The sequence below is a fragment of the Capra hircus genome, chromosome 28 (genome assembly GCF_001704415.2).
Source record: "Capra hircus breed San Clemente chromosome 28, ASM170441v1, whole genome shotgun sequence".
In the NCBI taxonomy this organism is placed as follows: domain Eukaryota; kingdom Metazoa; phylum Chordata; class Mammalia; order Artiodactyla; family Bovidae; genus Capra; species Capra hircus.
Window position 1 is genome coordinate 4,452,287 of NC_030835.1, and position 133,188 is coordinate 4,585,474.

Consider the following 133,188-nt stretch of genomic DNA (forward strand, 5'->3'; position numbering starts at 1 on the left):
CCAAGATCAGAAGTAAGAACGTTCTTTCTCCCCACTTATATTTAATATTGTATGGGAGATTGTGGGTTTCCCTGGTGGTTCAGTGATAAAGAACCCACCTGCTGATGCAGGAGAGCTGGGTTTGATTCCTGGGTGGAGAGATCCCATAGAGAAGAAAATGGCAACCCACTCTAGTACTCTTGCCTGGGAAATCCTATGGACAGAGGAGCCTGGCAGGTTACAGTCCATGGGTCTGAAAGAGTTGGACATGACTTAATGACTAAACAACAGCAACAACATCAAAGGCTGAAGGTTCCAGCCAGCGTAGTTAGGTAACATAAAGAAATTCAGATTGCAAAAGAAGTAATTAAGCTATCTTTATATGTAGTTGACATGATCTTTTAAATAGAAAGTCTTAGATATTGCACTAAAAAGCTGGTAACTAATAAAGTTCAGCAAAGTTGCATGTTATAAGCTCAATATGCAAAAATCAGTTTTATTTCTATACACTACTAATGAATAATCTGAAAGTGAAATTAAAATAATCCCATTTACAATATCAGCAATAAGAATAAAATAGAATAAATTTCACAGAAGAAATGTAGGGTTTGTACATGGAGAATTGCAAAATCATTGTTTAAGGTAATTATGAAGATCTGAGTAAATGGAAAGACATTCCACTCTCATGGATTGGAAGACAGTATTAAGATGTCAGTACTGTCCAAATTGTTCTAAAGATTCAATACAATCTCTACCAAAGTCTCACTTTTTTTTGTAGTAATTTAGAAGATGATTCTAAAATTCATATGGGAGTGAATGAGACTCAGAATAGCCAAAAATAATCTTGAAAAAAAAAAGAACAAATTTGGCAGACTTATACTTCTCAATTTTAAAATTCACCATAAAGCTATAGTGTAGTGCTGGCATAAGTATAGCTAGATCATAAGGCAGAATTGAGTGTCCAAGAATAATAAGCCTTTACATTTATGGTCAATTGATTTAGACAAGATGCCAAGACAGTTCAAAGGGAAAAACTAGTGTTTTCAACAAATGGTGCTGGGACAACTGGATATCAACATGCAAGTGAACTAGCTCACACCATATGGAAAGAAACTAACACAAGACGGATCACATACCTAACTGTTGGTGCCAAAACTATAAACATTTAGAAGAAAACACCGAACAAAAAAATCTTCATGACCTTAAGCTGATATAAGCCCCAAAACACAAGAAAACAAAGTAGGGATAGACAAATTAGACATCATTAAAATTAAACACTGGAGTTTCAAAGAACACTATCAAGAATGTGAAGACAGCCATAGAATGGGAGTAGATGATTGTAAATTATCTGTCTGATAAAGGACTGATTATATCCAGAATATATAAAGAACTCTTTAGTTCAGTTCAGTTCAGTCCCTCAGTTGTGTCCGACTGTTTGCGACCCCATGAATCGCAGCACGCCAGGCCTCCCTGTCCATCACCAACTCCCGGAGTTCACTTAGACTCACGTCCATCGAGTCCGTGATGCCATCCAGCCATCTCATCCTCTGTCGTCTCCTCCTCCTCCTGCCCCTAATCCCTCCCAGCATCAGAGTCTTTTCCAATGAGTCAACTCTTCGCATGAGGTGGCCAAAGTACTGGAGTTTCTTACAACCTAACAATTTTAAAAATCCAATTTAAAATTGGGCATAATACTGGAATACACATTTCTCCAAAAAACAAATATACAAATGACCAATAAGCAAAGATGCTCAACATCCTTAGCCAGTAGGGAAATGCAAATCACAGCCACAGTAAATTACCGCTTCATATCTATCATAAGGGCTTTAATCTTTTTTTCTTAATGAGAGGGTTTCCCTGGTGGTCCAGGGAGGACTCCATGCTTCCGGAGCAGGGAGTGCAGTATCAGTCCCTGGTCAGGGAGCTAAGATGCCACGTGCCACACGGCAGAGCCAGTGAAGTGTTAGAAAAATTAAAAATGGAAAATGACAAATGTTAGCAAGAGTGTGGAGAACCCTCATACATTACTGATAGGAATGTAAATGGCGCAGCCACTATGAAAACAGTTTGGCAATTCATATAAAAGGTAAACACAGAGTTATCAATTGACCTAGCATTTCTACTCCTAAGTGTATACCCAAAAGAACTGAAAGCATGTTCATACAAAAACTTAAACACGACTGTTCAAACAGCTCAGATGTCCATCAGTTGATCAATGGATAAGCAACATGTTGTACATACCCACAGCGGACTTTTACTTTTGGCTGTTGTTGAGCAGCTTGCGGGATCTCAGCTCTGTAGCTGGGAATGAACCCGGGCCTAGCAGTGAAAGCTGGAATCCTAACAACTAGGCCATGAGGGAACTCCTCCTACAACGGATTATTCAGGAATAAAAAGGAGTGATAGACTGATACTTGTTGCAACATGAATAGACATAAAAACATTACACTAGGTTTTAAAAGCCAGTTGCAAAAAGCCATAAATTGCATGATTCCATTTATATGACTTTTCTGGAATAGGCAAGTCCAAAGTAGGTTAGTGATGGCAGGACCTGAGGAGGGAGGAGTTGGGAGTAACTGGTAGTTACTGCTAGTAATTACATATGGAGTTTTTTGTTTTTGTTTTTTTTTTTTAAGAAAGATAACCCAATTTTTTATGCCAAAGATTTAAGCAATTACTTCATAAAAAGGAGATACCAAACGGGCAAAAAAACAAACAAAAGTTTTCTACATCATTGCTCGTCAAGAAAATGCTAATTAAACCTACAATGAGATATTACTGTACCCCTACAGTTGCTAATATAAAAAAGACTAGCAACACCCAGTACTGGGGCTTCCCTGGGTGGCTCAGCGGTAAAGAATCCACCTGCAGTGCAGAAGATGTGGGTTCGATCCCTGGGTCAGGAGCATCTCCTGGAAGAAGGCATAGCATCTCACTCCAGTATTCTTGCCTAGAGACCCCATGGACAGAGGAGCCTGGCAGGCTGCAGTCCACAGGGCTGCGAAGAGTCAGACACGACTGAAGCAAAGGAGCACGCGTGTGCCAAGCATTGGTGGGGATGTAGAGCAATCGGAACTCTCACTGCTGGTAGGAAAGCGAATTAATACGACTGCTTTGGGCTTCCCTGGTCAACAAGTTGGTACAGAATCTGTCTGCAGTGCAGGAGACCTAGGTTCAATCCCTGGGTTGGGAAGGGAATGGCTACCCACTCCGGTAATCTTGCCTGGAGAATCCCATGGACAGTGGAACCTGGCAGGCTACAGTCCATGGGATCACAAAGAGTCGAATACGACTGAGCAACTTACCAACACACACACTTTCGAGGAATGTGCTCAGTGTCTACTAAAGATAACATATATCTTCCCTCTGACCCCATATGAAGTTTATTTTGAGGGATGATAAGAATGCTCAAAAATTTTATAGTATACTCTTTGAATATAGTAAAATCATTGAAGTGTACATTTTAAAATGGTGACATTTATGATATGTGACTTATATCTTGATAAAGCTACAATTAAAAAATGGATCATAGGCTAAACGAAAAAGCTAAAATTATAAAACATTTGGAGGTAAACATAAGAGAAAACCTTTGCAACCTTGGGGTAGACAAATACAGTTTAGATAGGACACAAAAAGCACAAATCATAAAAGAAAAAATGATAAACTAAATTTAAAAAAAAATGTAAAACTGCTGTTTGAAGGACATCATTAAGAAAATGAAAAAACAAGTCAGAGACCTGGGAAAATATCTGTAATACACAAACCTGACCAAAGACTTGTTTTCAACATATATAAATAACTCTTTCATTAAGGAAAAAGAGAAAAGCCTGGTGAAATATGGACAAAAACCTCACCAAAGAAGACATATGAACGGTCAGGAAACATAGGAAAAGATGCTCATCATCTGTAATCATCAGAGAAAGACAAAGTAAAACAAGGATCAGATACACTGGGTATATCACTACATACCCAGTAGGTCAACTAGAACCACAAAGACTGCCAAGTGTTTATGGTTATAAAGATAAACCAGAACTCTCATCTGTTTCTGGTAGGAGTATGAAATGCTAAAACCAATAGGAAAACATTTTGGCAGTTTTTAAACTAAAATAGAACATATTCTTACCATAAGATACAGCATTTGTACTCCGAAGAGAAAAAATACGTATATTTACACAAAGGCTTATACATGAATATTCATGTTATGAAAGTAAAAGTGTTGGTCGCTCAGTCGTGTCCAACTCTTGGTGACCCCTTGGACTGTAGCCTGCCAGGCTCCCCTGTCCATGGGATTCTCCAGGCAAGAATACTGGATTGGGTTGCCATTTCCTCCTCCAGGGGATCTTCCAGACCCAGGGATCGAACCTGGGTCTCCTGCGTTGCAGGCAGATTCTTTACCCTCTAAGCCACCAGGGAAGCCATTCACGTCATTCTTTTTCATAATAGTCAGAATATGGAAACGATATAAATATCCATCAACAGGTAAATGGATAAATATGACTGTGTATCCATACAGTGGTATATTATGCAGGGAAAGGGGGAAAAAAGAAAAAAAATGAACTATTGATTCGCAATATGGTTAAGTATCAGAAACAATCTGCTAAGCAAAATCAGCCAGACGAAAAGGCACATACTGTACATTCTATTTATATAAAATTTAAGAAAAACAAATCTATAGCGAGAGGAAGAAGAGATGGGGTTTCTTGGATCTGGGAGTAGTGGCTGGAGATCTCCTGGGGATGGACAAGGCAAATGTTTCGGTATGATAAAATTGTTCTGTATCTTGATTGCAGTACTGGTTACATGTCGTGTGTTTGTTTTTCTGAACTCACCAGATTGTACTTAAAATAGTAACATTTCATTATATGTAAATGATGTGTCAATTGAGCTTATTTGAAATATTTGCAAATCAGGGAATGTCCTGGCAGTCCAGTGGTTAGGTAGGACTTGGCACTTTCACTGCTGGGGGCCCAGGTTTGCTCCCTGATTGGAGAACTAAGAGCTAATATCCCACAAGCCTCGAGGGACAGCAAATTCAGATCACAAGGCCAATCTCCCATTCGTTAATGATAAGGAACTTCTGAAAATTAAGAAGTCAAGGACCAACAATTTATGCAGAAAATTTCTGCAGAAAAATGTTGAAAGGCATGCATACAACTTTCAGAAAAAGCAATGCAAATTGCCCTTAAACATATGAAAAAATGTTCAACTTCACTTATAAAAAGAGAATGCAAACCTAAACCACACTGAGGTTGCATTTCTCACCAATCAGATTGGCAAAGATTCAAAAGACTGATAACATACTTGCTGAGGCCGTGGGAAAGCAGTCGTGTAGGAGAGTCACATATATACGCAGCTCAAGCATAGCTGGTTGAGATGCAAAATGGCACCTTTCCCAAAGAAGGGAATTTGGCAATATCTGCCAAATTATAAATGCCCACACATTTTGACCCAGCAGTCTCACTTTTGAGAATGTATCTGACATATTTCTACATATAGACAAAATGCTCTGTTCAGTTCAGTTGCTCAGTTGTGTCCGACTCTGCAACCCATGGACTGCAGCACACCAGGCTTCCCTGTCCATCACCAACTCCCGGACCTTGCTCAAACTCATGTCCATTGAGTCGGTGATGCCATCCAACCATCTCATCCTCTGTCTTCCCCTTCTCCTGCCTTCAGTCTTATCCAGCATCAGCGTCTTTTCCAATGAGTCAGTTCTTTGCATTAGGTAGCCAGAGTATTGGAGCTTCAGCTTCCAATGAACATCAGGACTGATTTCCTTTAGGACTGACTGGTTTGATCTCCTTGTAGTCCAAGGGACTCTCAAGAGTCTTCTCCAACACCACAGTTCGAAAGCATCCATACATGACTACTAGAAAAACCAAAGCTTTGACTAGATGGACCTTTGTCGGCAAAGCAATGTTTCTGCTTTTTAGTATGCTGTCATGGCTTTTCTTCCGAGGAGCAAGTGTCTTTTAATTTCATTAAGATTCATTAAAATTTCATTAAAATTAAAATTGAAATTACAAATTAAAATGCTGTGTTTACAATTTTATTTACTCTAAGATGGTTTTTAACAGTCAATATTGAAAACTCCTATGTCCATTTGTGGGTTTTTAATTAAATAAACCATAGTTCATCCATATAGTGGAAGGAATTTTCAAACAAGATTAAGAAACCATTTTATATATTGATATGGAAATTTCTCTAGAAAATATTGTTAAATGAAAATGTAAGGCACAAAACACTGCCCTTAACATACTACCTGTTTTTGTAAGAAGGAGGTAAAAAATATATAAAATAAACCGCTTTATTGAGGTGTGATTGACATACAAAAAGCTGTACATATTCAATAAAACAACTTCATGAGTAGTAGACACATCTATATTTTCTTTTATTGGCAATAAATAAACACTGGAAAAATCCACAATAAATGAATAAATATGGTTCTCTCCAGAGAGCAGATAGGCAGGTAATGGGCAGATGGGGATGTGAGTGCAAGCAACACTTCTAAGCATGGATGTTTTTATACTCTTTATATTTGAACCAGGAAAATGTATTACCTATATTTTTAAAAATTTGAGACAAGCCCAACAAGAAGATATCATCAACTCTAATAAGAATGTAATAAAATGATTTCACATGTCATACATCTGCACACACACGAGCCCCATCTGCATCCTAACAAATGTCATTCATTGCCAGCATCAGAGATCAATTTTCACTTGATTTATTTTTTTTCTGATCATGTCATGTGGCTTGTAGGGTCTTAGTTCCCCGACCAAGGATCCAACCAGGCCCTTGGCAGTAAAAGTGCAAAATCTTAACCACTGAACTGCTAGGGAATTCTCTATTTTTCTTTGAATCTTCAGTATCGCCAGTATGAACTATGGAGTAATGTGGAACATATGAACTCATGGTTGTTATTAAAAATTATACACGCTCCAACTGCAACTAAGTGACAGTTCACTTTCACAGATTCTCTACCCTAATCCCACTCTCAAGCTTTTGCTTCTAATGATAACTGGCTGAAACTGTCAGCTGTGTGAACTGCCAACGCTTCCCTCCCAACTTAGGGCAGGATCCTAAGTTCTGGGCAGTAATTAGCGCAGTGGCAAAGGAAGCCAGAAGAATCTAGCTGAAGATGGGTAGAATGTAGCTTTGACTTTTTTTAAAAGCTGCCAAGCATGACCATATCTATGTCTGTCGGTCAGAGGCAGAGACCATCAATTTCCACAGTGAAAGTCACAGAGGCTGGACACCCGCTTTTCCAGTTTCCTTTGCAAGCAGGGCACCTGCACACGCATATAAACACAGGCTTACTCAGTCAGCTGCATCCTCCCTAGAGCCTGCAGTGAGAGCCAGTGGCGTGGAGAACCCTCCCTTCGGACCATCAGCTGCAACAAGGATACCACCCAGGTCCTTGGGCAGTGCAGGTATCCCAGAAACAGTGGAAGCAGAGAGTCCAGGGCTGACGGTGGGTCCAGTGGGGATGTCCCAGATTCCACGTGGACAGACCAAGTGGATGCTGCGGTGGCCTCCTTTTATATCACTGGTTTTTATTTTTCAGCATGATATTTGCTGTGGCCCTGGCTGCATAGCTTCCCCTGGACCTATTGCCGAGGCCTCCGTCTCCAAGTCTCACCATATTCACTCTGGACCCTCCATTTTCCTTAAATCTTTCAGAATTGGCTTTAGTTGCTTGCAGCTAACAATCCTGATTTAGGCATCTGGATTTGACCAGGGAATAAACATTTTATCAGGAACTTTATCCGTCTAGAGAATCTAGATAGAAATCAGAGCAAATAAGGGAACCCACAACCTAGCAGGGCTCTTCAAGCCTCCACTGCTGGCGGAAAAGAAAAAGAGGCTACGGAAGTCCCATAAATCGCGAAACTGTGTGTGTGTGTGTGTCTGTGTGTCTCACAGGACAGGAGCAGGAGTCAGAGTCAGACGTGAGAACGTAGGAGGCCTTCCTAAGAAGAGGCTGCTGGACCAGGATCCTGGCCCATGTTGGGAGGGGAGCGCGGGCAGGTGCACACAGGGGACAGTTTCAGCCAGTTATCATTAGAAGTAAAAGCTTGAGAGTGGGATTAGGACAGAGAATCTATGAAACTGAACTGCATTGTTGCAGTAGGAGTGCGTATAATTATTAATAACAACCATGAGTTCATATGTTCCTTTTGAAACTTAAAAGACAGATAGGAAAAAGAGATTCAACCATGAAGGTTTGTGTGACTGCTCCTCTGTATATATCCAATAACACTTCCCTTAGATCTGATTCATTTATTCATGTAATACTATTCACTAAGCAGATAAAAATGTGCATTAAACATGTGCATCTAATTTCATTACTCTGGAAACTTTGATAAAACTACAATAATGGAATTTATAATTACTCATCATTTGGATTTATATATCTTTTTTATTGTGGTAAAATATACATCTATTTCTGCTTTATTGCCTATGCCAAAGCCTTTGACTGTGTGGATCACAATAAACTGTGGAAAATTCTGAAAGAGATGGGAATACTAGACCACCTGACCTGCCTCTTGAGAAATCTGTATGCAGGTCAGGAAGCAACAGTGAGAACTGGACATGGAACAACCGACTGATTCCAAATAGGAAAAGGAGTATGTCAAGACTGTATATTGTCACCCTGCTTATTTAACTTATGTGCAGAGTACATCATGAGAAACGCTGGACTGGAAGAAACACAAGCTGGAATCAAGATTGCCAGGAGAAATATCAATAACCTCAGATATGCAGATGACACCACCCTTATGGCAGAAAGTGAAGAGGAACTAAAGAGCCTCTTGATGAAAGTGAAAGTGGAGAGTGAAAAAGTTGGCTTAAAGGTCAACATTCAGAAAACTAAGATCATGGCATCCGGTCCCATGACTTCATGGGAAATAGATGGGGAAACAGTGAAAACAGTGGAAACAGTGTCAGACTTTATTTTTGGGGGCTCCAAAATCACTGCAGATGGTGACTGCAGCCATGAAATTAAAAGACGCTTACTCCTTGGAAGAAAAGTTATGAGCAGCCTAGATAGCATATTCAAAAGCAGAGACGTTACTTTGCCGACTAAGGTCCGTCTAGTCAAGGCTATGGTTTTTCCTGTGGTCATGTATGGATGTGAGACTTGGACTATAAAGAAAGCTGAGCACTGAAGAATTGATGCTTTTGAACTGTGGTGTTGGAGAAGACTCTTGAGAGTCCCTTGGACTGCAAGGAGATCCAACCAATCTGTTCTGAAGGAGATCAGCCCTGGGATTTCTTTGGAAGGAATGATGCTAAAGCTGAAGCTACAGTACTTTGGCCACCTCATGTGAAGAGTTGACTCATTGGAAAAGACTCTGATGCTGGGAGGGATTGGGGGCAGGAGGAGAAGGGGACGACCGAGGATGAGATGGCTGGATGGCATCACCGACTCGATGGACGTGAGTCTGAGTGAACTCCGGGAGATAGTGATGGACAGGGAGGCCTGGCGTGCTGTGATTCACAGGGTTGCAAAGAGTCGGTTATGACTGAGTGACTGAACTGAACTGAACTGAAAATATACATAATATAAATTTCATAATTTTAACCATTTCTAAGCATACAATTCAGGGGCATCAAGCACATTTCCTGTGTTTTTCAGCTGTCATCAGTATCCAGTTCATCATTCCAAACGAAAACTCCACATCCATTACACAGTAACTCCATGTTCTTTCCTCCATCTAGCCCTGGTGTTTCTATTCTATTAGCCATCTCTATGAATTTGCCTGTTCTTTGCACCTCAGAAAATGGCATCATACAGTATTTGTCCTTTTATGTCTGGCTCGTTTCACTTAGCATAATGTTTTCAGGGTTCAACCATGCTGCACCATGTGTCAGTCGCCTTCCTTTTTAAGGCCAAGTAATATTCCATTGTAAAAACATACCGCCTTTTGTTTACTCATTCATCATTCACTGGTGGACACCTAGATGTCTCCGTCTTTTGGCTGTTGTGAATAACGTTGTGGAGAACATTAGTGCACAGATATGTGTTCAAGTTCCTGCCTTCAGTTCTCTCAGTTCTTTTTGCATATGCCCTGAAGTGGGACATCTGGAGCATATGCTAACTCTATATTTCCCTTTTTGAGGAACTGCCAAGCTATTTTTCATAGCGACAGCATTGTTTTATATTCCTACCAGCAATGTATGAGGGTTCCAAGTTCTTCACATCCTTGCCAACACTTATTTTTCATTAAAAAAAATAGCCATTCCCAAGTGATATCTCAGCATGGTGTATTGTTTTTCAATGCCTAACCTCACAAAGGCGGGGACGTATACCCAGTCCTGTCTGACAGATATTTCCAGTCCACATCATGGCCCTTCTGAGGCCCAAGCACATTTGTTTTAACAAAGCAGAAGCTTTCCCAACGTTGTAGGACTTAGCTTAAACATGCAACGTTTGGCATTTTGTATCCCATCTTTAAGCCTACACCTTGGAATCTTGTTTCAAGAGTTGTGGGAAAAATAAGCCTCAAGAAGGACTAACTGTGATGTATAAAAGTGTCTGTGATAGCATTCTCTTATTTAAAAAAAGAAAAAACTAGAATAACATAAATGCACAACAGGTGTATGTCATATAAACTACAGCATTTCTTTTCAATTAGATATCAAGCAGTGATTAAAGAATGGTAACTATGCCGTCTTTGTTGAACCACTGTACCACTGGAAAACACTTAAGTGGAGAAAACGGTCTATAGGTGTAGTAAAATACTATGACTTTACATGAACAAAGACCAGAAAACACACTTCAAAAGAAAATTGCTATGATAGGGTGTGGGATTGTAGGTGATTTTCTTTTTTTAAAAAAAAATCACTTGTGTCTTTTTATTGTATTTCTAGTAAGAAAAGGGAGGACAAAGTGAACTGGACACTTCACTGTGTTGGCTGACGAGTGGCAACTAACTATCAGTTCTCCCTTTTTAAAACTGAGATACAGTTGACATAAGACATTGTGTGAGTTTAAGGTGTACAATGTCTTGATCTGATACATTTACATTGCAATACAATTGCCAGCGTAGCACTAACACCCTGTCACATCACACAAGTACAATTTCTTCAAAGTGATGGGAACAATTAAAGATTTAGTATCAGCAGGTTTGACTTTATAATCACCGACTACGTTTGTCTGTAATCACTTTACTGTGCACGTGAATGTTATATGATAATGTTGCCTATAATCCCTATAAAAGTGAGCCTTCAGGAGTTACTTATCTACCAGTTGTATGTACCCTTATGTAACGTCTCTCCTGAGTCCTCCACCCCTGAGCCGCTGGTAACCACATTCAACTCTGTTTCTTCAAATTTGGTTTTTTAGATTCTACCCATGAGAGACATCATAAAGTATTTGTCTTTCTCTGTCTGGCCTAGTATAATATCCTCAAGGTCCATCCATGTTGAGGCAAATAGGAGGATTTCCTTTTATCCTATGGCTGAACAGTATCCTAATATGTGTTTATGTGTGCTGCTGCTGCTGCTGCTAAGTCGCTTCAGTCGTGTCTGACTCTGTGCGACCCCATAGACGGCAGCCCACCAGGCTCCCCCGTCCCTGGGATTCTCCAGGCAAGAACACCAGGGTGGGTTGCCATTTCCTTCTCCAATGCATGAAAGTGAAAAGTGAAAGTGAAGTCACTCATGTGTGTATCTATATAAATAATATTAATACATATATACATATATGTATATATTTATGTATATTAGAATTGTCGTTTAGTTGCTAAGTTGTATCTGACTCTTCTGCAACCCCAGGGACTGTAGCCCTCCAGCCTCCTCCATCCATGGGATTTTCCAGGTAAGAATATGGGAGTGGGTTGCCATTTCCTTCTCCAGGGCATCTTCCTGGATCCAGGGATTGAACCCACATGGAATAAAATAGAATCACATTCTATATATGATAGAATTATGCATATTATATATTATTATATATGTTATCTTCTTTACCCATTCACCTGTTGACATTTTGTTTCCATATCTTAGCTATTGTGAAGAGTGTTGCAATGAACATGGGTGTGCCTATATCTCTTTAGTATCAGTTTTCATTTTTGTTAGGCAGCCCATCTCATTATGATTTTGAAATTTGTTCCGAATCCTCTGCTGGCACCTTTTGCCTAATTGTGTCTTTAGATGGGTTCCAAAACAGATGTGATTAAAAACATGGGTTCCAGACTCTAGGAGGCCTAGACAAATTGGTCACCTTTGGATGGAAACCATTACTAAGGTGTATGACAGTTGGTTTGAGGGGTATATGTTGATCCTCACATGTCCCCATGTATTAAGCAACCACTAGATGCTGCTATCAGCTTTGATATACTTCCCAGAGAGGCATTGTTTTCTCCTTCCTGTGGGGAAAGGACAAAAGTGCATTTAAATGTTCTGTGTTAGGATACATCTGTATGCATTTTTATGCCAAGTATAGCCCAGTGAATTGGAAGCTTCACCTTTTCTACATCTTTTGAGCAGTGAGTTGGAACTAAGGTCTACTGATTGTCTTCTCTAGGCCAGGTACTCTTCATTCATTTTCCATTTAATCTCTGCACCACCCCCATCCAGATCCGCTCTCCACCCCTCTCCACCCACTCTGTGTCCCCAGAGGCTGAGCTGTTGAGGCAGCATCAGCCAGCTCCTTCCTCCTCCAGCTTCCCCTTGGGTTTGGCTAATGGGGAGCACCAACAGGAGGTGACCCACAGAGGAGAGAGGTGTTTGTTCCCCATTTTTTACTGAAGGGCCCCACCCCCCATAGGGCAGACCTCCTCACAGCCTCTCTGTCTCCAGGTTTTGTCCATCAGGCCCACGGGAGATGACAACCCTCTTGTTCCTAGTCTGAGGTCTACTCCCGGAGGACCACACTATCCCTAGTGGTTATTCTAAACCTTATTCACACCTTTGTAAGTAGTCCCTTTATGAAACTCTCCTCAAATTACCCCGTCGAGTGTGTCATCTGTTTTCTGCCAGGGCCCTGACCGATAAAAGCCCTAAAGAGATAAGGAGTAACTCACCCAAGTTTAAGAGTTCGTAGGTGGCAGAACCATGCTGGGAAACAGGTCTCTCTGCATCCTTTGCCAGGTCAGACTGCACTGCCCAGGAAGGAGCCAACTTGAGCAGTGGGCAAGCTGGGCACCCAGGGTGGGGTCCCACACTGGGCACGGGGAATGGACGCTTCTCCTGCTCCACACCCTAGGCTGCTGCATACCCTGGGCCCATTCCCCCTCTGTATTTCCTAAAGCTGATGTGTGCCCCTTTCATGGGTAAAACACTGCTTGTGCCCAGGAAGCCGTTGCTTGCGGAGCCCAGAGCAGTCTCCCTAATGGTTCCTCTGGTGCTTTTGAATACATGGCCACAAATTCTTAGAGCTTCTCTCCAACAGGAGTGGAGTCTATTTCCCTTCCCTTACATACGGGTTGTCCCTAGTAATTTACTTCTAGTAAATAGAATACAAAAGATGTGATACGGAACTTTCAAGCCTAGGTCATAAAAGCAGATCGAGCTTCTGTCTGCCTCTGTCCTCCTGGGACACTTCTTCATGGAATCCAGCTATGAGGAGACCTAGGCCACATAGAGAGGCAATAGGCAGGTTGAAACCCCAGCTGAGGTTCTGACCATGAGAAAGCCTTCAGGTCCCCACCATGATTTGACTACAACTACGTGAGAGGCCATCAAGAACTGCTGAGCTGAGTTAGGCAGTGACCAAGAAAAATAAAATAATGATTGCTATTGTTTTAAGTCACTAAGTTTTGCGATGATGGGGAAATGCAATAAAAAATTTACAAACTGCTTCCTGCGTTGGCGTTGCGGAGTCACCAATATTGACTGAAGTGCCCAGGGTATTCTGGGAGGCTCCCCTTCTCTAATTCTCTTTAAAAATCTCCAAATCTCCAATTTTTAGTTTCACCATGATTGTCCTGGATTTTGCTTCTGGGTAACTTATTGGGGTTAGTCTGTTCTCTTTTTTAAACCTTTTTATTTATTTCCGGCTGCTCTGGGTCTTCGTTGCTGTGCGTGGAGCGGGGGCTACTCTCGGTTGCGGTGCCCGGGCCTCTCACTGCGGTGGCTTCTCAGATGCAGAACACAGGCTCTGGGGCGCAGGGACTCCAGCAGCTGCAGCACATGGGCTCGGCAGTTGGGGTTCCTGGGCACCAGAGCGCAGGCTCAGTAGTTGTGCACAGGGGCCCAGCTGCTCTGTGGCAGGAGGGATTTTCTCCGATTAGGGACGGAACCCGTGACTCCTGCACCAGCAGGCAGGTTCTTTACCACTAAGCCACCACTTCTTGGGATTTAATGTAGCCAGATTTCATTTAGAACAAGTTCATGTTCTAGGACTTGCTTTTTTCAAGTAATGTATTGTAGATTACTTCCCAAGTGAGTAATTATAGATATCCTGCTTTTTAGAAACTAACTTCATGTTGTTTTTGAAGAGTTTTCTCCAAGCTGAATACGTCACTAGATAACATCTGCCTACTACTGAAGAATTTTTAATTCATTCATTTATAACTTCATTTTCTCATTCATTCAAAAAAACATAAACTACACGCCTAATGGTAGTTTTGAGAATATCAAGAACGTTTTTAGAAGCCTAAGCCTAATTTTATAGAGGCCATTTTTACTTAAGTTAACCAGAGTTAGGTTTTTATTTTGCCACAGAGAACCCAGAATAGAATAGCAGTTCATATGAGGTATGACTCTCAGGGATATGGAGAGAATCTGAGACTGGTCATCTTCCCTCAGTTGGGGTTAAGCTAATGGTGTTAGGCCTTTAAGACGGCTGCCAAAGACCCCTGCCTCCTGCTATCCATGCTATTTTGTAATCTGGACTTAATGACTTGCTTCTAACAAATAGAATATGGCAAAAGTGATGGGTTATCGCTTCCATGATCAAGTTACAAAGACTATGATTTCCATCTTGTTCCATTGCCTTCTATGTTTGCACTTAAAAAAAAAAGTATAGTTGATTTACAGTGTTTCAGGTGTACAATAAAATGAGTCATACATATAGATACATATATATATTCATCTTTAGATTATTTCCCATTATACATTAAGATATTGAATATAGTTCCCTGTGATATATGGTAAATCCTTTTTAATATTATATATAGTAGAGGGTATATGTTAAGCGCAAACTCTTAATTTCTCTCTCCACTCCCACCCCGCTATCCTCTTTGGGTTATAGCTGTAAGTTTGTTTTCTATATCTGTGAGGTTTTTTGCTGTTTTTCAAATAAGTGCATTTGCATCATTTTTAAGGATTCTGCATATTAACATGTGATATCATATTTGTCTTTGTCTGACTTACTTCCCTTAGTACGATCATCTCTAGGTCCAACCATGTTGCTGAAAATGGCAACAAGGTGGCCTTGCAGACAGCTTATGACAGAGTTCTCTTCCATGGTCTACGTGTCACATCTGCTTTATCCATCACCTGTCAGTGGACATTTAGGTTGCTCCCATGTCTTGGCTATTGTGAACAGTGATGCTATGAACATTGGGATGCCTGTATCTTTTCGAATTAAGTTTTCATCTCTTCCAGATATATACCCAGGAGCAAGATTGCTGGACCATATGATAACTCTATTTTTAGTTTTTTGAGGACCCTCCATACTTCTGTAGTGATCGCACCAATTTTCATTTCCACCATATATTTGCACTTTATAATGAAGCAAATGGACATGTTAGAGAGATCCAAATGGCAAGGAAATGAGAGGTATTTCTGACCAGTAGTTCATGAGGAACTGAATCTTGTCAACAACCATGTGAGAGAGTTTGCATATGGATCCTTCTCCATCAAGACAGGATCACAGTCTCAGCTGATACCTTGATTGCCACCTTGTGAGAGACCTTGACATAGAAGATGCGTATAGACTGTGCCCAGATTCCTGACCCACAGATGCTGTAAAATAATAAGTCTATGTAGTTTTAAGCCCCTAAATTGCAGAGTAATTTGTTATGTACCAATGGATAGCTAATAGTAATTATTTAGGGATGGGAACTTGTAATCTATGTCATGCAGTTATGAAATAAGTTATTTAACTGTTGCTTAGGGTTGCCTGTAATGAAGTAGCCATTGAGGCAAGGCTCTGGTAGACCCAGCGGCTGACACCAAAATCCAGCATATAGGAAACAAGGAATTTAAGGACTATGGGTGATGCCATTGCTTTGAACTCTGCTGGGTAATTTAAGGAAAGAGATTGATAAGCACAATATCATAAATTCTTATTCCTCTTCCACTTCTTCTTTCTTTTTCTTCTTTTCCCTTACCTTCCTTAAAAATTCAATCCTAAAGGCATTAGGTAGGACAGAGCAGGGAAGGCATCTGTGCCTGGGTTTTAAGGAACTTCAGGGACTCAAAGTGGGTATTGATATCTGAATTGGGTAAGGAGAGCACGTGTATAGGAGGGCTGCCCGGCATAGAGAGTTAGAACTTGAGTTGGCCGAGGAGGGCGTTACCACAGGAAAGCGGCTTTGCATAGGTGTTAGAGCCCAAGAAGGGTGGAAAGGACAGCCCTGCAGAGGCCACGCAGTGAGAGCATCCTAGCCTAGGCATGAACTGACAAGTCGTCTTTTGCTCCATAAGAAATGATCCCCAAATTCGGTGCATTAGAACAACGATCTTTTATAGCTCACAATTTCCACGGGTCAAGAATTGAGACAGGGCACAGTAGGAATGGCTTGTCTCTGTTCCTTGACATTTGGAGTCCTGGCTGGCAGACTCAACGGGCAGAAGCTGAAATCATCTGAAGTCTCAGCTAAGGCTGGGGGATCTGCTTCTAAGGTGGTTCATTTCAGACTTGGAAAGCCAATGCTAACAATTTTTTTTTCTTCCCATGTGGGCCCACCCAGTTGTGACCCCTCCACAGGTCTTGAAGGGTCCTCACAATATGGCAACTAGCTTCCCGAGAGTCAGTGATCCTAGAGAGTCAGTCAGGAAGAAGTGATCCTTTTATGATCTAGCTGAGAAAGTCATGTGGCATTCCTTTCCTTCACGTTTCATTCAACAGAAGCGAGTCGCTAAATCCAGGCCACAGTGAAAGAATTTGTTTCTGCCTTTTGAAAGGAAGCATATCAGAGAATTCACAGACGTATTTTGTACCCAGACCAGTGGGTTCTCACAGTCTGAGCAGGGTGAGAAGGGCGCACACGAAGGGGAAGCTGGCATGAGTTTCCAGAGCCCAAGCAGGATGAAGAAGACATGCGGAGAGACAGACTGGTGTGGGGAGTTAGAGGAGAAGTGATTTGAGGATGGCATCTGTGCTTTGCGGGGTGGGTGGAGTGGTGGAATAGAGTTTACATATAGGGGATTGATCATATGAGTATATTAAGGATAATTGGAGTTTCTCACTGTTAAAAGAGTGAGTTACAAATATGGAAAGGGAAAAAAATAACATAAATGTTATGTTATAGAATATAGGAGTGTTAACTCATAGTTTTCTAGATAGATAGCTAGGTAGGTGTGTGTGTATGTGTGTGTGTGTGTGTGTGTGGGTGTGTGTGTGTGCTTCCTATTTGCTGCCTAGGAGGCTTCGAAGAGGAGAATCCTAATAGCAATGAGCATTCCTAGCACCCAGAAATACCATTTCCCCTAAAAAAGAACCAGTGTTCCTTACAGAAATGGCAGATTCCAGGCTTAGAGCAGGAAATATACAAGAAGAGCTCAAAACATCTTTTTGCACCAGAAGGCAAGGATTTGCTCAAAGAATGTTGGAGACATGTCAAAAGGACCTGTGAGCCAGCATGAATGGGTTCCTGCTGGCCAAATCTGGGACAGTTTGAGCCAGTCAAAAGAAATGACATTAAGAAAGTACAACTAATTAAAATAGGAAAGCATGAGTTTGTATGTATTAATAAATAAATTAATTAGGAATGCGATATTCACAGTTTCAAAGTATCCACAAAATATTTGTTAATTTCAAGGAGAAAAAGGTGACTTTACAGTGATGAGGCCTGGCAGACACTATCTTACTTAAGTGGGTAAAGCGGACATCATCAGCAACATGACATCAAAACAATGCACCATCTGATTGGACACACATGGAAGGAAACAGTATCACTTTGGTGATAACCCAAAACCTAATCATGAAGAAATAGCAGACCCAAACTGGGAGCTACAAAAAAATAACTGAGTTATAATCTCCCAAGATGTCAAGGGTATAAAAGTGAGGGAAAGACTGAAGAACTGTTTCAGAGTGAAGGAGATTAAAACGACATGAAAACTAAAAGCAATGTGCCAATTTTCACTGGATCCTTTCTTCTAAACGATTTTACTAAGACATCTGGCAAAACTTAAATGGGGTCTGAGGATTAGACGGTAGTGATGTTAATTTCCCGACTTTGATAAAGGTTGCCTTATCATAGGAACTAGATCCTAACTTAGTGTTCTTTCAAAGGAGTAAGCTCTAACATCCTAAGCACCCATAATATAGTATGAATTAACTCTCTCCTAAACATAATGATGCCAAAGGCAATGCCAAAGAGTGCTCAAACTACCGCACAATTACACTCATCTCACACGCTAGTAAAGTAATGTTCAGAATTCTCCAAGCCAGGCTTCAGCAATACATGAACCGTGAACTTCCAGACGTTCAAGCTGGATTTAGAAAAGGCAGAGGAACCAGAGATCAAATTGCCAACATCCGCTGGATCATGGAAAAAGCAACTGAGTTCCAGAAAAACATCTACTTCTGCTTTATTGACCATGCCAAAGCCTTTGACTGTGCGGATCACAATAAACTGTGGAAAATTCTGAAAGAGACGGGAATACCAGACCACCTGACCTGCCTCTTGAGAAAACTGTATGAAGTCAGGAAGCAACAGTTAGAACTGGACATGGAACAACAGACTGGTTTCAATGTCAAGGCTGTATATTGTCACCCTGCTTATTTAACTTATATGCAGACTACCTCATGAGAAACATTGGGCTGGAAGAAGCATAAGCTGGAATCAAGATTGCCAGGAGACATATCAATAACCTCAGATATGCAGATGACAACACCCTTATGGCAGAAAGTGAAGAACTAAAGAGCCTCTTGATGAAAGTGAAAGTGGAGAGTGAAAACGTTGGCTTAAAGCTCAACATTCAGAAAACTAAGATCATGGCATCTGGTCCCATCACTTCATGGCAAATAGATGAGAAAACAGTGGAAACAGTGGCTGACTTTATTTTTCGGGCTCCAAAATCACAGCAGGTGGTGATTGCAGGCATGAAATTGAAGTAAGCCTTCCTTACTCCTTGGAAGGAAAGTTATGACCAACCTAGACAGCATATTAAAAAGCAGAGACATTACTTTGTCAACAAAGGTCCATCTAGTCAAGGCTATGGTTTTTCCGGTAGTCAAGTATGGATGTGAGAGTTGAACTATAAAGAAAGCTGAGTGCCGAAGAATTGATGCTTTTGAACTGTGGTGTTGGAGAAGACTCTTGAGAGTCCCTTGGACTGCAAGGAGATCCAGCCAGTCCATCCTAAAGAAGATCAGTCTTGGGTGTTCATTGGAAGGATGGATGTTGAAGCTGAAACTCCAATACTTTGGCCACCTGATGCGAAGAACTGACTCATTTGAAAAGACCTTGGTGCTGAGAAAGATTGAGGGAGAGAGGAGAAGGGAACAACAGAGGATGAGATGGTTGGATGGCATCACCAACTCAAAGGACATGAGTTTGAGTAGATTCCAGGAGTTGGTGATGGACAGGGAGGCCTGGTGTCCATAGGGTCGCAAAAAGTAGGACATGACTGAGCGACTGAACTAAACTGAAACATAATAATACCAATTATGTGCCATCCTTGGGAGAGCTGGAATAAATAGTCTCTCGAATCATTTTCTCCTCGTCTGTCATTCAGTTGAGGAATGTTGGTTGAAAAACGCTGCACTTTAGTATTATAGGATGATCATGGCAGCAACTTACTCTTAAATGATTCTGGGGAAAATAAAGTAATTCTGAGATTGTTAAAGGAAATCTCAGAGGTTTCCTTTCCAAGTTTAAAGGAAATAAATTGTCATAATTTTTTTTTATGTTAGGATAAAAAACTTTATTTACAAATATTCTATTCCTTTAAATATATATATATACAGAGAAAAGAATTTGGAAAAATATGAAAAAAATTGAGAAGAAATTGGTGACACCCAGAAAATCAAAACCAGTTAAAACTATTACAAGAGGGTCAGGGCAAATAGATGAAGGGAGAACAACCACATTAAATTTCCCTTGAACCTTCTGCCCACTGCTTTCCTTCCACAAGGAATTAATAGCTAGCTCATAATTTCAAGGTACGTATAGTCTTCTACGCTCCTCACCTAGTGGTGAAGTCGTTTATTTAATAAAAACAAAACCAAGGACTTCCCTGGTGGTCCAGTGGCCATGGCTTTGCATTCCCACGTGCTGTAACTAATCTTTCGTGTGCCACAGGAAGATCCAAGATCCCACGTGCCACAAGGAAGATCCAAGATCCCACGTGCCACAAGGAAGATCCAAGATCCCACGTGCCACAAGGAAGATCCAAGATCCCACGTGCCACAAGGAAGATCCAAGATCCCACGTGCCACAAGAAAGATCCAAGATCCCACGTGCCACAAGGAAGATCCAAGATCCCACGTGCCACAAGGAAGATCCAAGATCCCACGTGCCACAATGAAGATCCGGTGTAGCCAAATAAATAAATGAATGTTAAAAAATACCAAAAATGACATCAGGGAAAAGGATTGCTTCCATTCAGAGAATACAGGAGGAAAACCACTTGCTCAAAGTGACTGAGAATTCTTCCTGAAATGAAATCATATAACCTGGAATTGCGCTTAAAAAAATCTCTCACCTTTTGTAGCCACATGGCTGAGGTAGCCAAAAGTCAGACCCAAAGTTTGAGTGGTAGTTTGATAAATTACATGATCAGTTAAAATCATAAAATCACTGTTCCTATGCTGAAAGTCAAGGCAGTGATGAGGATTCTCAAAAGTGAAATGTGGCTCACTCTACTTCTAACCACGCTCACCCTTGTTTGTCTGAGGAGTCACTTTGCGTGAAGACCCCTTAGAGACTCTGAAGTGACTTACCTGCAAGAGGAGGTGAGCCCCATCTGGTGCTGTATCTAGACTTACTGTGAGAACTATGATTCTCAATCTTGGCTACACAGTGGAATCACCGGTGCTGTGCTTAGTCGCTCAATCTTGTCCGACTCTTTGCAACCCCATGGACTGTAGCCTGCCAGGCTCCTCTGTCTGTGGGGATTCTCCAGGCACAAATCCAGGAGTGGGTTGCCATGCTCTCCTTCAGGAGGCAACCTGGAGGTAGCCTGGCAATTTTCTCAACTCAGGGATCGAACCCAGGTCTCCTGCATTGAAGGTGGATTCTTTACTGTCTGAGTCACCAGGGAAGGCTGTAATCACCTGGAGAGTCTTAGAAAACACTGTTTCTGGCTTTCATGTCCAGAAATTTTGATTTAATTTTTTGGGGTTCAATTTACTTCAGGTTTTAACAATTCCCAGAGCATCTAACTTGCAGTCAAGACTGAGAACTACTGAACTATAGCGATCAGACCCAGTATGTCCCCAGGTCAGATTACAACGTAAAACCCGGGAACAGCCTTTTATGCAAAAAAAAAAAAAAATAATAATTCAAGATTTAGCTAATTCACATCAGCACCATGTGTTATTTGGAGTTCTGCATAGGAGATTTTTCTTTCCCACTTATTTAGTCAATCACATATATCGGAATGGAGTCATGGATATTTATTTTATATTTAATAAAACATATAAATAAAATTATATGGGTTATCATTCAGTACTACTTTTACTGTTCAAATTGCTCCAGCTTTAGTCAATGGGAGCTCTATCAATTGGCTTCTATGTCCCCTTGACACTCCAGAATTGTGGAGCTTTGTTTTCCAGCACTTTCTTACTTTCTGGTGCTACAAGATGCTCCAGACTTTTCTTGTATTAATACATTTGTTGCCACAGTCCTAGAATTAGTTATTTCTCCAAGGGACCTGGTTCCTTTTATTGGAGAATAATATTTGAAACCGAGAGCTGAGAACCAGGTGTAATTTTTATAACCTGCTCCAATAAAACAATCAAAACCCCAAATTAAATTTTTAAAAAACTCTGAGTTCTAGGGTCAACCTTGGAATCCCTTTCCAGGCATCCTTTGAGAGTTGGGTTGGATGCCATGCTGATCATCATCTGTTTGGTGACCTCCTTTCAGGTGAGCAGCAGCCTGGCTCAGGTTGGCATTGATAAAACCAACACTTGACAGTAGTAAGTGACCAAAGAGAGGAAAGTAAAGGTGCACAAAAGGAGAAATTAATATAGTGGGGTGAAGCTGGCAGAAATTTCAAGCCTTGAGAGCAGCTCACGGTGTGCCACTTGAGTGCAGACCTGATGGCCGTCATCATTTAGACCCCATGCTTTTGGGCTTCCCTGCTAGCACAGCTAGTAAAGAATCTGCCCACAATGCAAGAGACCTGGGTTCGATCCCTGGGTTGGGAAGATCCCCTGGAGAAGGGAATGGCTTCCCACTCCAGTATTCTGGCCTGAAGAACTCCATGGACTGTGTAGTCCATGGGGTCATAAAGAGTCGGACACAACTGAGTGACTTTCACTTTCACCCCAAACCAGCTTGCTGCCTGACACACACCAGTCCTCCATCAGCATCCTGCAGATGGTCCCACTCCACTGAGCCTGAGAAACCCACAGAATATTAGCAGAGCCCTCAGTTTGGGAAGTCCCAAAGTACTTCAACCCTCTGCTTGTCCTAGGCAGAAGAGTCTTGCCAAGTATCTGACATTATTTTCTGTGTTTTTTGGAGACTTCTGAACCATCCTTGGTGACATCTCCACCAAAAGCAGCATTTGGGAGATTACCTCTGAAGGTGAAGCTATCAAAGCAATCCTCCATTCAGCTCTGGTCTAAGGTGAGAGGAGAGGGGACAAAAAAAGAGCAAAGTAAAGGCCTGGTTCCAGGCCTGTGTGCTGGTCATGGGGAGACAAACCCAATGAAGAGAAGGGCTAGGAGGCAGCTGGCTCTAGGTCAGAAGGTTCAAGCAGTTGTGTAGCAGTTATGAGGTGATGACCCCTGGCTGTGATGGAGGGTGGGAGGGGTGGGAAAGTTGCAAGGGGTGGCTTTCCTGTGGGCAGCTCACTGCTAACAAAAGATGCTGAAGCTAGACAGCCCAGGTGCATGCTAGGGGATAACAAGTGTGCCATCTTGACAGCAGAAAGGGAATAAATAAGGAAGCGGTGTCTGGGAAGGTTTTGGAATGAGATTCTTACACGTGGGCCCCAACACGTTCCGTGGTCTGAACCCTGAAACTGGGTGCAAAGCTGAGAGATCACGTGCATTTTCCAGAACACAGCTAACAGAGCATATATCCTTTTCTCAAACGTTGAGGCTCACTGCTGCTGCTGGGCAGAGCAAGCTAAAACTCAAGCTGCCTGGGATGGGAACTTACAGTTTATCAACCTGGCCTCAAGTCGAGTGGCCCCTAACCCACTGGGGCCTCCTAAAACCCTTCCTGGAGGGGGAAAGGGGACTGGTATTATCCTTTCCATTTGACTGAAACTGACAATTGATTACTCTTCTACAACCTGGGGGTCCTCTTGGAGGTATCTCCCTGATTTCAGAGAATGAGGGGCACAGCTTAAGGTGAGTACAGTAGATCCGGATTCATTATCCAGGCGATGCCTGGTCTCAAGGGAAGTCAAGGCCTGGGGAAGCCCACAGGGCACACAGCTAATTATAACTGCCAGTACAAGTTTGTGGAATGCAGTCGGGGTCACCGAAGGGTTTTGGGGACTGAGAAGGGATCACGGGCCAAAGGCCTCAGATTTTTCTGTGTCAGTCTCGGGAGGACTGAGAAAGCAATGCAGCTGTGAGTCTGGGAGAAAGGGGACAGCAGCCAAAAGTGTAGAGACCCCGGTAGCGTGGCGCATTCCTAGACGGGCGCAGCGCGTTGCCTTTTGACTCCTAGGACCAGCGGCAGACCGCGAGTTCGCTCCCACACTTCCATCTTGAGCCTCACAGGCTGCACCTTGATAGGACGCTGCGGGCGGTAGGCACGGAGGCGGGTGTCCACTTCATCCGAGCTGGCACGATGCCCGTCGTTGCTAAGCCCTTTTGGACTCAAAAGCCTCAGATAAGGAGATCAAAGCCCAGGTGGGGGTGCAGGGGCCAATCCTGCCGCTGCTAGCCGGTCCCCAGCGGTTCCCGAGCAGCGCCTGGGTCAGCAGAGCCGGTGTGCTAGAGCGAAAGGCCCACTGGAGCCCAAGGACCCACCTTGGTTAATCACCCCTCATTTGCTCCCCTGGCCACTGCCGAGTGGCCCCGCGTACTCACTGGGCCGTCGATCAGTCCAGGAAGTGCCCGCAAGGTCATCTGCACAACAAAGGCGGCCCAAGCGGTGCCTTCTGTCTTGTAAATACCAGGCCTTGTCCCGGGCGAAGCGGAGCCCCGGGAGAGAAGCTGCCCGAGGAATCCCGTCCCCACTCCGCATCCCTCCCCCACAACTCCGGAGCGCACTCATTTGAAATGTTAATGTTTTGAAGCTTCCCTCTAGGACTGGATCTGTTTCCTTAAAAGAAGGCTGAAGCCTCTGGGCTTAATAAACGAACCGGCATTTGACTTGGGTGGGAACCGGATAAACATTTGTTGGTTCCAGAGAGAGGCAGGTGTACGAGGACAAACGCCGGTAGATTATCACACAGCCTCTCCAGTCGCTTTAGAAAGACTCCTTTGTGCACCGATTCCAGGAGAGAGACGTTTTCCCAATCTACAGACCCTTATTTGCACCCTTCAGGCTGAGGGCACCAGCGGCGCTGGGAGGGAATCCAGGCCACAGGTAGAGGGCGGGGCGGGGCCGTGCTGGGGCGGAGCCAAGCCTAGGCCCCGCCCACGCGTTGCCAGGCAGGAACCGCTCCCGAGGCTCTGCCGCCGAGCGGCCGCTGGAATTCCAGCTGTCGTCGGGTAACACCCGATCACCGCGAGGGTGTGTGCCTTTGGCCCATAGGCCTGAGCCTAAAAAGTCTGGCCTCTGCACCGGGAGGACACAGAGGGTTGTCACAACCGGTGCTTTTTAAAAGTCTTGGCCTGTGTCTCCCTCTTCACATTCGATAGTTATCGGGTTATTGCCAAAGTAAGATCAAATTGGATTCTTTGCTCAGCCCAGCTGCTAGCGATGATAACGGTACCCGCGAACACTCGGGGAGCACCAACACTCTGCCAGTCACTGTTCATAGCTCTTCTCATGGATTAATTTGTGATGAGGTGACTCAAGTCATCGACGCACTTCTTTCCAGAACGGGTACATCACTTACTCCCACTCGTCCTCTCCAGGTGAGAGCAAATTGGGGCAGGCGCATAGGAAATGGGGCCTCCAATTGGGCAGGTATGAGTCCAAGGGCCGGGGGCTCGTGTGTGCTGGAGAGGGGTTGTAGAGGTCACCGGGGCGCTACTGTGGGCCTAGAACGCTGCCAGGCCCCCACAATTCCCTAACTTCAACATTCTTTAATCGATTAAGTCCTCCAAAGCAAGCGCTACCTGGTCTTTCAAAGGCTTTGCTTTTCCCTCAAGCTGGGAAAACCCACCAGAGGAATGATCCGTTTTTCAACTATGGGAGCCAGCAACACTCATACATAATGAAGCAAGTCACACAAAAGAAAGAATTACCTCCCACTCTCCTGGGAGAGGCCGCTCAGCCCAGCCTCTCAGAGCTGCCCAAACTATGGGCCAGCCAGGTTAGGGTAAATAGGGAGTAGGAGGGCTCCCACACAAGAGCTGGAGTTTGTCACCAGAAGAAATCCCGGTCCAGGTTATTCATAAGCATTTCTTAGAAACCCCAATTCCTGCATTTCTTCTGCCTCAAGCTGTGGATTCCCTGGCCAGCTGAGGGACACAGGGAAGGGAAGAAGAACGGTGTAGAACAGAGGAGCCCACTCTCTGTCCCAGCAATAGCATTTGGATGCTGTCAGAGGACCCAGTGGACAAGGTGGGAAGAGACTGTATATCACCTGGTTAACATTAGGCACCGTGGCCCCAAACTAGTGAATAAGCCTAATCTTATAGACACCTGTCTGCCCCTTGACCCTCAGGGTTCACAGATACATATCTCCTAGGGTCTCCTGCTGCTGCTGCTAAGTCACTTCAGTCGTGTCCGACTCTGTGTGATCCCGTAGATGGCAGCCCACCAGGCTCCCCCGTCCCTGTGATTCTATCTTCTTTCAAGGGCTAGTCCTTTCCTGACTTCAACCTGGCCTCTTACTCTAAACACCTCCAAAATCTCAACCAGATTCTTACTTCTCCAGGTAGGCCTGGACCTCTGGCTTAAAATGACAGCAAAGGAATGGTATTCATCTTCGTGGCCTGATATTAAGGGCTCAGGATAGTACATGCTTCATGCCTGTGACCTTTGGAGAAAGACATCTAAGTAGCTGGGTGACCTTGGGCAAATCATTAAGTTTCCCATCAGCATAATGGTTGGATAACAGAACCAAAATCCCGGAAAAGGAGAGGTAGGGAAATCTGCATTGTAAACTCTGCACCTGAAAACCTGCTCACTTGTTTTCTCACACACTCTGCTAAGCTGCTGCTAAGTCGCTTCAGTCGTGTCCGACTCTGTGAGACCCCATAGATGGCAGCCCACCAGGCTCTCCCGTCCCTGGGATTCTCCAGGCAAGAACACTGGAGTGGGTTGCCATCTCCTTCTCCAATGCGTGAAAATGAAAAGTGAAAGCGAAGTCACTTAGTCGTGTCTGACTCTTTGAGACCCCATGGACTGTATAGCCTACCAGGCTCCTCCGCCCATGGGATTTTCCAAGCAAGAGTACTGGAGTGGGTCGCCATTTCCTTCTCCAACACACTCTCCTGAGGTTCTACTGTATGATAGTAGAGATGGTAATGTCACTACTATGCTATCATCTGCCCTGCGAGTGAAATACATGAAACCCAATCACCCTGGCATCCTAGCTTGGGTGAGCAGCAGTCAGAGGCAGATTTGACTTTCAGAGCAGGTGACAACCCAAAGGCCTGTCTCCTGTCACTGTAGCCAGACAGTCAGCGAACACCACCTCACTGTATTGGGATGGATCCTGCTCCCAACAGGGTATCCCACTACCTCCTGCCTAGGAGGTGAGCCCAAGCAGATCTTCACTGACATACAATACCCTTGTTCTGCTTCCACTGTTTCCATCTTAAAGATATTAATCTTGAGTCCACCTGTGGCTATCAGAATTCTTTTTCAGCACTTCCAAGATTAATACATACCCCCATCATGCCCATTTTCCAAACTTGCTAGAAAGAGGTACAAAACTTCGAAACTGCACAAACTCCACATGCCTGGTTTCTGAATCTACTTTTAATTGAGAAGTATGGAAACATGAAATAGAGAATGATTGACTTATATGAGACAGCGTATGATTCATGATAGGGTCTCACAAATGGAGAGGAAGAAAGACTTTTCAGGCAGAGGAGACTGAATGAGTTTTGCAGTGAAGGCTTGAGAGCCTTGAGTAGTGATACAGGTAGAAGAGGAAGCAGAATGGGAGGTACAGTCAATGTCATTGCAAATACCAATGGCTGTGAACTCACTTCGGGTAGACAGTGGGGAGCCACCAAAAGTTTGTAAAAAGAGGTAAGTGGTTTATTCCATTTATGTTTTACAAATTATCACTCTGGTGGCTGTGTGTGAATTCATTTTTTTAATAGTTTTTTTTTTTTTAGAACAGTTTTAGGTTCACAGAAAAATTGAGCATATAATACAGAGAATTCCCATATACCTCTCTTCCCACTCCCAGTTCATTATTGTCTTCTATTAGCATGGTGTGTTTGTTACAGTTAATGAACCAATATCGATACATTGTTAACTAAAGTCTCAAGCGTACATTAGTGTTCCCCTGTCTTATGGTTCTATGGGTTTTGACACGTGCATAATATCATGTACACACCATTACAGTATCATATAGGATCATTTTCGCTAAGAAAAAAATCTCTTGCTTCACTCATTTATTACTCCTCCTCCCTCCCTGTAAATCTCTTGGCAATCACTCTATCTCAACTCATCTTGCTTTTCCAGAATGTCACCTAGTTGGAGTTAAGTGGTATACGGACTTTTCAAACTAGCTTCCGTCTCTTTGTAATATGTATTTAAGGTTCTTCCATGTCTTTCCGTTGCTTGATAGCTCATTTCTTTTCATAAATATATATTTTTTGCATTTTTCTTCAATAAATACTGAACTTTTATAGCTACTTCTATAGATTCTATCTGTCCAAAAGAAATACAGTGCAAGGCACAAATTGACTTTTCCTAATAGCTACATTTAAAAAGGTAAAAAGGAAATTAAATTAACTTTAATAACAAATTCTACAGCATATTTAAAATATTTTCATTTCAGCATTTTATCGATATAAAAATTGAGATACTTTCTATACTTTTTGTACTAAGCCTCCAAAACCCAGTGTTTTATATTTCCAGCACATCTCGGGTTGGACTGGCCATCTTTCCAGTGTCCAGTGGACACACAGCTGGACAGTGAAAAACTGTGCTAGGGTGCTGAGGACGGGGCAGAGAAATAGAGTGGGCAAGGTCTCTGACGTCACACCATTGACAGTCTGGTGTGGGAAACAGATAGTAAAGAAGTCAACAAATCATTCTGGAGAGCAGCAAGTGTCATTGAGAAAATAACACACCTCTATTATACTGGGGCTTCCCAGGTGGCACTAGTAGTAAAGAATCTGCCCACCAATGCAGGAGCATTAAAAGACTGGTTCCATCCCTGGATTGGGAAGACCCTGGAGGAGGAAATGGCACCCCACTGCTGTATTCTTGCCTGGAAATATAATGGACAGAGGAGCCTTGCAAGCTATAGTCTGTAGGGTCGCAAAGAGTTGAACACGACCGAGAGACTGAGTGCATACCGTCCAGAGACTGGGAAGCAGAGTTGGATTGCCAGGGTAGTCGGGAAAGCTCTTCCGGGGCTGAGACCGAAATGAGGAGGCATTAACCATCAGTTATCTATTGACACAATAATAATGTATAACAAACCACTTCAAAATTCACAGGCTTAATATAATAACTAGTTATTATTGCTCATGAGTCTGTAAGCCAGCTGGGCAGTTTGTCTGGTCCTAGGTGGGCTCACATATGCAACTGTGAGTAGCTGCAGGTCAGGTGGGTGGCTATGCTGATTCGGACTGGGCTTTCCTGTTTGGGATCTGCTAGCTGTCTGTAGCTGGTGTAGGATGACCTCAGCTCTTTTCCATATGTCTTCTCATCCGGTAGCAGGCTAGCCCAGGCCTGTTCTCATGGTGGAGGCAGGGATCCAAGAGAAAATATGGAAGCATTCAAGGTTTCTGAAGGCTCGGGCTCAGAACTATTTATCACTTCTACCACATTCTTTTGGCAGAGGCAAGTTACAAGGCCAGCCCAGATTCTGGGAGGAGCTGCAAAGTCACATCGCGCGAGAGGTATGTGTATAGGGAGGGATGGAAAATTCAGGTGATTTTGGCTATTCATCTCCCATATTACTTAAAGCTTTCAGCACCACCAGGAAGTTATAACAATGCTGAACTTGTCTGTGCCCAATAAAATATCCTCAAAATATAAAAACAAAAGTAGAATTGTAGAAAAACCTTGACAAAATTCCTCTTACCATGAGAGGTTTCAAAGTAACTTTTGCAATTATTGATAGGTCAAGTACATAAAATAACAAGTGAAGACATAGAAGAATACTAACACATATATATGGAATTTAGGAAGATGGCAATGACGACCCTGTATGCAAGACAGGAAAAAAGACACAGATGTGTATAGCGGACTTTTGGACTCAGAGGGAGAGGGAGAGGGTGGGATGATTTGGGAGAATGGGAATTCTAACATGTATACATACTGTCATGTAGGAATTGAATCGCCAGTCCATGTCTGACGTAGGGTGCAGCTTGCTTGGGGCTGGTGCATGGGGATGACCCAGAGAGATGTTGTGGGGAGGGAGGTGGGAGGGGGGTTCATGTTTGGGAATGCATGTAAGAATTAAAGATTTTAAAATTTAAAAAAAAAAAAAAAAAAAAAAAGACATAGAAGACTTCAACATAATTTATGAGGTATTTAGTCCACAAATATTTTCGGCATGCTTTCTCTGTGTGAGGTATTATTGTTCAACTACAATAATTGTTGAACAAAAGTCAACAATCCCTATCCTCATAGAGTTTATATTCTAGTGGAAGGAAATGAATAAATAAGTTAATATGTAAAACAAACATGAACTCTATGGAGAAAGACACGAGGCAAAGGCTATGGAGTGGGGGGTGGCTGGGGGAGGGGTTTAAACCAAGCAGTACAAAGTTGAACCATAGGACAGGGTAGGCCCTTCTGAGGAGACCCCGGAGCCAAGACCTGAGAGAGGCAGAGGCGAGGGAGGGAGTCCTGTGCTTATCTCCAGGACCAGTGGAGGGAAGAGCTGCACGAAGACCCTGAGGCAGGAGCTGGTTTGGCAGGTTCTAGTTGTAGACAGAGGCAGGCTTGGCAAAGTGGGAAGGGATAAGAGTACTCAGGGGCCAGATCATGCAAGGCCTTACAGGCCACGGTAAGGATTTGTGATTTTAGTTTTGATGATGGAAAGTACCAGGAGGCTTTTTTTTGAGGGGAGGGGTATCATAGAGCATTCGGGGAGAGGATCCTGCGGAGAAGAGGGCTGTTTCTAGACAAGGGTCAAATAGCCAGTCCTTGAGAGATGGCTGGATACCAATCCTCATCAGGCAGCCTGTCCCCAAAGAATTTCCCTTGCTTTGTCTTTCAATTACCTAGACAGCAGTTTATTCCCCAAAGGATGTCACCACCTCCCAAGAACATATTCCAATTATCCCAGAAAACAAGGTAATTGGGATTATAGTAGTATTCACCATCTCAATTCTCAAAATGAAAACCTATCCAAAGCAAGAACAAAAGGTTGCTCCAGAAAGCAGCCCCCTTCCCCTTGGGAAAACTCAGTCAACAGCTAAGAGAGTCACAGTTTATATGAAACTAGTTAGCTTCAAGTCACTTTCCTTTCAGGATATAATCTTACACAAAAGAAAGAAAGAAAAATGGGGCTATTTACTCAGCAAAGATCCATGCTGTCATAGAGAAAATAAATATACAAAACATGTGATATGTTGGATGAGGAGATAAATGCCCCAAAGAAAAATAAGGGAGAAATGGGGAACATTTGAGAATAGGTGTGTCACAATTTTAAAATAGGCTGGTCAGGGGGAGATTAGTTGAAAAGGCCTATCAGCCCAGCATTCACAGAACAGAGAGAAGTGTTGGGGAGGATCAGTGATAAAGGCAGGGTTAGCCCCACAGCTTGTGGCATAGGTGTGTCACAACCACTATGTTAAGTGTATGATTTGTTAAGATAATTTTATTCCACATTCTGTGAAAAGGAAAAATTTCCTCCAGCCAATGTGTGTAGTTCTCTGAATTGAATTATATAAATTGTAATAAATTTTACTACACATTATCAGAAAAAGACTGCACAGCTCTATTTAGCAACTCCAGTTTGGACAGTTCCTATGCCAGGGCTGAAACAAAGGCACAACAGTGGCAGAATGGATTCTTCTATTACTTTTTCTTTGTGGGATATTTCTCTTTTCAGCTAGAGTCCATCTGAGTGGAACTCAAGGTAGCAGGGAGACTGTCCTCCACTAGAGGCGGCACAAAGGCCAGCCTGCAGCATCAAAGGGTACACACTTAGCTCAAGTCCATTTGTTTCTGGGGTATGTATGAGATTTAATGGAAAACAAAAAGCAGACATCTAAGAACTTTGCATAGAAGCATAATAGCAAAGAGAAAAACACCTACTGGGTGTGTATGTGAGCAGATTCAGATGAAGTGAAGAGAACCGACCCAGGGGATGGGGATGGGCAGGAGGCTAAGCTGAGGGAACTAAGAAACCAAACACAATAAAATTAAAAAATAAAACAAAAAGCTGCTTGTCCTTGTGTTATCCACACTGCAGTCCAGTTCACTCTCTTTGGCATGGAACTCCAGGCCATGGCCAAGTTTGTTTGCCTCAGTGGAACCAGGGAGGGAACGGGTAAAGTGGTGGTCCAGCCTGCACATCCAGAGTCTGACCTGCCCCCAGGAGGGGCCTTGGAGTGAGCAAGCTCTCCACCTGTCTTTAGTGTGGGTCATATGAGGGTGGAGAGCCCTAGCACGGCTCTTTTTAGTATTCATGTAGCAAACTTCTACAGACTCAATGCACACACATACAATTTTTTCAGATCACGTACCAGATCTGTTATTCATTTGCTAAATCTTGTCCAGAAGAGTTTCTCTGGTGGCTCATATGGTAAAGAATCTGCCTGCAATGCAGGAGACCTGCATTTGATCCCTGGGTTGGAAAGATCCCCCAGAGAAGGGCATGGCAACACACTCTAGTATTGTTGCCAGGAGAATCCCATGGATAGAGGAGCTTGGTGGTCTACAGTCCATGGGGTGAAGGCGGGAGGAGAAGGGGATGACAGAGGATGAGATGGTTGGATGGCATCACTGACGCAATGGACACAAGTTTGAGTAGGCTCTGGGAGTTGGTGATGGACAGGAAAGCCTGGTGTGCTGTGGTCCATGGGGGCAAAGAGTTGGACACGACTGAGCAACTGAACTGAACTGAAGTCATGTCCAGCTCTTTGCAACCCCATGAACTGCAGCATGCCAGGCTTTTCTGTCCTTCACTATCTCTCGGAGTTTGCTCAAACTCAAGGTCCATTGAGTCAGCAATGTCATCCTACCATCTCATCCTCTGTCGCCTCCTTCTCCTCCTGCCCTCAACCTTTCCCAGAATAAGTCTTTTCCAATGAGTTGACTCTTCACATCAAGTGGCTAAAGTATTGAAGGTTTAGTATCAGTCCTTCCAACAAATATTCAGGGTTGATTTTTTTTAGGATTGACTGGTTTGATCTCTTTGCTGTCCAAGGGACTCTCAAGAGTTCTCCAGCACAACAGTTCAAAAGCATCAGTTCTTCAGCTGGGCTTCAGCAGTATCGGATTTAAGAAGGTCTGTAAGTAATAATGTGAATTGAATGCCTAAGAAAAAGTTTGATTCCCTCATTAGTTACAATACCTGGAGCAAATGCCCACATCTCCATTACCTCGCTTGTAGAATAGGGATGACAGGTATAGATGTAAAAGACTTCAAGAGACTGGTATTGTATCTAATGCATAGTATGTTCTTAATGTTCTCCCCCACTCCTAACAAAAAGAAATTAAGAGTGTCGTCAAATGCTATGGATATACTTTAAAACAATACTTATTAACCTTTGGGGCTTCCCTGGTGGTTCTGATGGTAAAGAATCTGCCTACAATGAAGGAGAGCCAGGTTTGATCCCTGGGTCAGGAAGACCTCCTGGAGAAGGGAATGGCTACCCACTCTAGTATTCTTGGCTGGAAAATACCATGGACAGAGGAGCCTGGAGGGCTACAGCCCATGGGGTAGCAGAGTCAGACATGACTGAGCAACTAACACGTTAACCTTTAATCTGTGGACCAGTCACCTGGGGGAATCTTGTTAAAGGATTCTGCTTTTCAGAGATTCTTGCTTTTCCCAACAAACTTCCAGGTTCTGATTATGCTGCTGGGGATCATTCTTTAAAGTAGCAAGAATTTAACATTGAGTTCCATTATTTAATATGCCTACCGCACCAAAAGTTCTCAAAAGGAGTTTCACAGACTAGCTATTTCTTTAAAAATTTTACTTTCCCACTTAAGGTTCATGCAAAGTCACTGACCCAGCTAAGTGCCAAGCGCCAGCGAGGCCAGGGTGTAATGAGCTGTGTGAGGGCATCGTTTGGTCCCAGAGGGTTCACAGTACTCTTTTACAGAAAGATCCTGCAATTGTCTCGCCACCACTTTCAGCTTTTTGATCTTAGCCTTTGCCTCTGATGATAATTACCCCTTAATTAGCACCCACCACCATGTCATCTAAATAATTATAGTAAGTGCAGTTTGCACCTCTGCTGGGAGGCTTCAAACCAACTGATAAAACAAGATGCTTATGCCAATTTTTTTAAAAAGACAAAACTGACCCAAATAAAAGTCACATGCTGTGGAACACACAAACCTGTTATAACCTCCATTAGAATAAAGCTATTTAAGAGTTGGTTTTGAACAATCAAGTATTGATGTGTTTCAGAAACTGTAAACGTCAGAATGTAAATTTTGCAACCAGTTGTGCAAAAGTAAAACAGCTCAGTCAAGCTAAAATCAACCGTAAATTTCTGTTGGGAAGGGCGACAAGGATGTCTAAACTATTTTTTGTCTGTCTGGATTTTGCCAATTTATTGAAGCAGTTTGGTAATTTCTGGGTGCACTCAAAGCAAATTAACTTTTGTGGAAGAAGAGGTGGGTTTTTCACTGAAAACAATTAGCAGTTTTTCAATTTCCCAAGTGGATCATCAATCACCCCCCTCACCGAACGGCAGGGCCATCGGAGCCCAAATAATCATGAAACTCTCTTAGGAGGAAACCAATTGTGTTACTTTTTTTCCAAAGGCTGTCTTCCCACCGTAGTCTTAGAACACCATCACAAGACTTTACAATTTTCTGAATAGGTAATACATTGACAAGGAAAAAACTTCGAACAGCACAAAATGTTGTATAGAGAAAAATAAATTTTCTTTCTTCCCATCATCTACCTCCTTGCCTTCCCCAGAGACAAATCACTGGTTCATAACATTTTTTATTATGAAAAGTTTCAGATATACAAGCAGAGAAATTGGAATAAGCTCATGAATAACACAGCATCAGCAATGAAAAACACCCCACTGGCTTTTTTTCCCCTCCATCGGTGTTTGTAGGAGTTATTTTCCCAGACACTTGATCATTTTATCTGGCAAAACTTTTAGTATTTTGCCATTCCCCCCACCGTCTCTCCTTAATCTAACCACATTACCGTCATCACATCCAACAAGGTTGGATAATTCCTTAATACAATCCAATATTCTCAGGGGTCATTTTTAATGGCTTCGGGACAGACTGAGGGAGAAAAGAACGACGAAGGTAAGAATCGACGGGATCCTAGAAGCGCATTAAAAAGCCAGACCGACATCACTTTGGGGTGCGGTCATTGATCGGGTGCCCTGCTACTCGGGCTCCCAGTTCCCGCCGTCATTAACTGCGCCGGGTCAGCACCAGCCAGTCTGGGTCAAGAGCTGCTCCGAGCCGCGAGCTCCCGGTCTCCCTGCTCCCAGGCGGCAACTCCAGCAGGCCCGGCGCAGCTGCACAACCCACCGTCCCCAGACACCGGCGAGTCCCTGGAGGGGAAACGATTGACACAGCTGCCTGCACTGGGCCCCCAGTCCTCCCCCGCGGCACCTGGGTCTCCCGGCGAGGCCAGGAGCTGGAAACTGGCTCGCTCGCGAGGCGAGGCCAGCCACGCCAGCCACAACCGCTCCGCCCGCTGCCCGCTCCCGCGCCGGGCTCTCAGCACCTAGACCTCTCGGACCGGGACTACAACTCCCGTCGGGCCCCACGGCCGGACCAATGGCGGGCGCCGGAGCATGCGGGGCGCGGCGCCTGCGCGGCGGTTTGAGTAAGCAGCCGCGCGATTGGCTGCGGGGTCGGGAGGCCGCGCGGGGCCTGTGGGAAGCGGAGTGACGGAGCGAGCGGCTGTTGGAGGAAGGAGGTGGGGGCCGGGAGCGCAAATGGCGTTGAGATGGTTCAGGGCCCTGTTCAAACTCTAGCGCTGACCATTCACCGACGGAAGCGGCGGCGCAGGAGGCGACGGCGGCCCATCGGGGGCACGTAGCGGGCTCCGGTCCCAGCTCCAGCGGCGGCGACAGCCAGGGAGGCCTAGGCCCGGGCCCGGCCGGCGGCGCTCGAGGCGGGGAGGGAAGTTGCGGTGCCGCCACTCCTCCCCCCCTCCACCGGGTTTCCTATTTACAGAGAGCGGAGTCGCGGGTTCTGACGGTGGCGGAGCCCCTTGCCTCTCTTCGCTCACCAGCCGGCCCCGTTCTCCCGCGCGGGGCTCCGGCGCCCGCCCGTGGGCCGTTGGGAGCGGGAGAGGCGGAGGCGGCCCGAGGCTAAAGCACCCGCCAGGCGCCGAGGGTAAGTGAGGTCTCGAGCGGCTGCCTAGGCCCGGAGCTTGCCGAGGGTGGAGGAGGCAGGGGTCTGGGAGGGGGTGGTGGAAGTCCTCTGTCTCACCCACCCGGTCTCTGAGGAAGTTGGGCAGCGGAACGGTCTGAAGAACTCTTTTTCCTCTTTTCCCCTTTATTCTGAGTTCTTTCTGGGCGACGGCTGATTTACTTCCCTCCCCAGGCGCGGTCAAGTGTATTGGTTTCAGGCCGAAATCTTTTGCTGTCTTCCCTCCGCCCCTGGCCGCCGCTGAGGCCTTCCACTACCCTGGGGATTCGGTGGCAGAGGCTTCCGGGGCGTCGGAAGCAACATCCCTTTCCTGGGAGGTGGGGGTGGGGAGGAGAAAAGTTGCGTGAGCTTCCAGGGGGAGGGGGGCCGCTTGTCCCCGCCACCTCCTATTGCACCGCCGCCCCCAGGTGAGGATTTCTGGGTGGTGAGGTTTGGCCTTTCCGGCTTTCATTCCTGCAGGGAAGCCCCTAAGCCCGTGGAGATCTGAAAGATTCTGGATTTGATTGGGGGTTAAGTGTGAGGACTTCTTTATTCCAGCGCACTTCCCCGAAAATTCGACAAGCTTTGGGCTGAGGCAAAGGCCCAACAACCAAAAAGACTTAGTTGTGAATCATTCTTTCCTTTTTGGTAAGGTAATCTTTGGAGTTTGAAGCCTGAGCAAGATAGCCTGTGTTCTTAACTTGAATATACTTGAAATAATAATGTCAAATACGTCTACACACTTATTTTTGAATTTCTACATACTTTACACTCTAGTCTTAACCTAGATAATGCCATTACAATTTTCTGTCTGGTGACTTAAAAAAAAGGACATGGAAAACTGTATAAAGACCAGCAAAGGGGATATTATATAATGAACTCCCATGTATTCATCTTTCAGACTCAACAGTTACTAACTCTTAACCAAATTTTTCTCGTCTCTGCACTTTCCATTCCACACACCTTAAAGTTGGATAATCACTGACATTATTGCATCAGAATTTCAATATATATTTGTCTAAGGCATAGGTTCTGAGAAAAAAAAAAAAAGCATAATTTATCAGTTAAAATAATTAACTCCTTGCTATCAGGTATTCATTGGCAGACTTTCAGCTTGTCACAGTGCATGCTTATAGTTCTAGGACCATTTTTACCATGAGTTTTTTTGGTGTGGACCTAAAGTAGTCCAAGTCTAGGTTTTTGGTTTAGCCTTTAGTCAGCATTTTTAGGTAATTACCATGCTAGTGTATCCAAAACATTTTAGCTTTGTTGGTGTAGATGTAAATGTAGGTCTGTAGATTAGGGCTGCACACTCAAGGAGGAATGAAAAGAAATGACTTATTTTGTGTTTCTTGTAGCTGCCAAATACACTTAGTTTCTTTAGGTTATGCTTAACAAGAAAGACAGGATTCTTTAGTGTAAATCTATAGTAAGAGGGGAAATAGATATCCTTCAGAAAAAAGTTTTTTGACATAGTAAAAGGTCTTCAGACAAATTAGAAACAGTTTTCTCTTAAAAGTAGATGGGTATAATGACTAAATTAAGTATTATTTTTTCCAATTAGAATTGGCTTCTAACCAAAATATGACTGGGCAAATTCCTCTGCTGAATATATAGGGATTCCCTATAAACTGGGAGGATTAAGTTAATAAAGGGAAACATTTAAACTAATAGATAAAAACATTAAAAATATAGGTAAAAATATCACTCTGATTGTTTTGTAAATTTCAAGAGTATGAAGTTTTTTTCAAGCCCTTTGGCAATTTTTCACTTTTTTTCCTGGTTGTATTTAATTTATTGATATTTAAACTTTAGAAGGTCAAAGTGTGAGTAATGGATAAGGACTGATAATGTTTTAAAAGTACCACTTGTTTGACTCTATTTACTGTCCTGAAATTTTTTTTGTCCTAGTAGTTAGCATGTAGATAAATCATTTTATCCTGTCTTAAATCAGAGGAACATAAATTCACATTTTTTTTTTTCTTTTAATGATCACTGGATCAGTCAGTGTAATATGCTGGAGTTCACTAGCTTCAGAAAATGTAGTTCAGCAAATGAGCACAGCACTATGAGGACAAGGAAGGGAGAAAGAATGAGTATGGTTTCTTGCACTAAGGGAAATGACCAAGAATGGAATATTTTTCAAGTCATAGTTTATATTATGTTAGATAGACCAAAACTCAGGATCTTTGAGGTTGGATTAAAAGTAGCAGGTCTAATATGTGAGAGAATAGCACCAGTTTTCTGACTTTTCAGCCCTCATATGAGTAAGTGCTCTGAAATTTCAAAGAACTATATTTAGTCAATTATTTAACATCTCTAAGATCCTGAAAAATAACATTTTGTGCTTAATATTTTATATTAAGGGTAATTAGCTTATTGAGATTATTTTTTATGGTAAAATTGATAGTAAGTAGATTCATTTGAAACTTTTTTTTAAAAAAAGCGATATTGTTAGGCTTTCTTGTTCTGAAAATAGCCTACGAATATGTAGTCATAAAAAAGATTGATATAAGTATAGGATAAAAGATAAGCGCCTCTATACTCCCTCCCCTTATTTATTTAACTGTTTTTAAAGATTTGTATCTTGAATGTGGAAAAGCTGTATGGGGAGAATCCCTATTTTCTTATTTCTATATTCAGTATTAATGCTTGTTAAATATTTGATGATTATATATTTTCTTACTTTTTTTTTTCCCACAGAGAATATGAAACAGGTGTCAAAATGACATCCAGATTTGGGAAAACATATAGTAGGAAAGGAGGAAATGGAAGTTCAAAGTTTGATGAAGTCTTTTCCAACAAACGGACCACCCTTAGCACAAAGTGGGGAGAAACCACATTTATGGCTAAATTAGGACAGAAGAGGCCCAATTTCAAACCAGATATCCAAGAAGTTCCGAAGAAACCTAAGGTAGAAGAAGAAAATACTGGAGATCCTTTTGGATTTGATAGTGATGATGAATCTCTGCCAGTTTCTTCAAAGAATTTAGCTAAAGGTTCCTCTTATACAGAATCTAGTGAAGCTGCTCAGTTGGAAGACGTCACTTCTGTACTTGAAGCTAATAGTAAAATTAGTCATGTGATGGGTGAAGACAGTGTTGTATCTGATAAATGCTTACGTTTGGAGGATTCTTTGCTTGGAAAAGAAAAGAGCACAAACCGTGTCTTAGAAGATGATGCAAGCAGAAGTAGCTGTGCTAAATTAATGACTTCAGGTAAGTTTTGATTTTCCTTTTTTTCCTTCTTCACAATGATTTTCTTTATTCTGAGCCAGGAGAGTTTTGTGTAATTTAGTCAAATAATTTTGACTTAGATTCTGAAATATTACACCTCTTAAATTTTCTTTCTGCATTTATAATTAATGGGGACCAAAGATACTTTTGTAGAAGAGATTTAAGAAATTCAAGAAACCAATTAGGAGTTGAAATTTTACTTAACTTGGGAATTTCCAGACTGCACATTTTGGGAATGATCTTTCATTTGTCCTTAACTCCAGTTAAGAAACATCTCTTTTTGTTGTGTTAGGATTGCACAGTATCTCACTTCTATTACTGTGGAGGATTTGGATGGTTACTGATAATGAAAATGAGATGGGCATTTACAATAAGGTTTAAGTTTAGGGGTGTTAGATTTTCTTTCAAAACTAGACAGATTAAGGAGGTATTAAGTGGAAATGTAGAATTGAACTTGACTGCAAATCGAAATTAGTTGGGGGCTTGGTGCCAGTAGTAATTTGTATTAATAGATTTTCATCTACAAAACCAGTTGTATTTTTAAAATGTTAGCTTGTACATCTGGCATCTAGTGTTTACCCCTAAAACAATATATTTTACTCGTCTTTGTAAAGGGTTTGAGATTTACAGTAATAAATGATTTTAAAAAGTGCAATTAATTAAAAGACTGTAGAGCTTAGATTGGAGATGGCAAGGGAGATAGCTTGTGGACTTTATCAGTATAGGGCTGAGCAATAAGGCTTACACTTTTGTCTAAAACAAACCTTAGTTCTTGACTTCTTGGGAAAGTTCAGTGAAAATAAAAGGTTACATAGTGCTCATTTTAAAAAGATGTAACCTAGCTTTCTTGAGAGGAATTTGTCCTTTGGGGTCTTTCTGTGAGACACCATCTTTCTATAAGGCACCTCAAATACTTTGCCTAGCATAGTTCCACAAAAAAATGCTGAACATTTTTCATTCTTTCTCACCCTTGGATGAGAGAATGAGCCAGCTGTTACTGTCATTCCCTTGATCTCCTGGTTAATTCTGATTTGGCTCTTCTTTGCCTTTGCCCACATTTCTCCCGAGCTATTGTTCATAACTTAAGGTTAGGTTCAATTTTTATTAAAAATGAGCAGAAAAGCAGTTTCCCAGATCAGCTCTTAAAAATGTTTTCTAATCATAGAACCATTGAGCCAAAATTAACTTGAATTCAGTTTTCTTAGCTTCATAGATGAGATTCAAAGAGGTTAAGTAACAGTCCAGTTTGGGTAGTGGCAAAATTGGAATGAGATTCATTTATTGATTTTTCAAAACTTTGACCACCTACTCTGTGTCCTCCACTGTGTTAGGCTCTGGAAATGCTATTCCATGTCAGTTATCTAGTGTTTTAAGTCCTCAGTATGAGGCAGATGGGCTGGAAAAAGGAAGATGAGGATAGAGAAGTGGTGAAGTAGGTTAAGGTACACGGACACAGATTTCTCAAGCACTATGTTTGGAAAAGAGAGGGCCATCACTGGCAGGCAGAGGGTATCAATAGGATAAATGTTTAGGTATGGGGGAACAGGAACTCGGAAGTGAGATATTCAAAGGCAGCAATTGCTTATACAGTCTTGCTGTTGTTAAACCTACACATGTCCAGACTGCCATTTGAAGTTGTTCGGTGAGAACTGGAAACAACTCTTTCTGTGAAAATGAGGTTTTAGCTTGCCAGTCTAATGTAGCTAAATTGTAGTTCTGGTGTTGAGCCTGTGGACTGACTGGGAATCCAAACCCTATTATAAGGGGTTTGTGAGGGGAAAGTGTATACTAAAATACAGAAAATAGATGTTCAAGAACATCTTGCTCTTCTTTCTTCACAAGGCAGCCTTAGTCGGAAGGGAATGGTGTAGCGTTGTGAATATTTACCTTCTCCTCTCCCTTGACCACAGCACCCCTGGTAGCTTGCTGTAGGATAAGAAGGGAACTTCGAGGGAGACTTTGAATTCTGATGGTCTTACCCTATCCCTAACATGTAAAAGATGAACTTTTTATAAGTTTATGTTAATAAGTTCAGGGGATACTTCCAAACTTTATGACCTTCCTTTTTTGCCTCTAAAATTTGGGCATCTCTCTGTGCCTAGATTTTTTTTTTTTTTTTTTGCATTATGTCTGTCAGTTTGTTGTTGCTTTTAACTAGTATTCAAAAAGCCTTCTGATTTTAGTTGGAGTTTAGAGATTCAGATCTAAGGTTTGGATAAAAGGGGTCTATATAAATCTAAAGTGTTTCCAAAACTTTTTTTTGAATTAGAGATCTTTTGAGAATGATGAAATTTTGGACTTTAGATTAAAGTGCTGTGTAGCCATCTAGGTCTCAGAAATTCTTTGGAGGTCATATACAGGCATTTTATTTAAGAGCCTGTGAGAAACAGTATGATCATTCTGTTCAAAGTGCACAAGTTAGGTTCTTTAGTACCCTTGCAGTGGGATATTCTTGCTCATTCATATCATTTTTTGCTGCAGAATTAATATCACATCAGTGAAAAGGACTTATCCAAGCACAAGCTTATATCATTTTTCCTGGCCTTAAGTTTTAAAGTGGATCTCTTTATAGGGTAGTATATGGTTAACTTTTAGGTACTATTAAAATTCTTTGTTTTAAATGTTTTATACCAGATAGTGCTTTTTAAGATTGTGGCTTATTTAAAGACGAAATCCAGAGTGAGGTCATGATAGAATATAGTGGTTGCTGTTTTCCAAATGCTTGATGGGCAAGGAAACCCGTTAGGATTACTGCCCATGCAAGAGTACAAACTAAATGAGAACTGCAGGGAAGGATTGAGTTGCTAAAACATCCTAATCTTAAGTTAAAACACACACACACACTTTAGTGTGGAACTTTTAGACACACAAAAATAGAACATTAAAAGAACCTCGTGTGCCTGTTTTCTGGCTTCAGCAGTTGTCAATATATGGCAAATCTTGTTCCATCTGTTGTATACACTGTTATGTCTCCTGGATTATTTTAAAGCGGATTTAGGATATCTTAACTTTATCTGTAGATACTTTAACTGAAGTTTTCATTAAAGCCAGTGAAATCTCAAACAAGTGTGAAACTTAAAATTACTTAACAGGACCTAGAAACTTGGCCTATTGAGAGATCTTGGAGTATTCTTATAAAGTTTGGCATCCAGAGCTATGTGCATTAGGGGTAAAAGAAAGCTTCTCTTGCCTTTTATATACAGATACTCCTATTTTCCATCTTTGTGTGTTCTGCTACAGGTTTTTAATCTGGGTTCTAGAATAAAGTGTTCAAAGACTTGTGTTTCTGCTTGGCACACTTTGCTTGCTAGCCAGCTGGGATTCAGTCTACATACCCTGCCAAATATTGAGAGAACTATGGCATAGGCTCTTAATTTGCATGCCTGTCTTTGTAGCCAATTTTTTTTTCTATTTGCTTAAAACTGTACTGAGTATTTGTATAAGTTAGAGGGCTGTTACTGTCAGGAAATTAGGAACTTTGATTTAGAACTGAAGATTGTTTTTAGAAAGGGAAATGAATTGTTCTATTCCTGAAAGCTTAAAGTAGGCCAGGGACTTGTGACCTGAGAGGAGATTGTCATCTACTCACTGGATAAAGTACAGGTGATTAATGAGGATTAAAGAATTCTGCAAGTATAGCGTTGGTAAGAGTCACCTACCTTCATTTAGATCTTGAATGTATTTGTCAAGTAGAATATATTTGTCATTCCTAAAATCCGCTTCTCTTAAGGGAAGAGGGTAAGATGCCTGTTGTTACTTTGTGCTAAGCCCTTCATATCAGCTGATCTTTAATCTCAACTATTTAAGACAGGCTTTATTCCCATTTTAGAGGAGGTAAAGCATATTTCAAAGAAGTTGAATAACTTGAACTATTAAGTAGAAGATCTGAGAAACACCTAAAGTGTTCTTTTCATACAGTGCTGCTGTATTCTGATGTGAATGAACTTAATTTGATCATATTTAAAGCTTTATATTTAAAATAACAGGCTGTCACTGTACGAGTTTTCTCCTGAAGTTGGAAATAAACTTGGACAAATAACAAATTATGTGTTACCTCTTGCCTCTGTTTAAATAATTTTCTTTTTAGGAAGAATGGTGGCCAAACCATTTATAAATACTGAAGAAAGCTGACCTCTAATTTCTAAAAATTCTGTATGGAAATTTAGCAGTATGCAGATTCTGAGAGAGACACTGTAGTTTCAAGTAAATAGATTTGTTTTAAAGTAGAACTTTAGTTCTACTAAAGTGACTAAGAATGTAGAAGACTTGATGGGAGAATAAGGAACTGGGAGGTGAGGGGGTTGGAATTTGGCGGAGTTCAGGATGATAGCAGAAGTGGCAGGGCAGGGGGGTGATAGATCTGGTTTAAAATCTAAAAGATTTTCTTAGTGAAAGGAGGTTCATTCTCGGTTTGAGCAATAACACAAGTGCAGGTAATCACTAATACAATGAGTATCAGTGAGTACACAGTGAGCAGTGGGTACTCAGTGGGAAATGGGCTTGGCAGGTGTATACAACTTGTTAAAGATGTTTCAAGGAGAGAAGAAAAGGGATAGAGATATATAAGGAGTTCTGGAAAGTTTGATTGCATAAGATAGGAAGCATAGGATCCAAAGCCCAGAGGGGGAGAGTGATCATGGGAGAAGGGACACTGCATTTCCTGGCTGGGAGGAAAGGGGGGTGAAAATGTGAGTTTAATGGGAGGATGGAAGATAAGGTTGTTTGTGAACCAAAACTGCTCCCCCCTGCACCCCCGCCATCCTTTCTTTTTATAAAGTGACAAAGGAAGTCATCTCTGAAAGGGAGAAAGAAAAAAGGATGTGTGTGGTGGCTGGAGGGGAGAGGCAGAGTGTTCAAATAGATTTTGGAGAAAGTGGAAAAGGAAAGATGTCTAGAGAGAGTAGAATTTCTGGACATTATTGATGCCTTCGTTGAAGTTTGTTATCACCGAAAACTCTTGAGAATGTGTACTGTCCCTCTCCTTTAGTAGGCCCTATTAGCCAGAATCTGTACAAAATAGAGAATATTGGCTAGAATAATGAGAATTTGGCTGGATTGGCATTTTGTCTGACTAGACATGGAATGAACAGATAGAGAAGAAAGAGAATTTAGGTTATTGACCAGAGAGTGATTGAAATGATGAACTGTGCACTTTAGACTTGACTAACTGGACAGGGGTGGGTGGATAGGAGAAAGAGAAGAGATGTCAGTATACTGAGAGTCTTAATAAAAGTTGAGAATAGGATTCCTTAGACAAGTTGGTCAGTTGGTAGTAATTATAGATTGTCTTATTCTGATATTTAAGAGTTGAAGCATTTTAGGATATGATAAGTTCCTGGATGAAATTGTGAACAGGTGGCTAAGAATGTAGAAGACTTGATGGGAGAATAAGGAGCTGGGAGGTGAGGGGGTTGGAATTTGGCGGAGTTCAGGATGATAGCAGAAGTGGCAGGGCAGGGGGGTGATAGATCTGGTTTAAAACCCTTAGATAAATGAAGAATAAGAGGCTGATAGACGACAGGTAAGAGGAATAGTATAGGGTAGCTAGATAGGTGGCACATGCCTCAGAGGAATGGACTTCTTCTAAGAGAGGGGAATAGTAGTTTCATAAAAGGCTCTGGAGAGCCAACATGTGAGTAACTGCAAACCATCCTTCTCTGAGATGCTGGAAGGGGCTGCATGAGAAGTGGCATTCTTAGTCATGTTTCAGTTAGGGCTTCCCTGGTGGCTGAGATGGTAGTGTCTGCCTGCAATGCGGGAGACCCGGGTTTGATCCCTGGGTTGGAAAGAGCCCCTGGAGAAGGAAATGGCAACCCACTCCAGTACTCTTGCCTGGAAAATTCCATAGACAGAGGAGCCAGGTAGTCTACAGTCCATGGGGTTGCAAAGAGTCGGACACAACTGAGCGGCTTCACTTCACTTATTTCAGTTAGGGCAAGGAAACGGTAGAGGGCATGAGCCCCAGGTGTATGTGAATGTGCTAATCACTGAGGCTTGGATACTCTGAACTTAAAAGCTGTGGGGTGGTGGGGGGCAGTGGATTGTTGAATACAAGGTGGGAAAGAAGTATGGGTACGTTTTGAGTGTTACAGTGCAGGAGGAGGTAGATGGTAAGTTTGCATTTTGATTTATCCGTCAGGGTCCCAACTGGAAACATGGCATGCCCCAGTTAGGCTCTTAACAGGAGATTTATTTTTAGAATGGCTAATTACAAAGGTGTGTGAGGAATGTTAGGGAAAGCCTAACCTGGGTTAGCTGCATTGAAGCTCTTCTGTGGTGGGTCCCTCTTCCACCTCCAACCCTGGCATCCACTGATCAGTCTTCTGGCCCTGAGGCTTTGTTTTTTCCAACATTTCCTATACAAAGGGTCATTCAGCTTTTAGCAGTTTCAGCCTGGCTTTTCATTTAGCATAATACTTTTAAGTATTCCATATTGTATGAATCAGTATTTTTATCGTTGAGGAGTATTCCATTCTATATACCATAACCTATTCACAATTTGAAAGACATTTTGACATTTGACATGTGGGATCTTAGTTCCCCAGCCATGGATCCAACCCATGACCCCTGCATTGGAAGCATGGAGTCACATTAAAAAAATGAGAGGAAGTTTTTAACAACCAGAAGATTTACAGCACCCTTTTTCTTCTTTGAAATTGTATTTTTTTTTTTTTTTTTTGGCCATGTGGCATGTGGGACCCCTGTGCCTTGGAAGTGTGGAGTCTTAACTGCTGGACTGCCAGGGAAATGGCTTGAAATTGTATTTCTATCCCACTTCCCCTTTAGGATTTTACCCTAATGAACATATCTGTTAATGGTCATTTCTTCATAATTTTGTAGTACAAAATACATACTTTTTTTGTGTGTAAGTTTGTGTGCTAAGTCACTTCAGTTGTGTCTGACTCTTTGTGGACTGTAGCCAACCAGGTTCCTTTGTCTGTGGGATTCTCCAGGCAAGAATACTGAAGTGGGTTGCTGTACCCCCCTCCAGGAGATCTTCACCTAGGGATGGAACTGCATCCCTTATGTCTCCTGCATCCCTTATGTCTCCTGCATCGGCAAGTGGATTCTTTATCACTAGTGCCACTTGGGAAGCCCCATATATAAGTTTAAATGTAAACTTTAAAAGATTTTTGTGATTCTAGTGTTCAGAGTATTTGAAAATTCTTCTTGATTGTTATCACCACAATTAGTGTATAATTGATCAAATTAGTGTTAAATTGATTAATTATTAGCATATAATTAGTCAACTGCATTTTAAAGGAAAAGTTTATTGGAAATGTACCTCTTAATGATATGGGTAAAGCTGTTTTCATACTGTTCATACTGTTCATGGGGTTCTCAAGGCAAGAATACTGAAGTGGTTTGCCATTCCCTTCTCCAGTGGACCACATTCTGTCAGACCTCTCCACTAACACCCGCCCGTCTTGGGTGGCCCCATGGGCATAGACTAGAGATCTCTTCAAGAAAATTAGAGATACCAAGGGAACATTTCATGCAAAGATGGGCTCGATAAAGGACAGAAATGGTCTGGACATAACAGAAGCAGAAGATATTAAGAAGAGGTGGCAGGAATACACAGAAAAACTGTACAAAACAGATCTTCACGACCCAGATAATCACGATGGTGTGATCACTCACCTAGAGCCAGACATCCTGGAATGTGAAGTCAAGTGGGCCTTAGAAAGCATCACTACGAACAAAGCTAGTGGAGGTGATGGAATTCCGGTTGAGCTATTTCAGCTCCTGAAAGATGATGCTGTGAAAGTGCTGGACTCAATATGCCCGCAAATTTGGAAAACTCAGCAGCAGCCACAGGACTGGAAAAGGTCACTTTTCATTCCAATCCCAAAAAAAGGCAATGCCAAAGAATGCTCAAACTACCTCACAATTGCACTTATCTCACATGCTAGTAAAGTAATGCTCAAAATTCTCCAAGCCAGGCTTCAGCGATACATGAACCATGAACTTCCAGATGTTCAAGCTGGTTTTAGAAAAGGCAGAGGAACCAGAGATCAAATTGCCAACATCCGCTGGATCATGGAAAAAGCAAGAGAGTTCCAGAAAAACATCTATTTCTGCTTTATTGACTATGCCAAAGCCTTTGACTGTGTGGATCACAATAAACTGTGGAAAATTCTGAAAGAGATGGGAATACCAGACCACCTGACCTGCCTCTTGAGAAACCTATATGCAGGTCAGGAAACAACGGTTAGAACTGGACATGGAACAACAGACTGGTTCCAAATAGGAAAAGGAGTACGTCAAGGCTGTATGCTGCCACCCTGCTTATTTAACTTATATGCAGAGTACATCATGAGAAACGTTGGGCTGGATGAAGCAAAAGCTGGAATCAAGATTGCCAGGAGAAATATCAATCACCTCAGATATGCAGATGACACCACCCTTATGGCAGAAAGTGAAGAGGAACTAAAGAGCCTCTTGATGCAAGTGAAAGTGGAGAGTGAAAAAGTTGGCTTAAAGCTCAATTCAGAAAACGAAGATCATGGCATCTGGTCCCATCACTTCATGGCAGATAGATGGGGAAACAGTGTCAGACTTTATTTTTTTGGGCTCCAAAATCACTGCAGATGGTGACTGAAGCCATGAAATTAAAAGACTTTTACTCCTTGGAAGGAAAGTTATGACCAACCTAGATAGCATATTCAAAAGCAGAGACATTACTTTGCTAACAAAGGTCTGTCTAGTGAAGGCTATGGTTTTTCCTGTGGTCATGAATGGATGTGAGGGTTGGACTGTGAAGAAAGCTGAGTGCCGAAAAATTGATGCTTTTGAACTGTGGTGTTGGAGAAGACTCTTGAGGGTCCCTTGGACTGCAAGGAGATCCAACCAGTCCATTCTGAAGGAGATCAGCCCTGGGATTTCTTTGGAAGGAATGATGCTAAAGCTGAAACACCAGTACTTTGGCCACCTGATGCGAAGAACTGACTCATCGGAAAAGACTCTGATGCTGGGAGGGATTGGGGGCAGAGAAGGGGACAACAGAGGATGAGATGGCTGGATGGCATCACTGACTCGATGGACATGAGTCTGAGTGAACTCCGGGAGTTGGTGATGGACAGGGAGGCCTGGCATGCTGCGATTCATGGGGTCGCAGAGAGTCGGACATGACTGAGCAACTGAACTGAACTGAAAGCTGTTTTGAATTAGTTCATGTATATATGGATAAATATTATTGCTTGAATTAAGAAAAAGCTCTAACATCAGTCTGTTCCTATTTTTTAATACATGTAAATATGGAGGTACTATGTTAATAAAAAATAAGATTGGAAAGAATTTTGCTATAGTAGTTTCTATTTGGAAAGCAATAAATGATTAGAATCACCTGACATGCAATGGATTTGTTTTCAGGACATTAGAGTAACTTATTTATTGAGCATGGATGCCAGTAATGTATCATATTATTTCTTTACTGTCATGCCAGAGTAGGAGCAATGTTCATAGTAAGATTAGGAATAAGTGAGTGATATGCCATTATTTGTAATGTGGGAGAATAATTATTAATCCCAGGTGGATTGGTACATCAGTTTTTGGACCACAGTATATGAGAAAGATGGGGATTTAGAAATGAATGTCCCTAAAACTTGGGCTTCCCTGGTGGCTCAGTGGTAAAGAATCTACCTGCCAGTGCGGGAGCCATAGGAGACACTGGTTTGATCCCTGGATTGGGAAGATCCCCTGGAGGAGGAAATGGCAACCCACTCCTGTGTTCTTGCTTGGAGAATCCGACGGACAGAGGAGCTGGTGGGCTGCAGTCCCTGGGGTCTGAGTTAACACGACTGAAGTGACTGAGCCCACGTGCACATGAGGAAGGTGGGGTTTAGAAATGAGTGTCCCTAAAGTCTAATTGTGCCTTTGTGTGTTCTGGAATACCTCTCTGTAACTCCAGGAGTCTGTGTATATAGTTGAAAGAGTTTGTTTTCTGTGTGGCTTATTGGTTGAGGCTTGACTTGGGTTTGTGGATGTGTTCCCTGATCTCCGGCAAGGGTGGGCAGAGATAGGCAGCTTGAGCAGGAGGCCATGGGAACAAACAAGTTTCTTGGCGTGTGGGTGGGCAATGGCAGTGGGCCATACGGTTCTCTGTAGGCAGCTGTTGATAGGGAATGAGAATTGAGTTGGACTATTCTGTGCAGTGGACCCAGCTGAATGGTTCTTTTCGAGTTGTTTTATCTTTAACATTACATATAGACTTTGTGTTTGATAGGTATGTTTTGTAAATAATGAAAAAATTATAAAATATAATTGAAATCGGCACTTGAAATACTTAGCATTTTTTTCCAGTACTTTTTACCTTCCAAATCTTTGAGTAAAACTGATCCACTGAGGAAGATGTGCCATATTTTTCCTGTGACTTCTTAGGTGCCTCTTATAAATAGCCACACACCTTTGTTGACAGTGAAAAATAAGTTTCCATTCATAGAAGCATGCTGTTGACAGTTTCTTATATATATTTTCATAATCTTTAATATGCACAGCATGTAAATCGATATATCCCTAAAAATGCAAACACATAAATGACAGTGTGGTGTATACTGTGTATGTATGTGTGTACAGAAAAATCATTAAGATATACACGCCAGTGTTTATAAAATCTACCTTTTCTTCATGGTTTTCTATTGTATGGATATACCATACTTAAGTCTCCTAGGAATAGTTTGGCTGTTTTGTGGTCATTTGTTATTAACAAATGTTATATGGGACATCAGTCTACTTTCATGTTTGAACATCATGTTCTCACATATAGTGGTAGAAGATGTTTCTAGAAGTGGAATTGAAAGAGCATAAATATTTAAATATTCAGCTGATATTGCAGTATCTCCCACTGACACTGACTTTTTTCCCCTAGCATCTTTCTGTTGAACTTTGGAGTTTGTCTAGCTGAAAGATAAAAAAAAATGTCTTCTTTATTTTGGGGGTTTAATTTTTTCTACTTTAGAATATGTGCAGTTTTTTTTTTTAATGTAAATAAAATTATCTGCACATGGTACAAAAGTATAGTGGTTAAAAGCTTCCCCACCTCCTTTTTCCAGTTGTGCCAGTTGTTCTTGGAGTGATTGACCATTCATAATTACTTTTGTTACCCTTTCTGACATATGCTGTGTATCTGCAAGGAGTTCAAACAGTTACAGATTTGTGTGTGTATTAGATCTACAAAATGATGACTTGCTGTTTAATACCTTGCTTTTTCACTTAATATGTATCGGGAATAAATCTCTGACAATATATGGAAGTTTTCTTTCAGGCCTCCTCCTCTTTTTTATTTAAAAATACTGTTGCATTCGTGCTATGTCAATTCCCCCTACGTATATTTTTGTGATTTCTTAGCCAGTTCCTTGTAGATGTCAGACTTTGGGTTGTTTCCAGTGTTTTTGTTTTCTTTAAAAAGTTGCTTTATTTTTTAGACGGTAAACAGCATTTAATAACTGTGTCGCTGTTAACTGTCTAGCAGCTGAAATCTACTGTCCCTCATGTGCAGAATGGGAGACAGGTTCACATTTCCTTCTCTGAAACATTAGAGGCCAGATCTGTCTTGGAATTGGGGTTAGTTTGGAATTATAAAGTATGTGTTTTTTATATGAACCCCCATCAGGTGCTCGGCAGCACTCTATTCAAAGACAAGTTTTATTCAGAAAAAGAAAATACTATCAGTAGCCTTACTTAGATGAGGTCAGGTTTTGCTTCAAAAGGCATTATCAGAAAACTGTGTTTTCAGAGTTTTTTGGATGTTGCAGTTGTGGATAAAGGCTTGTGAACTTGTAATAGTACCTACATCAGATGGTTGCTATGAGATCAAATGAATTAATGGATGGAAAGTATTTGGGACAGTATCAGGCACATACTGAGGGCTTAGTAAGTATAAATATAGTTCAGCTTTGTTTTACTTTCTTTTTCCAGCTTTATTGAGATATAATTAATATAATGTTTACTCTTGATTTTTAATTGTAAATGAAATTGAGTATCTTTTCATAAGTTATTAATTCATTCGACTTCTTTTTCTATTGAACTTTGTGTCTATGCCTGCTTTTTCTGCTGGAACATTGATTGACTTACTGATACATAAGAATTCTTACTACACCACTATATTAAGGAAATAAGCCTTTTTTATTTCCTTAATGATTGATGAGGAGCATTTTCCATGCTTATTTTGGTATCAGTATAGTTTCTTTGATGTACCCTCACATTTCTTTGCTCATTTTTAATTGAGTTGCTTATTTTCTCATTGAACTTTAAGAGTTCTTTATTTCCGATACAAGTATTGTATCAGACATTGATTGCAGATATTTTCTGAGTCTGTGATTTGTTTTTGCTTTCCCTTAACAGTTTTTTGCAGGGCAGAAGTGAGTTGTTTTGAACAAGTCCCATTTTATTAAGTATTTCTGACAATAGAGTACACTCTCCTCCCTAGGCATCCCCTTCTTTGGACAGCTCTAGTTAATCTTTAATGCTCTTGCTTATCAGTCCTTATAGTTTCTGTAAATTGAATGTTGTCTATAGATTTAATAAGTTTGTTCCCTCTTTGCATGACAGCCATGCTGATATTGAAAGGCAGTTTCCCATGTAACAGTGACACACCTCTCCCCTGCCCCCAGGTTAAACTTTTCTGGTTACCTCAACTGCATTTCATGGGTCAAGGTCTCCAAAGCCACTTCTCTCTGATCTGTACAGTCTCCTTAGAAGTCAAAGGTTTTGTTTAAATTTAGGTATCTGCATATCGTGTGCTACTCATTACAGTCTGTCCAGCATGTTAAATTTTTAGCTTCATCTCATCTAGACTTCTATTAATATGGGTTAAGATGGTTTATCTAGTATTTAAGTTTTCAGCAGCCACCAGTAGAGGTAGTGTAATACATTAGAATTTGGTATGGTTCTTTTTGGGAGGTCAGTTGGTCATTGGTTCGTTTGGCAGCTTTGTTGTCATTGGCCTTTCTGGGCTGCCTTTTCTTCATCTGTATAATGCTGGATTTGGTAAAGAGTAAAAGGAGATATCTTCACTTTCTTCTAAGGGTGAATGTAGTATATATGCTGTTTGTATAGAGACTAGCATACAGTTAATACAGATAGATGTATGTGTGTGTATCCAGCTTCAGTAACATAAGTTCATAGCTAGTCTTCATTTTTATCACCACCTACTCCCTTTCACCAGTGGATTATTTTGAAGCAAATTGACACTGAATTTCATACATAAATATAATTCTTTAACATCTTGGCACTCCAAAAAAGATAACTATAATATCATTGTTACAGTTTAAGGTAATTAATATGTGCTTTTGTTAATTTTTACTTTTAACGCTTTTGAATAGACTACACAGTGTAAAATTCAAGAGGTATGGAAGACTTCCCCCTTACCCTTCATTCATCCTTTTTTCCTAAGATCGGCCTTACCTGTACATGATACAGACTTGCCTCATTATTTTTATCAGCTACATAGTATTCACATATGTGGCTGTATGCAATCAGGAAACAATGTTATAGTGAGTTTCCTTGTTACTTACCTTATTCATACTCATGGAAAGTTTTTTGTAGAGTAAATAAAACTGCTTCAGAGTCAGTTTATTTCTCACATGTACATTTTTAATTTTAAAAAGTTTTGCCAAATTGTTCTCTGTAATTATTGTACTAAGTAATACACTCCTACAGAAATGTAGTTTTAATTATTTTTATTGCTCTGCAGTATTTCTTTGTCTTAATAGATCACTCTTTTGCTAAGCTGCTAAGTCACTTCAGTTGTGTCTGACCCTGTGCGACCCCATAGATAGCAGCCCACCAGGCTACCCCGTCCCTCGGATTCTCCAGGCAAGAACACTGGAGTGGGTTGCCATTTCCTTCTCCAGTGCAGGAAAGTGAAAAGTGAAAGTGAAGTCGCTCAGTCGTGCCCGACCCTCAGTGACCCCATGGACTGCAGCCTTCCAGGCTCCTCCGTCCATGGGATTTTCCAGGCAAGAGAACTGGAGTGGGGTGCCATTGCCTTCTCCATCACTCTGTTGATTGTACTGTTAATGTATATTTATATTTCCTGGTTTTGGAATGATGTTTTAAGTGTACTTCTATTATGTTGAACCATGTGGAATTGCTAATACTTGATTTAAAAGTGGAAGTTTCATATGGTTAAGTTTAATAAGCTGTTTAGTGCATGTATACATATATTTCTGTTAGATAAGTACTTTGAAATGGAATTGCTGGGTCATAGGATAACAGGACCACTGACAAAATGTGGTCCACTGGAGAAAGCAATGGCAAACCACTTCGGTATTCTTGTCTTGAGAACCCCATGAACAGTATGAAAAGGCAAAAAGATAGGACACTGAAAGACGAACTCCTCAAGTCAGTAGGTGCCCAGTATGCTACTGGAGATCAGTGGAGAAATAACTCCAGAATGAAGAGATGGAGCCAAAGCAAAAACAGCATTCAGTTGCGGATGTGACTGGTGATGGAAGCAAGGTCCAGTGCTGTAAAGAGCAATATTGCATAGGAACCTGGAATGTTAGGTGGCAAATTGGAAGTGGTCAAACAGGAGATGGCAAGAGTGAACGTCGACATTTTAGGAATCAGTGAACTAAAATGGACTGGAATGAGTGAGTTTATTTCAGATGACCGTTATATCTACTACTGTTGACAAGAATCCCTTAGAAAAAGTGAAGTAGCCATCATAGTCAACAAGAGTGCAAAATGCAGTACTTGGATGCAATCGCAAAAACGACAGAATGATCTCTGTTTCCAAGCCAAACCATTCAGTGTCACAGTAAGCCAAGTGTATTCCTCGACCAGTAACGCTGAAGAAGCTAAGTTGAACAGTTCTGTGAAGACCTACAAGATCTTCTAGAACTAACACCCCAAAAAGATGTCCTTTTCATTATAGGGGACTGGAATGCAAAAGTATGAAGTCGGGAAACACCTGGAGTAACAGGCAAATTTGGCCTTGGAGTACAGAATGAAGCAGGACAAAGCCTAATAGAGTTTTGCCAAGAGAACACACTGGTCATAGCAAACACCCTCTTCCAACAACACAAGAGAAGACTACACATGAACATGACCAGACGGTCAACACGGAAATCAGATTGATTATATTCTTTGCAGCCAAAGATGGAGAAGCTCTGTAGAGTCAGCAAAAACAAGACTGGGAGCTGACTGTGGCTCAGATCATGAACTCCTTATTGCCAAATTCAGACTTGAAGAAAGTAGGGAAAACCACTAGACCATTCAGGTATGACCTCAGTCAAATCCCTTATGATTATACAGTGGAAGTGAGAAATAGATTCAAGGGATTAGGTCTGATAGAGTGCCTGATGAACTATGAGCAGAGGTTCGTGACACTGTACAGGAGACAGGGATCAAGACCATCTCCAAGAAAAAGAAATGCAAAAAAGCAAAATGGTTGTCTGAGGTGGCCTTATAAATAGCTGTGAAAAGAAGAGAAGTGAAAGCAAAGGAGAGAAGGAAAGATATACCCATTTGAATGCAGAGATCCAAAGAATAGCAAGGAGAGATAAGAAAGCCTTCCTCAGTGATCAGTGCAAAGAAATAGCGGAAGATAATAGAGTGGGAAAGACTAGAGATCTCTTCAAGAAAATTAGAGATACCAAGGGAACATTTCATGGAAAGAAGGGCTCAATAAAGGACAGAAATGGTATCGACCTAACAGAAGCTGAAGATATTAAGAAGAGGTGGCAAGAATACACAGAAGAACTATACAAAAAAGATCTTCACGACCCAGATAATCATGATGGTGTGATCACTCACCTAGAGCCAGACATCCTGGAATGTGAAGTCAAGTGGGCCTTAGGAAGCATCACTATGAACAAAGCTAGTGGAAGTGATGGAATTCCAGTCGAGCTATTTCAAATCTTAAAAGATGATGCTGTGAAAGTGCTGCACTCATGCCAGCAAAATTGGAAAACTCATCAGTGGCCACAGGACTGGAAGAGGTCAGTTTTCACTCTCATCCTAAAGAAAGGCAATGCCAAAGAATGCTCAAACTACCACACAATTGCACTCATCTCACACGCTAGTAAAGTATTGCTCAAAATTCTCCAAGTCAGGCTTCAACAGTCCTTGAACTGTGAACTTCCAGATGTTCAAGCTGGTTTTAGAAAAGGCAGAGGAACCAGAGATCAAATTGCCAGCATCCGTTGGATCGTCAGAAAAGCAAGAGAGTTCCAGAAAAACATCTACTTCTGCTTTATTGATTATGCCAAAGCCTTTGACTGTGTGGATCACAACAAACTGTGGAAAATTCTGAAAGAGATGGGAATACCAGACCACCTGAGAAATCTATGCAGGTCAAGAAGCAACAGTTAGAACTGGGCATGGAACAACAGACTGGTTCCAGATAGGGAAAGGAGTAGATCAAGGCTGTATAATGTCACCCTGCTTATTTAACTTCTATGCAGAGTACATCATGAGAAACGTTGGGCTGGATGAAGCAAAAGCTGGAATCAAGATTGCGGGAGAAATATCAATAACCTCAGCTACGCAGATGACACCACCCTTATGGCAGAAAGTGAAGAACTAAAGAGCCTCTTGATGAAAGTGAAAGAGGAGAGTGAAAAAGTTGGCTTAAAGCTCCACATTCAGAAAGCTAAGATCATGGCATCTGGTCCCATCACTTCATGGCAGATAGATGGGGAAACAGTGTCAGACTTTATTTTTTTGGGCTCCAAAATCACTGCAGATGGTGACTGCAGCCATGAAATTAAAAGATAGATTGCTCCTTGGAAGAAAAATTATGACCAACCTAGATAGCATATTAAAAAGCAGAGGCATTACTTTGCCAACAAAGTTTCGTCTAGTCAAGGCTGTGGTTTTCCTGGTAGTCATGTATGCATGTGAGAGTTAGACCATAAAGAAAGCTGAGCACCGAAGAATTGATGCTTTTGAACTGTGGTGTTGGAGAAGACTCCTGAGAGTCCCTTGGACTGCAAGGAGATTCAACCAGTCCATCCTAAAGGAGATCAGTCCTGGGTTGTCATTGGAAGGGACTGATGCTGAAGCTGAAACTCCAGTTCTTTGGCCACCTGATGCGAAGAACTGACTCATTTGAAAAGACCCTGATGCTGGGAAAGATTGAAGGCAGGAGGAGGAGGGTGAGGATGAGATGGTTGGATGGGATCACTGACTTAATGGACATGAGTTTGAATAAACTCTGGGATTTGGTGATGGACAGGGAAGAAGTCTGGTCTACTTCAGTCCATGGGTCGCAAAGAGTCGGACACGACTGAGCAACTGAACTGAATTCAACTGAGGATAACTGTTAAGTTTAGCTTTGTAGGTAATGCCAAAGTGGTGGTTCCCGGTTTTGCTACGGCCAGTTGAAGTTGCTTTACTTTCTCCACAATACTTGGCATTGTGAATTTTAACTCTTGGTGGTTGTGCAGTAGCATCTCATTATAGTTTTAATTTGCATCTTCCTAATAACTAACTAATGAATTAAATGTCTTTTAATATATTTTATATGTTTATTGAATATTCTTTTTTTAAATCAAGGGACTGACAAATTGCTTGATCATTTTTTTGTTTTTTATTTTATTCGATATCTTATTGTTGAGTTGTAGGCTTTGTAATTCCCCTGCCCCACTGGTCTGGGTAGTTCTCTTAAAAAACATTGTAGTTTATCTTTTCTTTTTTTGTGATGGCGGGGGCGTGGGTGGGGGACACACTGCAGCATACAGGATCCTGGACTGGGAGGAAATTCCCTAAATAGTGTTTTTTTTAATGGTTTTAATTGGAGTATAATTGCCTTACAATGTTGTTAGTTTCTGCTGTACAACAGAGTGAATCAGCAGTTGGTATACATACATCCTCTCCCTCTTGAGCCTCCCAGCCACCCCCATGTGTCGCCCCTCTAGGTCATCACAGAGCACGGAGTTCCCTGTGCTCTGTAGCAGCTTCACCCTAGGGATCTGCTGTACAGATAGTGTAGGTTAGTGCTGCTCTCTGAGTTTGTCCAGCCCTCTACAAGTCCATTCTCTGGGTCTGTCTCTTTCTGCCTGGCAGTTCCTACCATTTTCGCCCTCTATTTCTGCTGTTTTTCTAGATTGCATATATGTGCATTAATGATGATATTTTTCTCTTTCTGACCTTTATGACTGACTGTAGGAGATATGTATCTTTCTGAGTTATGGTATTCTCAGAGTATATGCCCAGTAGTGGGATTGCTGCATCATATGGTAGTTTTCTTTTTCTTTTTTTTTTAATTTTTATGAATGATAATGCTAGTGATAGCAGGTAAAGAGATCACTATTTTTTTTTTTTTTAAGGATAAGATTATTAAGCCTGAGGCAATTGTGATTGAAGTTGCAGCAAGCAAATTCTTGACTAGGGAACCATGATTCCTAAGGAAGTTTGTGAGCGGCTAGTCCAAGATAATATTAAACAGAAAACATATGCTTTACATTTGTTACCTGTGCAGGTGAGAGGCCCAGCTGCTGTAGCATACATGGTAAAGGAAAGTGAAGTCACTCAGCCATGTCTGACTTTGTGACCCCATGGAGCCCACCAGGCTCCTCCAGCCATGGAATTTTCCAGGCAGAGTACTGGAGTGGGGTGCCATTTCCTTCTCCATAGTTTTCATTTTTTAAGGAACGTCCATACTGTTCTGGAGAAGGCAATGGCAACGCACTCCAGTACTCTTGCCTGGAAACTCCCATGGATGGAGGAGCCTGGTGGGCTGCAGCCCTTGGGGTCGCGAAGAGTCAGACACAACTGAGCGACTTCACTTTCACTTTTCCCTTTCATGCATTGGAGAAGGAAATGGCACCCCACTCCAGTGTTCTTGCCTGGAGAATCCCTGGAACGGGGGAGCCTGGTGGGCTGCCGTCTATGGGATCGCACAGAGTCAGACACGACTGAAGCGACTTAGCAGCAGCAGCAGCATACTGTTCTCCATAGTGGCTGTATCAATTTATATTCCCACCTACAGTGCAAGAGAGTGCCCTTTTCTCCACACCTTCTCCAGCATATATTCTTTGTAGATTTTTTGATGATGTCCATTCTGATCATTGTGGTTTTGATTTGCATTTCTCTTACAATGAGTGATGTGGAGCATCTTCTCACGTGTTTGATAGTGGTGCATCTTCTTTGGAGAAATGTAAAAATGTGGGGCACTTCACAAATTTACATGTCATCCTTGTGCAGAGGCCATGCCAATCTCTTATATCTTTCAAATTTGAGTATATGTGCTACCAAAGCGAGCACATTAGTGGTTTTTTAATGGACATTTAATTTTGGTGAAATTTCTTTTGCTTTATGGTTGAAGATAAATGTTTCAGAACATGTTATTGAATAATCTTTCCCATAAAGATACGAAGTTCTACAATTAACATATACTGATTTCCCACAGATATTTTGCTCCTTCCCTTGTCTCTTATCAGTTAAAAAATATATTTTGGAGTGTGTGAAAGCTTGCTAAAATTATACTCTCCCTGAAAACTGTGCACAGACATTTTTTTTCAGTTTTATGAGATATGTGGAAACCATGAGATCATTCATAAATCTCTAATCAAACCTCCCTTCCCACTTTTTAAGTGTTTCAGCATTCACTTCATTCATGGAAGCCTTAAATTATCTCACCTGAGTATTTTCCTTTATAAAACCATGTATACTCACATTATTGTAAGTACTGATGTGTTCTTATTTTAAAAGGAATCCTCTATTTCCTTTCAAAATTAAGAATCTTAAGGAAATAGTAGACATTTAATTAAACTTCTGTGTAAGGTTGCTAATTGTCTTTTAGAGAAGCAGAATGAAGGTTAGAGAGGAAATAAGAGTTGCCAAATTTTTACACATCTAATTACTGTCTTAGTTGTGTAGTTCAATACCATGTTTCTCAGATTCCAAATTCCATGTAGTCTTTTTTTTAAAAATTTAATTTTATTTTTTTTTAATTATTATTTTTACTTTATTTTACTTTACAACACTGTATTGGTTTTGCCATACATTGACACGAATCCACCACGGGTGTACATGCGCTCCCAAACATGAACTCCATGTAGTCTTTACTGTGCTAAATTCCCTCCCTCATATGCTACCTAATATATAAAAGACTGGGTAGATGCTAAAATCTAGTGACATTAAAAGGCATTTATTAAGTATCTTTGAAGATGGTGCTAGGCTAAGTCGTCTTCTGAAAACTTTCTCCATAACCCAGTCTTCACCCTCTAGGTTAAGGAAGAACAGTAGGCTTTAAAATGTAATTTTGGATTCCTTGCTTGAAGCTGATAGACACAGGGTCCTAAGGAAATATTGATGAACGTACAAGTTAAATTCCATTAAGAAATATCTCACTAAAAGGTTATTAAAAATATACTCTATATTTTGGCAGAGTTGTTACAATAGTTTGCATTTGTGTGGTGCTCTTTAACCTGCAAGTATCCTTAGTTACATTATCTTCTTTTATCTGTTCAAATTGTCCATGAGACAGATTTTTAGTAACTCATTTTTCAGATGAAGAAATTGTCCCCACTTCTTAGGGTGACTTGCCAAAGGTCATTTTAGTCAGTAAGTGGCAGAGCTGGCACTTACCCATTTAATTCCTGAACTGTTATCTGTTAGAAATGCATTTCTGTTTACATAGGTGGTTTAGCTTAAAACAGAGTTAATACTTAAACCTTCTCTGTTAAAAAAAAAAAAAGAGTTGAGGGTGCGTACTGGGTTGGACATTTGAGCAAAGATAGATGAGTATGCTTTCTTGCTGAGGTGGTGTGAGTGAACCTCTTGGCATATGGAAAACAGTTTAGCCATCTAAGAACTGGAAATAAGGAAGATTTCCAAATAGAAATGTTACAGAAGCCCTAAAATTGTCTCAGTACAAGCCATTGTAAAAGAAAGAAGAAAAACAACCCAATTTTCACTTCCTTTCTCCCTGCCTTGATGTTTTGAGATATAACTTTAATTTATCTGACAGTGAAGCTGGGGTCCGTTTGGGGAGGAAGGATAGTTGAAAGTAATTGCTCTTTTGCATTTTAGGACAGGATAGCCTTGCGCTCTCTTCTGAAGGTATAGTTGAGAATATTTGTTGAAGACCTAATTGGTGAAGGACTGTAGAAAGTATTCAGTTTGTATATTAGAACACTGTTGTAGAAAACTTAGATAGCTTTTCTTGGGCAGAACTCTTTGTTGATTTACTTAGCTTTTATCTATGTAATGTATTTCATAAATTTAAAAATTATATAATATACTCTTATAATTCATCTGTAAGATTATGCTATGTAATTGAATACATGAATAAATTATATGTGCTAGTGACATAACTTTTAGTGACTACTTCATTCTGTAGAGCTCTTTATTACTCTTTGCACTTGAATATATAAAGGTATGCTCACAACAGAGTGGGATTTACATGTGAAAGGCAGCCCATGAGAATACTCTGATTTTAGGGGAAATGGGAGTGGTAGGTAAAACTTGAAGTAGTAATTTTTAAAAACGTGAATAATAAAGTTTATTGTTATTGTAAAACTTTTTTTGTCAAAAGGATGTTTTTACATAAAACAATTAGAAATAGCTTAAATAAATTTTAACATTAAGACAATGCTGTGTAGCTATAAAAATGGTGTAGTATGATATTTGATGACATCTTATACACATCTTTGTAGCTAAGCATACAAAGCATTGCCATAGGCATTTGTTAGCAAATAATTCCATTAATAATGCTCTAAAGTAGTATGGGTCAGTTGCTTCCCATTTGAACAGAGGAAGAAATTGAAACCCTCAGGAAAACTCCCTAAGTTAAGGGTCTTCTCTGAGCCCTACACAGGTCTCCAGATTCAGCTACTGATATTCTTTCCACTTGTTATAAAAGCAGTGGTATCATTTCTTAAGGTTTGGTTTTAAACTTGGTTTTGTTTCAGCCCCTTTTAAAAATGTATCAGATGTCAGAGTCAGCTATTAATTGTTAGCTTTTCAGTATTTTATGCTTAGTGATACGATACTTCTGAGATTATGAAAACTATAGTTCCTTGCCTTTGCCTGGGAAATATCTAAGAATAAAGCACATATACCTGTAAATTAGATGCCTTCTAAAAGTAAGTAAATATAAATTACATTTACAACCATTGGGTAGCATTAAAAATTGTATAGTGGATTCATGTAAAGCATCCCTTTGCTTGCATTTGATGATTTGTTAATTGAGATTTGTAAAGGACTTTTATAAATGTAGGTTTTTTTATAGGTTTTTTTCTTCGTAACATTATTAATTTATCATAAATATTGAACCTGGGTTTTTCTACCATCAAGTACTTGAAGAATTAATTATAATACCGATTTGAATCACATTTCCATCTCTTATTTAGAAAGATTAAAAAAATATTACTAATGTCAAAATTAAAGACAACAAAAATGGATTCCCCAGCTATAAAATGAATAGGCAATTCGTGATTTACCACTGGCTGATACGGATAAATAAGGGCTTCCCTGGTGGCTCAGTGGTAAAGAATCTGCCTGCGGTGCAAAGACGCAGGAGGCCCTGGGTTCGATCTCTGGGTCGGGATGATTCCCCTGAAAGATTTCATGGCAGTCTGCTGCAGTATTCTTGCCTGAATAATCCCATGGACAGAGGAGCCTGACAGGCTGCAGTCCACAGGGTACGAGTCAGATATGACTGAAGCGACTGACAGGATATGGATAAATAACCACTGTAGCCATGAAACTTAGGCATCAGAGGCACTGTTTAAAAAAAGCGTTGAAATTATGTGGCTTTCATGATCAGAAGAAGGAATGAAAAGCAGAGTTGACTACAGAAACCTGAATCTGGAACAGGTTTCTAGACAGAACTGACATGCCATATGGACAACTCTACTCAGGAGAAATAGGCACTGCCAGAATGTCTTCATAATTGTATTACATTGTTTCATTTCATTCGCTCAGTCCTGTCCGACTCTTCTGACCCCATGAATTGCAGGGCGCCAGGCCTCCCTTTCCATCAGCAACTCCCGGAGTTTACCCAAACTCATGTGCATCAAGTCAGTGGTGGCATCCAGCTATCTCATCCTCTGTCATCCCCTTCTCCTGCCCCCCTAATCCCTCCCAGATCAGGGTCTTTTCCAGTGAGTCAGCTCTTTGCATGAGGTGGCCAAAGTATTGGAGTTTCAGCCTCAGCATCAGTCCTTCCAGTGAACACCCCGGACTGGTCTCCTTTAGGATGGACTGGTTGGATCTCCTTGCAGTCCAAGTTACATTGTTTAGGTTCTAAATAATTTTTAGTTTAAGCATTTTTGTTTGAAAAATCTATTGTACCTCTGAGAAGGTTTGACTATGTGTATGTCATTCTGAATTGATCCTGTTGTTTAACACTGCTGAAATCTCTTAAATTGAGGGTGACAATTTTAAAGGGACTTGGATGCCTAGGGAGAGGTCAGTAGAAGACATGAGAACTATATATTGAAAAGGTAGAAGAATAAATTGTCAGATACATAAACATTTATTTTTTCCACAATTTAAAATTATTGTAATTATTTCAAAATTAAATGACTTCTATTAATTAACCAAATGTCCCTTTTATTAACTTTTACATTGATACCACTCATATTTTTATCCTTTGACCTATTTTTCATTTTTATAGATAAAGCGGAGAACTTTAGTGAAGAACATGAAAATAATAGTCACCATATTTACAAAAATGCTGAAGACAGTTCTAAGAAACACAATGCAGAAACTACAGTGGCTTCTGGATACAAAGCTGATGAAATCAAGGAAAATGATACTTGGAATTCCCAACTTGGGAAAAGGTCAGAATCGCCATCAGAAACATCATCAATCAAGGGATCTGTAAGAACTGGTTTATATGAATGGGATAATGATTTTGAAGACAGCAGATCCGAAGATTGTATTTTAAATCTGGATAGTGATCCTCTTTTGGAGATGAAGGATGAGGATTTTAAAAATCGATTGGAAAATCTAAATGAAGCCATTGAGGAAGACATGATGCAAAGTGTTCTTAGGCCAAGCAACTGTAGGACGTACTGTAGGGCCAATAAAGCAAAATCCGCACAAGGAGCGTCGAATTTTGATAAGCTGATGGACGGCACCAGTCAGGCCTTAGCCAAAGCAAACAGTGAATCAAGTAAAGATGGCCTGAATCAGGCAAAGAAAGGCAGTGTAAGTTGTGGGACCAGTTTTAGAGGGACGGTTGGACGGACTAGAGATTATACTGTTTTACATCCATCTTGCTTGTCAGTTTGTAATGTTACCATACAGGATACTATGGAACGCAGCATGGATGAGTTCACTGCTTCAACTCCTGCAGATTTGGGAGAAGCTGGCCGGCTAAGAAAAAAAGCAGATATTGCAACATCTAAGACCACTACTAGATTTCGACCTAGTAATACTAAATCTAAAAAGGATGTTAAACTTGAATTTTTTGGGTTTGAAGATCATGATGAGACAGGAGGTGATGAGGGAGGTTCTGGGAGTTCTAACTACAAAATTAAGTATTTTGGCTTTGATGATCTCAGTGAAAGTGAAGATGATGAAGATGATGACTGTCAGGTGGAAAGAAAGACAAGCAAAAAAAGAACTAAAACAGCTCCATCACCCTCCTTGCAGCCTCCTCCAGAAAGCAATGATAATTCCCAGGACAGTCAGTCTAGTTCTAATAATGCAGGTAAGACTTAAAAAACTAAATGTGTTTTTCAGGCTTAAATAATAGTTACTTAGTTTTCTCCTTGATAGCTTGTAACTTGTTACTACATTTAATTTCAACAGAAATACCTATTTAGTGCCAAAGATTACCTTATCTAAAGATACAGCATTTTAAATGGAAATAAAGTCCCACCTTGTAAGGAACCAATTTGTAAATTGAGGAGTCTTTTCATATTTGTATTTTAATTCTGCCATTGGCACTTGAGAATTTTAAAATTGTGTATATTTGTGTGTACACAGAGATACCAAACATCTTGATGTTTTAGCTTGGAAAAACTAAACCCAGTGGAGACAGAAGGATAGACTTTGGTCATATAGAATTGTATTGATATTAGATGGTTGAAATGAGGGAAATACCTTGAATTTATAAAGTTGAGATTAAATCTTAATCTTAAGGATCACTCTTGTAAGTTGACTTAATAAAATTGAAAGATGCTAACTAAATGGTTTTGCATTCTTATCAGTGAAATTAATTTGTCCCTTAAGATAGTAGGACTCGTAATGACTTGAGGAGTTGATAGTTTCCACTGAAAGATAAAAGAAATAGCTTAGCCTTGCTATGAGTAAGTCATTACTTGACAAGAACATTATGATGTGAATTGACTGTTGAGGAAGAGTATATGAAAGCCTCTGCGATACAGGGGCTTATATTTATTTCTATTTAACCAAATACATTTTTCTTATATTGGTTTTCTTGTTAAAGCTTTTGTCCTTTTAGGGTCATAGAATAAGAATCATGGTGAATTAGAGCTATCATAGTGTTTCTATGTATTGTGTCTCTCATAGAGTATGTCACACTTGAGACTACTTACCATTTTGCTTCAGTTGGCCTAAAAATAATTTTGCTAGATTAGAATCATTCTTATTTTCAAAACTAGAATTATACAAGAGTACCCCCTAGCAGCCTGCCTTATTCCCCACTAGAAAAAATAAGACTATTTTCAGAATTCATCCCATGTTGTCTTGAATCCCTTCTGAAGAAATGAAGTCTGCCGCATCTTTGCCAGTCACTTGAGCTACGACTGGGCAGACAGCTTTGTAGTTGCTTTCTCAGGAGGGTGATTAGTAACTGAATACTGAAACCTGAACTCCTGTCCTGCTACAACCTACTTAGTTAGCTTCTATGCTAACCTTGATAGCAAGTTATCCTAAATCATTAGACACCCTTTCAGAAATGTCAAGTTGATAGCAAATAACGTTTAAAAATTAGAGACCATTTGATTGATTAGTTGGCATCTAAGTCTTTATACAGTGTTTGAAACAGCAGTTTTAAGAGTTAGGATAGAGAAAAGTCTCCCTTTTTTTCCCCCTCTTTTTTTTGTTTAGGCTAGGGAAAAAATACAACCATTTGGAAACTAATATAATTCTTTGGTTGATTTTGTGAGAACGCCACAGGCCATTGAACTACATTGTACTAGGTTATTCTGTACCTTTTGCCAAGGATAGTTGTATCCTTTTTTTTTTTTTTTTTAAATGTGGCTTCTGTAGATGTTAAACAGGCATTCTTCGAAGGCCAACATGATTCAGTGTACTTTAATTCTAGAAAAATGTTACAGGTACATATCACCTGTTGGTGTGTGCATGTGTGTATTTTAAACTAGACTGCTAGTTTTAATGTTGATAGATAACGAGCAGTTATATGAACATTGAAGAACAAATTATTCTGGAAAAGAATTGATTTTGCTGATAAAACTGGAGCACATACACTGCAACTAAGTTTCTGATTTTCTTCTAGAGTAGGAGGGTACAAGCAGGGAGTGAGTATGGGAGAGTGAGAATAATATTGGAGTATTTCGTCAGCTTTGTGTTGTTTTTATTTTATCTTTTCCTCCCCACAGTGTGCTTCTTTCTCCCCAAAATATTCATTAGTTGTCTGGTAGATAATTTGAAATAATAGAAAGCTAGCTAGTTTTAATTACCATTTCAGAAAACTTGGATTTTACAGAGGACTTGCCTGGTGTGCCTGAAAGTGTGAAGAAGCCTCCAAATAAACAAGGAGATAAATCAAAGGAAAATACCAGAAAGATTTTTAGTGGCCCCAAACGGGTAAGTAAAGCCCTATCAGTGATTTGTATTTTTGTTGTTGGAGGGCTTAACTCTTAATTTTTTAATTTAAAAATAACCAACAAACATCATGGAAATATAATTTTGTCTTTCGAAGGCTATATGGAAGTCATTTTGTAAAAGCATTGTTACCATGTTTTGAAGTGTGGTAAAACATAACATGCTCTTTTATTATATGCAAGTATACAATTCAGTGACATTAACCATTAACAAATAGCTCCATTAAATGACAACTCCACCTTGACCTGCCCAACCCCTGGTAAATACTATTTTTCTTGTTTCCCTATTCTAGGTAGCTCATGTAAGTGGAGTCACACAATGTTTGTCTATTTGTGTCTGGCTTATTTCACTAAGCGTTGTTGTCAAGGTGTTCCATCCCTGTTGCAGGGATGTATCATATATCAGGATGTTATTTGTTTTTTATGGCTGCATAATATTACAGTGTATGTATATACCACGTTTTGTTTATTTACTCATCTGTAGAAGGACGCTTGGGTGGTTCTCACTTTTTGGCTGTTTTGAGTCTCTGCTTTCAACTGATTTGGATATTTAGGAGTGGAGTTTTTAGGACATGTGGTAGGTGTGTGTCTTTTTTTTCTTTAATATTTATCGGGCTGTGCTGGGTCCTTTCGTGCTGTGTGAGCTTCAGCGGTGGCAAGCAGGGGCTGCTACCTAGTTGCAGTGCACACGTTTCTCACTGAAGCGGCTTTCCTTGTGGAGCACGTGCTCTGGAGTGTTGAGGCTTCGGTAGTTGTGCCACGTGGGCTCAGCAGTTGTGGCACCTGGACCACAAGTAGTTGTCCTGCAGCATGTGGGATCTTCATGGACCAGGTGTTGAATTTGTGCCTCCTGGCATTGGCAGGCAGATTCTTCATCGCTGAGCCACAAGGGACGCCCACGTCTGTTTTACTGCCAGACTTTTCCACCTTGACTGTACCATTTTTATATTCTTAGTAGTGCATAAGGTTTCCAATTCTCCCACATCCTCACCAACATGTTATTGTCTGAGTTTTCCAATAATAGCTATCCTAATGTGTGGGAAATTTTATCTCACTGTGGTTTGATTTATATTTTACTAATTAATGATGTTGAGCATCTTTTTATGTACTTACTGGACGTTTGTACACCTTTTTAGAGAAATGTCTATTTAGTGCCCAATTTTTAATTAAGTTGTTTGGTTTTTTTGTTGAGTTATAGGAGCTCTTTATATATTAATGCCTCATTAGATACATAATTTGCACATAAATGTTCCTATACTGTGAGTTGTCTTGATAGTGTGCTTTAATATCAGTGAAGTCCAATTTATCTTTTTTTTTCTTTTGTTACCCACACTTTTGGTGTTATATTTAAAATCATTGTGAAATCGGATGTCTACCTTTTCACCTGTGTTTTCTTCTAAGTTTTATAGTTTCAAGTTTTACATTTAGGTCACTGATTCATTTTGAGTTGATTTTTGTATATAGTGTTAAGGGTAAGTTCATTCTTAGGCATTTTATAAGTCTTTTAAATATGGTCCTGCATAGGTATTGAGAATAATTTGCTTGACTTTACCTTTGTATTTAAAAATTCCTTTACTTAAATAGCTTATATAATGTTATTGTAGTTTTGTTATTGTAGATTGAACTACTTTTAAGCAACTGAAAAATGAGCGTGTCTATATTATCTGGCCTCATTTTATTTTTAATTCTTTTACCTCTGAAGAGCCAGTTAGGAATCTTTTCAGAGTGATTGTGTTATACTTTTGTACCCCCATGTACCCACCTCCCAGCAGGGGGAAAAAAAAGTGCTTAATGCTAATTTCAATGGAGCTAACTTGCTCTGGAGTCAGGGGCTATGGTAGTGTGGTGTAATGACTGTGGTCCTTAATTCTTAGGTGAGAGTTTGATTTCTAAATTGTGTATGGCATGTTTTGATTTCTAGTGTGAACGTTACCCCATTTTTTGATCTCAGGATTACTTTACAGTCTTAAAAATTTTACTGAGAATCCCAAAGCTATTTTGATTATATATGTTACTATTTACCAGTATTTACCAAGTTAAAAATGAAAATGTATATCAAAGATACTTATAATTCACTTAAAATAATAATAATGATCCATTATTAATGTAGCATTTTAGTGAGAATTATTTTCTTAAAACAAGAAGTGAGATGAGTAGCAGTGTTGTATATGTTTTACAAATCTTTTTATAAAGTTTGGCTTAATAAAAGACAGCTAGATTCTTCAGCATCGTTGTTGTTCAGTCACTAAGTTGTGTCTGACTTTTTAATGACTCCATGCATGCTAGGATTCCCTGTCGTTCACTATCTCCTGAAGTTTGCTCAACTCACGTCCGTTGAATTGGTGATGCCATTCAACCATCTGTTTTCTTTCACCCCCTTCTCATCCTGCCCTCAGTCTAATGAGTTGGCTGTTTGCATCACGTGGCTGAAGTATTGGCGCTTCAGCATCCGTACTTCCAGTGAATATTCAGGGTTGATTTCTGTTAATATTGATTGGTTTGATCTCTTTGCTGTCCAAGGGACTCTTAAGAATCTTCTCCAGCACTAAAATTCGGAAGCATCAATTTTTGCCAGTCAGTCTTCTTTATGGTCCAGCTCTTATATCCATACATTGACAGTGAGTGCAAAAAACATAGCTTGGATTATTTGGACCTTTATTGGCAAAGTAATGTCTCTGCCTTTTAATAGGCTGGCTAGGTTTGTCACAGCTTTTCTTTCAAGGAGCAAGCATCTTTTAATTTCATGGCTACAGCCACCATATGCAATAATTTTGGACCCCAAGAAAATAAAGTCTGTCTCTGTTTCCATTGTTTCCCCATCTATTTGCCATGAAGTGGTGGGACTGGGTGTCATGATCTTCATTTTTTGAATGTTGAGTTTTAAGCCAGCTTTTTCACTTTCTTTCACCTTCATCAAGAGGCTCTTTAGTTCCTCTTCGCTTTCTGTGATTAGAGTTGTGTCATTGTATGTCTGAAATTGTTGGTATTTCTCCCAGCAATCTTGATGCCAGTTTGTGGCTCAACAAGCCTGGCATTTTGCATGATGTACTCAGTATTGTAAGTTAAATAAGCATGGTGACAGTATACAGCCTTGACGTACTCCTTTCCCAATTTGGAACCAGTCTATTGTTCCATGTTCAGTTCTAACTGTTGCTTCTTGACCTGCATACAGGCTTCTCAGGAGGCAGGTAGGGGGTGTGTTATTCCTGTCTCTTTTAAGGATTTTCCACAGTTTGTTGTTATTCACACAGAGGCTTTAGCATAGTCAATGAGGCAGAAGTAGATGTTTTTCTCGAATTCCCTTGCTTTTTCTAAGATCTAACAGATGTTGGCAGTTTGATCTCTGGTTCTTTGGGATTAGCAGATGCAAACTAGTCTATTTAGGATGGATAAACAGCAAGGTTCTACTGCTTAGCCCAGGGAGCTATATTCAGTATCCTGTGATAAACCATAATGGAAAAGAATATGAGAAAGAATATATATGTATAACTGAGTCACTTTGTTGTACCACAGAAAATAACACAGCATTGTAAATCAATTGTACATCAATAAACATCTGTTAAGAGACAGCTAGATTCTCATATCCTCTACATTCAGTACTTTTTATTGTATTGTTTTAATTGAAAAGTATGAAGACATTTTAGCTTAACAGTATTTTAAATAGCTTTTTCAGGTAATCATGGACATTCTGCTTTGATACTACATCAAAATGCAACAAGCAGGAGTTACGTAAAGATTAATTGAAGCTTGGAATCTAAAACCTTGCCAGTGACCTTTTCATACTGTTACATTAAAATCTATTGTTCTGTCCTGCTTTTGAATGAATCTTTTACACATGAGTGTTTTATAACATCATACACTGGTCTTTTGGAAAATACTGATTACACTGGTTTATCCCAGCTTTCATATGATGACACACTGTGTTATACAGTATCAAAAATATCATTGTCAAACTGAAGCTGTCAAGTTCAAAATAGTAGATAAAAGTTCTCCATAATTTTAGTTTTTGCTTAAAAGTTGAAATTTTTTCCATTGGCAGAAAACACTTCAGGGAAAACGACTGGCAGTGACAGGCCTACTTTGTTCATTTTTGAGGAAATGTCTGCCTGACACCCAGGTCTATGTAAGCAGTTTGTCGGTCTTTCAAATAAAGAATGGTGTTCAGAAAAAAAGTAGCTAGTTCAGCTTGAAACTTGAGCAGTAAATAGTGTTTTTTCTTTGATACAACCACACTTTGTATGCAACAGAAGTGTTTTCAGTACACTGATTTTTCTTACATAGATCATTAGTGCACTTAAGGGTTACAATTTAAATCAGTAATTTTACCTAATTCATCAAGGGCTTTTTTCTTATGTGACAGTGGCATTTTATTTCGATTGTTTATTTTTTGGGGGGGTGTAGTTGCTTTACAATGTATGTTAGTTTGAAACTGGCATTTTATTTTATAACTGGCATTGAAGAATATAACTACTTATATACAGTTCAGAGCCCCTACCTTGATTCATGCTAAGATATCAACAGCTTTACCCAGCATTGCTTTTGCACCATCCCTACAAATATCAACACAATGAAAAGGGCAGGCAACATATTATTTTTCTGAAAATGGATTTTTCTTTGTAGACACTCTGAAATTCAGTTTCCATGGACCATAGTTTGAAAATTTCTGATTTATAGTATCCTACCTTATTTCCCCCTCCCTCAGCTTTTTATTATAAAAAAGTTAAAATTTACACAAGATATAAAAAAGCAATGTGATGAATACCATATTCCTCTACCTAGATTGACCTCTCCAGTTGTTATAATTACACACAAAGGCACCTTCCCCTTCCCTCTTTTCATGTGTGTATGTGTGTGTGTGTGCATGTTCACATGTGTATTACATAACATTTTACCCTGTCTATTTGAAAGTAAGTTGTGGAATTGTAGATCACATGCATTTCTCAAGAAAAAGGACAGTCTTCATACCTAACTGTGGTTATATGATTAGTAATTCTTTGATATAATCTGATGTTCAGTCCATATTCAGTTTTTCTCAACTGTCTCTAAAATGAGACATATATTTTTCCCCCCAAACTGAACTGATTTGCTTGTTATGTCTCTTTAATCTTGAGCAGCCTCTTCATCTTTTTAAAATTCCCCATGACAGTGATTTTTTTTAAGAGCCCAAGATATCTGTGTTGTAGAGTGTTTTCACATTCAGAATTTAACTGGTTGTTTCCTGATGATATAAGTCCTTACCCCACTGTATTAAAATAGTATAGTGTCGTAGAACACTGGAATTAAGTTTGTATGTTTGATTAGGCTGAGGTTAAACGTGTTTTGGCAAGAATACCTCAAAAGTAATATTGTATATGTTGTATCACATTGGAAGTTGTGTAACACCTGGTTATTCTACTTAATATTGACTACCTACTGAACCGGGAAAGATGGCTACCTACACAGCTATCCAGTTGTGATCACTGGATCCTCAAAAATAAAAGTTTATTTTTCCTTTTATAATTTAACTAGTAAGCTTCTGGGTGTTACTTTGGTGCCATGTGAATATTCTATTCCCCATTAGATTTGGCCAGCACAACCATTTCAAGCTATTTCTTGCATCCTTTCAATATAGCCCCATCATCTTTGAGCACTTTTTTTGCTTTCTGCACAGATGATGACCCAGACTTTACTTTCAGTCATGGAATCATTCATTCATCTAAAGATCAGTTCTTTCTGTGGGGCTTAGTACTTAGAAACCCAGAACTAAGTGCTGTGTGTATTCATTGCTTCTAGACTTGTTCATTGGATAGAGCTATGAAATATATTGAAAATAAACTGAGTTGATATTGATAGTTTCATTTCAGATTTAACATTTCAGAATTTTGTATTTCGCTTTCTCGGTTAATTCTATAGCATGCATTACCTTAAAATTATAATACCAGTATTACTGTGAACAGTAAATACACTGAAAGAAGTTTACAATTTCTTTCTAGTTCCTTTTGTCTTTAAATTATTTCTCTAAGGATGAAGTAATAGTAACATGTTCAAAAGGTTTTTTTTAAATTAATTTTTACTAGAGTATGTTTTATAGTGTTGTGTTTCTGCTGTAGTGTTTAAAAGTTTTGAAGTAATTTTTATCTTGTGTATTTTAATGCAGTATTCGAGTTCATTTGTACTTAATTTCATTTCTTTAACTTAGTTTTAAACTTTATATTGGATTCATTTCTTTGCTACTAGCATGAGCTAGAAGGCAGCAGTGTACATGTACTTGACCCGATTATGAAGGAATCTCTCTGGCCTAAAGTAAATCAGGTCATGCAACCAAGTAGGCAGAAGACCTATTTACTGTTGATGGATAATGTCAGAAGAAAATTAAGAAAATCATTATTAGTTTATGAAACCAAGAGAGCTATGAGTTTGAACTCATTTGAAAGATGTAATATAGGTAAAGCCCTGCCTTAAAACAGTAGTGCTGATTTAATCCCCAAAGAGGCTTCAGTAAACTTTTGATTTCATTTTTAACCTCCTATTGAAAGAGTTTGCCCCAAACTCTTTTTAAGTGGAATTGTGTCAGAATTTTTTCACTTAGATATTACTACTGTTTAGGTGGGTCAGTAAGCTTCAAAAATGAGACTTTGATCCTGAGTGTTATAGTACTTTAATGAAAAGTAATAATAATGCTTTAGATCCCATGGAAATTATGTATCCTTATGAAAATATCTAAAGAATTTAGAAGCCTACGTCAGCAAGAGAGCAACAAGAAGCTAAGCAGTATAAAATCCTTAGGTCTTAATAAGAAATAGGTCATCCATTTGTCTTCAAGACAGCTAAAGAACTACTTGAATTAGGAGAGAACCATTGAGAAACAGAAAACACTGAAATTTAACCTATTGAGTTTCAATGAGTATAAAGGAATAGAGCAAATAAATGGGATCAAAGTGTAAAGCATTTATAAATTCAGTGAAAAGAATAGATTTGTTTCATATATAAGAAATTATGATTCATGTTTTTGATGTTAAAAAAGACAAGCTCAGTTCTTCAAGGAGTTTTTATGTAGGTTACCCCCCAGATCTCCAGAGAAAAAGGAAAGGAGGGGGTCACTAGGTAGTGGGTGTAGAAAGTGTTCTCAGCAGTTGCTCCATTTCTCCATTATAAGAGGAATACCCCCTGGTATTCACTGGTAGGACTGATAGGTCAGTGAGAGTATCTGGGTCTTCTCTAATCTGATTAAAGGCATTAATGACCTCCTTTCTGAGTGGTGGAAAGGTGGCCCACGTCTTGCAGTGGCAAATTTTTCTTATCTATCAGGCTTTCTTGGCTGTTTTGGATGGAGTAAATCTTTGTTATGGAGGGTAGCCCTGTACATTGGGGAATATTTAGCAGCATTTCTGGCCTCTGTCCAACACATGGCTGGTCCCATTCCTCCCCTACCCCCATGCCCCTGTTTACAACCAAAAATGTCTTGGACACTACTAAATGTCCTATGGGGTTCAAATGGGCCCCCTGTCATGTATGGCTTGAGAATAAGTTGCAGACTTAATGCTGATTACTCACAAATATTGGGTTCAGTTTAGTTCAGTCGCTCAGTTGTGTCTGACTCTTTGGGACCCCATGGACTGCAGCATGCCAGGCTTCCCTGTCAATCACCAACACCCGGAGCTTGCTCAGACTCATGTCCATTGAGTTGGTGATGCCATCCAACCATCTCATCCTCTGTAGTCCCCTTCTCCTCCTGCCTTCAATCTTTTCCCAGCATCAGGTATTGAGTTGGCCAACAGAATACCTTAGTTTATAGAAATGAGAGTACTTTACTCCACATTGTAGGCAGATGCTTTACTGTCTGAGCTACCAGGGAAGCCCCATAGCCATAGTATACCCATCAAAACCATGTAGTCAATAACACTGATACAGTAATTCAGTGTAATAATCCACATAGCCTGTTCAGTTTTCTCAGTTGTCTGAATAATGGCCTTTATAGCAGAACAAATCCCACCCCTCCCCCATCTCCCATGATCCAGTCTTGCATCACATGCTGTATTTAGTTGTCACAAATCTCCATCCTTTTTCAGTCTGGAATATCTGTGTCTTTCCTAGTCTTCCCATGGCTTTGACATTTTTGAAGAGTTAAGATCAGTTGAATGTCCCTCAATTTGTGCTTATCTGATGTTTTCTTGTGGTTCAGTTCATTTCATTTGCTCAGCCGTGTCCGACTCTGTGACCCCATGAATCACAGCATGTCAGGCCTCCCTGTCCATCACCAACTCCTGGAGTTCACCCAGACTCATGTGCATCGAGTCGGTGACGCCATCCAGCCATCTCATCCTCTGTTGCCCCCTACTCCTGCCCCCAATCCCTCCCAGCATCAGGGTCCTTTCCAATCAGTCAACTCTTCACATTAGGTGGCCAAAATATTGGAGTTTCAGTCTCAGCATCAGTCCTTCCAATGAACACCCAGGACTGATCTCTATAATGGACTGGTTGCATCTCCTGGCAGTCCAGGGGACTCGTAAGAGTCTTCTTAGGTTATGTGTGTTTGGTGGAAATACCTCAGAAGAGATGCTCTGTTTTTACTGCATCATACCAGCTAGCACACAATGTCAGTCTATATCGTAACTATGTATGTTAACTATCCCCTGAAGTCTGTCCAGTTCTTCAGCTCTTTATCAAGCTTTTACCCACTGGTTTTTTTTTTTTTAATTTAATTTATTTTTAGTTGTGCTGAGTCGTTCCTGTGTGAGCTCTTCTTGAGTTGGGGTGAGCAGGGCTGCTCGTCATTGCAGTGCCTAGGCTTCCCAGTGCGGTGGTTGCTCTTATGCTGAGCGTGGACTCCAGGCCGCCTGGGCTTCAGAAGCAGCAGCATGTGGGCTCAGAGCACAGGCTCAGTGGCTGTGGCTCGTGGGCTTAGTTGCTCTGCAGCATGTGGTATCTTCCTGGGTCAAGGATCAAACAAGTGTCTCTTGAATTGGTGGGTGGATTCTTTACCACTGAGCCACCAGAGAAACCCTACCTACTAACTTTAGCATTGAGTTTTTCATGAATCAATCTTTACTCTGATTGTTGTTGAGTGTTTTTTTTTTGTTTTGTTTTAATTGTATTGTTCCTTCCATAGTTGTTATTAGTTGGCCTTCTACTGTAAGGTAGATTTTTTTCCACCTCTCGCTCATGTATAATAATATGTGTATTTATATATTTTTATATATATGTTATGTATTCATTATTACATATTCATTTATATATTAATTTCTTTATGTCAATATGAACATGGATTTGGTGTTTTTTCAAACTGGCTTTTAACATGATCCACCATTTTGCATTTCCTTACTAATGACACACTAAGATGTTCAGGGCTTGTGATACACATTCCCAGACCTGGAATTAGCTATTTCTCCAGAGACCCCTGTTTTCTTAGTGGAGAATGATCTTTAAAAATAAAATCTGGTCCCAAGGTATGGACATTTCTTCTGGGGTGTCTTTGCTTCTAGGCCTACTTTGAGTCAGCAGAGCAAGGAAACATGTGAATATATGCATTTTCTTCCTCTCTCTCACCCCTAGCACCCACCACACAGACACATATTTATTTCCTATCTGTGTATTTTTAGAAACATCAGTTCACACTGCTGCTGCTGCTGCTAAGTCACTTCAGTCATTTCCAACTCTGTGCGACCCCATAGACGGCAGCCCACCAGGCTCCCCCGTCCCTGGGATTCTCCACGCAAGAACACTGGAGTGGGTTGCCATTTCCTCCTCCAACGCGTGAAAGTGAAGTTGCTCCGTTGTGCCCAACTCTTAGCGACCCCATGGACTACAGCCTACCAGGCTCCTCCGTCCATGGGATTTTCCAGGCAAGAATACTGGAGTGGGGTGCCGTTGCCTTCTCCGTCAGTTCATACTAGATCCTCCAATTCTAATTCAACACCATGTTTTATTCTAGCCTTCCCGCTTTCCACATATTACTCCTCTTTCCCAGTATCGAGGAATGTGGTTCCCAGTATCCCTAATAACGTCCTTTTGTATATAGCCAGTTTCCTGACCACACAGGCCGACTCCTCAACTTTAGTGCCACTAGCTGAGGTCCCACTTTCCTCTACCTATCTTCCCATGTTAGAAAACTTTAACTTTCTGTAAGCTTGCTGGCAGTGAGAATTTTCCCCAACTTCACCAGGAATGTAAAGAAGGGTTGTTTATAACAGAATTGAGGGCTGGCTGGAAAAATGTGTCAGAAAGATGAGAAAGGTTAAGAAAATTTCTGGTAAGAACATATTTAAAATGATTATTCAAAAAAGTTGTCACTTGGAAGGCAGAAAAAGTAAAGACATGGTTTGAGGGATTAGGTTGAAATAAACCTGGTTTTAAGTACCTGTTCTTTCTGTGTATGGTTTTATTTGATCATTTGGTAATTTTAAATTTTTGTTTTTCAGTGCTATCCTATTCTGATCACTGGCTGTAACCAGTTTCCCTGAATTCAGTTTCCCTGAATTCCATTATTTGTTATTGCCATATATGTGCTGAGAAACTTAGATCATTTCTTTTGCCTGATCTGCTCTTTGTTTGATTTTGATACCTTTCCATTCAGCTGTTGCCAGTTTGCTCTCTTCCTAAGGGATTATCCATATAATCATCCCAACTAACCTTCCTTGCTTATATTTTACCTTGGGCTTTGGCTGTCTTATTTTGCCAGTTAAGATTATTGCTGGGTCATTGATGAAACTAACCATAATGCCAGTCTAGTTTCAGTTCTCAAATATTTATACCGTCACTTTCATCATTTCCCTGTGGTTTTATGCTGGGCCCATCTGGTAGTGTCTTTTGTTTGACTCTCAAAGGAACATTTTGGACTTTATTTTTTTTTCTTCCCTTCTGTTTTTCAATATGACATAGGATAGTAGGTTTTTTGGTAAGTAAATTAAAACTTGATTATCAGCTTGGTAATAAACTTAGCTGTGTTTGAAAGTTAAAATTGTGTAAAGCTGCAGTTTTAAAATATAGTTTTTATAATTTTGTAAACTTTTTTTTGTTTTGTTTTATAAAATGAGTTTATATAGGTTGTCAATCAGTTTAAAATTAGAATCTTAAAGTTGAAGTGATTTTTAAAGGACACCTCTCACTCAAGAACAGATGTTCATTTATAGTATCCTTCTCTAACAGAATTCTGATGAAGCAGCTTATTTTTCTTCACATTGTTGGTTACCTTTGTTCTGTGTCTGGGGATTCATTGACCATCCCAGGATTCAATTATCAAAACAGTGTGAGATTTACTATATTCGGGCTTCCCTGGTGGCTCAGAGGTTAAAGCGTCTGCCTCCAATGCGAGAGACCCAGGTTTGATCCCTGGGTCAGGAAAATCCCCTGGAGAAGGAAATGGTAACCCACTCCAGTACTCTTGCCTGGAGAATCCCATGGACGGAGAAGCCTGGTAGGCTACAGTCCACGGGGTCGCAAAGAATCGGACACGGCTGAGTGACTTCACTTCATGGACTAGAAACTGAGACATAGACAAATGTGAAGCCTGAAAAAGAGACACTAGCCGTTGGTCTGCTGATAAAAAAGCCCCAGGTCTGTGAGTCAAAGAGCTGTTGAAGCTGAGTGTGTTCTGGTTGAACCTGGGTATTGAAGAGGGTCAGCTTTAGTTTGCTTTTCTTTGTCATTGTTTTAATTCAGCACATAACTAGATGCATTTCACAGTGCTAGGTATTGGGGGTATGGAAAGGAGAAAGGTAAATGTCTTAGTGAGGTATTAATAGAAAGTTTTTCCCCATGGAAACTTTTGAGTAGTCCTAGTATTTCATATTTATTCCAAAGCAAGCATATCTCTCTTACTTTTATATAGGTAGTATTTAACTTAAACATTAAACCAGGTACTTAAATCATTGATCTACATTCTATAAAGATGTAGGAAAATGTAAGTTATTTTCTCTATGTGATCTAATTCTGGTGTTTTTTTTCCCTTTAATATTTTATTCTGGGAGGATTTTAATAAGGCATAAAAGTACCATTAATCTTTTTGTTTTCTTTAGTTCAAGTTCCTTTAAAATTGGAAAATTCAAAATATTTCACTATGGCTTATTTCCCAGAAAATGAAGTTCAAATTGAGAAAATGTAGCCATGAGTTAATCAAAAGCATGGGATTTCTGACATACATTTGACACTTAAACATACACAGAGAGAGAGAATGTGTGTTTTAGGGTGTTTATAGTTTGGAATTTGGTTTTCCAATTTGTAATACATTTTATTTAGAGTCCATTGGGCTTCTGAAATCTAGAAGACTTTGCTGAACTTATTAATATTCCTATGACTTCATACTAATGATGACCATAAGTTACCATCAGATGTATAATATTGGGAGTGTTTTGAGGATGGTGACCATATATTTTTTTTTTCCCTAGCATTAAGTTCCTAGTGTTTGAGCTGCAGGAAGTGTTCATATATGTTTATTTCTAAGATTTTGGAAGTATCTTTCTGCAAAGAATGTGTGTAGTGAAGTGAAGTGAAAGTTGCTTAGTCATGCCTGACTCTTTGTGACCCCATGTACTATACAGTCCAAATTCTCCAGGCTGGAACACTGGAGTGGGTAGCCTATCCCTTCTTCAGGGGATCTTCCCAACCCAGGAATCGAACTGGGGTCTCCTGAATTGCAGACGGATTCTTTACCAACTGAGCTATCGGGGAAGCCAAAGAATGTGTATAGTACTAAATATTTGCTTTTTTATATTTGACAATTGTTCAGCATCAGATTTGGGGAAATTTTAGCCAATATTCTTCTAATAGTTTTTGGTGCTTTCCCCTGCTCTGGGGACTGGTCTTACTTTGAATCAGCCTAAAATCAGCAGAGATAGCCTGTAGTCTAACAGAATCAGGCTTATTGAGTTATTACGGTAAAGGATTCTGCACAGCAGAGACACTCACGGGGATCTTACCAAAGAAAGTTTTTATAGGATTTTGGGGGAACTGGGGAGTTAAGGTGAAATTTAAATGAAATAGTATTTGAGCAGTTCAGGGCAAAGTGGTGCTATCTGTGAAGGGAGTTAATTTTTCCCTTCTCATTTATTTGTTGGGCTTGGTGAAACTTTTCCCAGTGTGTGCTGCCTTCTGTCCATCTTTTTATAATTTTTCAGTCTTGGTTTCATTTGGTTAGATAGTTTAGTTTTCTGTTGACCATTTTCAGGTTCTTCAACAGTGTCTGTGTGTGTTAGTCGCTAAGTTGTGTCTGACTCTTTGTGAATCCGTGGACTGTAGCCCACCAGGCTCCTCTGTCCATGGAATTCTCCAGGCAAGAATACTGGAGTGGGTTGCCATGCCCTTCTCCAGGGGATGCTCCCAACCCAGGGGTTGAACCCAGGTCTCCCTCATTACAGGCAGATTCTTTACCGTTTGAGCTACCTGCTGCCTAGTCAGCTATTAATCCCAATTATTAGTAATTTTCTTTGCTGAAAGTTTAGTTTGGGCCTATTTTCTATCTTCCTTTTCTACTTAACATAATTGTTTCCCTTACCTTTTTACCTATGTGGATATGGTTACAGTTATTTTCAATATCTTTTGTCACCTAATTCTGTCATCTGTATTGTTTTTAGATCTGTTTTTATAGTGTACAGAGGTGAATTTGGTAGAACCAGGTTGAAAAATAACCAGGAGGAAATTGTGGTAAGAAAAAGTATAGATGTGTTACTCACTCAGTTGTGTCCGACTCTTTGTGACCCCATGGACTGCACCCTCCAGGCTCCTCTGTCCATGGGATGTTCCAGGCAAGAATACTGGAGTGTGGGTAGCCATTCCCTTCTCCAGGGATCTTCCCAACCCAGGGATCAAACCAAGTCTCCTGCATTGCAGGCAGATTCTTTACTGTCTGAGCCACCAGGGAAGCCCTAAGATGAGATAAGTTGAAGCCAGAATTCAAGCCGTTTGGACTTTATGGATTTCCTGGGGACCTACCACAAATACCACTGTGAGCTTCTTAGACGCCAGGGCAAAGAAGATTGTCAGTGGCCCATTGGCTTTTTAGGGGAAAATCATTAAAAATAGAAGACTGTTACTAACTTTGGGCAAGGTATAGGTTATGTTCTCATCTTTTTCTGTGCTTCAACTGAGAAGTATTGCTGTTGAACTTTCATTTGTTATGATGGACTGTTTAACATTTTATTTAAGAACATAAATAAAGGATAACTTTATTCCTTCGCATTTTGTAGCAGTTGCCTATATTAAAGTTGAATTATTCTTTTTATTACTCTTTGATTTCTTTCTTTTACTCTTATCTGAATTTGATTTAGTTGTTTCATGGACATTAAAATATTAACTGATAGAATGATGATTTATATCTTTTCTATTTTACAAGTTTTCTGAGGGAATTTTTTAAAAAATTTAATATTTGGAAATAGTTTTTAAAATAGTTTATATTTGGAAATTATTTTAAAATTACAGAAGAGTCACAAAAATAATATAGTACAATGAACATTCCTTACCCTGATTGTCTTAATATTTGCTTTTTCATTTGTTCTGAATATTTAAGGGTGAGTTTGTGTATATGCATATGTATCATTAGCCCTTTGCTCCTAAATGCAGTGTGTATTTTCTAGTCAATGTCCACATCATCTCTGGTCAGTTTCCATTGTCCCAGTCTTTTTGCCTGATCTGCTGCGCCAGTTTTGCCAGTGAGTATTTTGTTTAGCTGTGTCTTTAGTCTCTTTTAACTAGGAACATTTCTATAGTCTGTTTTTTACGACACTGACATTCCCCCGATCCTCCCTTTAAAAAATAGCTTCTCATTTTGGTCTAATCTGAAGTTTGCTCATGATTAGATTCAAGTTATTCATTCTAGGCTGAAATACTGTGTAAGTGATGATGTATTCTGTTCAGTGTGCCACCTCTGGATGGATGTTAATTATAATCACCCAGTTAAAGGGGTAGGCCCTTATATAATTGCTGTATAATTATTTTCTTCCTCTTGAAACTAAAATGCAGTCTTTGAAGAGACTGTTCAACTACTTTGTTCTTCATACTCTTCGACTTAATATGCATGCTGATATTTCTGATACTTTCTGATTCAGTGTTTAACTGTGCTGCTTGCAAAATAATCATTTAGTCAGTTCCCAGCACTGCTGTAAGCATCAACCCACCCCTTTCCCCATTTGTTTTATTTACTTATTCATTTGGTTCTTTTATTTCTGTCATTTTGGACTCATGAATCACTACCTCTTTTTGAAAAAATGGCTCATAATTCATTATTTGTTTTATAAGTACATTTGTCCTGATGTGGTGAGTGTGGCTCTTCTGTCACTGTGACATACCCCATCATTCTGTGGGCTCTTTCTTACTTTCTGGCATAACACAAGTGTTCGAGATTCATCTCATATGTGCTCTGCTCCAGCCCTGAATTCTCTGAGGAGTTCTGTTCCCTTTAGTGAGGAGCAGAGACCAAGATTGGGACAGTAGACATGGTCTTCACTTCTTGGCCCTTTTTGGAGATGGAGGTAGGAAATATGCAGCTAAACACATACAGATTCCAGCATAAGTATGCACATGCATACAGATTTCCTGCACATATCTGTTCTAGAAATCATAAATTCACACTGACTTTAATATTAGCCCGTCCCTACAGGGTTCTCTCTCTGGCCTTCTGTCTTTACTCCCAACAGTATCAACACTTTTACTCAAACCTGTAATAGGTCTAAAATAGTTACAGAGTTGCTTTGTCCATTCCACTGCAATAAATAACTCTACTAATGTGTTTAGGATTTATTTGTAATCCTGCACTTGTCCTACCCTACATTCCCTGTCTTGAGGTGTAAAGATAAATACTGTGCTCATAAGTTACTGAGATTAGCTCTGTCTGCCTGTCTCTTGGGCTCTCTGTCTTCCCTTCATTGTATTTGCTGTTCATTGAATGGTGAGTAGGTTTGTTTGTTCTGGTTTGCTTTCACTTTGAGGTTTTTTTCTCCCTTTTATTTGTATTTATTTATTGGACTGACTATGCACAACATTAACATGCCTCCAAAAGTCAGTACTGTACAGAAAGGTAAATTCAGTGAAGGGTCACTTTGTTGAGCAGTGTTCTATCCCATCACACACCCCTGGTCAGGAACTGTTAATTGTTCTCTGCTTTATCCTGTCTCTATTTCTTTGTATAAAAACAAGCATAAATTGTTTTATTTCTCCCCTTTCTTATATAGTAAAAGGTAGCATCTATATGTGTACTTTTGCACTTAGCTTTCTTTTAAAATTTTTGTTTAGTAGTAATTCTTAGAAATCGCACCATGTAAGTTCATAGAGCTCGTCCTCAGAGTGTATATATTAACAGGTTTTTTAAAAGAATAGTCGACTTTAGATTGTGTTTTTTCCTTGCTCTATTCTTGCAGATGTTTATATCCTTCAGATTGTTTCTTTTTAAGATTATATGTGTGTAGGATACATATACACAAGTCTGGTGTTGGCAAAATTTTATGTATTTATCAGATTCCTATCATTATTTATTCCTAACTAATTTCAGTAGCATTTGACTCAGCTAATGTAAAAGAAATCTCAAATTAGTTTTCAGTAGCTAGCTTATTTTTCTTTAGCTTCTCGGTCCTTGGCTGTTTATCTCTGGACTGTTTTCAAATTGCTATATTGTCAGGGACCCATCTTCCTCTGTTGTGGTATTCTACCATCTCTAGAGAGTACTGAAGAATACGAATAGTGAGGATGGGAAGGGGAGGCAGTCAGCATCCCTAGAAGGCCAGGATCCAGAAGGTGTCCTGCACTCCTGTTCATGTGTCATTGACCAGAACCTGGTCATAATGCCACACATACAGCAAGGGATGTTGGAAAATCAGGGCAAGCCTGTGTCCAGCTAAATGAAGGGGAGATTGAATATTCTCTATCTAGCTGTATTTCAAGATATTTTCAGCTTCTCTTTTTGTGTTTCTAAATTGGATAAGTCATCTCCCTAATACAACTGGTTCATTCTATATTTAGTGATAGTTTTACTTGTAAAGCTGATGCTTATTTCAGCTGATTTTTCTTTTTTTTAAATCCTGGCTCATCCTAGTATCTTTTTATTTTAATAATTGTTGAGCTGTAGGCTTAATAGTAGTTTTCAGAGTGTCAAGTATTTTATTTTATGCTTTGTTATTTGGACTTTTTAGAGCTTATGCTCAGGTTATGCTGTTTCAGGGTGATATTCTGATGTGCAAGTGCCTGTTTTTATAAAGTTTTACTAAAATTTTTAGAGCTTATGCTCAAATTATATTTTAAGATGATATTTTGATGTGGCAATATCTGTTATAAAATTTTACAAAATTGTTACAGATACTTTTGAAGTTAAAACAACTGAGTAGCAGATAAATTGTTCTTGTGGATAGGAGTTGACACTTTATTCATAAAAATAACTGTCTCTTGAAAGGTTTATCTGTAGGGTTTAATTGAATCAGGAAAAATTTTCAGCTCTACTCATCCCATGTACGTGTGGATTATACCTTGGCTTAGTGCACTATCTTAACACTTCTGAATGTCTAGTTCTTAGCAGTAGAGACATTCTTGGTTTTAGTTTAGGGATGGGTGCAGTTTTTCCTCAAATTATGCCCTGAATATCTAAACAAATTAGGAAATTTTACTTTAAGGCTGTTTTGATCATAGTTTAAGACAATCTGAGATTATATCATTATGCTTAAAAGAAAGTTCTAAAGAGCCAAAAGGTACCTTAATCTTTGTGAAACTTTCTTCCTCAAATACTCTCTGCCTCTACTGCCCATCTTAAATAAAAAGAAACCTGAAGAATTAATAAAAAGTCAAATCCAGATGCATGTTCTCCCTTTGGATTGTCACTAAAGTGCGACGCATGCACCGTTGTGCTCTGCGGCACTTTGCTTTTTCAGAAATCATTCAGTCGTAGCGCGTGCTGATAGAACTACTCGTGAGAGTGCAGTTGTGTTACATCCTTGTGTGGGTAAGGCTGGATGAATTCAAATCAGCTTACTGTACTTGTCCTCATTTAGTACACAATACTCTTTAAAACTCAGAAATAAATTTGGTACTGCTAAAAAGTTCACATGGCTTAAAAGCAGTTATTTCAGTTTTTTCCCCCTTTGAGAGCCAGCTCAATAAAGAATACCATAATATTGTTATTTCTTCTTAGCTTTTCATGAAAGAACTCTTCTTACCTCTAATTGTGATTCAACAAGCCAATCTGTTAACCGTAGCCTTGCATTATTATTGTAAAAACCAATTTTTGTCCATTGTTTTTGTAGAAATTGAATTCTCTCTCATAGATAAATGGGCCATGTGTCTGTCACTGGCATATTTTTTCCTTAGCTGTAACACAGTGTTACATTTGAGGTTCTTCTTATTTGTCATGCCCCTGGAGAATTGAAACAAAGGAATAGTATGTTAGTATGTTTACGATTACTAGGATTGAAATATGCTAAAATGATTCCCAATCTTTAGGATAGTCTGAAGAGCTTTTTACTTTTTTTTTGGTTTTTAAGTATTCTTTGGAGTAGATTTCAGAAGAAATGGAATCCACAAATAACTTTTTAACACTGAAAAGTTAAGGAATCTAGTTAATATGATACATCTAGTTTTCAAACCAGAAAAAAAATAAAGAAGATTTAAGCAAGGCTGGTAGTGCAGTCGAAGGACTCAGTTACAATTCAGCTAGGTTGCTAAATCGTAAGAGAGATTTTTGTTTTCCACGGAAAGCTGATTGCTGTCTGGTCTTTTTGTAGATACTGTGCGCGGTACAGTATGTGGCACGCACGGAGGTGCGTGTGAAGTTGTTAGACTATTTGGAGTGATGTGAAGAGCTGAGTCAGTGTTGGTCTGTGTGTATTAACCACATGCATTTAAAAAAATTTTTTTTAATAGTAGGGTGTATCCTTAAATCCTCCTGCTCCCTATAATAAACCCTATATTAACTTTGTAAAACTTTGAAATAATTAACAGTAGGGAACAACAGTTCTCATTGGATTCACTCAAATTTTTAGATTAGTCTTTAGCATTAAAATGGCAAAACCTTGTCTAAACTTTTCAAATAATAGTGTTTACTAAGCCACCTTATTGAACAGAGTAAACAAAATGTTCATGAGTGTATCTTTTGAATATAACTTGTGTATTTATTCTGTATACTATTAAGCTTCAAATGCTTTTCAAAGTTCTTTTTTTTTTTTATTGTGATGAAAACTACAACATGAGGTCTACCTCATAAGAAATTGTTAAGTGTATAGTATTGTTAACTGTAAGCACAATATTGTACCGTGGTTTTCTAGCAGAATTGCCTGACTGAAACTTTATATCCATTGAATAGCAACTCCCCATTTTGGCCTCTGTCCAGCCCCTGGCAACCACCATTTCTATTTTTATGAGTTTGACTAGAATTCTTGTAAGTGGAATCATGCAGTATTAAGTCTTTCTGTGACTGGCTTATTTCATTTAGGGTAACATCCTGAAGGTTCATATTATAGCATATGATAGGATTTTTTTTTTTAATGGCTGAATAATATTCTGTTGTATGGATATGTAACATTTTCTTTATTCTCTGTTGATGGATAGTTAGGTTATTTCTACCTTTTGGCCATTTTGAAAAATACTGCATTGAACATGGAAGTACAAATATTTCTTCGAGATCCTTTTCTTTATTCTTTTGAATAAATACTTCAAAGTGGGATTGTGGAATCATATTTGTTGTTCAGTCACTCGGTTGTGTCCAGCTCTTTGTGACCCCATGGCCTGCAGCATGCCAGGCCTCCCCTGTCTTCCACCATCTCCCAGAGTTGGCTCATATTCATGTCCATTGAGTCGGTGATGCCATCCAGCCATCTCATCCACTGTCCCCTTCTCCTCTTGCCCTCAGTCTTTCCCAGAATAAGGCTCCTTTCTAATGAGTCAGCTCTGCGCATCAGGTGGCCAAAGTATTGGAGCTTCAGCCTTAGCATCAGTCCTTTTAATGACTATTCATGGTTGAGTTCCTTTAGGCTCGACTGTTTTGATCTCCTTGCTGTCCAAGGGACTCACCAGAGTCTTCTCTAGCACCACAATTAGACAGGATCGATTCTTCGGTGCTCAGAGTTCTTCTGTTCAAGTCTGTGGCCTGTTTTTCTTTTTCTTTTCGCTATTGACTTAAAGGAGTTCCCTATATATTTTGGATAGTAATGTCTTATCAGACAAACGGCTTGAAGATTTTTCTTCTATTCTGTAGGTTGCGTGTTTCACTCTTGACTGTTCTCTTTGCTGTGTGGCGGCTTCTCATGATGCAGTCCTAGCTGTCTATGCTTGCTTCTGTTCCTTGTGCTTCGTGGCAAGAAGTCATTGCTATAACCACTGTTACGTATCCCCCCACACACCCATGTTTTCTGGGAGTTTTAGCTTCAGGTCTTTTAAGTTTTAAAAATATTTTTGTGTATGGTGTAAGATGAAGGTCAAGTTTCATTCTTTTGGATGTGGATATCTAGTTTTCCCAGCACCATTTGTTGGAGAGACTGTCTCCAGTGGTGAAGATAATTTGACCATATATATGTGGATTTATTCCTGAGTGTTATATTCTGTACACTTGATCTATATATTTGTCTTTGCATCAGTACCCTACTCTCTTGATTACTGTAGCTTTGTAATGTTTTGAAATCAGCAAATGTGGGGCCTCTGGGCTTTTTGTTATTTCTCAAGATTGTTTGGCTATTCTGGGTCTTTAGAGATTCCATATAAGCTTTAAGTTTGGTCTGTTTCTATAGAAATTACCGCTAGGATTTTGACAGGAATTCCACTGAAGTTGTAGATCACTTTGAGTAGTATGGCCATTTTAACTACTAAGTCATCTAATCCATGAACAAAGGGTGTTTTTCCATTTCTTTGTGTCTTTTAATTTCAGCGTTTTGTAGTCCTCGGTGCACACAGATCTTTTGCCTCTTTGGTTAAATTTATTCCTGAGCATTGTATTCTTTTTGATGTTGTGAGTGGAATTTCTTTCTGTCTCCTCTTCAGATGTCCTCTGTTGGTGTGTGTAAGTGCATATGAGCCCTGTATCATGTTGCTGTTCCGTCACCAGTTGTGTCTGACTCCATGGACTGCAGCATGCCAGCCTCTTCTCTTTGTCCTCCAAGAGTTTGCTCAAATACAACTTTATTGAATACATTTTTATTTGTTCTAATGGGTTTTTTTTTTTTTTTGGTGAAATCTTTATGGTTTTCTATATACAAGATTATGTCATATGTGAACAGAGAAAAAGTTTTTTTATTTGGATGCCTTTTATTTCTTTTTCTTGCCAAATTACTTTTGTTATATGTTCAGTATTGTGTTTAATCAGTGAGAGTGGACATCCTTACCTTGTTACTGATCTCAGAGGAAAAGCTTTCATTTTTTTCACTGTTGAGTATGATGTTAGCTGTGGGCCTTTTAAAATATGACCTCTGTTGAGATAATTTCCTTCAGTTTCTGTTGTTGAGTATTTTTCATTAAAGAGAGTTGGATTTTGTTTAGTGGTTTTTCTGCACCAGTTGAGATGATTATGTGATATTTGTCCTTTACCATAAAGGTGGTGTATCACATTGATTAGTTTTCATGTGTTGAACCAACCTTGCATCCCAGGAATAAATCCTATATATAGTTAGAATGTATGATCCTTTTAATGTGCTGTTGAATTTAGTTTTCTAGTATTTTGTTGATGATTTTTGCCTCTGTATTTATCAGGGATATTATTGAATTTTGAGATGAATTAGAACAGTATATCCCAGTCTGCTTTTTATAATAATATTTGTTATTAGAGTATGTTTATGTCAGTTATCCCTTTTATTTCAGTCCTCTGTTATGTGAGTAGATGTGTGTGTGTATATATACACTCCAATATTCTTATATAGATGCTGAACCCATACTTGCACATCATCACATAATAGTTATTATAATTAGTACAATCAGTGATAATACTTGTATAGTACATACTGTTTCAGGCACTCTAATATGTGTTTTACATATATTCATTTAATCCTCACAACAACCCTTTTGCAGTAGATACTGTTCAGTTCAGTTCAGTTCAGTTCAGTCGCTCAGTCGTGTCCGACTCTTTGCGACCCCATGAATCGCAGCACGCCAGGCCTCCCTGTCCATCACCAACTCCTGGAGTTCACCCAGATTCACGTACACTGAGTCAGTGATGCCATCCAGCCATCTCATCTGTCGTCCCCTTCTCCTCCTGCCTTTAATCTTTTCCATTGAGTCAACTCTTCACATGAGGTGGCCAAAGTACTGGAGTTTCAGCTTTAGCATCATTCCTTCCAAAGAAATCCCAGGACTGATCTCCTTTAGGATGGACTGGTTGGATCTCCTTGCAGTCCAAGGGACTCTCAAGAGTCTTCTCCAACACCACACTTCAAAAGCATCAATTCTTCGGTGCTCAGCCTTCTTCACAGTCCAACTCTCACATCCATACATGACCACTGGAAAAACCACAGCCTTGACTGGATACTGTTATGAATGCTATTTTATAGATGAGAAAATATTTAGTAACAAGTAGTAGTAGAACTTACTATTTATCTGGAGTTTAATCCATACCATGTGGTTGCTATCTCTCCTTTGTAACTATTAGGTGTATTGCCACTTGCAGTTAACTAGAAGGGGGTCTGTTTAATATATATCTATATTTTGCTATTAATCAAAAAGATTTTATTGGAGTATAGTTGACTTACAGCATTGTGGTAGTTTCAGGTGTAGAGCAAAGTGAATCAGTTATGCATATACATATTCCACTCTTTTTTAGATTCTTCTCCCATGTAGGCCATTACAGAGTGTTGAGTAGACTTCCCGGTGCTGCGCAGTAGGCTCTTATCCGCTATTTGCTTTATGTGTAGCAGTGTGTATGTTTTATATGTGGTAGTCCCAATCTCCAGGGTCTGTTTACTTTAACATTGACTTCTGCTATTTTGTTACTGGTGGAACCAGATAACCTTTATATTATCCAAAATATTCTTACTTGAAATCAATGCTTTTTAAAAATAAGTGCTTCAGGTTTGAGGCATGTGTTATTTTAAAAAGTCTGTTATCTTCCCGGGCTTATGGCTGCGCTTTGGGTATTTGAGGTTGCTGAAATGAGGGATCTAACAACTAGCAGGCATACGTTGCAGGCATAAGTTATATAAGTATTGAGAGAAAAACAGTAAGGAATAGAGGTTTAAAAAATTGATGTTGAGTCTGCTCTGTGTGGTTGTGCCTCACAAGGCCTGATCAAGTCATTGCATAAACTGCTTTAGTTTACTAATACTGCATTACTGTATGCTAATATATAAGAATACTGATGTGTTTGTATATACAGTACAAGTGAGACTTTCTGCTTTATGTTAGTTTCACAGTAGATTCCTTTTCACATTAAGGTTTTCTAACAAAATTAGTATGTGAATTAGTTTAAACTCTATCTTTTGAAAAACCAGTTCTTCTGGGGTTTACACAGTTGTTTTTGTCATAGCATGGTTATTTTGAAGGAAATATTTATATAAAATGATAACTTTGTATGATGCTCAATTACAATAATGTTACTTCATTGAGGCTAGTAAGGGAAGATGGTTAATTTTTTATGTAGATTTTTTGGCCAGCCTTGAAGTATGTTTCTTTTTTTGTACTCCTTTGGTTTTTATATGTAATACTGAAAATACAAAGATCATTAATTATACTCTTACAAACAAAAAATCTCTAATGAGATTATTTGAAGTTTAAAGGACATAGTTTAACATCATTTTGTAAATGATGGAGAAAATGTTATCAGTCTGTTTAATCAGTTTCATTTTGAAAATGAAGATTTGTTCCTTTTAATACAGATTTAATTCTGTGGATTTGATTATGCAGGCTCATAGTTATTTATACTCAGTTTTTAAATTCAAAGTATTAAAGCTGAAAGGTCTTTTTCATAAAGTTTATAGTATATTGATTTGGCAGTAAACTAACTTGTAGTGGGGTGGGGTGATTTACATCTTTATCCTACCCAGTATGCATTTTTATACATTTTGCATGTATTTTAGTATGTAGTACTGAATTAGATTCCACTGTAATATGTAATATTTGGTATACATACCATATTTACCTTTATATAAAACCTGAAAACTTGAATAATGACACTCATCTGGAAACTCACCAGTTCACCTAAATGAATAAGGACTTTTATCCCTTCTTGTAAGCTGCCTGATTTTCATTGTTGGAAGAATGTGGGGCATGAATCAGTAGTATGAGGAATAAAGAATAGGTTGGATTAACTGTATTGATTAGTAAGTTAATATAAGCCAAACAAGAGGTTTAAATTTCTTTTCTCGGATGGTAATCAGTTGCCCAGAACGCTGATTGTTGATTTTGTGTCAAAATAGGACAGTGGCTCCATACCTGCCATTGGCGTGGTAGGAGCATAATGGTAATATAAATCAGATATTGTGTATGTTGGCTTTCCAGTTGGTGCTAATGATAAAGAATCCAATTTATATAAATTATTCTTTGTGATTTTTAGTTTTAAAATGTGATAATCTTATAAGGATGCAGAGTAAGATGGAAATAGTTGATATTTATCTCTTTCCTCTAGTCTCCTACAAAAGCCGTATATAATGCTAGACATTGGAATCATCCAGACTCAGAAGAACTACCTGCGCCACCAGTAGCAAAACCTCAGAGTGTCACAGTAAGTGAACTGTACTTTTTAATTTCATGTTTGTATGAAGAATATTAAGTAGTTTCTATCTTCATTCATAATTTGAAAGTCTCTAGCTTTTCTGTTTAATAGTTTATTTTCAACTTCACCAAAATTTAGTGATTTTAGTTTAATTCACTGGAAAAGTAATGATTGTGGGCAGGACAACAGAAATTCTGGTGTTACTAGGCTATGAATGAAAGCCTTAAAAATACTGGACAATTCTTGATCCACATTTTATGGATTTTTTTAAATGACTGAGAGCTATATCAGTATATCTTACACTGATCTTAAAGTGGCTTTGAGTGATTAATTTGTTTTTTAGAGCAGAACTTTTTTCTTGCATTATAGTAATACCTTTTAGTTCAAAACACATTTGAAAAAGATTTTTAGCTAATTATTTGCTCCAGAATAACTGGTAGGATCATACATTAATAACTTACAGATTAATAGTGACACCTCAGTCATATGGAGCTATCAAAGAACAGATTCTTTATAGACAGTAAAAAATAGGAATAGAGATCATCCTAAAACGTACAGTTCTCTGTCGTCTTGATATATTACTTAAGCTCCTTTTACTAGTATTAAACCATTATTGTGCATATTAGGTATTATTGTGCATGCTCTTATGGCTGGTTTTTTTCTACCATGAACTATGGACTCCTGTACTTTAAAAGTTGTTTTGTCTGTCTGTCGTCATTTTCCTCTTCCTGTCTGTCCTGCGTTCTTTGTCAGTGCTGTTTATGTATGTCATTTTGGTTCTTTATTCCTTCTAATGATTCTGGAGATGGATAACTAATTGGATGAAATGTTAGGTTGAAAAGACCAGAATAAGTTCCTGAGTGGTTCTTTTGTGAGTGAAACACATATAAGTCTTACCTTATAGTGCGTGGAATTTTTGAAGTATCCCTTATGACCTCAGAGGCCTCCCCCTACCTTTGAGGGGGAGAATTGGGGTTTTATTACTCAAGCTAAATTTACCAAGTAGATGAGATGTTACTATTTTTATATATTTATTTAGAACAACTAATTTAATACCTTTATTAATAGGTGAGGCTGTCTTCAAAGGAGCAAAATCAAAAAGATGATGGAGTTTTTAAGGCTCCTGCACCACCACCCAAAGTGATAAAAACTGTGACAATACCTACTCAGCCCTACCAAGATATAGTTACTGCACTGAAATGCAGAAAAGAAGACAAAGAAGTAAGCATCCATATACAGTTTTACTGCATGTGGATAGAATTTTCTATGTAATTTAGCCTTTTAATGTCTTGAGCACTTATCAGTAAACTGATACTGAGTTTTGAACCACGAACTTACCTCGTCCTACTACTACCAATGTTTTTAAAACACTTGTTGGTTGCCATCTAATAAACTTACTTTACACACTTTTAAGTAAAGCAGAGCAAGTTCACAGATTAAATATGCTACTTCATAGTTACAAAAGAGGTGGCCTTATGTTTTCTCGGCAGCTGTATACTGTTGTTCAGCACGTGAAGCACTTCAATGATGTGGTGGAATTTGGTGAAAACCAAGAGTTCACTGATGACATTGAGTACTTGCTAAGTGGCTTAAAGAGCACACAGCCTCTAAACACACGTTGCCTTAGGTAAGATCTTATTTTTATATTTGAAAATTGTATGCATGCTCCTTCTCATTAAAATCTTTTAGCTCAGTGGAGCCAAACATTTGCAATTTTTGTTATCATAGGTAGGTGTAGGTTATAGCCAGTGATGTTAAAATGTGATTGATTTCTTTTAAGGGACTTGATCCTACGTGGATTAAAGAAAGTTGGATGGTATAGCATTTTAGCATAGCGTAGGGGGGCTTCAGTTTCCAGATGTTTAACAGTGTTATGCCAAAGAATCTTTTCTTTTTTAGCACCAGATTTTATACAAGCAAGTGATAAATGATTTAAGCATGTTTTGATTTGGATGATCTTTGGCATACTATAATGGTTTGAATATCTTGGTTTGATTGAATTATCCAGTCATTTGGAATATGTCCAGTTATATATTTATACTTTTTATGGATCAGAAACATGGAAGATACCTGAGATGTTTTTGCTTTTAATGGTAGCAGTAATATAAAGGATACACTGAAGACAATCATGTATTATTTGTGTTTTTTTAATATAGCGTACCTAATCACATACTGTGCATCAGTAAGTATTTAATGAATTTGGTTTGCCCATGTCTTTTTATATTGTGATCTGCATGGGCAATGCTTTGACACACATAAACCCCCAACCCCCGAGCACTCTGTTGTTTATTTAGGTATTAGCAAATTAAAAAAAGAAAACGCACTAGCTATTTTCAGTCCCCTTGACCTAGTCTGTTTTCTTCTAGTGTTATTAGCTTGGCTACTAAATGTGCCATGCCCAGTTTTCGAATGCACCTGCGAGCACATGGAATGGTAGCAATGGTCTTTAAAACCTTGGATGATTCCCAGCATCATCAGGTATTTTAAGTTTCTGGGGTTGAGAAGCATTATTTTAGAATTCTAGTTTATATTTACTAAATTTGTTTTTGTTGTTTAGTAGCTAAGTTGTGTCCCAACTCTTTTTGCAACCCCAAGGACTGTAGCTTGCCAGCCTTCTGTCCATAGGATTTCCAGGCAAAAATAACTGGATTGCCATTTCCTTCTCCAGGCGATCCTTCCCACTCGGGGATTGAACCTGTATCACTTGCATTGGCAGGCAGATTCTTCACCTCCATCAGTGAAGCCCCATATTTGCTAAATATTTAGAAAAACTTAATGCCAGGATTTTTTGCTTAATAAATCATTTCAGACTATTTGCTCAGCATTTTTTCCTCTTTGTCAGTTTATACTGTTAACCATTGTCTGACATGACATACGTACCATACTGAATACTTAGTTCTGTAAGCATTGATTACCTTGAATCAGAAAGTACTGGGGTGCTGGCTTTGGCAGCACATATACTAAAATTGGAACAATACAGAGAAGATTAGCATGGCCCCTGTGCAAGGATGACACGCAAATTTGTGAAGCATTCCATATTTTTAATACAATATTATAATTAACCTCCAATTAAAATAAATTAATTTATATTTTTAAAAAAAGAAAGTACTGGGGCGAGGGGGACAACTTTTACCTCTGTGATATTAATAACATGAATAAAAACTTTGGATATTAAAATTTTAAATATTTTGCTTGGATGTTGAATCCCATTGTGAAAAGGAATCACATCCTCATTTTCATTATGACTTGACACTTTCTCTTAAAAAATAGAGCATATTTACATATAAAAGTTAGGTTTAACATTTTCAAAGTTAGAAAAAAAATCATTACTAATCATCAGTGGTGGTAATTTGAAATCGCTTTATTATATTTTTGTTCAGGAAAATTATATTCGAAGTATAGATTAGGTGACAGAATCTAATACTCAGTCTTCTGAAACTGAAAGCAATACACTTAGGCCCAAATGAAGATAAGTCAGTTACCAAGTTTTAGCAGGTTCAAAACAATGAGGGAGAAGAGAAATAAGAATTAAGTGCTTTCTTACGAAGTTATGAGAGGACCAAAGCATTAATATATATTCTTAGCGGCAGTGGATCTCCAAAGCCGTATTTCCAAACATATTTTGCTCTGTAAGCAGTTAGTTAGAAACCCAGTTTGAATTTTGGAGATTTAAAGTTTAAATATTAGATAGTTAATTGTGTTTCTGTGTATTGAAATTCGTGTAAGATCAAGTACACTTCAATTAGAATAGATATGTAGAAAAAATATTTAAGTACAGAATATCCCAAATGTTGGAAATATTCTAACATAGACCTCTTTGTTCTGTTAATGCTTATCTATATCACCTTCAGTACATGTAGATTTTGTAAGCTGAATGTGCTAACCACCTGATCTGAATGATTTTGAGAGCACATGATATTAATGATTTTTTAAAAAAACTTGGTTCAACCAGACCTGATAGGTTTATTTTAAACATATGAGTCTAATGTTTCTTTGAGCATCCTGAGTTTATGTATTGACACAAACCCAGCTGTGTTTATTTTTTAAAACACATTTACCTTGTTGATTTTAAATGGAAATTTGACTTGACTATATGATAAAGAACAAAGAGTGAAGTATATTATAAAGTAGGATTATATAGCTGAAAAAACTGTCTTGTAAACTCTTCATTTAGCACAGAAAGGCCAGAAAAAATATAATTCCACTTAAACACTTCTGAGACATTCCTATAGGGAATGTCTGTAGAAAGGAAAATTTTAAGCTGTGGTGCTTTATGTATTTATTGTATGTATTCATTTCCCTAGAATATTTTAAGAGGGAGATTTTCACTGAATAAAACATTTTCAAGGTTTCTAAATGTAAACAAATGTCAAAATAGTCTTTTGTTGCCCAAAATTGTCACTAATCGCTTACATTAACTTTTCTTCCCCTTTTTGGGTCTGTTGAAGAATCTGTCCCTTTGTACAGCTGCCCTCATGTACATACTGAGTAGAGATCGTTTAAACATGGATCTTGATAGAGCGAGCCTAGATCTGATGATTCGACTTCTAGAACTGGAACAAGATGCTTCTTCAGCTAAGCTGCTGAATGAGAAAGACATGAACAAAATCAAAGAAAAAATTCGAAGGCTCTGTGAAACTGTACACAATAAGCACCTTGATCTAGAAAATATAACGGTGAGTTCCTTCCTTTGGTTGTTAAATGAAAATGTCAGTTATTTTTAAATGTAGGAACTACATTTAGGCTATTAGAAACTTGAATTCTTAATACTATATGGGTTTTAGGAATAAAGATTTAAAGGATCTTTAGAAAGAGCCATATTCAATGAGCATTCATTTATTTCAGAGTATCTCAGGATGTCCGATTAACTGCTGCAAGGGACCAAGTCTCAAAAGGAGGGTTCCCAGGCGTGGACCCCTCCGAAGAGCAGTGTCCCTCACACTCATGGCCATGGCTGTGCTTGTGCTCAGTACAGCTCCCCAAGTTGATGATGATTATGTTGCTTTTGGTTGATTTTAGTTTTACTTTCCTCTGGCTTTTTTAAAAACTTGTAGAATCAAGAATATCCCCAAAGATTAGTAGGCCAGTGGAAAATAACTGGCCTTGTCATTTTGAACAAATAAGATTATTTATTTATTTATACTTGACTTTCAGACAATTCCAACATTATATAATTATTGGTTTTTCTACTGTCCACTAAACCAAAGACTGCAATGTTTGCTTTCAGAAACTACAGAATGCTTTGTGCTGGCCATATAATGACTTAGGATTATTGCTCTTCTTAGTTAAGGTAGAGTAGGGAATACATTCGGGTAGAGTGGGAGTTGAGGGGGAAAGCAAGTTAACATTAAAAGATAGGATACAAAATTGACATGTATTTAGTACTTTCTCTTATTAAGATTAGAAAATAGCTATTATGCTCAAAGTGTGGATAAACAATCCTTCTACCTCACCAAACTATTTGTATCCTAATTTTAAAATACATTCATACTTTTAACATTTTTAGAACATATACTGTTTTCTAATGCTATAAAGGAATAAGTTTGAGCCTATAATTTTTATTTGCTACATAATTGAATAAATACAGCTTTTAAAAATTATTGTTACTATCATCATCATAGTTTTCTCTCCCAACATTTAGGTTCTTTCCAGGCATTTGCTCTTAAATAAAGATGATAAACTTGCTTGTTGAATTTTTTCCCATCATTTATTGAATTTACTAGGATGGTAAATAGCAGTATAATAACTGTGCTGTATTAAAGTAGTTAACTCACGTGATTAAAACGAGAACACACAGTTGCTGCTATTAGGATGTGGCGTGCCCCCCTAGCTTCAGCTACTCTTGGGTGTTGTGTTCGTCTTAAATTATAACAGTAGACATTGCTTTGTACAGTGACTGTCTCCTACACATTGTTTTATTCATTACTCAACCTGTTCCCTTGAAATATGTTGCTATTCCTGATGTACCATGGAAAGATATTTTTAAATATTAATATTATAATATTAAAATATAATTCAAATAACAGAGCTCACAATTGCTGAATAGTACTCTGATTAGTGATTTGGTTGTGTTTTAACTCTTTGAGAACTATTCCAGTTTCAAATAAAATGTTTGAATTGTAGGCTGTTTTAAAATACTAGCATATTATATACTGAATATAGCCTAAAATATGAAACAATCCTTTTTATGTCTATGGAAACAAACCATAAAGTTGCTTTTTTTTTTGCATCAGATCTTACAAATGTTTGTTGTATTAACATCAAATTACTATGTCCTTTTCTTCCTAAGCAAAGAAAGCCTCATTAGTCTTCATTTTCACTGCTGTGACTCATGAGCTAACCCTGCCCGAACTGATCTTATTACATTACTCTTTCAAGGACTTAGGATGAGAATTGAGCAAAATTATATGTTTTCATGGTGTTGAATTCTAGATCTATATTTGTCACCTTGGACATCAACCTTGTTCTTTTTAAAGTACAGAATAAAATCTGTAAGGTATAAAATAAAATCTCTTCTAAATCAGTAATATTAAGATTTTTGCTGATGAGATCTGTTTTTTGCATTTCTAAATATTTATATTCAGTTCAGAATGGGCCAGCAAGACATACTGTAAACTTGCATCTTTCAAAGCAGTGAGCTTCGGGAAGATAACCAGGTCTTTTCACCTTTGTTACATTAAAGCATTTCTTTTGTTTTATTAAAGTTCCTTTATTGTTACAGGAACCAAGTTGCCCTTTTAAAAGAAATTGAATTAAAAAGTAAAATTAATAATTGAAGGCAAATGAAGGGATGGAAAAAACCTAACCTGGTTTATAAATATGGCTCTGAGTGTTCTTTGCTTCCTCCAGTAGTAGTCCTAAATCATTGTTTATATATAATTTTGTCATAGAGGCCAAAGTATCCAAGCTGCTAACCCTGTAGTATAAAGTTTGAAATTGGTGAATACGAAACCCTAAAAAAAAAAAAAAAGTAATTTTGTTCAGAATAGATAAGAAAATATATAGAACAGTAAGAAAAAGACAAGCTACTTTACATGAATATAAAGAGAAGAATATTTGACACGGGACTTAGAGTAAAAGAATTACAGGTAACTGATAAATATGTGAAAATACGCTCATTTGCTATAGTTAGAAAACATAAAGCAAAGCAATAAGATACCAGTTTTTACCAACAGACAGAAATTTTGACACACCCACACCTTGTTTCTGGAGCATTTCTTGTTACAACCTTTGTGGTAAATTAATCTAGTGTATTGATCTGCAGTTAAATATACCTTTTGATTCGCCCTTGAGCCTGTATGATGGTACCAGTATATATTTTATCGAACTGGCAAGTGATATAGACTACTTTAAATAATGGATTTTCTCTGAAAACAAGCCAATGGATAAAAACATTTCTTTAGCTTAAGACTGTTCTGATACCAGTTTTAAACTAGTTTTACTTTTAAAAAGCATTTACTGTATTAAAAAAATACTGTGGGCTGGTGGCATGCAATTTCCTTTTTTAAAAAAGCAATCTCCAGAATTGTTGCCTCAGAATTACTACTCAGAGTCAAAATTCATTAATGGTGCTTCTGATTTTCAGACTGGGCATTTAGCTATGGAGACTCTGCTGTCCCTTACTTCTAAACGAGCAGGGGACTGGTTTAAAGAAGAACTGCGGCTTTTGGGTGGTCTGGATCACATTGTAGATAAAGGTATGATATATTACACATACAACATTTTCAAATTTAAAACCTGAATACTCTGTTCATATATTTCAGAGAATAATTGCATCAGTTTGAAAAGATCTCTTCCTTTAGTAGCATCTTCAAAATCTTTTAACTTTTAAAGAAAAGGCCATTAGCAGTTTGATATTGGAAAGTTAATCATTATAAATTAGAGTCTCATACATTTCAGCATCTCACTGTATAAAACTTAGAATAAGTGTTCAGAGAGGTTCCAACACATTAATAGCATGTATACAGATGACTTTTAGTGTTAGTAAAGGGGGTAAGCATTGAAGTGATGAGACATGTTAATCTATGTCCATTTCCTCTGTCCTAGTGAAAGAATGTGTGGATCATTTAAGTAGAGATGAGGATGAAGAGAAACTAGTAGCCTCATTATGGGGAGCAGAGAGATGTTTACGAGTTTTGGAAAGTGTAAGTATGGACAGCTATTTAAAGAAAATGATCTAATCTTAAATGTGCTCTCTGTGTGAGACTGTCATAATTTTATTTATCTCTAGAGTTTCACTTTTGTTCATCTAAATTGAGATTGTAATGCAGTCAGTTTGTTTTTTGACTTTTATGAATGACTTAGTTCAGTGTAGAAACATCCATGGGAAAATAATCCAGTGTGAATGAAAAGTTCTTGGCACAGATGAAATTCACATTGTTCGCTTTTTCTTCTGGAGTGTCAAGTACGTTAAATAAACATCTAATTTTTTCAAAAGTCTAAATGAATCTACTTAAGAAAAAATATTAGTTTATTAAGTTAGTGATAGCACTTTTCTGACATTTAAAGTGCTTGGTAGTTCATTACAATGAATGTGTAGTACAGAATATATTAATGGTGAGCAAGCCGTTATAACAGTGGTGTTTTTATTTTGTAATAAAGCAGTAGCTCTGTTATTTTAAATTTAGAACATGTGGGTTGTTTCTCCCTTTAGACAACAAGGGCTAATTTTTCCTCATCTTTATGTCTTTAAGAGCGCTTTGTGTTGTGTGTGAATGAATGAATGTTATGTATTGCCACAAAATTTCAAAATTTTCCCTTTTAGGTAACAGTGCATAATCCAGAGAATCAAAGCTACTTGATTGCCTATAAAGATTCACAACTCATTGTTTCATCAGCTAAGTAAGTTTTTCTGAAATGTCATGCTGTTTATTTAAAGCATTTGGATTGACTCTAAAGGAAGTGCCATTGTTTCCTTTCTCCATAAGGTACTTCTGTCTGTCCAGTTTTGTGAACAAGAAGCAGTGCAGTAAGGTACAAAAGTTAGGAGTACAGATTCTGAAGCCAGAATGACTTGAGTTTGGGTCTTAACTTCAGAACATCAGCCCTATAATAGCTCTGAACTCACAGGTTCTTACAGAAGGGGGGTAATAACTGTATCTACCTACCCGAGGTTGTTGCAGTAAAAGAATTAGTATGTATGGTAATATATTTTAAGTTATAAATGATACATATTTTAAATAATATTTTAATTCTAAAAAAGATTTTAAAATATCATTTGTATATTATATATAATATAGATTATGTACAATATATAGAAGGAGTTAATATACATATGTAAAGCCTAAAACAATGCTTGGCATATAGTAGTAAGCATTAGTCCTTATTTTTATTGTAAATGAATTTTACTAGCTGCTTTCTGCTGTTTATTTATACCTATTTTCCCAGATCTATATGTAGCTTCCTTCATTTCACACTCTCTGCCCAGCGTTCTTGACACTGCGCTAATGATATCACCTCAGTGTGTATAAAGTTTCCAAGTATGTCTCCAGTCTTGGTTCTAGCTTATTAACAGCAGCTTCTTACTAATAAGTCTGTTTAGTTGTTGATATCTCTGCCCTGGTACTCTGGCCTCTAGCCTGTCCAACGTTACACCACAGTGGGTTAACCTTCCTCAGATTTTTGTTTTGTCAAAATAATCCCAAACTCCAAATCTGTGTGATTTCTTGTCTTTGGATGTATGTCCAAAGTCCTTAGTATCAAAGGCCCACTACAGCCTGACTCAAGTTTATCTGTGTTTTAACTTCTTGTTTTGGAGAATTTCAAACAGAGATAAGAGTAGACAATAATATGATAAGCCCCAGTGTACATGCAGCTTGAATGTGATCATCAAACATTGGCCAGTCATGTTACCATGTATATATAACCTTATCCATTCTGCCCTCTACATTATTTTGGAGCAGATTACAGATTTCATATAGTTTCATCCATAAATACTTGAGAAAAGAGGACTCTTTAAAAAATATATTAAAATAAAATGAAATGAAAAAAAAGTAATTATTGAGGAAAAAAATAAAAAATATAACCAAAATAGCATTTTCATCTCTTAAAAATTAGCAATTGCTTCATATTATAAGTCCAGTCAGTATTCAGTTTTTCCCATAATCCCAAATTTCTAATAGTCTCTACTTCCCAATATTCTTGTTTTAGTCTGTAGGCTTTCCCTCCATCCTGTATTTGTGAATTCTGTGTCATACTTAATACCTTTAAGGTATGTGTTCTAGTTGTTCTGTTACTATGTTTTACTTTCTCACCAAAGAGTATTTGTGTAAGTTAAATTTGTATCTTATTCTTAAAATGTCTCCTATTTGCTTAATGACTCCTGACAAATGCCTTCTAAAACATTAGGAACCTTTTGTGATTAGGAACTTGTGTCAGTAGACATTAGAATTGGATGTTTGTGAAAGACCACTCCTCAGACTTTCTGAAGCTTTCAGTAGAATGCTGATAAATGCAAGGATGGTATATTGAGTAATTAAACAATACACCCTTACTGTCTCTTCTCACCTCCCAACAGATTTAGTTCAGTGCTACTTAGGCAGTTAACAGTAACAGCATGGTAATCCTGGCGAACATCCCCAAACATCTGAACACGTTATTTTAGGTTAGACACGAATACCTTCCTAATTAGAGAGTTTTTTTAAGAAGCATCTAGAGGGGAATTAGACATAGTAGTTTTAAGGATTTTGCATGGTATACGTAAAGAATCAACTCACAATTTGTGTATTTCATCATTATCTCATAGATATTAAGTTAATGGACTCGGTGATTTAAAGAGAGTCTCAGAAATACTAGAACCACTTAAAGATTACATTTCTTTGTTACTTTGGGTAGTATCTTGTGAATCCTTAGATGTAGCTAATACCCTTGCATGACTGCCAGAAGACAAACATGTCAGTTAAATGACCTCATGTTTTTAAAAATGTTCTAATGTTTATGAAGTATTTAGTATCTGTTTATACAAAGTTATTATGTAATAGTAATATAAATAATATCCTCTACCTGCTGAGAGTTCACATTCTAAAGGACAAACATCTAAATGAAATTCAGAAGTGTCCAGTGCTGGCTTTTAATGGTTTTACCTTGGGTGAGGTGGGGTAGTAGGTTTGTTATGTTGGAGAGATTGGAAAAATTCGGGACAGCTGTTGGTAGTATAAACTTTTGCATCGAGTTTATAATTTTCACTTTGCTTAGAAAAATTTATATTAAGTTTTCCCAAAATAAAATTTAGCATCTAATGTGATATCAGACATGTTTGATACATGATTAAATAGTTCACATAACATCTGAGTAGAAAAAGATTAATTTGACAGCCTTTATGACAGATTTAAAGCATTAAGGTCCAAGTCAGTAGAAGTTCTTAATATAACTGTTTTTGTTGAGCGTAATAGTCTGTATTTTGTCTTCTCTTAAGAGCATTACAACATTGTGAAGAGCTGATTAAGCAGTATAACCGTGCTGAGAACAGTATATGCTTACCTGACAGTAAGCCTCTGCCTCAGCAGAATGTAACTAACCACGTGGGCAAAGCAGTGGAAGACTGCATGAGAGCCATCATCGGGGTGCTGCTTAACTTAACCAATGACAATGGTAAGTCACGCTTCTGCATATATCCTCATTAATAGACTGTACAGTATCACATGCAAAAATAAGTCAATCCCCTTGTTTCTTCTCTCAGTGTAGTGGTTTTTAAATTGCTGTCATGTAACTCACTTATTCATGTATAGATTTAACTGCTTTTAAGAGCTGATATTTTTAGAACCTGCCTTGTGGCTTGGCTTAGAAATATTACAGTCAACAATATATTTTAATAAAAAAATGACTATTCTTTTTTAAGCTATGTGTGTTTAACTTTTAATATTCGTGTTAATAGTTGGTCACAATTTCACACTTTGCCCGTTCCCCACTTCAGAATGGGGCAGCACCAAAACAGGAGAGCAGGACGGCTTGATTGGCACAGCCATGAACTGCGTGCTTCAGGTTCCAAAATACCTACCTCAGGAGCAGAGATTCGATATTCGAGTGCTGGTGAGTCTAAGTGGCTTGTTGCATACGTGCATACTTGATCTAGTAAGATGATGCAAACGACGTCTTTGATTGGGAAGGTGATCATTTTATATACTGGGTTTAACCGTGTAGATGGTAGAGCACTGGCTTGCTTTCTGGCTGCCATGAAGGGTTACACATATTGTGTTCATTTGCTTTTAATCCTCACCTGTGGTAACATGCATGTTTTCATTTTTGTAGGGTTTAGGTCTACTGATAAATCTAGTGGAATATAGTGCTCGAAATCGGCACTGTCTTGTCAACATGGAAACATCATGTTCTTTTGATTCTTCCTTCTGTAGTGGAGAAGGAGATGATAGTTTAAGGATAGCTGGACAAGTTCATGCAGTTCAGGCTTTAGTGCAGGTAAGCAACAGTTTAACCATAACCCTTTGTTCATTGCATCTGTCCAAGTTCTTGATCACTTGCATCTTCTGTCTCCCTTCAGCCTCCTCTCTCCCTCTGATATTTTTACCAGTTCAGTGAGAGGTTAGAATGTGTACCATTACTTCATTTACTCTGCTGTTTTCAGCTATGACAGTCACTCATTAGACACTGTTAGCAAAAAGCAGAAACAAGGCCCATTTGTTTATGAATCAAAGATAGATTATTAACAACAAATTAGGAATTAACTTCTAGCCTTAGTTCTCTAGCATTTACTGGTCTGATCTGTGCCCAGGACTGTGTGCATCTGAATACTGGGACATACTTTTCAAAGTATGTATATCTTTGGAGTAATTTCCTAACTTGTTAGAATATGTACTAATATGTTAAAACTGATGTCCCCAACTCACCCCACCCCAAACACTCCCTTTCCTCTTGTTTATACTTCCTCCCAAAACTATATGTGAGTTTTTGGGGTTTTTTTTTTACAATGCTGGCATTACAGTTTTTATCTTTTTGCAAGCTACTTTTGTCATTTCCTTAAGTGACAGTAATAATGAACCATCCTTTTCATTTTTTTCTGAAATTTTAGTTAACCTTTAATCCTTTTGGTCTTTTTGAAACTAGAAGTGCTTGTGAACTGTGTTTTCAGGAAATAATCTGCAACTAGATGCCTGTCATTCTCTTTTCAAACATTTTGATCTCAGGACTTATTTATATTCTTAACAATTACTGGGGACTCCAAAGAGCTTTGTTTATGTGTGTTTTATCTGTTGATATTTACTAAATTAGAAGTCAAACTGAAAAAACTATAAAATACATTTACTTTCTTAAGGGTATTAGAGTTTACATACCATTCTTCTGTATATTTCAGCAAGTTTTTGAGATCTACTTGGCATTTAGTTTTCTGATAGCTGTCACCAGTAATTTAGGGTTTCTCCAGATCACATCAGCAAATATATGAAATGCTTTCTGTATATTCAACTTTGTGCCAGCACAGGGAAATAAGTAAGTGAAGGCAAGAGTTTTTAGTATGTTTCCTTTTTAGACTTTTTTGGTGTATACTTCCACTGACAATTGTACTTGGATTTTTTTAATTGAAATGTTGTTGATCTACAGTGTTAATTTCTGCTGCACAGCAAAGTGACTCAGCTATACATATGCATTCTTCTTCATATTCTTTTCCCTTATGGCTTATCCCATCACAGTGAATTTAGTTCCCTATGCTGTGGAGTAGGACCTTGTATCCATCCATTCTATATGTAATAGTTTGCATCTGTTAACCCCAAACTCCTAGTCCTTCCCTCTCCCATCCCCCTTCCTGTAGGCAACAAGTCTGTATATCAGTGTCATCTTTGCACAGGGACCATGCTAATATTCTCTGTTACATCTGTTGCTGAAGCAAGCACTATACTTTGATTGTTAATATAGCAGTTGAGATTTAGTTCTGCCTTTCTCTGAGAACTTGTTTTCTACTTTCTTTGGTTTTTATTTCTTTAAATTTCTTTTAAAGAAGCCATTTGTTTTCCCCAAATATTGTGAAACTTTATCCAGTGTCCTCTCTTCCTTCCAGTTAATTTATCCAGGCTGCTTGGATTTAAAGAATTTTTAACTGTTTTAATTTTAACTTTTAATTTGTAATTTTTGCTTGAACTTCCTGCCCGTTATTATCCAAATTAAAGGAAAGTGTTGAGATTTTCATTCTTAAAAATAGAATGCATACATCATCGGTAGATAATTTACTTAGTTGAATCCCAGCAGCATTTATAGTTTTGTTTTGTCTTCAGTTGGATTTAGAGCTAGGGCTTTTACTGATATGTAGCCTTTTTACCAGACAGTATGCTTCTTAGGGTTAATGATGTTTAAAAGCAAACGGAGCCTTATATTTGGGTACATTGATGTTGGTAGGTGATCCCTTTTTAATGACCTTCAAAAATGTTTATCAGCTGTTCCTTGAGCGAGAACGAGCAGCACAGTTGGCAGAAAGTAAAACAGATGAATTGATCAAAGATGCGCCCACCACTCAGCATGATAAGAGTGGAGAGTGGCAAGAAACAAGTGGAGAAATACAGTGGGTATCAACCGAGAAGACTGATGGTGCAGAAGAGAAAAACAAGAAGGAGGAGGACGATGAAGAACTCGACCTCAATAAAGGTATGTTTTCTTTGACTGCTTTATTTTTTAAAAGATGTGTGTGTGTGTTTTTTCCCCCTGTAAAACATTTTTTTACTTCATGTGTGGTCATAATCTTGCTGTTTTATGGCCTGTCTGGTTGAGTGCACACAGGCTTTGCTGTTTGGTAGCAGTCTTCACCTAGCGGTGAGAATGGCATGTGTGTACTGTTGGAAGGTCTGTGTTTCCTCCCTGGGCCTCTCTTTACTGTCTTAAGCAACCAAGTAACATGACTCCTAAGGGTGTTTACAGTTTTGATATTTTGCCCATATTTTAAATTGGGTTATCTTTTGTTATTGAGTAGAATTTTTAGAGCCTCGATTCTTATCAAGTACCTGGTTTGCAGATAAATTCTATGAGTTGTCTTCTTGAAGGTGAAGCTTTAAATTTGATAAAGTCTAACTTACCTATTTTTTATATTGTCTTTTGTGGTCCTGGTGGTGTGTCTAAGAAACCATTTCCTAACCCAAGGGCACAAATATTTAGTCCTGTGTTTTCTTCTAAGGGTTTTATGGTTTTAGCTTTTATATTAAGGTCCCTCTACCATTTGTGGGTTTTTTTTTTTTTAATTTGGTTAATTTGTGTGGATATTACATCTTCCTAGCACCATTATCCAGAGAAGGCGATGGCACCCAACTCCAGTACTCTTTCTTGGAAAATCCCATGGGCGGTGGAGCCTGGGTAGGCTGCATTCCATGGGGTTGCGAAGAGTCGGACACGACTGAGTGACTTCACTTTCACTTTTCACTTTCATGCATTGGAGAAGGAAATGGAAACCCACTCCAGTGTTCTTGCCTAGAGAATCCCAGGGATGGGGGAGCCTAGTGGGCTTCCGTCTATGGGGTCGCACAGAGTCGGACATGACTGAAGTGACTTAGCAGCAGTAGCAGCAGCAGCACCATTATCAACGTTTAGCAGTTTTGAAGTAAAGATGACACAGTTGCTGGTTTCCTAGGTGCTTTTGTTGTTGTAGTTTTTGGTTTATATATATATATATATGCACATGCACTATTAGTTTTCTGTTTTAATACTTTCAGCCCTTCAACATGCTGGCAAACACATGGAGGATTGCATTGTGGCCTCATACACCGCACTGCTTCTTGGGTGTCTCTGCCAGGAGAGTCCAGTAAGTAAGAGTTCTGTGTTGTTTTATGTTATCCTAAAAGAATTTCACTGCAGCCACTTCACATCATTACTTAATTAACTTGTTACTTTATTTTTCCCTCCTGTTAAAAACTTTCAAATATTTGGTGAACTTTAGAAGGTACATTTCAAAGTAAGAGTATATTGGTTTCGATGAGAAAGTTCCAGATTGATAGAGGAATCAACTCACATGTCTTTGGTTGAAGTAAAAGCACCATATGAGACCTGTGCTCAGCTGGCTTAAGGTGGAAAAGGTTCGCCTCAGTGATACCAAGGACTCATAATTTCTACCTTTAAACTCTGCTCTCCTCTGCGTGTTGTCTTTTGCTAGCTTTCTTCATGCACCTATGCTGACTCTGTGTCTAGTTAAATAGTGCCCAGCAGAAGAATGTGGCCTGTTTGTTTCTCTTTGTTTAAAGAGCAATGATTTCTTTTCCCTAGGACTTTTCCACACCCAACGCAGAAAGTCGACTTCCTTTACCTTGGCCAAGATTGGCTCGCATGCTTTTGTTTGATCTACTCATTGGCCAGGAAAATGGGATTACTATGTGAGATTTAGATCATGATTTAACTATGAAAAATCATGGCTCTCCCTGGTGGCTCAGAGGGTAGTGTCTGCCTGCAATGCAGGAGACCCGGGTTCGATCCCTGGGTTGGGAAGATCCCCTGGAGAAAGAAATGGCAACCCATTCCAGTATCCTTGCCTAGAGAAACCCATGGACAGAGGAGCCTGGTGGGCTACAGTCCATAGGGTCGCAAAGAGTTGGACACGACTGAGCGACTTCACTTTCACTTTACGAAAAGGATGTGAATGTGTACACAGTTGGGCTGAATCAGCACAGAAGTGGACATTTCTCACTGTTTGAACATTCTGCTTTAAAATGGAGGACACGTGGGATTTTTTTAAATTTATTTTTTTAACAGAGAGGCCCAGTAGAAGAGAGAAATTTTAAAATAAAAGAGAGGTGGGTTTTTCCCCCCTACAAGCAAGGGCGTTCAGGATGCAAGAAAGAATGGAGACCTGTTGTGTAGTGGGATGGCTAGTTTGTCTTTTCTTAACTAGAGGGCTAGAAGAAAAGAACGTAATCATGATGTGAAGGGCTTCTGTCTGCCCACCCACATTTCCTCATTTTTGCCATCAAGTTTTACCCATTGTCATTTTTGTTCTTCCTGTGTACCTTATTTGTCTTAAGTCCAGTGTGTTTTTCTGGATCTTTCTTGTTCATTTATTCCATATTGTAGAAAGGCTCTGAGCTGAGTGCATACTGGCCCACTTCGTTGCTGGCCCTTGCTGGCACAGCTGCTTTCAGGATCAAGACCAGAGTTCTTACCATGGTGCTAGAGGCCCCACAAATCTTTATTTCCTTTCTTGGACTCTCTTCAAGCTCAGCCCTTGTCCTTATTTCCTTAAAATTCAGAGATTTTAAGGGCAAATGGGAAGCACATACCAAGCAAAAAGGAGGAGGAAAGCACACCCCACCCCCTCCCCCCAAAAAAGAGTAGGTATGCTATTTAAAGATTTTTACATATTTTGCATATACCCTGGTTTCAGTTGTGTTCTTAAGTAATCTGAAAATTGAGTTTTTTTCAGATGTGAATTATTTGTCTCTCATGTCTCAAGAGAGGTTAGGTTGTAGACAATACTGTGAATTTATAGAGCCCAGGATGTCTTTCTTACCTTGGGGGTCATTATGATTAACCCTGAAAAGCTAGCTGATGCCACAGAATGTAAAAGACATTGGTTTGCCCAGTGTTTAAGTGGAGGAAAGACGAGAATCAGGTGGTTATGTGCAGTAAGGGCCGTTCTAAGGTAAAGCGCAGCATGCCTAGGAAGCCCAGGAGACCTTGGTGTCACTTTCCATGGCCCGGTAGGCATCTGGTGCGTTTTAATGGTCAGTCTTCTCTGTGGCCTTTCTGTTCTTGCTGCTCTCAACTCTCCTTTCCTGAAATCCTGCATACCACCACCATAGCTAACTTCCTTAAGAGCACATCTGATCATGTTAGCCCTCCACCCCGCCAGTCTGTCTTGACTCACTGTCATTTAGGAAATGATAGCTTTGTTTACTGCTCTAAGACTCCAAACTTAAATGCTTCTCCAGTATTTTATTTTACTGAAGCATAGTTGATCCAGTGTTAGAGTCTGTCAACACCCCTTGGTTGCGTTTCTAAATTTCTGAAGTAGGCCATGCTGCTTCACACCTTTTCTTACCTCCTGTACACTACCATTTATTGCACACTTTTAAAGTAAATGCTCTGACTCTCCTTCCCATGCCTTGGCTACTTACTGTGTTGTACTCGTAATTTGTTGATAGAAAAGGATTTGATTTGGGTTGTTGAGAAGCTTTCACTTGAAACCTAGGATCTAATTCTTTACTCTGAATGAGAGAGGCACCCTTTTCTGTTGAGCCATCTTCATAGCCAGCATCCAGTCTTCCCACCACCGTGCTGCCCTGCCCCTCTCCGTGCGGTTGGTTAGGGTGCATTTAAACCCAGCTTTGCGTTACCTCTGCAGCTAGCTGTTGCCCTCACGATGTGCCACTCAATATAGCCTCAGTGTGTGTTCAAAATACAGCATTGAAAGATGGCAAAATCCCTCAGGATTGGAGCTGCAAGCTTTTACTGAGTAGCTGTAAAAGTGGGAGAGAGGGGATTGGTTGCAAATTTCCTAAGAGGATAATATGTACTCTTCCATGTCTTCATCAACAAATACGAAATCAAAAGCATCCCTCTTCCCGTCTTTTTTTTCTTTTTGTATGTGCTTTTTATTATAGGTGAGCCTCCTTAGAAGAGCTTTTCCTTTTATTCTTTATGAATCTTTAAAGCATTTTAAATACGTATTGAAATAAAACAACATTTTAAGCAGGCCATGTGTTTTTCTTACAATAAACTGGTTTATATACAGTTTGGCTGCTTCTTGCTAATAACGGAGGGAAACATCCTAATCTTCTGTCCTGACATTGCGTGCATTTTTTTCTATAGATGATACTAGATTTCCTTTGGAAAGATACAGTTAATTCCTAACCTACATGAAGAATTTTCCTTGATCTTTTTCTTTACATTCCTGATCAGCTTTATGGATACTTTCTCAGTCTGCATTTCCTTGCTATTCTTATCCCTGCTCGTTCTGCCCCACCCCCTACAGTACATTTTGTTATTTCAGGCATTTTTCTGTGCATTTACAAAAGTAAATATGCACATAAATGTTTCTTTGTAGTCTTTGGCAGCTTTATCTTTTTCCTTTCTTTCTGAGGATGGGATAGGGTGGGGTAGAGAATGGACTCACAGGTCACAAAAGTTAGAGCGTGGAAAAGGAAATTGCATATTAACCAGGGAGTTTAAGGACCTTGTATAAGTTTGAAACAGGATGTGTGCCAAAACCAACTACACAGTGCAAGGTTCAGACTCATGTTTTCTGCCGCCTGACCAGTGTTCCTTTGGTTTGTTTCCTTAGATCAATGTGACCACTGTGCGGGAGTATCTGCCAGAAGGGGACTTTTCAATAATGACAGAGATGCTCAAAAAATTCCTGAGCTTCATGAATCTTACCGTAAGTAACTTGTATTCTGTGGTTTTATATACGACACACTAATGACAGGAGAAATGCAGGACTTCCCTGGCAGGCCAGAGGTGAAGATGGCACCTTCAGTGTAGGGTGTGCAAGTTCAGTCCCTGGTCAGGGAACTAAGATCCCACATGATTTGCAACCAGAAAACCAAAGCATAAATACTGTAATTAAAAGAAAAATTCAATAAATACTTTTTAAGAAATGACAGTAGAAATACAAGTATTATGGCCATCATGAACAGAAGCAAAAAAATGATTTTCTTTTAATAATTGAGTGGTTTCTTTAAGGTAACTGAGTTATTAGGGCCAAATATATTGATACTGTATTATGAAAGCCATAGTTTAATCTCACCTTGTTTTGAGTCATAATGTTTGGTTTAATAAAGCTAAATAGTTTAAGCTCCGATGCAGTGCTTTGGAGAATTAACTGTGACTTCCCCTCCACTCCCCCCGCCCACCCCCACCCCACCCCCCCGCCCCCGACCTCCACCCCTCCCCTTTCCAGTGTGCTGTTGGAACTACGGGCCAGAAGTCCATCTCTAGAGTGATTGAGTACTTGGAACACTGCTAGCTGCTTGCCCTTTGCTTCAGGTGCTCAGCAATGCTGGAGCTATACTTAGACAAAGAAAAGTCGCGGAAGAAGTCCTTGAAGATACACCAAGAACATTCATCAGTATCATTCATATTTGGATTTTTAAGGCCACCTGATTTCTTCTTCGTCATGCATTGTGCATTTGCTAAATGACAGTTACTACATCAATCTGCAGCTATCAAAAATGAGGGAAAAGGTTCAGGCTGTTAACAGTTCCACGCAGTATTTAAACACACTTTGGCAGAATTTATACTCTCCCCTTGTTCTCTTGCTTTGTTCTGGGCAAGTTCTAGGGGGAAACTTGTGCTGCTGTTAGTGCAACTGCTGTGTATGTTGAGCCACTGTTGTCATGCCAGCCAGGTGCAAAGGCAGCGTAGCTACTGAGGTATTGAATGTTCTGAGGACATTCTAGACAACAGCTTAGTTCCTTTTTCAGGCTCATTTGCTTTTGCTTTTTTGTTGAATGATTCCAATCGTAAATAAAGCTTTTAATAATTTTGTGAATTTTTTTTGTTGTTGTTCCCTGAACTACTGTCTATATTTAAAATTAGATGGAATCCAAAGACACAAGGGATTAGTATATTTTTTTATTCTTGATTTGGTTTGGGTTGTTGAAGTATTTTTCACCTTTGAGACCATGACCATATTCATTATCATACCATAGTAAGTCATAGCTATAGACGCAAGCAAACAAATAACAGTTTGAGGGAATATAAGATGATGTGCCCTGTTAAAGGATGAAGCAAAACAGACAAACCCAGGGTAGTTTAACCCTTAAAGTCAGGGGAGACTCTCGAAACATGATTAAGTTTTGAGGGAGAACTCTCTAGATATATTTTCTAATGTTCAATACAGTAAATATAAGGAAGCTAAAACACCAATGTGGAATTCATGTTTCCAGATAACATGTATATTCTTCTATAAGAGTGACAGGATCAAATGCATAAACGCAAAGCCTTAAATTGTTGGTTTAGAGAAGATCCTTTTTCTTCATCCAGATTCTTTTAGTTCATAGAACAGTGTGTGGTTTGGAGCACACAGTAACATATTTTATATATTTAATTTTACAACATTGCAAATTTTTATTGTATTAATTATTGTTCAGACCACTGGTTATACATTTTTTCTTTTTTACTGATTGGGCCTGAATACAGGCTTTCCAGAGATTTTCATTTAATACTTTAAAATACCTTTCAGGTAGTTATATCATGTTTCTTCATTGGATTTGTAAAACTTGAAGCCATAAAAATATTAGTTTGGTGTGTATTGGGGAAAATAGCTAAAAGTCTAATTTTTACCCATTTAGACTTTGTTATTTCCTTGTATAAAGTGACAAATCGGGGCTCTTGGATCAGTGCCAGCTGTAATGTTTTTTAATGCAGTGGCTGCCTTTTATTGTCTTCCTATTTTTGATAATGCAGATTGTTGGGAAATCTATAAGGAAGTAACTGATTCCAGTCAAATTGTTTTCTTCTTCCTCCTACCCACCCCAGCCCCCCACCCATCACCTTCTAAGAGCATAGTATGCCAGTGTAACTTGGGAAAGACTGAGGCTGTGTTTGCCCTGAGTATACCAGCTAGCTTAGCAAACTACTTAAAATGCTTATTGGTGAATGATACCCATAAAATTGAATTAGTTAAATTATTTTAAAATACATTGATATTTATTAATCATTGGATTTAGAAAAAGGAGGAGATTTTTAGTAAAACTGACTTGTGGCTGAATGGTAAGGGATATTATAAAACATTTGGATAAGAACAATCAGGGCGAACTACATTTTTCTGTTACACTGGTAATCATTTGAGAATTGATTTACCTCAGTGTTTAACAGTTTTTTGTTTTGTTTTGTTTTTTAAATAATAACTAATTGTCAAGCACTGATAGAGATGCAGATTTTGGTGGGGAGTGGTGGGGGAGAAATCACCTCACCAAACGCAGTGCATTTGTGTGTGTTTAACCCTCAGAGAACTCTGCATTTTAGGGTACTTGAGGCTGACTTGCAAATTAACTAAAGTTTTAAAGTAACCTTTTTTTCCACTGTAAATATTTCTGTAAATACTACCAATTGGAAACTAGAAGGTAGAGTACTTTTCTGAATCCAATCCTATTTTTATTTTATACAGTATTTCTCAGCTGTGATCTTTGGAGCAAAAGCCAACGGCAGGAAAAAAATAGTTTGTACCAGTTTCATGAAGTATGTCTTTGGGTTTTTGTAAATAATTTTAACTCAAATAAAATTGCTACTTTCAATACACATGTTGTCTTTAACATAAATCTATTGAACTATTTTGGAGGAGGAAGACTCACAAGCTTGATAGAGCTGACTAATGGGAAATACAGTGTGTCACTTAAGTGAATTTCACACTTTGAAAATGCAGAACAGTTTAACCAGTTTTTGTTAAACACTATGTATATCCCTGTGTTTTTAATAATACTCATCTAAATGTAATGTCAACTCAGCAACTCACATACGAGGGGTGGTGGTTTTCTAGTTGAGTAGCTGTGCCCTTGTTACGTTACTAAGTTGCTTTAGTCCTTTTGCACCTCTGAATATGACCTTTCATTTGAGTTTTGAGAACTGCTTTTTAGTTTTCCAGTTTCTTCTTCAGTTGTCAGCCTTTAAGTTTCCTGTATTTATTCAAGTGGGTTCTTCAACCTCTACTGAATGCTTTTAACTGTAAACCTGGATGAAATGATCTGTCCTGGGAGCTTCTGTCTGCTTTTCCCTCTTATACACATAGAGGCAAGCATATAACCATGTTTAAGAGTGCAGGCTAAGGAGATAGAAGGATCTTAAATCACATGCATAAATTTTGAATATTACTGCTGATGTTTACGGACTTTGAGCAAATTCCGGAACTTTTTTTTCTGTTTATTCAACCAGAAATAGGGGATAGTACTGGGTTGGCCAAAAAGTTTGTTCTGGTTTTTATGGGTTTTTTTGGCCAACCCAGTACTTAACCTCAGTGCCGTGAAGATCAAGATGGTACACGTAAAGTATTCACAGTGTTTCAGACAGGACTTGGTAAATAGTAGCTTTTATCAAACAATTTTCATTCCATCAGGAAATTAAAATGTAAAGAACAGAGGAGAATAGTGTGATAATTTTTAAACAATTGAGATAATACCTTTTCATATCACTGAGGGCATTGGGTTTGAATTACTTTAACAGCAAATCTCTAATTAATATCTTGGTAGTAACTAATAAAGCAAGGGGAAAACAAGTGATCATTAAAAAGTTCCAAACAAGTTTTTATACACTAGAAAGAAGGACCAGAAGAGGTTTGCACAGTTCACTTCCAGTTAATGATCTCACACAGAATGCATAGATAAGTAATTTGATATAGAAAGTCTTTAAACTGAAGAAAAAATTGAATATTGTTGAATGTTTTGATCAAACCTCTGTTTTCTAATACTCCAAAGGTCATGCATTGGCTTAAGGAACAAAAATGGAAAACCATACCTGTATACCACCTAGATTAAAGGGACCTGTCTGCTATCCAGAGTTGTATAACAGGGTATGGTAAATAGAATGTCAGCTGCAAACTGGCACTTGCCATCTGTCTCTACAAGGACTAAGTCATGTGCTGTTGCAGCTGCTGATTTTCAACACCCACTAAAAGTTCAGGGTGCACAGAAATGAGATGCTCTGTGCTGGTGTAGGGGGTACTGGGGGCACTGGCAGAACAGGTCTTCAGATATGTCAGGAGCTGATTTTATTAGCCCAATTGTATCTCCTCATATGGAGAAAAGCACTAAAATCCTTCACAGTGATAACTGTTGATCTTGACTAGCAGAAAGCTTCATGAGACTAGCAGAAACCTGGAAAAATGTGTGCCTGACTGCGTGTACTCACCCTTCACCAGAATCATATATACTGTCCTTTCCCCCCACAACCTCTGGAGCAGTTTTTCAGAGCTATCTGAGGTGCTGCTTAAGTCCACGATACCTTACTCCCTACAACAGCAAGTATTTTTAAGGAGACAAAATGACCTAAAGTTAACATGGAACTGCAAAGGACCGAAAGGAGCAAGATAATCCTGAAGAAGGGTATACACTGGACAAGAGGAGCCTAGCAAGTTACAGCTCACAAAGAGTGAGCGACTTTCACATACACTTCTGAACTTCAAGTTTTGCTACAAAACTACAGTAGTTAAAACCATGTGATATTAGCATTAGGGCAACTAGATGCATACGACAGAGTCTAGAAACAGATGCACACACAATTCATCACCAAAATATTTTTGGCAGAGGCACCAAAGCGATTTTTAATGTGGAGTACTTTTTAACAAATCATTCTGAAACAATTAGATAACCATTTTTAATAAACCTTGACCCTACCTCTTACCAAACACAAAAATTCCAGATGGATCATAAGATCTAAGTGTAAAGGCTGAAACTACAAAGCTTTTAAAAGCATCAAAGAACATCATTTGGGGAGTGGCAATTTTTTTGACAAGATGCAGGAATCAATGAAAACTGATTAAATTTATCAAAATAAAAAAATGCATGTTCATAAAGGTACATCATAAGAAAGTGAAAAAGCATTCTGACTGGGAGAAAATGTTCACAAATCATTTGCTTGACAAAGGACTTTATCCAGAATATAGAACTTACAACTCAATAAAGAACAGCTCCATTTTTAAATGGACTTGAATAGGTCCTTAACAAAGGATGATACATGAGTATTAAACGCATTTAAAAAACGCTCTGCATCATTAGTGATCATGGAAATGCACTTTTAAATTACAGATACTACCTATTCAGCAAAACAGCAAAATTTAACCAATAACACTAATATGTTGCAGAAATGAGCAGTTGGAACTTTGTCAGTGTTGCTGGTGAAAATCATAACACCACTTTGGAACAAAGTTTTGGGACTTGCTTGTAAAAGTAAAGATACATTTCTCTTTCAACTCAGCATTTGCTTTTTATGCAGGAAAAATTAAAGCATTCAACAGATGGTTGTGAAATTTTCACAACAAATTTGTGAAAAAATGTTCATAGCCATTTTATTAATAGTAGCCAAACACTGGAAACAAATGTTTGTCCATCAGCAGGCAATGGATAAATTGTATTTATGCAACAGAATTTAGCAATAAAGGGGAATGACCTACTAATTCAGTCAGAAATGTGGATAAATCTTATATTTATTGCTGAGTGGAAGAAGCCAAATAAGCTTACATATAGCATGAATCAACTGACACAAATTTATAGGACTGGCAAAACTAAGGTGAAAACATTCACAACAGTTCACTTAGAAGACGATAACAAAAATGAAAAATTCTTCATGTTTAGAAAATTAAAACTAACCTGACAACTTATGGGTTAGAGAAGTTATGGTGGAAAATGTTTAAAAATTAGGACTAACAACAAAAGTCTTAAGATGTATCAAAACCATACTAAGGATAAATGTTTGACTTTAAATGTTAGTATATGAAAAACAATGGCTGAAAATTCTAAAAGACAAGTCTCCATTTTAAAGATAGATCAAGAGCAATACAGTAAACCTGATAAGGAGAAACAAGGTAATAGAAAAAACTTTTAAAATTAGCCCAAAATAGACTGAAAAGGGGAATTAACTTTGGGGACACTGACCAAGAAGGAAAAATACCTATTAAAAATTAACTATACAAAAGTACAGAGATAGAAATTTAAAAGACATTAATTGAATACTCTGAATAGATATGTTAATGAAATTGATAATGTAAATGAAATGATCAAATTGGAAAAATGAAGTGAATAAAACAAAATGGAAAGCAAAAGAGCTTTATAACTTGTAAAAAAACATTTTAAGATTCCATAACATATGTAACACAAAATTCATGATTTTGAAAGTTATTTCTACTAAGTTTTCAAGAAATCTAATTTTACACAGATTCTTCTGGAGCACTGAAAAAGAGGGAGACCCCTATAAATACCTGATGAAGTACTGGTAACAAAATAAGACAAGGACAACAAGGAAAAGGAAAATTGCAGGATTACCCCATTGAAAACCATCGACACTAAATTCCTTTAAAACATGTAAGTAAATTGAATCCAGGAATATATATATATAATATATCAATATATGTATTGAACCCAGGGCTCCTGCATTTCAGGTGGAGTCTACCATCTGAGCCATCAGGGTAGCCCAGTCATGCTTACGAATGCACAGACAGAAAAACTCCAGAAGGCTACTAATCAAACACACAACAATGATTTTTCTGTGGGAAGATGAGATGAAGGGAGATGTCAAGATGAATTTTGTTTAATCAGGATTCATTTGGGTTTTTTAATAAATAACATTTATTCATTTCATATAAATTTAAAAAATAGATTTGAAAGGCCAGAAAAATCAAATGAACAGACCCACAGCTGGTATTTTTGCTAATGCTACCTAGTCGCTGTCTGCAGAGGATGCGAAGAGACTTAATGGTGATCTGGATGGCATCACCAACTCAGTGGACATGAATCTGAGCAAAATCCGGGAGATAGTGATGGACAGGGAGGGCCAGCATGCTGCAGTCCATGGGGTCACAAAGAGTGGACTGAGCGACCTAACAACAAATACCACCTGATGGCTAATTTGAAACCTGATAATTTTTTTAGTTGCTCGTCATGTTTGACTCTTTGCAACCCCATGGACTGCAGCCTGGCAGGCTCCTCTGTCCACAGAATTCTCCAGGCAAGAATTCTTTTAAAATATGAAAGATCAGAATTTTTACTGGGGCAATTTTTCTCATAACCACTGCAAGGAATTTCTGACATGCAAAACTTGAGTTGAGCTCTGAAATGGGGATGAGTTGCAACAAAGGGTTTATTTTCGAGTAAAACAGCATCTTGGGCTTCCTTGGCAGTCCAGTGGTTAAAACTCCATGCTTCCAATGCAGGGGGTGCAGGTTCGATATCTGGTCAGGGAACTAAGATCCTACATGCCTCGAGGCATAGGCCGAAAAAATGTTTTTAACTGAGCTTCCACTAGCTACAAAACTGTAAAAGCCCAAAGTTTGTATGGTGCTCTGGGGGAGAATGATTGCAATATGAAATTAATGATGGCACAAAGCCTAAGGTATGTGAACCTTGTGTTTTATTTGGAGAGTTTTCCTGGGACTGTTATGGTCCAAAGTAGTAGTAGGTGATTTCCCATGTCTCTTCTCTGATACAATCTCTCCAACATTCTGGAAAGGTGAGTAGTATCTGTATTTCATTGAGAAATAAATTGAGGCTCTGGGAGGTTAAGTTGGTTACCAGAGGTCCCACAAGGGGCAGAATCAGGATTCAAACCCACATCTGCCTGACCCCAAAGGTGAGCACCCACCCAGTTCCACCTGGGATGACCTCTTGTTTTTATTCCCTGCAAGTGTCTCTGCATCTTTCTGGTTCATGGGTTTCCTCATCCAGACTGAGTTTATTGAGAGCACGAAGCTTGAATGCTCAAGGTCCTGATGAAACTAGCTTAAAATAACTGTATCGCAACCAATTTCTAAAATAAATTCTGATTTCTTAGAGCAAAGAAGAAACCATTTAAAGTTCTAAGGAAGACGGTAATTAGAAGCAGTAGGACTCTAGGAGGGACATAGTTAAGAAAAAAATTAGGCTGCTGGATATCTCATTAGTTTGAATGTACTGAGAAGCAATTTACATTCCAGTTGGGAACTTGGGATAAGTTAGAGATAGGTATTTAGAAAACCAAGCAAATTATTAGCTTGGTTACCAAAGGTCTTGTGCAGGAACTTGATTAAAGAATTGAAATCAAGATATATACAATTCATCTGGGAATAATATTTACATAATAGTTATTATGAATGTTGAATACTGATACTGATTTCACCAAAACTTGTGGTAATAGGTAAGTTGGAAGGAGAAGTGTGGGGTGGGGGCCATAGGAGAGGGAATCTCAGTCTTCCAGGGTGGCTAGTTGATGAAAAAAATCAGAAATAGCAGTATAAGCATATTGTTTAGAAATAAGGAGGTAACGGGCGGAAGAAACAGCTGAAAGAACAGGAAGTGGGTGCTTCTGGGGAACTGGTGGGGGTGCGTTGGAGGAGAGCCAAAGGAACTGCTATATTTCACTGTAAACTTTTCCATTGTAAAACTTCTGACTTCAAGGTACGTACATATATTACTTTGACAGAGATAAAACTTAAATTATAAAGTGAGTGGAGGCTGGCACTGTCTTCAGGGTGTAACCCACATCCTGAGTTGAACCTTTAGACCATGGAACAGTTTCTGAAGTACTTGAGCATGAATTCCTACATGATTAGCCACGTGGAGCATCAAATAATTTTTGGTGACTAAACTGAAACAAAAATAAGTATTTGGGGTTTCAGTGCTGAGGTTATTAGTACTCTTGGCATACAGCACATCATGGAAAATTACACAAGTCAAATATTACTTAAGCACATACTGCTATTTCAACTTACTCTGTCGCTGTCATTCAAGATGAAAATGTAAGCAGTTTTCATAAAAAGAACTCACCTATACTGAACACTCACTGCGTCTGTGCCAGACCCTGAATAAACCACTTCCTGCCTTTAACCTTTGGATCACTGAACAGTTTCTGAAATGGTAAGCATGAATGACTGCGCAACCTACCGCGACCAGCCAGAAATAGCTCAAGTGGGCTAATATTAAATACAACACTTACTTTTAGGGTTTTAGGAGTAAGTGACTGGGCAAAATCACACAAGAGAAACTAAAATGGAATAAAGTAGACCATCGTTTTAAAGCACCTGTTAATTTTCCACTGACTACCTCATCTTGCCTCTCCAACCTAGGGTGGCATTTTGAGTGATGTTCTAAGGTAAACTGCTAACCTCTACTGGGCATCTAGGCTGTGCCTGGCACAGTGGTCAGTGTTTGGCTACTTCCACAAGAGCTGACGTTTCAGTTCTGGGGCCCTAAATCTATCCTTGAATTTACAAAGTGTGAACAAGCTAGTTTTTAGATAAATTTTAAGGCAGTGTGAAGGTAAAAAGCTATTGGAGGCTTACTTTCAGCCTTGCTTGGAAGTTAATGAATTATTTATGATGTATTTAACAGTATATGCCTGGAGAATCCCAGGGATGGTGGAGCCTGGTGGGCTGCCGTCTATGGGGTCGCACAGAGTTGGACACGACTGAAGCAACTTAGCAGCAGCAGCCCTCTTCTATCCATCAAGTTAATATGATGTTCTCATCAAATCTCCTGTGTGGTCAAATGCCCCACCAGTGCTGGACCACAAGAGTGTACAGCCTCATGTAGTAGAAAAATGAACAATTCTTTTGGAAGAGGCAGTGCCAAGTGGGGACAGCCTACCAGGGAATGGTTACGTGACAGTTGATAAGTGGTGGTTGGGCACAGCCAGCGGTCTAGAGCTGTGCTGCTCCAGTAGGCCCAGCAGAAGCCAATCGGCTATTGTGTTATCTACAAGGTGCTCTGTATGGTGCTTGGGGCTTTATGCACTGCCTCATGAATCCGCACTAGGAGGAACTGAGGCCTGGAGAAGGCCGGGATCACAGTTAGATAATGACTAAGTCAGTACTGTAACCCAGTTCTCTAAGCCTGTCCTGTATCAGTGATGCTCCCTGAGTCTGCAAGCTCTAAAGGGCAGTTATGCCCTGCTTGAGCTCCATGGGTGTTTTCTGAAATTTTCTACTGGTTTAGAAGGCTGATTGATGTATTTTATCTGCACCCTTTCACATTTATTTCTGTTTTGCTCCATCTACATTTTTTAAGATACTTTTTTGAAGATGTAGCTGGAATGAGATATCCAGGAAAAAGCTAGGTATAGCGGGGAACAGTTTCAAGAGGGAGGACTGACTGAATTGTCCAGATATGAGTTTACCCCCAAATAAAGTTTTCTTTTGTAAAAGAGATAAAAAATCTTAATCTCCCAATTACAGAACGGATGATACCTCTGTGTATTTCCTTAAGCAAGTTTTCTTAGACACACAGAGGATATCTCATACTGGTGCAAAGCCCAAGGCTGTGGTTTGACATGTTTTTATGTTTGTTTTAGGGACAGTGGAAGCCATTATCTGAAACTTTCACAGGAGCTCAATGGGAAAGGAAATGATGTGTTAAAGTAATGCCTGCAGGCACGTTGAGAAGAGAGAAGCCCTCATTTGAGCTGCCCCAGGTGATACCGGGCTTCCCTCATAGCTCAGCTGGTAAAGAATCCACCTGGAATGCAGGAGACCTGGGTTCAGTCCCTGGTTTGGGAAGATCCCCTGGAGAAGGGAAAGGCTACCCACTCCAGTATTCTGGCCTGGAGAATTCCATGGACTGTATAGGCCATGGGGTCCCAAAGAGTTGGACATGACGGAGCAACTTTCACTCATACATGATACTGGTGACATGGAGAAGAAGCCATGCCTCCTGAGCCCTACTCAAATCTCTGACCCACGGAATTATAACTGACAAAGGACTGTTGTTTTAAGCTACTAAGTTTTGGTATACTTTGTTACACAGCTATAGCTGACTGAGACAGAGCTTTATTAGGAAGAGCCTAAGTTGCAAAGATTCATAGGCCAAGGTTGAATCCAAGCAACCTAAAGTCAAGAGACATAAAAGATCCACAGAGAAGAGGGTGAAAAGGTGGAGGAATGAGGCAAGTACAGAGGGAACAAACTAGGGTAGCATGAAGCTAGTTCTGCTGCTGAGGGATAGATAAGATGGCCTGATCCTTAGAGAACTTCCTACTACATCTGCACACGGCCGAAGTTCAGAAAGTATTTGTTGAATAAACAAATGAATTCATGAGGCAGTCAGCTTTCCTGTTCTACTTATCTCTATTCCATCAGAAAAATACATTCCTCTCAACTGGTTGAGAGGAATGTTCAGCTGGTTTCTTGTTTATCTGTGAGCCATACTGTGGCCCTAATAATACTCAGTTTATTTGCTGTGTTTGCTCACTGCGATTCAAGCAGCTTTCCTCAGGCAAAATGTCAAGGGTTCCAGAATTCTTATACAGGGCATTCTGGGGAGGAGAAACTGGGTTAAAAGGGGACATGAAGAATTTTTTTGAATTGTATCACCTACATACGGTAAATACACAAATCTTAATTGTTCAACAATATAAAATGTGTAGGTAATCCCATGCATATGTATACACCATACAGTCACCACTCAGATCAATATCCAGGACATTTTTATCCCAAAGTTCCCTCGTGTATTTTCCATGAAGCAGCCACTACTCTGACTTCTTCCATCAGATTAACTAACCTGCTCTTGAACTTCATACATATGGAAATATACAGCACGTGTGTATTTGACTTTTTCTCCACATAATGTCAAAGATTTGTCCATGTTGTATCAGTAATTTGTTCTTTTTATTATGCAAATATATCAACACTTACATTGTTGATGAACATGTAGGTCATTTCCAGTTTGGGGCTATTACAAATAAGGCTGCCATGAACATTTTCATCCATATCTTTTGTAGACATATGCATTTATTTCTCTTGGGTGAATACCTGGTAATGAAATTACTGAATGATAGGGCTGAGCATATATTTAGCTTTAGTAGATAAAGTCCAACAGTTTTCAGAAGAGAATAAGATGATCTACTCTCGCTCTGAAAATGAAAGGTGCTCTCTATCATTTTCAGCACTTAATATTGTCAGACTTCTATGTTTTAGGGCTTCCCTGGTGGCTCAGAGGTTAAAGCGTCTGCCCGCAATGCGGGAGACCCTGGTTCGATCCCTGGGTTGGGAAGATCCCCTGGAGAAGGAAATGGCAACCCACTCCAGTATTCTTGCCTGGAGAATCCAATGGAGGAAGGAACCTGGTAGACTACAGTCCACGGGGTCGCAGAGTCAGACACAACTGAGCGACTTCACTTTCACTTTGTTTTAGCTGTCTTGTCTGGTACATGTTGGTATCTCACTGAGGTTTTAATTTGCGTTTCCCACATGAGGGATGAGGTTAAGCACTTTTTCAATGCTTATTCACCATTTGGATGGCTCTTTGTGACGTGCCTGTTCAGACCTTTTTTTTGAACTAATTATTTCTGGCTGCACTGGGTCTTTGCTGCTGTGCTCAGGGCTTCTCCAGCTGCGGCGAGCAGGCGCTGCTCTCTGCTTGGGGTGCACGGGCTTCCCATTGCAATGGCCTCTCTTGTTGCGGAGTTTAGGCTCTAGGGCACGCAAGCTTCAGTAGCTGTGGCTCACCGGCTCCAGAGCACGGGCTTAGTTGCCCCAAGGCGTGCGGGGGTCCTCCCAAACCAGGGTAGAACTGGTATCCTCTGCATTGCAAGGCAGATTCTTAACCACTGGACCACCAGGGCAGCTCTACAAAGTGCCTGTTCAAGTTTTTTGCCCATTTTTTAATTGAGTTCTTTGTACTTTTCTTATGTAGGTGTTCTTTTGTCAGATTGATGTGTTACAAATTTATTTTCCTAGTTTCTGGCTTGCCTCTTAATGAAATCGTTTGCTTGACATTAATATTTATTTTTAATCATCCAAGAGTTATTTTTTAAAAATATGATGTATCCATAAATTACAATAGTAATAAAAGGGATACCTGCAAACCCACCCCAAATTTCAGGTCTAGAACATAATTCCTGTTTTGGAGCAGCTTACCCTTGAAGTCAAGTACTCCCTCCCTGCCTCTCCCTCAGAGGTAATTCCTGCCTTGAATTTTGTGTTAATCACTCTCATACTTTTAAAAATAACATTACCTAATACGGATGTATCTCTAAACAACATGTTGCTCCACTTGCTTGCTTTTGAGATTTATAAAAAGTCTCACACTGTGTGTCTTCTTAGGCTTTCTTTTTCTTTCCTCCTACTCACTTTATGTTTCCAAGATTCATCTTTATTTCTGCATGTAGTTGTAGGTCATCCATTTTCACAGCTGGAAAACATTCTGCTACGTGATCTTTTTTCACTATTTATGCATTATCCCACCCATGGAAATACAGGTTGTTCTCAGTTCTTGTTTATTTCAAAGAATGCTGTTAGGATCCATCTTGCAAATACCTTCTTCTGCACCTGTTCAAGGGTCTCTCTAGGGTGCATACAAAGGAGTGGAATATACAGCTTATGGGATGTGGTCATATTCAGTTTTGCAAAACACTGTCAAATTGTTTTCCAAGTGGTTGTACCAATTTGTACTCCCACCTGCATTAAAGGTACTCCCATTGCGCCACATTTCCCCCAACACTGAAGCATTAAATTTTTTTCTAATTTAATGGGTATAAAATGATATCTCATTGTCATCTTAACTTCCATTTTCTTCATTACTAATGAGCTGGAGTGTATTTATGGACCACTGGTCTTTTGTCCACTTTTCTATTATCTTTTCCTTATTTATTGTTATAATTATTTATTCTCAATAGTGTTCCTTTGTTGGTTAGACATGTTATGAATATGTGCCCCCAGCTTGGAGACTGACTCTTCACTTTCTTCACTGTCTTTTAACAAAAAGAAGTTCTTGATTCTAATGTAGTTGCTTTATGAGTCTTTTTCATGATTAGAATTTTTTTCTTGTGGCTGTACCACGTGCTTGCAGGATCTTAGTTTCCCAACGAGGGACAGAACGAGGGGCTGCAGCAGCGAAAGCACCGAGTCCTAACCCCTGGACAGCCAGGGAGCTCCCAGAATTTGAAAATATTATTTAGTAAACAATTCTCTACTTAAATTGACAAAGACATTTGTCTGTATTACCTTCTAAAAGTATTAAACTTTGCTTTTGTATTTTAAGTGTTTGATTTTGAATTGACTTTGTCCTTTAAATATCAATTTCATTTTTTTTTCCATATGAATAACCAATTGTCCTAGCTTGACAGCCCTTCCTTCTCTATTGGGTCTTTGTGGTAGGCTGAATAATGGTTCCTCAAAGATGTCTACTTCCTAATTCTTGGAACCTGAGAATGTGTTACCTTTTATGGAATAAGGGAATTTGCAGGTGTTGATTAAGGATCTTAAGAATGGGAGATTATCTTGGATTATGTGGGTGAATCCAATGCAATCAGAAGGCTCTTCATAAGAGGGAGGAATAGACTTACAGTCAGAGAAATACAAGGACAGATGAGAGGTCTGTAGGCAGTCTTTAGAAACTGGAAAAGGGCTAACAGCACATTCTTATCTAGAAGTTCTAAAAGGAACAAAACCCCATGGACACACTTTAGAATTCTGACCTCCAGAAGTATGTGATAATTTGTGTTGCTTTAAGCCACATAGCCTTTGCTAATTTGTTGCAGCAGCCAACGGGAACTAATACAGTTTTCATCATCACCTTTGTCATATATCAACGTTTCATATTATTCTGAGGCTTTCTAGGCTCTCTATTCTGCTCCAGTGAAAGTGAAAGTGAAGTAGCTCAGTCATGTCCAGCCCTGTGGACTGCAGCCTACCAGGCTCCTCCTTCCATGGGATTCTCCAGGCAAGAATACTGGAGTGGATTGCGTGCCCTCCGCCAGGAGATCGTCCTGACCCAGGGATTAAACCCCCATCCCTTACATCTCTTGCATTGGCAAGTGGGTTCTTTACCACTAGCACCACCTACTAATTCAGTTCAGTTCAGTCGCTCAGTCGTGTCCAACTCTTTGCGACCCCGTGAATTGCAGCACGCCAGGCCTCCCTGTCCATCACCATCTCCCGGAGATCACTCAGACTCACGTCCATTGAGTCCGTGATGCCATCCAGCCATCTTATCCTCTGTTGTCCCCTTCTCCTCCTGCCCCCAATCCCTCCCAGCATCAGAGTCTTTTCCAGTGAGTCAACTCTTTGCATGAGGTGGCCAAAGTACTGGAGTTTCAGCTTTAGCTTCATTCCTTCCAAAGAAATCCCAGGGCTGATCTCCTTCAGAATGGACTGGTTGGATCTCCTTGCAGTCCAAGGGACCCTCAAGAGTCTTCTCCAACACCACAGTTCAAACGCATCAATTCTTAGGCGCTCAGCCTTCTTCACAGTCCAACTCTCACATCCATACATGACCACTGGAAAAACCATAGCCTTGACTAGACGGACCTTAGTCAGCAAAGTAATGTCTCTGCTTTTGAATATACTACCTAGGTTGGTCATAACTTTTCTTCCAAGGAGTAAGCGTCTTTTAATTTCATGGCTGCAATCACCATCTGCAGTGATTTTGGAGCCCCCCAAAAGAACGTCTGACACTGTTTCCACTGTTTCCCCATCTATTTCCCATGAAGTGATGGGACCAGATGCCATGATCTTCGTTTTCTGAATGTTGAGCTTTAAGCCAACGTTTTCACTCTCCTCTTTCACTTTCATCAAGAAGCTTTTTAGCTCCTCTTCACTTTCTGCCATAAGGGTGGTGTCATCTGCATATCTGAGGTCATTGATATTTCTCCTGGCAATCTTGATTCCAGCTTGTGTTTCTTCCAGTCCAGCGTTTCTCATGATGTACTCCACATAGAAATTAAATAAGCAGGGTGACAATATACAGCCTTGACGTACTCCTTTTCCTATTTGGAACCAGTCTGTTGTTCATGTCCAGTTCTAACTGCTGCTTCCTGACCTGCATACAGATTTCTCAAGAGGCAGGTCAGGTGGTCTGGTATTCCCATCTCTTTCAGAATTTTCCACAGTTTATTGTGATCCACACAGTCAAAGGCTTTGGCATAGTCAATAAAGCAGAAATAGATGTTTTTCTGGAACTCTCTTGCTTTTTCCATGATCCAGAGGATGTTGGCAATTTGATCTCTGGTTCCTCTGCCTTTTCTAAAACCAGCTTGAACATCAGGGAGTTCACGGTTCACGTATTGCTGAAGCCTGGCTTAGAGAATTTTGAGCATTACTTTACTAGCATGTGAGATGAGTGCAATTGTGCGGTAGTTTGAGCATTCTTTGGCATTGCCTTTCTTTGGAATTGAAATGAAAACTGACCTTTTCCAGTCCTGTGGCCACTCCTGAGTTTTCCAAATTTGCTGGCATATTGAGTGCAGCACTTTCACAGCATCATCTTTCAGGATTTGAAACAGCTCAACTGGAATTCCATCACCTCCACTAGCTTTGTTCGTAGTGATGCTTTCTAAGGCCCACTTGACATCACATTCCAAGATGTCTGGCTCTAGATTAGTGATCACATCATCATGATTATCTGGGTCACGAAGATCTGTTTTGTACTGTTCTTCCGTGTATTCTTGCCACCTCTTCTTAATATCTTCTGCTTCTGTTAGGTCCATACCATTTCTGTCCTTTATCGAGCCCATCCTTGCATGAAATGTTCCCTTGGTATCTCTAATTTTCTTGAAGAGATCTCTAGTCTTTCCCATCCTGTTGTTTTCCTCTATTTCTTCGCATTGATCGCTGAAGAAGGCTTTCTTATCTCTTCTTGCTGTTCTTTGGAACTCTGCATTCAGATGCTTATATCTTTCCTTTTCTCCTTTGCTTTTCGCCTCTCTTCTTTTCACAGCTATTTGTAAGGCCTCCCCAGACAGCCATTTTGCTTTTTTGCATTTCTTTTCCATGGGGATGGTCTTGATCCCTGTCTCCTGCACAATGTCACAAACCTCCATCCACAGTTCATCAGGCACTCTATCTATCAGATCTAGGCCCTTAAATCTATTTCTCACTTCCACTGTATAATCGTAAGGGATTTGATTGAGGTCATACCTGAATGGTCTAGCGGTTTTCCCTACTTTCTTCAATTTAAGTCTGAATTTGGCAATAAGAAGTTCATGATGTGAGCCACAGTCAGCTCCTGGTCTTGTTTTTGTTGACTGTATAGAGCTTCTCCATCTTTGGCTGCAAAGAATATAATCAATCTGATTTCAGTGTTGACCATCTTGTGATGTCCATGTGTAGAGTCTTCTCTTGTGTTGTTGGAAGAGGGTGTTTGCTATGACCAGTGCATTTTCTTGGCAAAACTCTATTAGTCTTTGCCCTGAAGCAGCTTTATAACTATTTATCCTGGTAAAGCATCCTCCTCCTTCATCCTCCTCCCCCCTATGTCTTGGCTACTTACTCTTCTTAGGCCTTTGCTTTTCCAGATAAATTTCAGAATCTGCCTGTCAAGTTCCTCATAGGACCCTAATGTGGTTTTGTTTAGAAATATATGTCCCCCTAGGGCTGGTGCCAAACCACTCTCTAGGTTCACCCTTCAGTAAACTAGCTTTCCCAGCTTCCAGACACATCACTGTGCAACCTAGCTCTCAAACTTCCCCTGCTCCCACCCACCAACTGGCCGTGGCTGCCCATCCCCTCTGGGGCCTGAACATCTCCCCACGGCATTCAAGGACCCCCATGGTTTGTTTCCATCCCCTGCTCCATTCCTTGCTTCCTCTGTTCTCACTTCAGATCCTGGTGTGTCCTCCCCTCTCATCCACAGGCTCAGTACTTCTGAGGGCTGCCGAGCAGGCTGACTCAACCTTCTGCCCCCAAGACCGGCTCTAAGCTGACAAGCAGCAAGCAGTAAGGAAGGTGGGAGATTGCCCTTGGCAGACTCCAAATCCAGGGCTCCAGTCCCTGCCTGCACCTCTGAATGGATGGTGGAGGAAACCTCATCCCTGAGCCCAATCAGGTAGATGTTCTCTTCACTTAGGTCCCATCACCCAGCGGCGGAATTGGAGGCCCTCGGAGTACGCCGCCTAAAGACGACCTGGAGAGGAATCTGATACTGGCGGGTCTAAGGGCTGCGTAGGTTCCTGCGTCTGCCTGTCCTTGTCTGACCTCCCCCTGGGCTCTCGCTAGCATGCTGGGCCCAGCGGGCGCAGAGCCAGGATTTGCGGGTGTCACCACTTGGGTAAGTAGGTGGGCGGAGTGACACGTCCTGGCATAGGCCCCACCTCCAGGGACCTCTCCCTGCCGTGCTCCTTCCCCTGGCCACCACCAGGCGCACTTTAGGTGTTGGCACCTGGTGCCTCCATTCAAGCCCGCTCCCAGCCTTAGAGAAGGGATGGAGGGCCAATCCGGCTCGCTCACTCCCTGCAGTCCCTAGGGAAGCCCATCGTCTCTGGATAGACTGCCCCGGACCAACTCCTTCTGGGCCTGGAAGGTGTGACTTGGTGGGTGGTGAGGCTGACCCCAAACCAGTGCAAACAGCTCCAGAGCCCAAGTCAGGCTGGGGTCCGCTTGAGCGGGGCACTGGGGAAGTCTGCGACGTGGGCAACTGCAAGGGGACACCCGGAGAGAAACGGGAGTCAGCCATAAGGAGCCCCCGCGACAAGCCACGTGGAATGGGCTGCTGCCTCCCAGGTCCGGATTGTTGCCTGGGGCTCAGCGGACTGCAGGCCTCTACCCTCTTGCCCCGGGTTGCAGGCCGGGCCGGTTCTCGGACTGCTCAGGGCCACGCGCCAAGGCCTGCCGGTCTGGCCCCTGGGCTCGCCAACCAACTGCAGGGCTCAGATCCCCAAAGCCCTCCTTGCTGTCTGCTCTCCGGTTCTGGGTTGGACTGGAGAGGCCTCTGGGCTCCACAAGGGTCAGGTCCAAGAAATACAGCCCTTTCCTTGATTACAGCAGCCCCTGCAGTGAGCCAGCATGGGATCACTGTGCACTTCCCCAGTGCCCCTCTAAGATCCCAACCTGGCCTTGACTAGAGGTCCCTGGAGCTGTTCTTTTTTTCTACCTGACAGGCTTGGCTTCTGTGGGTGTATCCTCGGGTAATGGAGTTAGAAGTTCTTTAGTTCAGTTCAGTTCAGTTCAGTTCAGTCGCTTAGTCGTGTCCGACTCTTTGCGACCCCATGAATCGCAGCATGCCAGGCCTCCCTGTCCATCACCAACTCCTGGAGTTCTCTCAAACTCATGTCCATCGAGTCAGTGATGCCATCCAGCCATCTCATCCTCGGTCCTCCCCTTCTCCTCCTGCCCCCAATCCCTCCCAGCATCAGACTCTTTTCCAATGAGTCAACTCTTCGCATTAGGTGGCCAAAGTACTGGAGTTTTAGCTTTAGCATCATTCCTTCCAAAGAAATCCCAGGGCTGATCTCCTTCAGAATGGACTGGTTGGATCTCCTTGCAGTCCAAGGGCCTCTCAAGAGTCTTCTCCAATACCTTCGTCTGTATCAAATATCCAATATATAGAAAATGACACAAAAACAAATGTGAAGCTTAGTGAATTATTACAGAAAGAATAACCTTGTATGGTTCAGTATCTTCGAGTCAATGTGATATACCACATTAACAAACAAGATTAAAATCATATGTTCAACTCAATAGATGCAGAAAAAACTTCTGGCAAAATTCAACATACATTTATGATAAAAATTCTCCAGAAAGTAAGTATAAAGGGAACATACCTAAACACAATAAAAGCCACATATAGTGAGAGTTGGACTGTGAAGAAGGCTGAGCACTGAAGAATTGATGCTTTTGAACTGTGGTATTGGAGAAGACTCTTGAGAGTCCCTTGGACTGCAAGGAGATCCAACCAGTCCATTCTAAAGGAGGTCAGCCCTGGGTGTTCTTTGAAAGGAATGATGCTAAAGCTGAAACTCCAGTACTTTGGCCACCTCTGCGAAGAGTTGACTCATTGGAAAAGAGTCTGATGCTGGGAGGGATTGGGGGCAGGAGGAGAAGGGGACGACAGAGGATAAGATGGCTGGATGGCATCACGGACTCGATGGACGTGAGTCTGAGTGAACTCTGGGAGATGGTGATAGACAGGGAGGCCTGGCGTGCTGCGATTCATGGGGTCGCAAAGAGTCGGACACGACTTGAGCGACTGAACTGAACTGAACTGAATATTGTTTTCAAGAGTTAAAAGCTGAAAGCGTTTCCTCTAAGATCAGGAACGAGACAAGGATGCCCACTCTTGCCACTATTATTCAACACAGTATTGGAAATCCTAGCCACAACAGTCAGACAAAAACAAACAAAACGAAAAAATGGAAGGAATACCGAATGGAAAGGAAGAAGAAAATCTGTCACTGTTCACAGATGGTATGATACCATACATAGAAAATCATAAAGCCAGCATCAAAAAACTACCGTAGCTCATCAATCAATTCAGTAAAGCTGCAAGATACAAAATTAACATACACAAATCTCTCACATTTCTGTACACTAAGAATTATTAGAAAGAGAAATTAAGAAAACAATCCCAGTTGCTATCACATCAAGAAGAATAAGACACTGATGAAAGAAACTGAAGAGCATATCAAAAGATGGAGAGATACACTGTGTTCATGGATTGGAAAGATGAATATCGTTACAAGGACCATACTACCAAGGCGAACTACAGGTTCTATCCAATCCACGTCAAAACACCAACAGCATTTTCCAGAGAACTAGAGCAAATATTTCTAAAATTTGTATGGAAATGAAGACTCCAACTAGCCAAAGCAACCTTGAGAGGAAAGAATAGATATGGAGGTATCATGCTCCTGGACTTTATACAACAAAACTACAGAAATCAAACCACTGTGATGCTGGCACAAAAACAGACGAATAGATCAATGGAACAGAACAGAGTGTCCTCATAAATAAAACCCATAAGTAAATGGTCAGTTAATCTACAACAAAAGAGGCAAGAATATACAATGGGGAAAAGACAGGGCTCTTCATAAATGTGCTGGGAAAAACTGGACAGCTACATGTAAAAGAATGATTAGAGCACTATCACTATATAAAAAAATAAACTCAGAGTGAATTAAAGACCTAACTGTAAGACCAGAAACCATAAAACTAGAGGAAAGCAAACAGAACACTCTTTGACATAAATTGTAACAATTTAAAAATAATTTCTCTCCTAAGCCCAGGGAAGTACAACAAAAAATAAACAAATGGGAGCTACTTAAACTTAAAAGCTTTTGCACAGCCAAGGAAATCATCTACAAAACAGACAAACTACTGAACTGGAGAAACTATTTGCAAACAATATGATCGATAAGGGGTTAATATCCAAAATACATAAACAGCTCATACAAGTCAACATCAAGAACCCAAACAACCTGATTAAAAATATGCATAAGACATGAATAGATATCTTCCCAAAGAGACACACAGATGGCCAATAGGCACGTGAAAAGATGCTCAACAATAGTTATCATCAAAAAGACAACAAATAACAAATGTTCTCAAGGATATGGGGAAAAAGAAACTCTTGTAAAATACAAAAATATTAACTTGAAAAGATACATGCACTCCAATGTTCAAAGCAGCAGTATTCACAATAGCCAAGCTATGGAAGCAATTCAAGTGTCCAGCAACAGATAAATAAATAAAAAACATATGTAAACTACATATGTGTGTATGTATGTGTGTACATATACATATATATGTGTGTGTGTTAGTTGCTCAGTCATGTCTGACTCTCTGCAACCTCAGGGACAGTAGCCCGCCAGGCTCCTCTGTCCATGGGATTCTCTAGGCAAGAACACTGGAATAGGTAGCCATACTTTCTCCAGGAGCTCTTTCCCACCCAGGGATTGAACCCGGGTTTCCTGGATTGCAGACAGATTCTTTACTGTCTGAGCCACCAGAAAAGCATTATACCTACACACACCCACACACACACACACGGCACTACTCAACCATGAAAAAGAATGAAATTTTGCGATTTGCAAGAAGATGGATAGATTTGGGAGGTATGTTTAGTAAAATAAGTCAGAGCAAGGCAAATACTGTATGTGGAATCTAAAAAATGAAACAAATGAATTTATATAATAAAGAGAAACAGACTCACAGATGTAGAGAACAAACTAGCTATTACCAGTAGGGAGAGGATGGAGGGACAAGGTGGGGAAAAAAGATTGAGAGATACAAACTGCTATGTGTAAAATAAACTATGTGTTGTCAGGAATTTTTACAAATATGTTTTACACTTAAGACCCCAGTTTTGTCATGGGGGTTTTTAATGAATGCTGGGGCTAGGGTATAGCTACCTTTCTAAAATAACTGCAAACTTTCCAACAGCTTAAAGAAATTGGTTTTCAGGTCATCTCTAAGTGAATCTAAGGCCAACATTTAAAATTCTTTTAAGAAAGTGTTCAAAGTTTGTTTTTTTTTTTCAATTTGAGTAACTTTTGTTTTCCAGAAAATTACTCATGAAGCCTGGGCTTTCCTTGTGGCTCAGCTGGTAAAGAATCTGCCTGCAGTGTCAGAGACCTGGGTTCGATCCCTGGGTTGGGCAGATCCCCTGGAGAAGGGAAAGGCTACCCATTCTAGTATTCTGCTCTGGAGAAAATAATGGACTGTATAAGTCCATGGGGTCGCAAAGAGTTGGACACGACTGAGCGATTTTCACTTTCATTCATGAAGCCTAATGTGTCATGTCAATGACATAGATATCAAGTTGTTCATTTTCTTATTTATGATTTTTTTTGTGCAGTATTTATCTTACTCCTAATAAACTTTTTTTTATTGACTTGACTGGGTTCATCTATTTCCCAAAAGAAACATTACTTTCCTTTTCCCAAAACCAGGATTTAGTTGTATCCATCAAGCATAACGTGTGCTTTCCAACGGTTTTCAGTTGGAAAGGTTGTTTTCAGTTCAGTCGCTCAGTTGTGTCCGACTCTTTGCGATCCCATGGACTGTAGCACGCCAGGCCTCCCCATCCATTCCCAACTCCTGGAGTTTACTCAAACTCATGTCATTGAGTCAGTGATGCCATCCAGCCATTTCATCCTCTGTCATCCCCTTTGCCTCCTGCCTTCAATCTTTCCCAGCATCAGGGTCTTTTCAAAGGAGTCAGTTCTTCACATCAGGTGGCCAAAGTACTTCAGCTTCAGCAGCAGTCCTTCCAATGAATATTCAGGACTGATTTCCTTTAGGATGGTTGGATCTCCTTGCAGTCCAAGGGACTCTCAAGAGTCCTCTCCAACCC

General features: G+C 39.5%; 1 protein-coding gene across 2 annotated transcripts; it reads left to right on the forward strand.

The window, feature by feature from the left end:
• WAPL (WAPL cohesin release factor) lies at positions 35,608-112,747 on the forward strand. 2 transcript variants are annotated; one of them, XM_018042447.1, is made up of 19 exons: positions 35,608-36,053; positions 38,772-39,286; positions 62,877-63,917; positions 65,901-66,001; positions 90,506-90,601; positions 91,661-91,813; positions 92,083-92,219; positions 92,959-93,070; positions 95,041-95,268; positions 98,178-98,289; positions 98,639-98,736; positions 99,357-99,433; positions 102,006-102,181; positions 102,504-102,619; positions 102,839-103,003; positions 104,968-105,175; positions 106,231-106,319; positions 109,788-109,883; positions 110,406-112,747. In XM_018042447.1, exons 2-19 carry the CDS (start codon positions 38,794-38,796, stop codon positions 110,469-110,471), a joined length of 3,564 nt encoding a protein of 1,187 aa, XP_017897936.1. In that variant the 5' UTR covers positions 35,608-36,053; positions 38,772-38,793; the 3' UTR covers positions 110,472-112,747. The 2 variants fall into 2 exon arrangements, with proteins under 2 accessions (XP_017897936.1, XP_005699368.1); XM_005699311.3 differs by having other exon boundaries at positions 35,613-36,053; positions 65,883-66,001.

What these genes read in the sequence shown, in the direction of transcription:
- WAPL (XM_005699311.3), top strand. Translation starts at nt 38,794, where the DNA reads ATGACATCCAGATTTGGGAAAACATATAGTAGGAAAGGAGGAAATGGA. An exon ending in TTGATCTAGAAAATATAACG is followed by an intron (nt 95,269 to 98,177) that starts GTGAGTTCCTTC and finishes TCTGATTTTCAG; the next exon opens with ACTGGGCATTTAGCTATGGA. An exon ending in CAGTTCAGGCTTTAGTGCAG is followed by an intron (nt 103,004 to 104,967) that starts GTAAGCAACAGT and finishes AATGTTTATCAG; the next exon opens with CTGTTCCTTGAGCGAGAACG.